At 37.6% G+C, this 144179-nt stretch overlaps 1 protein-coding gene and 2 pseudogenes across 2 annotated transcripts; 2 read left to right on the top strand and 1 right to left on the bottom strand.

Annotated features, from left to right (window-relative positions):
• Positions 1 to 1645: 1645 nt before the first annotated feature.
• On the top strand, positions 1646 to 1764 carry LOC118601988 (annotated as a pseudogene).
• Positions 1765 to 39757: 37993 nt separating this feature from the next.
• On the top strand, positions 39758 to 117789 carry RYK (receptor like tyrosine kinase). Of its 2 annotated transcripts, none has more exons than XM_016140216.2 (15): positions 39758 to 40204; positions 62408 to 62529; positions 73003 to 73102; positions 74790 to 74924; positions 76711 to 76764; positions 79153 to 79297; positions 84203 to 84303; positions 87122 to 87247; positions 88511 to 88597; positions 92484 to 92553; positions 97552 to 97684; positions 98880 to 98989; positions 99142 to 99301; positions 115436 to 115572; positions 116499 to 117789. In XM_016140216.2, exons 1-15 carry the CDS (start codon positions 39976 to 39978, stop codon positions 116608 to 116610), a joined length of 1821 nt encoding a protein of 606 aa, XP_015995702.2. In that variant the 5' UTR covers positions 39758 to 39975; the 3' UTR covers positions 116611 to 117789. The 2 variants fall into 2 exon arrangements, with proteins under 2 accessions (XP_015995702.2, XP_036074686.1); XM_036218793.1 differs by having other exon boundaries at positions 39792 to 40204; positions 87113 to 87247.
• A 24670-nt stretch (positions 117790 to 142459) lies between these two features.
• On the bottom strand, positions 142460 to 142634 carry LOC118602294 (annotated as a pseudogene).
• Between the last annotated feature and the right edge of the window lie 1545 nt (positions 142635 to 144179).

Genomic DNA, 144179 nt, shown 5'->3' on the forward strand with positions numbered 1-144179 from the left:
ACCACTGCCCCTGAAAGGAAGAACATAGGGAATTGAGGCTGAAAGGGAGGCCCTACATTGCGCAGGATGGGAAAATGTGCAGTAAACAAGAGGGGACTCTTTGGAATCCATGAAAAAGAGCACAGGAGAGGGGCCACACAACAGCAGGCCACCGTCTCCTCCTCCTCCTGTTACAGGATCGAACACTCAGCAAGCAGACCAAAAACAGCATCTGAATAAAATCCCAAAGGGTCATAGTTCCAATGTCTGGCAGTTGAGCAGTGTCAGGTATAGTCTTCACGAAACCCAATGCTTAGGCATTTGGCCCACAGAGAACTCAGAAACGTCAGGACAGGAGTGCTGAACTGTTGGCAGTGGCACACACCAGTGATCTCCAAACTCTTTTGATCTGCACCTCAACCTCCGACCGTGTTTTTGCTTGCACCACTGATATACTATACAGTTGTACTCCTTTCACTAGCTACTACTGATATCAAGGCACAGCTGTTTTTGACATTATAGTAAGACTCATCATAAATGATAATAGATATCATTTCAGATAGTATTGACAGGTTTGAGGTTGAAAGACTGATGTCTTGTCAGATCTGTTTAGTTCGTCATTGTTTTTATGTCATAATGCAACTAAGAGCTCCTATAAAGAGTGGAAGTGACAGCTAAGTCATTTATCTATCTCTGGTTCACTTATGCAGGCACTGTTAGTGTTACCTTCAAACTTTGATTTCTTTGCAGGAACCCTTAAAAACTACTTGTTCATGCTGTGAGGATTACTTTAGATGAATTATGTAATATACTCTATAAGTTCCATCCCACTGGAACACTTAAACCGTGCTAGGTTCTGTCATAGCACCCCCAAACTCGTCTCAGAAGATCACACATGCTTGGCTGACACAGGGCTATTTGACATACTACCCAATGAGAGAGCAGGCACTAATCTGAATACCAATATGAGTGAAGTTACATTCTTATTTTTAGATTAAAAACATAAATTCATCAATTAAAGTTTGAGTATTTTCTTCCAGTACCTCCAACAGATAACCTTGCATACTCCAATTTGGAGACTGCTGACTTTACTGGATCCTCCATCCCCAGGGGCCTACGGCTTTGAAAGCCAGCCTTTCTCTCTCAGGAAAGGGACCCAGCAGTTAGGCCCCTGAAAACCGTGCAGGCAGGCCCCTACAACTGAAAGAAATTCTGACAGAGCAGAAAAATCACATGTTCCAGATGTGATTTCTACTTTGGTATCAGCAATTGCTAAGCTCCCCATACCCCCTTTTGTCAGGTTGGGGGATAGGCAGACTGAAGACTGTGCTGAGGGCCATGGTAAGTTTGGCCAGACCCCATAGAGTTTGGGGGACTCCCTTGAAGTCCTTATGGAACTATGTTCTTGAGGTTTGTGGGGGACAATGGCCAGGTTCCTGGCCCTAGCATGGGGAAACAGCGGCCCCTGGTGGCTTGGACATACCATGCCTCAGAACCTTGGCATCCCTCCTGCTTTAGTATTTGCCAAACCCCCAGTTCCATGTTCAGGTATTGAGACGTGCTTATTTATATAAACATGAGTAGGAAAGACTTAGGTTTCTATCTGAGTGTATCTGTGTGATCCCAGGCAAATTAGCTTCTCTGAGTCTTAGTGTGATAGGCAAATGTCTGTGGCCATGCTACCCTGAACACACCCGATCCTGTCTGATCTCAGAAGCTAAGCAGAGTCAGGCCTGGTTAGCACTTGGATGGGAGAACACCTAGGCAGACCAGGTGCTGTAGGTGTAAACAAATAAATAAGTAAATAAATAGAATGTGATCAGCAGATCTACTGCTTAGTGTTGCTGTTAGCAGTACATGAGATGGCAAATGAAAAGCAATAAACAGTGCCTGGCACGTGGGAAGGACTTGTGCTATGATGGTGGTTATGTTGATTGATGTTGATGCCTCTAGACATCTAAAGGCACCCGAAGAGTATCTCTAGGCCCAGCCCTGGAAGGAGAGTGGGAGATTCTGAACAGGAATTCTTGGGTTTTTGTGCTAACAGACATGGGTGAGCAGTGAAAGTGTTCTGGACAGGTGGGCTAAGTGTGAGCCTGTGTGTATGTAAGCATGTGTGTATGCGTGCACAGAAGCATAGTCACAATAGAAAGACAGAGAGCTCTGAGAGATGTTCAGTGCACATCCCAGAGGGGAACTATGGTGACAAAGTGGAAGCCAGTATCACTTATTCATCTAATAACACTGCAAAACTAAACTCTGAGAGAGGATAAGAGTTTATTAATTCATGCAAAAATTCCTTATTGATGGCATACTAAGTGCTGGGTAGGGTTAACAAAATTGAACAAATGCCCATCACAAGATACTTTCAAATAGAGACCAGTGCTAAAAAGCAGAGCTGGTTCTGACCTAGTCGTGAGGATGGTAGGGGGTATATCTAGACTGGTGATCTAGGGACTAATAATTGTGTTCCCTGCAGTCATCGGGAGAGGACAATAGGAAGTGCACAAAGCCAGGCCCAGACAGAGAAAGGACTCCTCTGCTCAGGGGGCCTTCCAGAGTTGTCGCCCAGCTCTTGGGAATGTGCTAGGGTCTGCACAGTCCAGACTAAGCCAGAAAAAAAGTGTGAGGTGCACTCTCTCGATCACTCTTGCTTCATCACTGAGACTCCACCCAACTAAAATTTGGTTTTGTGAAAACTAATGCCTTCTGAGTGTTCCCCAGATTTCTCCTCACCATCTGCAGAAAGGGATGCAGGCCTTGCCTAGGATTGATGATGGAAAAGAAGGGAGGAGCTGATACACAGGATCTGCCAGCCCCTGGTAAAGTCCTTATGGGACTCTCACTTCTTCCACAACCCAGAATTTACACATTTGCCCAGATGAATTGAAAGATGAAAATGCATGGACTTTTTGTTGCTCTGCTCCCCATCCTACCCTGAAGTTACAAACCTCTGAGTTATGAACATCCATCCCAACAGCCTTGAAAGGTACACTGAGCTCACGGTACTTATTAGATATATTACTTCTTAAACGCCTACTATGTGCTGGGGAGAGTTAACATAATTAGGGGTAGGGAAGGATGGGTACTGAGGTCAGGAAAGGGCCTCTGCTCAGGTTGAAGCTTCTCATGGCTTTGATTCTCTCCCACCCATCTCACCTTGCCAGCTAGAGGCCCTGAGGGCCTGCCTTTGGCCCACCCTGCCTTCACGAACTATAAACCATTATATATTCCTTCTGCCCTCAGACAGCCATTCCAGATACATGTAACACCATTGGTGCTTCAATGTTTCTACTCTTTTGCCAGCTTGAAAAATAATACTGCTATAGTATTAGGACTCTTCTGCAAAGGTCCAATATAGCTGTTCAGCTTAGGAGTGGACCGGAGTAGAAATAAAAGGCTGGAAACTGCCTACCATTGAAAATATTGTTTCAATAGAGACATTCTGAGGTCAGACAACAGACTCCTAAAGCTCCTAAAGTTCCCAGATTGCTATGGATCTGTTCTCCCTTTTCCAGGCCCCCAGTCTTTTCCTGTCCCTAGTCTTTCCATGATACCCCGATCCTATCTTTCCTGGCTCTGTCCTCAAACCTCAAGGAGAGAAAAAAAGGAAAGAGTCAATTCATGAAAAAGGGCTCATCCAAATTCAAGTTTTTTACAATTATTTTTGGAAGCTTTAGAAGGCTCTAGTTAAAGGTACCTATAAATCTAAGGGGAAAAAAATTAATTAACTGAGGGGAAAAAAGGAAACAAACATAATGAACTTTTTGACTGAGCCATGAACTACGCTCACATATGTATCCCCAAAAACGTAACTAATAATTTAACAAAAATTTGAGACATAACTATGGCAGCAGGATGGAGAGAAGGGCAATGGGAATAGGGAGGTAGTATAAGTGCTAAATCTTCACCTTCTGTAATAGGAGATTAAAGATAAGGTCTAGAGTTGGGACATACAGAAGTACATACCGGAATAAAAAAAAACTAAAAAGTTTAAGAAAAGCTATGAGAGTAAGAAATTTCAGGACAGGGCTATCTATAAACCATATAAGTCATACATTATTTAAAAAATATCACGTACTACTTTGGTTTTTTGCAAATAATAATCTAAAAATATTTTAAAAGCAAGCAAAATGTCAGAGATAATGTTGAAAAACATTTTTTTTTTAAGGCAGAGTGAAAAGATCAACAGATGGAAGATATGAGATAAAAATAAAATGACATAAAGATAAATCTAGGTGTCTATATGCAAGAGAAAAGGCAGAGAAGATAGACAGGAAGAGACAATTGAGGAAGTAACCAAAGGACATTTTCCTAAGGCAAAGAAAGTTTTCGTTAAGATCAAGAACATAAATGGGAAGTCAGAAAAAAGACATTTAGATGGGAGATAAACATAGGAAACTATATTAACCATACATTAAGCTACAGAAATGCACATGAAAATGCCAAGGTTTTCACCTATCCAGATTGGCAATGGCTTAGAAAGCTGATGATACCTAGTATTAATAAGTAAGTGGAGAATGAGACACTGATAATCTGTTATTGAGAATGCAATGGTGCAACCTTTCTGCAGGGAAAATTGCCAAGAAATGATCAAAATTCAAAAAGTCTTTACTCATTATTCCAGCAATGTCACTACTAGAAATTTATCCCTTGCATATACTCATTAAAGTATGTCAAGATATCTATAATCAGTCAAAGGCATTTACTTCAGTATTGTTTATGTGGAAATATAAAACTTGAAATTATCTAAGTGCATCAGCAGGGTACTGGTTAGATCCGTGATGGTACAACCATGGAGTGGAATGAGGGAAAGCTCTGTTAAGTGTGTGTGATGCATACTTTTTAAAAGTGAATACTATATGCCAGTATAGACATTTTTTCCTGGATGAATGGATACCCAAGGAACCAATGAAGATGAGGAGAGAACTGCAAAACTGAGACGAGTTGTACCTTTCATTTTTACACTGTACAGAACTTTTTCACTCTTTGCATAATATTATATTATGTCACGTTTTAAAAATGTTGACGAGTTTTCTAGTTGGTGATAATATTGCCATCTTTGTTTTCCTCATAATACATTTAGGTATTAAACCAAATAAATGTTTTGTTTTGGTTTTGTGTTATTTTAAGGGACCCACTGAGGGTCACTAAGGATAAGTAAAGAAATATCACACTTAAATGAACTTGAGTAAAATTTCAGAAGTTAAAGCACAAAGAGAAAAATCATATAAGCTTCCAGAAAGATAAAACAGGCTACATGTGAAGAAATGAGATTCAGCCTGACAACAGATTTTGCATCAGATTTTGAAGGAAAATTAATTTGAATCTGAAACTATAGCCGGCCAAATTACTACCCAAAGTGAAGACGAAATAAAGATATTTTCTGAAATCCAAGGAGTCAGAAAATTTATCATTCAAGCACTACATATGGTGAAATTACTCAAGAAGATGTCCCACTAAAACAAAGTAGTTAAAAAAAAAGTGAAATTTTTTTTAATGGAAGCTGAGTGTAAGAAGAAATATAAACAAAGAAAAAAAAAATCAACTGATGCCTGGAACATGTCTTTTGACCTACAGATATTTAGTAAGTAATCTAAGGTTATTTTCTTCTTAGGAGCTTGATCATACTACTTGATTCTACAGCAAATAATATTTACACAATTATAACATCATAATTATATATTGCAATAATGTTATTTGTATGGTGTTTACTATATTAGACTCAATCTGTAGACAAAACATGCAACAAACCAAACAGAACAGAACGTAAATATTATGAACCTAGACAAAGTAAAGGGAAAAATAATGCTGAAAGCCAGGGGCCTAAATTCTTTAAATTCCTTTAGCTGCAGTTAGTATATCAAAAGCCAGTCCTGGTTAATTAGAGTGTAGGGTTTTATTAAATGCAAAACTGGGGCAAGAGCCCGGGCCAGATGTAAGGAAGTGGCTCCAGTGAAATTTTGGAGCTGTCTCTGCTTCTCACAGCTGACTGTCTTCATCTTTTCCCGGCTCTCATTGGCATTAAATTGTTAGTTTGAAATTAGCCACAGTGGGAATATTTACACCACCGAAAAGGACAAACATTAGATATGAGGACTTTTTCTCCTCCCAGAGAGCCTGTTGTCAAATATTTACCGCCATATCTTTGGGAAAGTCTGATCCTTCTGGCTCAAAGGATAGTAAAAGGGAAAAGAAGGTGATGAAATTACAGGTTTCCGGGGTCAAATCCGGGGATTAGATAGATTGTGGCGGAACCAGAGGCATCCTTAGAGAGTGGAACCGTCTAAGACAGGAATTAGCAAACTTTTCCTTAAGGGCCAAATAGTAACTATCTCAACACTATTTAACTCTGCTGTTACAGCTCAAAAGCAGCCACAGACAATACCTAATAAATAGGCAGTGCCTGTTTTCCAATAAAACATTTATTTACAAGACAGATGGCCAGTCCATGGACCATATAGTTTGCTAATTCCTCGTCTAAAACAAACACCACAGGAGGGCCCTTCACATATGACACAGAAAAGGCTTAACATCCACAGTTGAATTTAGCTGGATAGTTGGATATTTAAGCCAGATGTCTCATCTCTGTCTCTCCGATGGCCTCCAAGTGGCCGGCAGGGATCCAGAAGTTCCTGTGTCACAGGTGAAGGGATATAATAAAGGTGCAATATCGGATAGGATTAGGTTTGACTTTTTAGTAGCTTGAAAACACACATTTTAATCATGGCTTAGAACACACACACAGATTTATTCTTTTCACGTAAAAGCCTAAAGTCTGGCTCTCCAAGGCCGGGAAAGTGTGAGAGACCCAAGAGTGTCAGATCTTTCCTCTCTGCCTTTCCCACATGTGATCCTCATCGACATAGTCCAAAGTGGCTGCTGACGCTGTGCCATTATACCCACCACATCCAGAAGGCGGAAAGAGGAAAGCAGGGGTGAGCAGCCCTTCCCACCCTCAGCCTCGTGGACATTCGACCTGTGCGGTTGCACAGAGCCCCGCTCTAAGAAGGGCCCACACTTAGTTTAATGGTGGACTGTCACTGCCTTGAAATTCTTAATAATGTTATCTTTAAATTTGTATTTTGTAAATGAAGTCTGATGGGACAATAGAACATGTACACACAACATAGGTAAAAATATCTGCTATGCAGCTTCCATAACATGCTTACCTTGTATTTGGATCCACACTCAGAAAGAAGGGCCTCCATGCAAGCAAGAACTTCATGCTCTATTATTCCTGTTTTGAATTATTTTTCATTAATTTTGTCTTTGAATCTGTGTGTGTTATTAGTGAAGTCCAGCAGGACAACGTAGCATGTGCAACCTGCCTGTCTTCTGTTCCTGGCCACGCCAGTCGTATATGCATATAGTGTCTGCTATGTGGCAGGAGCATAGAATTTTAATGGACCCACAATGTGTGGGATTTTTGCAAGACTCAAAGTGAGTTCCAGATAAACGTGTTTCTACTGTTGGGCAGGAATAAAATACAAATGTATGCACGATATGCAAAATATAAACTTTGTAATTTTTGTAATTCTGAATATGAGTTAAATGCTCTTATTTTTTTAAAACTGGCATTGAACAATATAAAGACAAATAGTAAAATTCATAGTAATAATATAAAGTTTTCATTTTTCTGTACTTAAAACTATATTCGCAGGCAAACAAAAACCACTATGACAAATCAAGAAAGAGATCACAGAAGATAGGAAAATCTTTAATATTTTAGTGCCTGTAGTAGTACCTTTTTCTTGCTTTTTGAACAAGGGGGCCTTTGCACTGAGTCCTGTAAATTATGTAGCTGGCCCTGGGAGCACGTTACCCCAGAATGACGTATGGGACCAGTCAGGAGCTGATGCTACTCTCCACAGCAGAGGTCCAGAGGACCTGGACGCACTGAGCTCCCTGCCTCAACTTCGGTAGATACAGTGAGGGTCCTCATTTACCCATATACCCAGATGGCATCTTGAGAAGAGGAAGAGAAAGGGATAGAGCTCAAAAAGACTGAGTTTTCCAAGTGTGAGAAACCAGCCACACGAGGGAGTTCAAGTATACTGAATACTCAGACTGAAAGGAGACTGTTCAATGTGAAGAGACCAATCTATTGTTAAAAGGCAAGCCCAGGCTTCCCCACTGCACAATAGAGTGGGACTGCCGAAGAAGATCCTAAGCTTTACAGATTTGGATGTGATGCATCCATTTGCAAGCCTGCTACCCTGGATCCAAGGCAGTTTCTGTCTGAAATACTTTTCTTTCTGCTTCCTCTTCCCTCACTCCATCCCTTAATCCTGTAACCCTTGGACTCTTGACTAACTTCTCACCTTTCCACACTCAGCTCAGCTATCCCTTCTACCTGGAGGTCCTTCCCTGACACCTCATTTTCACTCTCCCCTCCTCTGGGCACTCAACGTGCTCTGCACGCACTTAGTTCCAGAACAGCAGTCTGAGTGACGGCAGCCATGGCACTTGCATTGGTGCACAGGCCAAGAGTGGAGGCCTTCCTGAAGCTCCTTTGCCCTCTTCGAGCCTGTTTCTCCATATGGAAAATGGGGGTGACAATAGCAGACCCAATGACCTCATTGGATTTTTTTTTTAATTTAGTTTTTGAATGAGTGCTATGTACACCTGGTCACTCTCCCTCCCTCTTCTCTCCTTTAGGATCCCAGCTATGTTCTCCAAAGACAATTCCTGTCACCAGTTTCTTTAGCTTCCTTCCATGCGTTTTAGAGTGAATATGTTGCACATATTAACCTATGCCACATTCTAGGGGAAAATGCACAACCTAAATCTAATTATGAGGATGTATCAGACAAATTCAAAATGAGGAATTTTTTTTTTTTTAATGTTGGTTACAAAACATCAATATCACGAAACACAAACATAGGCTGTGGACATGTTCCAGAAGTTAGGAGAATGGTAGATTAGATAAAAGTATTATATCTGTGTTAAATTTACAAAAATTGATAAATGTATTATGGTTACACATATATAAGAACCCTTTTTTAAGAAAATACACACTAACATATCTAGGGGTAAAGGGTCATGATGTATACAAGTTACTCTCATATGGCTCAGAAAAAAAAATGTGTGTTTGTTTGTACATGGGAGGGGAAGGGTGGGCACAAATGATAAAGCAAATGTGGAAAAATGTTGGCAATAGGTGAATCTGGGTAAAGTGTTGATGAATATTCATGTACTAGTTTTGTTTTTGCAATTTATGCCTAAGTCTGAGATTATTTCCCCTAAAAAGTTGACGTTCGTATTTGCAGGTTCCATATCTGCAAATTTGTCTACTGCTAAAGTTGATTTGTAACCCCAGATCAATACCTGAGGCACCTTCACACTCATCCACAGACTTGGGCAGAGCAGTGAAAGATTCAAGTCACCCAACATGCATGTTCCCAGCTGAAGTCAAATGCGGTGACCCTCTGCCTTCTCAGTTGAGCTCCCATACTGTAAATAAGTGTCCTGTTTGCAGTCTAGTTACTGCCACGTTTTTCACATTTTTGTGCTTTTTGTTAATGATTTCGTTGTTTAAAATGACCTCCAATTACAGTGCTGAGGTGCTATCTAGTGTTCCTAAAAACATTAGAAAACTGTGATGTGTCTTATAGAGAAAATACATGTGCTAGGTGAGCTATGAATTGTGTTACTGAATGGACGATATATGTCAAATAATAGATCTTTAAATCAAAACACATATAAAATAAAGTTGTATATGTATTGAACTGGCTGATGAAAATATTGTGACCAGAAGCTCACAGAAACCTAACCCTGTATTTCCCCTGGGAACAGTAGTTCAGTATCTGTGAATTCAGTGTTTGTGGCAACTGTTTAGAACACAACTACTATGAATAAGAAGAATCAGCTGTTCATATACACATATTTTCTGTACAAAGGGCAATATACAATACACATTGTTCTATACTTTATATATTTTTTCACAACAGTTTTAGAGAGTTTACATTAATTCTTTGGAACAGATGCCTACTATTCTCCACATGCATGCATCCTAATGGGTCTAATCCTCTAGTGACAGATATTTGGGTTTTATCTTTTCAAAACAAAAATCTGGCCATGTCGCAGTCCTGCTTAAAGTACTTCCGTGGCATCTTCTGGCTTTTGGGATAAAAGAGTAAACATGTCCTTAAACATGACCTGCCATAGACGCTCACACAACATCCTCGCCTCCACGTGTGTCTCCTCCAGTCTTCTTTCGGGCCTCGCCATTAGCTACACTTCCTCCCACCACAGAGCATCAGCACAAGCTTTCCTCATGGGACATCTCCATCCCTCACCCGTGACCCTGTTAACTATTCTTTTCCTTCAAACATCAACTTCACAGTTCAGTCTTTATTCACCAATGTAACCTTGGGCTTAGCAAAGAAATTGGCATATAGAAGATGCTGAATATACTTTTGTTGAACAATTGAGAAATGAGGCAGGAGGCAGGCAGGGAACGGAGCCAGCTGGAAAGATTATGTTTATGTGGGTCTCTTTCGACCAAATACTTGGTCTTAAATTTGTTAGTGGAATAAAAACTGTACAGCTGCCTTATCGTCTCCTCTCAGTCTCTCAGTTCATTAGCACTGAAGTGATTTCTGCTGAACTAGGCAAGTGATGATGATGGGAAATCAGTAATTCTTGCAAAGTGACCCTGAGGAGGCTGCCATACCTTTCTGTGCCGGTTCCTCATTCCTGGAAAGGGTGACAATGTCTGGATCTGGCTTGTTGTGAGTGACACACCTGGGACTGAGCACACTTAGCGAAGTGTTTTCCCACGTCTCCGGGGCTGATCACCATGTCCCTGACTGGGCGCAGAGCTCTTTTGGAGCTGTCACCTGATCTTTGGCTCCTTTCTATCTTTGAGCAACTAATTCTATTCTCATGGATTCTCTAAAACTATATAAAACTTGTGGTAAAAACCACATCCTTCCAATATGCCAAAAGGCCCCCGCCCACATCCTCCCACTGACTGCTGCCCTTCTTCCTCTGTTTCCAGTTACAAAATGAATCAAAGTAGTTCACATAAAATGAGAGAGAGAACGAGAGAGAGAGAGAGAGAGAGAGAGAGAGAGAGAGAGAGAGAGAGAGAGAGAGAGAGCGCCTTATATACCCAGAATCCAACCAACTGCTTCTCGCCACCTACCATCCACCTCTCTGGTCTAGACCACTCTCATCCGTCACCTGGTTTATTGCAACACCCCTTGCTGACCTTCCTGCTTTCACATCAACATCCTAAATCTTTCTCTGTGTATAGGGTTGCCAGATAAAATACAGAATACTTAGTTAAATTTGTATTTCTGATAAAGAACAAATAATGTTTTAGTATAAATATGCCACAAATACTATATGGGATATATTTCTACTAAAACTATCCATTTATACAAAATGCAATTTTAACTGAACATTATATTTTATTTACTAAATCTGGCAGCCCTATCCATGTAGCAAACAGGCATTCTTTTAAAATATAACTTATCTTATAATATCCCTCTGCTCAAAATCCACCATTAGCCCTCCATCTCTGAGCACAGTTCTTACCATGACCTGCCTTTCTCAGTACCTCTGGGACTGCATCCCTCACTACTCTGCTCTCCTTCAGCCACACAATCCTGGCTTATTGACTTCCCTGTTATTCCTCGCACCTCCCCCAGAGAGCTGCATTGTTAGCTCTGTTACCTTCTTCATGTTTTTTCTCAGACAATATCACTTCTTAGTGAGCCCTCTCTGACCACCCTTAAAAACTGGAGCCACCCACCCCTATCACCTCTCTCTGCTTTTTCTCCATCACATGTATCATCTTCTAACATACCACATTACACATATATACTGGTTGACTCTCTATCTCCCCACTAAAATGTATGGTCCACGAGCTTAGATAGTGTGTTTTGTTCAAGCTGAATATCAACACCAGAACTCTGCTTGGCACATAGTAGACACTCAATAAATACTTGTTGAACCGATGATGAAACCCAAGGGCAAGAGGTACAGCCAGAAAAGTCCAGAAACAACAAGCTTTTGTTTTGTTTCTCTTTCTCTATAGTGTTGTTTCTCTTTCTCTATAGTGTTTCTCTTTCTCTATAGTGTTGCTCTCTATAGTTTTGTTTCTCTTTCTCTATAGTGTTTTGTTTCTCTTTCTCTATAGTGTTACTCACTCATCTTGCTCAAGGCTCCCTTTGACCACCTTACCATGTCTCACCAGGACTTTTCAGGGAAGACATCAAAAGACTGGGATAATCTGACTGCCTCAGTTCTCTCTCTCTCTCTCTCTCCTTCTCTCATTGTATGTGAGATATGATGCCTGACATACATCTGGGATACAGTGGAACATGAGACAGACTCAGTTCCTGCTCTCACATACTCCATTCATGCTATTATCCTCTGCCCATCCACCTCTGCTGCCAGGAACCTTGCAAAACATTGCTGAGAACTCTGCACCTAGACAGTCTGCTGGTTTATGGCAGAGTGAAGAAGGGAGGAGAATGTTCCTCTCCTTGCTCTGCATGGCACTCAACCGTTAGGCCCTGAAGCTACACTACTTGGATGTGGAGTCTCACACAGACCTTTGTTAATTCTGTTCCTTCCACTTCTCTCATAAAGCATCAAAAGCAGTAACACAGTCAGGCCTAGGGTGGTGGAGATTCAAACCCTCTTATCCCCCATGGTCCTCATTTTTATCCTCCCTAGAGAAAAGTTCTTCATTCTTCAACCAAAATTCCAAAGCTGCCATGTACATTAACTGAGTCAAACACACACTTGTGGGAAGAAGTGTGTCCCCAGTGCCACTATCCAGGAGCATTGTAGGACCAGGCCATGCAGAACCCCTTGAGATGACTGTAATACTCACTGCACATTACAAAAAAGAGTTTCTTTCTCCTTTTAGATTATTTCCTTAGGAGAAATTCCTGAATGCGGGGTAACTGAGTCAAAGTATCAAGATATTTTTTTTATGGTTCTTAAGTCAAGTTGACAAATAGTGTTCCAAAATGTGCATGAAGGATAAGCACTGTCTACGATAATATCAGTTTCTTGCACTGTCACCAGGATTAGGAATTATTGTTTCAAATTCTGTCACTGTGATGGACAAAAATCATAATTTTCCTTGTTTTATTTTGTATTTCTGTGATTACCACAGGCTTTAATCTTTTGCCACATATGTTTATAGCAATGTTTTCATTTGCATGATTTGTCAGCACAGCTGTTGGGTCATTTATTTATTGAAGCCTTAATTTCTTAAACCAATTTTTATAAATTCTTTATATGACAAAGATATTAGTTATGATCATAGTTATGACATCTTAGAGCTTCCACCCTTCTGCCCTCATTCTGGTCTCTTTGACTTCTTATTTTGGTTATTTTATTTTCATTATTTTTGCAGAAGTTTTGCATCAGTTTTGCACTGTGTGTGCAGAAGTTTTTATTTTTATTTGTTAAAATTCATCAGTCTTTTCTCTGTGGCTTCTATTTTCTTCTTTTTGCTGTCTTTTTTGTTTTCATTTCAATGCTTATAAATATATTTCCTGTCCATAAATTTGATCAATACTTGATTCTTTTTTCTCCTAATTTGTCTTCTATGATTTTGTTTTTTGATATTTAAATCTTCAATCCAAACGAAACTTACTTTAGAGCTGTGTCATTTCTTTTTCCAACAAGGAGGAAATGTAAGGCTTTCTACAATTTGTAAACCAAGCGAACAAACAAACAAACATACAAACTAACAAATAAACAAACAAATAAATGTGAAGTTTGACCAAAAGTATCTTAGAGCATGTGAGATCCTGGAATGGGACTGAGAACAGAAATTTCCTTTGGCAAACCTCCTCGTCCTGCCATTTCTTTGTGTTTCTCATGAATGAACAGTGTTGGGAATGGTCCATCTGGTCAACCCCTTTTCATTGCCTATCCTTCAGAGGAACAGAATGAACTCCAATTAGCAAAAGCCTTCTTTCTCTTTGACTGTAACAAATATAGGATTGAGGGTTGGTGGAGAAGATGGAGGGTTAAGGTAGATGCTCTTGTTTCGGGATTCACAAGGCTTTCTTGCCTTAAGTTATCTATAACAGTTAATGATTTGGGGTTTGTTTCACAGATTAATATTGTGATTTGCATCATCAGGTACATTCAGGTCTCTACACTGAGAAGGCCGTGTAGCTGCAGTCCCCAGCAAAATCTTTTCAAGAGGAGACAGGGTGGGATATGAGCCCAGTGGTTACAGGGAGTTCATTACAAAGAACAAAAGTTAACTTTGATTTTTTGTTTGTTTGTTTTAATTGAAGGTATAGAATTTCTTACTGCTAATAAAATAAAGAATCCTAATACATCTTTCTAGTCACCAATAGAAATTTTACTATATAAGTAGTTATGAGATGTAAGGGTAAATAAAATCCAGAGTATCTAAGGGAACTTTCTTTCTTTTTACTTCAATTTTCCTAGCTGAAAAATAGGATCAGTTTGGAAGCCTACCCTTTCTACATATCAAAAATAAATGGAAAAGATTACTTCATGTAAAATCCTGAAGTTATGTATGTTCACTTGAATACTTAACTTTCATAAATTAATTAAACCTCAGAACATATTTTCCACATAACTCTTCCTTTTAAAATGTTATTGCTAAAATTTCCAAAATGCCCATCAATAAGGGACGGGGTACATCCACACAAAGGAATATTATGCATGTGTAAAAAGTAATCAGAAATGTCAATATATTCCACTATGAAGCAATTTCTGGGATATATATTTAACTGGGGGGGTAGTGTAAAACAGTGTACTACCTTTACTTTAGGAAAGAGGCATGCAAAATATGGCATGGGTACATATAAATATTTGATTATATGACATTTTTAAAAAGAAAAAAAATGGAAGAACAAACTAAAAACTATAGGGAACCAGGGCTCTTTGATGAAATGGCTAGGGAAGGAAACAGACAAGAGGAACCTGAAATATCTTATGGTACCAGAAAACAAGGAAACTATTAGAGACTACTGGGTTTCTGCAAAAAGGACATAAAAGCCAACAGGAAGGATTTCCCATTAACCAAAACCAGACAGTTTGGATATCAAAAATAAACAACAAAAAATAAAAACAGTAAACATCTGGGGGAAATAATGACATATGTATGTACTTGATTGAAACATAATAAATATATTAAATCATCAGTTCATAATGACATTTAAAATAATTCATTGGTTAGATAAGTGGATCCTTGGGAAGCAACTCATTATTTTGAAAAGTAGTAAAGAAAAGGAAAAAATTCATTTTACCGCTTTTATTCAAACTGTACTTCAGCGTAACTGAAATACAGGATAACTAGAATTCAGGGTAGTTAATGACAGAGAGCTTTCCATTATAGATTTCCAGATAATGCAAAAACATGTGGTTGTCAGCCTCCAAGATGGCCCCCAATGATCCTGCCTCTGGGTGTTCACAGTCTGTGTAGTCCCCTCTCACATTGTACCAGTGTTGGTATGCCCGACCAATTGCACATAGCAGAAACCTTGGCTTGCATTTTGTTCTCTCGATCTTTTTCCTTCTCTCTCGCTCTCTCTCTCTCTCTCCCCCTCTCTCTCATTCTCCCATCACATTACTCACTTTGGCACAGACACTACATTATGAGACATTCAAATAGCCTATGAAGAAGCTCACCAGATGAGGAACTGAGTTATCTAGTCAAGAGCCAGTAGAAACGGAGGCCTGCCAACAAACAACCATGTGAGGAGCTTGCAGGCAGATATTCCAGCCCCTAAATGACTGCAGTCTCAGTCAGCAGGCCGATAGCAATGTCATGAGAGAGACTGAACCAGAACCCCAGAGAAGCCACTCTTAGATTCCTAACCCACAGAAGCTATGAAATAATAAATGTTTGTTGTTTTAAGCTACTAATGTTGGGGAGTAATTTCTTATGCAGTAATAGATAACTAATACAAAGAATGATAGTTATAATATCATAGATTTACACTAACTAATGACACAATGGAGATGAGCAATGATCGTCAATGACTGCTAAAACCATAGGTGCAAGGCTAACAGAGAACTTTATAATAGATAGATCTGCATGCTAACAATATCTGAACTTAATAATCACATTTTTAAAAACTTCTTTATTCTTATTAACTTTTTTCTTTAATAAAATTTATTGTGAACAATTTCCAATATATAAAAAGTATAGAGAATAGACTGAACTTATATACCTATACTCAGCATTAACAATCATCAGCTTGTGGCCAATCCTATTTCATCCGTTACTACATTCGACTCTCATCACTCCATCAACATACTGGGTACTTTGAAGTAAATCCCAGACATCATATCATTTCACTCATTGATCAATTTTTACATCACAAAAAGAGAGACAAATGGACATCATATGTGATGTGATTAGAAGTCCCCAACACTATCTATGAAGTATTATTGCTAATATATATATATATATATATATACATACACACACATGTATATGTGTATATATTTAATCAAATTCCAACTACGAGTTTCCAGGAAATACAGAGAGTATGTAGGAAACTCTACATATAAGTGACTTGATTTGCTCAAAAAACAAATGACCTGGAAGAGTGAAAAAGTGAATTGAGATATATCAACCCCAGCAATGAGTGAACTATAGTAGTAATTCCTCTCCAGAGAAACAGAATCAACACGATACATTTAAGAGAAGGTTTTTTACAGGCACAGGCTCACACTGTTAAGGAGACTGAGAAGTCTCATGATCTGTGTCTTCAAGGTAGAGACCCAGAAAGCAATTCAGTTCGAGTCCTAAGCCCTGAGAATTTTGGCAACCTGTGGTGTAAATCCTGGTCTGAGTCTGAAATCCTTAAAGTTAGAGTCAACAATGTTTTGAGAGCTGGGAAGATAAAGGTCTCAATACAAATCAAGAGAGAAAATTTGCCCTATATCCATCTTTTTGTTCTATTCAGGCCTTCAGTAGATTGGATGGTGCCTACCCTGAATGGCGAGGGTGATCTTTTTCACTCAGTCTCCTGAGTCAAATGTTAATCTTTTCCTAAGACACTTTTCACAGATGCACCAGAAATAATGTAGCCATCAGTGAATCAGGAGGAAAACAAGTAACATGTTTCCTGAAGAAACACTTTTTGCAGGGTAGGGGCTGTTACTCAGTCTACTGTAGGATTCAAAGGCTAATGTAGCTTGTGGGGAATGATCCCCTCTTCCTGTAGCCAAAGACTCTACTAGAGAGACACCATGCCAAACCCTAAGCTCCATTCAAATGGGTGGTGAAAGGGCTAAAGAAAGCCTTTCTCCAAGTTTAGCATTATATAATCCTTTCCCAGCTTTAGCTTTGCTCCATTGTTTAACTTAATTCCCACATTAGGTGGGCAAGGATGGGTAGTAAGTGATTTTCAGAAGAAACACAGATGAACAGATAAGTTTAAATTCAAAGACATTTGTTCTCCATGGCTGTTTCCATCCTGTTCTGGTGAATGTCTTGGCATTTGAATGTCTCTCCAGGTAAATGCCAGAATAACACTGAATCCTCCTCATTGACTCAGAGGAAAGGAAGCACCACCTCCCTCAGCTTCTGATTCATAGATGAGGAAATGCAGGTGGTCATTTGGGAGTGATTTGGGAGTGACCCTCACTCCAAATCCCATGCTTACATAATATGGTGAGATAGTCTCCAAAGATGGCTGTTATTAATTCCTTATCTCTCTGAATGCACTTGCTGCTCCTCACATCATGATACGGAGTCTAATTCCCCTACCTGGACTGGTCTTAATGACTTGCTTGACCAATTGAATATGATAGAAGTGATATTCTAGAAGTTTTGAGACAAGTCACAAAGCTTTTACATAGTCCTCTTGGGCATTCATCCTTGGAATCCAGGTATAATTTTGCAAGAAGCTCAAGTGACATGGAGAGGCCAAATGTAGGCTTTCCGGTTAATAGGACTTTCTGAGCTCTCAGATGACAGCAGCATCAATGGAAGCCACATGGGTGAGCCCAGTCAAGCTTTCAGCTGACTCCAGACTCAGTTATTAGCTGACTGCAACAGCACGTGAGGCCATGAGAGAATAACGTCCACCTGAGTCAGGCCAACCCCCAGAACTTTGAGCAATACAAATAAATCGTAATTTTAATCCACTAAGTTTTGAGGTAGGTTTGTTACAAACTAACTATCTATCTATCTATCTATCTATCTATCTATCTATCTATCTATCTATCTATATCTAAATGGCATACCTACACTTTTAGGAAACCCAGAACAAGTCTAGACAGTGTGCCAGTTGCTGGGAAGGCTACTGAAAAGTGCAAGATATTGGTAGAGAAGATACTAAATGTGTGATCAATAAATAGTAAAGAGTAAGTGCCCCAGGATTTTGGAGGAAGGAGATATCACTTCTGGAGAGCTAGTCAAGGAGAGATTCCCTGGAGAAAGTGAAATTTAATCTGAGTGTTGAAGGCTAGGTAGGCTTTAATAGGTGGAACATAGGGATGAGAGAGGGAATATACCTAAAAGAAGTCATTGTTTAACTTAATTCCCACATTAGGGAATATACCTAAAGAATGATGGGTAGATGAGAACTATGACTAGAGTTTGTTGAAAACACTCATCTTTCAAGATTGCCACTGTCCACTCCCTTCTTCTATTTTCCTACTTTCTGACCCACCTAAACAGATTTTTCCACTTTTGTCTTAGCACCAGGAATACTTTGGCCACTCCTTAAAAAAAAAAAAAAAAAAAAAAAAGGAGTAACGGTCAGCTAACAACTGGGGCTGGAATCAACTGAAGGCTTGGCTGAGATAAAGGTAAATGTCTAGAACAAAAAATTCCCAAAATACGGTGGCTTAAATTATGTAGATGTTTATTTTCTTCTCCCATATAATGGTTATGAGATGAGTCCTGCCCCTCATGGTCATTCAAGGACCCAAGTCCTTCTAAGTCATCATTCTGCTATCCTCTTGGGCAATATCATTAACTACATTATAGAAACTTGGTCACCACCAGATCCAGGTTCTAGACAATCTGGAATACGAAAGAGAGGCAGAGGAGGCAGGCCTAACGTCTCAGAACTGGAGGTGACACACATTTATCAAGAACTTGGTCACATGGTCTCACGTAGGCCCAAGGGAAGTGAGGAAATACAGTCCAGCCGGGCAGCGTGGACAACATAGGGGCCACATACTAAACCTGATAAGCTCAGGAGAGGCCTGCATGGCCGGCCTTACAAACTCGGAGACTGAAAGTAACCACGCAGGATGGTGTGAACACACAAATTCCTAACCAAAAGCGGGTCATGACAGATAGTCACATCCTAGGCCTGTAGCTTCCGTGACAAAGGTCGATCTTTACCTTAGGTGAGCCTGTCCATTGTCTTTTTGCATCTAAGAGAACATACCTTTGAAATGTCAGAGTGATCTTCTTTCCCAGACCCCTCATGGTACGACCACTGGCACCAGAGCACCAGGCCACAGAACCCCTCATTGTTATTTTGCTGCCCTCGTACCATCTCTATGTGCTGTAAACGTTCATTATTAACTATCCTGTTCCCACCAGTGTAAAAGAAGTATGTGTCTCTCTATTTTGCTTTTTTTATTCAATCCCAGAGATTTCCCTTTTACTTTCTCCCACTCCCTTAATCTACCACCAATGGACTTCATGTAACCCTCCGCACATCTCCTTTCATTCTAATGTATGAAATAAGCTGCAAAACTGCCATTCTCCAGAGCATTTTCTCAATCCATTGAGATATTGCTTCTCAGCAATTTTCGGTTTGGCTTGAATGAACTAAAAATTCTCTATAGCAGCGGTCCCCAACCTTTTTGGCGCCAGGGACTGGTGCTCCTATGAGAGTCTAATGTCCGATGATCTGAAGTGGACCTGAGGCAGTGATGCTAGTGCTGGGGAGTGTCTGCAAATACAGATGAAGCTTCACTCACTTTCCCACCACTCACCTCCTGCTGTGCGGCCTGGTTCCTAACAAGTCACGGACCAGTACCAGTCCACTCTACAGGTTTGGACGTTTCTTACGTCGATATTTACTTGGCATAGTCAGCAGGATTCCAAAGATACCCACTCAGGACCACTCTGAGGACCTAGACGCAGTGCCAGATTCCAGCAAGGGCCTGCCATGTCCCACCATCTCCCCACTGCATTGGGTGAACTTGGATGTTTTCTTGGAATTCTGGACCTACCTGTTTTAAGTGGAAGGCCCTGACTTTGAGCTGTTCTTAAATAAATAAATAAATAAATAAATAAATAAATAAATAAATCCATAACTGGGACTAAAGGATAAGGATTGAGATAACCCAGGCTAAGGATAATGGTTGAGATAACCCAGGGACAGGAAGAAAAATATGGGTGTCTGGTTATTAATTTTGGCTTTTTAATTGGAATTGCTTACTGAGAGTTTGAACAAAACCCTTTGCAAGGTAAATGAGAGTCTGATCTCTTTCGGCTCAGGAAATAAGGGGCATTTACTCCCTCCAGCTCAAATTCTGGGTATTCTTAGGTGACTAAGAACCTATGTGGAGGTATCTGAAGGTACCCCTCAAGACAAGCAGGGCTTCATAGAGAATTCCAACACAGTTGTAATTAAATGATCGACTTTTCCATGGACACACACATAAAGTCTGGTTACCTAGTGCTTCGAAACCTCATGGTTGTATTAGTCAACCAGGGAAGGAAACCAAGACACATAACAAGGTCGGAGCGACGTGAAGGTGACAACCCCTTAGAGTTCAACCCACAAGCAGCACACTTGAACCCACCACACTACATCTCTAGAAATTTGTCCAGATATCAAAAGAAAACTAAAATTAACATGAGAAATTGTGCCTCCGAGGCTGACAAGCCCCCAGTCCCCAGCTCCCATTAATATTTCTGCAGATGTACAATTCATTGAGAGGCTTTACTTGCAAGTACTTACAGAAATGAAAAGGTTTAATTAGAAGTGATATCAATTTAAGATCGCTAAAATTAAGCTCTTTTGACACCTAAATTAATTTTTTTGCAAGCGCATCAGGGGGAAAAAAAAAGCTAGCTCTAAAATTAAACCAAATGAATGGGAGGCTTACTTCAATTGGCAACTTGAAGCTTCTGAAATGGAGCACAGAGAGACTTTGTTCTCTCCAGAAAGTTAACAAGAAAATTTTTAGAGACTGTCTCTGAACTAAAGAAGGCTTCCGAAGCTGCTCAATGTCAACACTCCACTTTTCCCTCTTCTCTAACTGCCCCAATGTACCCTTCGCTTCTTTGTCTAGACTTATTCTCCTTTTCTCTTCCTTCTTCTTGCTCTTCTACACCTCCTCCACCACAGCTCCCTATAGGCCTAGGGGAGACTCAGAATAGAAAACCAGAAATTCTGGCAGATCCCTTTAGAGAAAAGCCAGTCTCCAGACCAGGAGAACCAGCCGTAATTTCCTCTCCTTGTACTCGGACGGAATTAAGCAATCTTACTAAAGATTTCCCCAGCTCTCTCCAGGGTCTTGATGAGTTCGCAAAGGAATTTGATTTAATTGTTGGAACTTATGATCCTGGCTATTCTAACCTATTCCAATTAATATACCTACTGATTTCTGAGAGCATGGCAACAGAATGGCTACATAAGGCTTGCTGAAAAACTCTTGTAGAGGATTTAAAAAAAAAAAAAACAGAATGAGAGAGACAGACCAGGAAAAATGCAGAGAATTAGCCCACTGGCTTTACCAAGCCATACCTGAGGTTTTTCCCTGGAAAATGAACTGGGCCCAAATCCAGGAAAGTAAAAGAAAACCTGATGAACAAGTACTTGATTTCTTTGAACATTTCAAAAAAACTTTCAAACAATATTCAAGTCTGTCTCCAGACAGCTTTAAGGATCATCAAAATGATCCCTTACGAAATTCTATATTTTTGGAAAGGCTAGATAAAGAGCTTTTAACTCTGATTAGACAACATAAATTGAACTGGCCAATCACTTGTACTGATGAACTGGCAATTCTGGCTGATTGACAATCTAAAACTATTCAAAAGTGAGAAAAAGATAAAGCTGCCAAAATTATGAACTCACAGGTCCAGCAATTAAGCAATCAGGCCAAACTTCTCTAGATGTCTTTTAGACGAGGGAATAGAGGATGAGTCTGCTTTTATTGTTAAAAGGCAGGTCACCTTAAGAAGGAGTGTAGAAAACTTAAATTTAGAAAAAGAAAAGAAACAGTAACAAGCCTAGGGCTGCTCCGAGGACTATGAGAGGGTATTTCTCCTTCTTCTTACTAGTATTTCAGGAGAAATTGTAATTACCGTAAAAGGGGAAACTACTGCTTGTAGATCCTGGAGATACTTTACCTGTTCTTCACCCCGCCCAATTCAGTTGCCCTCTCCCTTGGACTAAGCTTCTATATAGATGGTAGGGATATTTAATTAATCAGTCTCTGTTTTTAAATCAGAACCTATTCCCTTCCAGCTAGGGAATGTTATGAGGCAACATATATTTTTACTCGTCAAATCTGCCCCAATTTACCTGATAGGGAGAGACTTTTTTGAAACCGTTGCCGGCCACATATCCTTTTCCCAGAAGTGTAAAATGTATTTAAAACTAAATGAATCAGATACAGAACCAACTGGGAAAATAATGATTTTAAAGGAATTTCCACAAGAAGAAATTAATCTTGAGACTGAAAGTTTGTTGTAGGACATTCCAATGCACTTTTGGGTCCTTTTCCAGTACAAATATTGGCAAGATTAAGTCAGCACGCCTATTAAAATAACTATTGATAATACTTTGCCTCTAATATTCCCCAATTTCCTTTCAGATCTGATGAACTAGCTGAAATTAAGTGCATTATACAAGACAACTTTAAAAGAGGGCTTATAATTTCATATATGAGCCCCTATAATTCTCTTATCCTTCCAGTAAAGAAACCCAATGGGAAGGGATGGAGATTTACACAGCATCTCATAGCTATAAATAAAATAGTTATTCCCAGACATCCTGTGGTTCCAAAGCCACATGCCCTATTATCAGCTATTCCTGTTGCTTGCCAATATTTTTCAGTGGTAGATTTATGTAATGCCTTTTTGAGAATTCTTAGAGGAAAAATAGACAGGAAATGTCCCTTTGCTTTCACCTGAGAAGATCGCTAGTTTATTTGGAGAGTAATGCCTTAAGGATTATGTGGAGAGTCCCACTTATTTCTTGCGGATACTGAAGGCTGATTTAAACAATGTCGAATTTCTCAGAAATTCTACTCTAATCCAATATGTGGATGATTTACTTTAATGCTCTAGGACATATTAGACTCCCAAGAGGACACAATTTACCTATTACAACAGCTAGCCATGAAGGGACAGAGGGTCTCAAAGGACTAGCTTAAATCTGTTTCCCCAAGTAAAATACCTTGGCCATCTAATATCTAAAGATGGGCTATTCATTAATCCAGAAAAACTTAGAGAAATCTTATCCTTTTCTCTTCCAAAACAAACAAAAAAACAGCTTAGAGGGTTCCTGAGTCTGACTGGATACTGTCATATTGGGTTCCAAAATTTTCCATTAATAGTCCAGCCTCTATATGTCTTATTACAATTAGATGGACCTGATCCAATTCAATAGAACTCCAAAGGGAAACAAGCTAAAGAAGCTCTAGAGGAATAATTATCTAAAGTTTCTATTCTGGTACACCTCAATTACAAACTTTTTTTTATTCCTTTTTGTACATAAAGATAAAGGAAATGCTTTAGGAGTTTTAACTCAAAAACACAAAGATCATCATAGACCTATAGGATAGGTCATCAAGTAGACTCAGTAGCTGAAGGGCTCCATCCTTGCATGATAGCCATCTCTACTCTACAGCCATACTATGCAAACAAACAGAAGAAATAGTTATGGGCTCTCCTTTATTTATGTTCTTCATTCTGCTGGATCTTCACTGAACTGTCATCACACTCAACACTTCTCTGTTAGTTGATTGGCTTCCTCTGAAGTACTCTTCCTTTCTGCATCTAATATTACTTTAACTCAATGTAATAGTCTTAACCCAGCAACTTTGCTGCCTTCTTTGAAGGATGAAGACATCCATGACTGTGTTTTGTTTACTGACCACCTCCTTGTTCCTGGGAATGCTTTACAGGAAACATCTATGGATAATGTTGACTTAATTTGGTTTACAGATGGATCTTATCTGAAAGACAAACAGGTACATTAGCAAGTTGGACATGCAATAACTTTCATGGTGGACATAATTGAAAGTTCTTTTTTACCTGAATGAAATAAGATCTGCCAACAAGCTAAATTAATAGCTGTGATTCAAGTTTACCAATCAGCCAAAGTTCAAATAGCCAATACTTATAGTAATCGTTGCTATATCTTTGGTGTAGCTCACGAACTCAGAATGTTGTGGAAGAAGTGAGGCTTCTTAACTTCCTTGGGGAATCCCGTAAAAATGGAAAACAGGTTGCAGAATTATTAGGTGTCATACAGCAACTAAAACAATTGGCAACTATCAAAATCCTATGACATTCTAAAGCTGCCACCATGGAAGCAAAAGAAAATAATTTAGCTGATGCTGCAGCTACACAAACAGCAGTAATCAGCCAAATTATCCAGACTGTTATTAGAATGTTCTTTGCTCCCTAGTAAATCAATAAAAGACTCTCTTTTTCAGTTCCAATGGACAGCTACAGAAGAAGAAAAGAGAATATAGCAACGAAAAGGGGGAACATGTGACCCAGACAAATAGATAAAGTTTGGACTCAATCAGAAACCAATCTTACTTATAGGGGCTCAATTACCTATACTTCAACATATACATGAGCTAACACATTAGGGTCCTGAAAAGGTAATTTCAGGAGTAAACAATATTACTGGAAACTTTCTCCTACTGTAGCTCATAGAGTATAGAGCAGATGTTCTATCCGTCCAAACATAACTCTGGAAAATCGTTCCAAGGGTCCCAAGGACTTTTCTCACTTCCTTTGGGGCTATTTGAGGTATGGTAATTGAATTTTATCCAAATGTCACCATCTCAAGAATTCAAATATGTGTTATTTATGATTTGTGTGTTTTCTCACTGGGTTGAGGCATTCCCTTGCAGGAGAGCAACTGCCTTAACAGTGGGTAAATTATTATTGGGGAAAAAATTTTCTGATTGGGAAATTCCTTCTGAATTACATGACCAAGGGTCTCATATTACTGGGCAAATAATAAAATATATTTATAATATTTGGCGTATTCTACAGCATTTTCATTGTGCTTATCACTCCAGTCTTCTGGATTGGTGGAGTGTACAAATGGTACAATTAACACTCAACTAGGGAAATTTTCAGAAGCTTTTAATCTCCACTGGCCAAAAGCTCTCTATATAGTGCACCTCAACCTGAGATCTATTCCTTTTGGTAAACATAACCTTTCTCCTCATTAGATAGTTACTGGTCACCCTATGCATCTGGATGAAAGGGACATATGAACCAATCTTACTAGAGGCATTATTCCCAAAGACTTACTAACTAGCTTAAAGAAATTAATAAGTTAACAACTGATTCAATTTATAGTGTGCTCTCAGGAGACACACTAAGACCATGACTTCCAACCAGGAGATTTCATCCATTGGAAAAGACAACAATTAAAGACTCTCTCTATGTTCATTGGAAGAAACCTTATCTGGTGCCTAACTGTGAATGGACATCTGACCCTGTCTCAAACACTTACTTTTGCCTACAGGGGACATCAAAGATGCCTCAAGGATGAGAAGCCACTGATGTCAGAGGTAAACAGCTATACCAAGATACCAAGAAGGCTTGTTTACCTACAAATGATGTTGAACTTAAAAACCATTTGTTTTATTGTCTTTACCTGTCTGCTAATAATATTAGTTATAATAATAGTTATATTTGGTCTTTGGTCTTTTCTCAAACCTTGTTCTTATATAGTACAACTCTTAATGATTACTGGAAGTGTGTATAAGATAACTTTTGTATTATCCATAATACTTGTTATATCATTTCTCTTCTAAAATTTTGAAGGAATGTTATTGCAGAAAGAAGAAAAGGGATGCGTGCATTTTCGAGAGAAGTTGAAAGAAAGTAGTTAGTCCTAATAAATTGGTTATTTCTGAATGAGTAAAAAGAAATAAATTTAAAAAGACAAGGACAGTTATTGTAGAATGTTTGTGGAAAAGAAATCATAAGAAAGAAATTTTATGTATAAAATAACACTAGAACCCAATTATGGGAATGTGCTTACCCTGTAATCCAACCAGGTTTACCATGTTAATTCAAATGGAAGCTTAAGTGGCTATAAAAAAAATGGCTGGCCCACTATTACGGCTGCTGAAGCACAGGAAATTTACTTATGAAACTCTTACTGTCTTCTTGGCCTCTGGAGATTTTTAAATGATATTTATAATTTACATGACTGTGTTCTTACAGCCTTGGCCTGATTAAACCTTAAAATTACAGTTTCCAGTTGAACAACTAACAAGAATCAGATTAATAATGGAAAAGACTTGAGTGCTTCCAAAAGGAAGCAGATAGGCCATATTAAGATAATGATGATAATGATAATGATAATAATACTAAAACTAATACTACTACTAATAATAATACCATTAAATAGGGACCCATCTCATGATCAGACTGTGAAAACTGAAGAGGTATATGATTGTGCCCTACAACTATAAGTAAATGTTATGCTAGATGCAAAATACAGAAAAGTGAGACAGACAGAAAAATTTGGATCGTGATACCTTGCAGGTTAGAAATGATACAGTGTTTTATTTTTATTTTTCTTTAATAAAGTCCCATAAGACCTGATTGCCTCCCACTTACCTGTCTTTCCCTTTTGAAAACAATTGGGCCTAGACTTCCATCCAAGGTTTCTGTCTTGCCCCATCCCCAATGGTCAATAAGACAAACATCAACACTAAGACTCCCTAGGAATGAGCCTTCCTAACCCTGGGGGACCACATTATCCAACAAAGAGGCTGGCCATCAGTGCCTCCGTCAGACTAATTTATCACCAAAAGGGGTAATAGTGGACAAAAAATAGGCCACATATTAAACTGAGATAAGGGCTGCATGATGGGCCTTACAAACTCAGAGACTGAAAGTGATCACACAGGATGGTGTGAACATACAAATTCCTAACCAAAAGCGAGTCATGACAGGTACCTAGGCTTGTAGCTTCCTTGACAAAGGTCGATCTTTACCTTAGGTGAGCCTGTTGTCTTTTTGCATCTAAGAGAACATACCTTTGAAATGTCAGAGTGATCTTCTTTCCCAGACCCTTAATGGCACAGCCACTGGCACTAGTGCACCAGGCCACAGAACCCCTCATTGTGATTTTGCTGCCCTCGTACCATCTCTACGTGCTGTTCATTATTAACTATCCCGTTCCCACCAGTGTAAAAGAATTGTGTGCCTCTCCATTTTACTTTTTATCCAATGCCAGAAATTCCCCCTTTTTGCTTTCTCCAAACCCCTTAATGTACCACCAATGGATTTCATGTGACCCCCACACACGTCTCCTCTTTTTATTCTAATGTATAAAATAAGCTGCAAAACTGCCATTCTCCAGAGCATTTTCTCAATCCATTGAGATTTTGCTTCCTGGAAATTTCCATCAGTTTGGCTCAAATAAACTCATAAAAATTCTCTATAGGTTTGAATGTTTCTTACATCAACAGCAGCCATATAGAACAGCAATTCTTTTACTAAAGAAGAGGGGCATTGGGGGTGGGCAGTGGTAATCTGTGCCGCAAGTGCTTTTCTTCTTCTGAGTCTGGAACCACATTTTCTTCATCTCTGGCCTCAATACTGAGTCTGCTTCCTGACACAGAATAGTGTTCAATCCATGCTTGTGAATGGATACAGCTATTGTAGTGGCCTAGGCTGGATGTGATAGAGGTGTAAGCCAGTGTGGGGACCTGAGAAAGGACAGATGTGGAAGAATTTAATAGGGAAATACATGAGCCTGATGAATCTTGCCAGAACAGAGAGCTTTTAATGTTACAATCTTTTGTGATCTAAGATGACAGCTCTTTGGCACAAGTTTAAAGAACTTGGACTGAATACCTCACTTAACAGAAATTTATTGAACGCATTCCAAAGTTAAGAAATTCCTCAACTGTTTCAAAATCACTTTAAGAAAAAGCATGCCTCGAGCTGGAAGACTTTCAGGGTTCTTGTTCAATACTTGCCTCTGCTACTGTTTACAGGTTAGAGCACCTAACTGCACATCTGGGTTTTCACCTGGTGGCCATTCCACACCTTCGACCACACCTTCCTGCTCCAACAACACCTTTCTGGAGTTCTAACAGACACTCCTCCACCACACCTCCACCTCCACTCCCATAAAGTGAATGTGTGAGCTCATTCACTGATGTCCAGATACTATCTACTTTCTAGAAAACCAGGCTCTGTAGCTAAGCACAGTTTGGATATGTCATTCTTCAATACCAGCACAGGTTAGGGAATCAGTACAGACTGAGTCAAAATTCTAGCTTTGCCATTTGCTGTCTATTTTGGTCAAGTTACTTTACCTGTCTAAATTCCAGCTCTTTCACTTATAAAGTAGGGATTTGGGTGGGGATCCATCACTGGGTATATGAGGTTCTGGGCGAAAAGTACTTGGCCCTTAGTAGGCATCCAATAACAGTAGCTCTTAAACTATTATGACAACTAGGTTTTCAGGACTCTGGCTTCTCAAGTCAAAGAATATTAATAAGTACAACAGGAGTAATAGTTATGGGCATTCACAAAACTCAAGTGTGTAATTTGTAATCTTAGTAATTTCATGAACTGGTCTTATTTCAGACCCTGTGGTTCTGCTCTGTCCTGGCCTCTGGAGGACAATCTGATCCTGATGCATGCCATCCTACTCCATGACTCTTTGGCCATCTTTGAGGTGACTACCAAATTGGAGATCAAAGTTCCATTTCCACTTCCTCAGCACTCACCTCTGGTCAAGCATGAGAACTATGCTCATCATTATGGTTACTGTGTAGAGGAGAAGTAGGTCCCTCTTTGGTCTCCTATGCTTCTGGGACCCGTGCTGTTAACAGCTATGAATGTACTATGGTCTGTGGTGCTCTCTCAGAGATGACAGTCTGGTATTTCTGATAAGTGGCACATTCTGTTCCATCCCAAGGAGTGCAGTCTCATCTTTCTTTCACTTCTAAGGAATAGGGCTTTCCCTCCCTTACCTCCCAGGGCATGCCAACCTTACTTCCCAAACAGGAGGACTTTCCACTCACTCGTAGCCAACCTATGGCTCCCTATGAGCTCATAGAAACCCTCCAAATCACACTCGAGCCTGAGAAAACCTGGGGTTCACTCACGTCTAAATGTACCATGCCACCTCTTACTCCCCTTTATCAAAAGGTACAAGACCCATCTGAACAACTGCAGCTGAGAAACTGAGTCTATAAATCTCTTTTCTCTTAGGTCTGCTAACCCTCCCAGAGACATGCTTCCTTTTCCCTTCCTTTTCTTCCCACATCAAAACTACTGTTGAAGGGGAGGTGTGATCTACCACTTATCACTCTGATTCTTCTATACTTCTGTCTCCTGTTTCCCTCTTATCCCAACACAAAGCTCTTTTTATGTAGGTGGACGGGACACACACACACACACACAGTGGAAACCAGTTTTCCAAGTTTGCGCATACTTTCCAAACTGTTTTGTCTCCCATCCACCAGAGAACAGAACTTCTTTGAAAGGATAAGCTAACAAGTCTGCCATCCTTGTTGTTCGCAGGCCTTTTGTGGTGGTTGAAAGGAGTCAGCATGCTATTTGAGTTCTCGGCTATTAGATTGCTTGTGAACTGATACTTCATGTTTAATCATGTCTCATGAGGTACACAGGTTTTTCCTAAGTTAATATAGTTGAAAGAGGTTTACCAGGCTGCTCAATTTATGCAGTGGGCAGAACCCCCTTCATCCTATATCCCATTCCAATCTTTTAATTTTTATCAAAGTTATAGATACATATAGTTTTAAAGTCAAATAATTCTCTAAAACATTAGATAAATGACAACCTTCTGTCCCCTCTCCTGTCCTCCATTCCCAGTTTCACATTAGCTGATTCTTTTGATATTTTCCTCTATATTGCTAACAAATGGGATTATATTGCCACTTCTTATTTTTTTAGGCATTATATACTGACTTCCAAGTATGAGAGATGGAGATTTAGCTCTTTCTAAAGACTCCCATATAAAGTGACTTCCCCTCTGTCCACCAATATTTAGGACTTACATTGTTTTGACAAAAAAAAAATATATATATATATATATATATATATATATATATATTAGTCACAGGTGAGCCTTCTTGTATACTTCAATTGCCTTTTCTTTCTTGAATAAGTTTTTGTTTTCCTTGGATTTAATAATTATACCTTTCTCCCTTTGCTTAATTTTCTATATTAATCTCTAAATCATCGTTCTCTTCCTGGAGACCACTCTCGGATCCTTCTGTCTCACTGTCTGGACTTGAAAGGTCTTCTGACTCACTCTCTTGATCTGCAGCACAACTATCATCTCATATTTATTCTCTTATCTCTTCTCTCCTATTTTCTACCTCTATATTTTTGTTCTACTTTCTGGGATATTTCTTTAACTTTTTAATGTCAGCTTTTATATTGGCTTTAAAATTTTTATTGCCATAGTTTATTTTCTAAGAGCGGTTGTTTTTTGACCTTTTTTTTTAAAGCAAACTTTTCTCATTTCATGGACTGTATATTATCTCTAATTTCCCTAGGAATATTATTAATCATTATATTTTAAACATTTTCTTCTATTCTTGGCATCGTCTCTATTTATACAGATTTTTTTTTTCTGTTTATTTTGGTCTTTTGCCTTTCATCTTGAAGAATTACCTCAAATGTCTAGTGACCTTTGATATCTGTTGCCTTTTCTTTCATATTTAGGAATGAAGCTAAACATCTGATTGTTGACTGGCGACTTTTACCTAGAGTAATACAGGTGGAAGGAACACCAAATGTCAATATCTTTAGCTATTTCCTACTGGACTGATCAGATTCTCTGGAGGCAAATCTGCCTCCTATCTAGATGCTAAGTATAGAAAGAGGGCTGGAGGTGAGAGTGGTGGTGGTCTTCTCTATTTAGTGCATAGACTTTCACTTTATCCTCCTATTTTTAATATGGTGTCTCAGCTCTTACCAGTGGCTGATGTTCTCCTGTCCAAAGATCTCTGTTGTATCCTTGTCAGATTATAAACTTTTAGCTTTGTGCTTAGGTTGTGGAGAAGATCTAGGGGTCCATAGGCTTCTCAAAGAGACAATTAATTCTCCTAGTCTTAGCTCTTCCTGCGTTGCTCCTTTTAGTGGTACTTGGTGCCTCAATTTCTGGCTTAGGTTTTAGTTAAGTCAGTTGTTCATCTGCTTTCATCTTCCAAAATACAGTTACTATTGTCTCTACTCCTATTTCCCTTTGCCATTGGGTTTATGGTCTTAAAAAAAAAAATCCCTTTCCTGCCATTTTAGTAGAGTTTGGGGAGATCGCAGAGATAAAAGCTATGTTCTATTCTCTATCTACCAGCACCTGTTCCCAGATCAACCATCGCCTGGTTCCACTTCAATACCTCGGGTTTCATCCCTGGCCTCTGCCGCCTCCTCATAATCTTACTCAGTCTGTCATCGACCTTAATGATCTTACTCCATAAATATCCCTGATATTAGGTCCCACATTTCTATCTCCACTGTTCTGTCCTGCTCTCACTTAGTCTTTCAGGGAAGTCATGCTGCCTGGTTTGCTAGCCTCTGGTCTTACCATTTCACTTCTAGTTCATCCTCTAAATCTTCACCAACATAACCCATCTAACATGCTTATCTGACTGTCGTGTCCCTCCTAGGCATACTTCAGCAATGATTCTAATTGTGGCAGAGAGGGAGGAAAGCTAATATTTAAAATCGTGACAGGCTGCAGCTGCATCTTCCCCTCAGGCATGCATTACTCCCGAGCATAAGGCTCTTTGTTTGAACAAATACCTGGATGACTATGGAAGGTGAATAGTTGAGAATATTAAACAAAGAAATAGTTAAAACTCCTCTGCAGAGGACATAAACCAGAATTGGGGAGTTAAAAGGCATTTAGAAAGGAAAGAGAATCGAGGAAAGCCTTGGTGGAGAGATATCATTTCAGCATCTCAGTCAGTATGAGAGGAGTGGGCCGTGGCAGGACTGTCATGTAAAGATTAGAGGTGCCTAATATATCCTCTCAAGATCTGGATCATGCTGTGGTAGTCTAGAACCCCTCTAATTCTGCCCTCAACCCCGGTGCCCTTTACCCTATGCATCTTTAATAAAGTTTATTACATAAACACTGCCCGTTGTAATCCTGAAAATGGAGGAAAGAGATTGTGTTCTGCCTGGATCTGCTCAGAGAACTAAGAACAGAGGTGGAGGGTGCCCCTGGTGACACTAGGAATTCTAGGTAGGATGAAATTGGAGCCTGTAGAACCTAGAAACAAAAGGGCATTTTTTTGAGGGGGTTGGAGGTGGGGGTGAACCTAATTGGAAATGAAGGTGGGGTTTCAAATCGATTATATTTAAATTTCCAAGAGTGTTGCTATTTCTCCTCTGTGTGGTAGGATCACTAAGGCAATAATTTCACAGCTACATTTTCTATGGGCCAGACAATTGATTGGGTACTTTGCATACACAATCTCCTGTCCTCCTTTCTGAATACCAGTTGCAGAATTGGTGTTACTAAGTCCTTTTATATCTAAGGACCTACGACGGGTCTGGGGCCACAGAGGTGGAGGGGGTCAGAGAGCTGGGATCTGAAACCAGATCTGTCTCCCTGCTATTCAGTGCTCTCTCCTTACTCTTAGATAAACTCTCAGCTTCTCCATAGGCCCCAACTTTCTAATTGTAATCAGATTCAATCTCATCTGAATAAAAACATCAAGTTCCCACCTCACTTGCAAATGGAAGAGGCTGATTCAAGGAAACACAGTGACCCGCTCAAGGGGCCCAGGAGATGAGGACAGATTTCCTCTCATTCCAAGTCTAATGCTCCTCCCTTTGCACCAGTTTCTCCACCTTGATCTACAGAACTGGTGATGCTCATAAGTGTGCTACGAGAAAAGCATCCTGTGATTAAGTACGGAAATTAGTGAGTTAAGTAAGGGTTAACAGGACTTCTCACAATCTTCAATGTGTTAATGTGAGTAATCTGATTTTCCAAAACCAAGCATTTGTGTGCTATGTTTCTCAGACTTACTAGATAAACAGTTTTTGGTGGAACAACTCTTCACCTCTTACCAAGCTGGTGGATCATGGAAGAGAGTTTGGAAACTCTAGCTTCGCTTGCAGAATAGCTTTTACTTTGAGGAAATGCAAGCATTGCATTAAGCAGAGGTTTCATTTAATGAAAACTGACCCATAAGGAGGATATTTTCTATGAGAAGAATGAGGAATCACTTGAGTCCTGCAGGGTCTCATGTATTTCCTGATAGTATTGAGTGGAGACAGATGCTGAAGAGAAGGGACATTCTAAGTAAAGGGAGGAATTCCACAGGCTTTGAGAGAAAGGACAGAATCTAGCAGAAGGAAACTGAGCATAAAGAGGCCAGATCTAAAAGAATACGTACCTAATCGGTAAGGGCTACAGTATTTAAATTGCAATGGTGGCATCCACCTTTATTTTTTTGGTCAAATAAAACCTGGCTCTGAGATCTACTCATGATGGCTGGCAAGAAGTCTTGTACCAGTCATTTTCTACGATTCTTTCTCTTTCCCTTGGATCATATCAGGCTTACCTAGTCCAGAACAATGGAAAGAGATGAGTCTCTCGTCATTGTAGACCACCGGGGGTGGGGGGGTATTTATTCCTGCTGTGTAGATTTGGATTTGAGCTTGGACTAGCACTGTCATTCCAGGCAGGACTCTGAAATGGCCCTCTGAGGGCCTTTATCACAGACAGGGCTTGCTTATAGGAGCCCCTGTGGCAACCAGGGCTGCCACTCAGTGTCCACAGATACCCAACCTCCTCATGGAACCTAAAGCACTCCCCTTTCCCAGACTCTTCAAGGTTTTCTTGGCAGCTGGATACATCTCTCCTTCCCTGGAACCCCTAACCTAGCCCCCAGCCTCACTTCCTATTTATACAATTTGGATTCTTTTTAAAAAATATTTTTAATATTTCAATTATAGTTGGCATGCAATATTATATTAGTTTCAGATGTACAACATGGTGATTAGACATTTACATAATTTACAAAGCGATCCCTTGGCTTCTTTCACCAAGCTCCTGAGAGCACAGGTCTGGTAACTCTCTCCAGGGGTAAGGAGAGCCAGGCTGACCTTAAGCATTTAAGGGTACCATGAGCTAAAGATCCTCTTGAATAGGAAAAAAACAATGCATTTTCTTTCTTTGGCTGAGGAATTCATAGTAGGCACCCCAACGTCACCATTTAAAAAAAGCTATTTTTGAAGGATGCGTTGTGTTACAAATATACTGTTTATTTGTTGTGACTATATTTGTAGTAAAATAAATGAAAAAGTTAGAGACAGCTTCAGTAAAACAGTGAAGCCAGGGAAGGAAATTCAATCCAGTGAAATCCTAGTAACAGTGGAGCTTTCCCGAATGTGGGTCTGGGAAAACCGTGGAGTGATTATAACACAAGTGAAAATGACACCCTACAAATTCTTTGGTAGCATGGATGCCTGGAGTGCTGTGGCTGAGCACAGGAGTCAACATGTTGTGAATACATGTCGTTCAACATCAACAAGAATAAATAACAATAAATAGCCACATACAGTAAAAAGGAAAAGAATAGAAAGGCTGGCTGCACTAGTTAATTTTATGTGTTAACTTGTGCTCAGTTGTTTGGTCAAACACCGGTCTAGATACTGCTGTGAAGTGTTTTTAGATGTGATTAACATTTAAATCAGTAGACTGTGAGTAAAGCAGATTGCCTTCCATAATGTGGGTGGGACTCAATCTAATCAGTTGAAGACCTTGAGAGCAAAGACTGAGGTTCCCAGAAGAGGGAATTCAGTTTCCAGACAGCAGCATAAAAATTTTGCTTGAGTGAATTTCTGGCTTGCAGATTTTGGACTCAAGACTGCAACATCAACCCTTCCCTGAATTTCCAGCCTGCTGGCCTGCTGCACAAATTTCCGATTTGCCAGCCCCTACAATCACATAAGCCAATTCCTTAAAATCATTCTATCTCTATCTCTATCTCCTATTGGTTCTGGTTCTCTGGAGAACCTTGACCAATACAGTGATTACTAAGAGTAGAATATTCAATAAAAACAAAAAATAGTATTTGAGACAAATGGTTCCCCATATGGAAAAAATAAAATCATGTCATATGCCATATATATAAATACAAATTCCAATGGATTGAGGAGCTCATTTTATAAAGAAAAAAGTACAAAAGCATAAGAAAAATATTTAAAAACTATTAATTATGGAGTCCTTCTTAAGCAAGGTGCAAAGTCCAGAAGCCATAAAGAAAATGATTGGTAGATTTACTTAAAATAAAAATCCAAAGTTTAAATTGACTGAAGGACATCATAACCAAAGTTAAATGACAAGGGGTACAGTAAAAGAAATTATCTACGAATCTATAAGAAGACAAACAACCCACTAGAAAAACAAGCAAAAGGTGCACAGATACTTCACAAGGTAAATCAAATGGGCATCAAATATATATAAGATGCTCAACCTCACTACTAGTGAGGGAAATGCAGATTAAATGATGAGTTATTTTTCTTTCCCCAGACTGTCAAAAGCAAAAGGAAAAACACTAATTTACTGTATTATTTTGTCTCATTCATACTATCGGTGAAAGTGTATATTGTTAAAGACTTTAAGAGGGTAATTAAGCAACTTATCAACATGAAAAGGTAATTCCCTTTGACTCATCAATTCCACTTGAGAATCTATCTGTATAAAATACACATGTGCACAAAGAAGCATGTGCAAGGATATGTAGTCTATCGTCAGAACTGTAAAATCTATCGTGGTCCATCCCAACCAAAAGAACACCATGCCAAGCCTTTGTATGTCCTGTCATGCAAGCATCCTCAAGACCTTGACTTATTTTAATCAGTGAATAAAGCAAATCGTGGAGCCCATTTCCTTTTCTATGATTCCATTTCTGAAAAACGAAATAGAAGCACACATATATTTGCATGTCTAAATACATATATATGTAGGTAAATGTCTAGAGAGAGGGCTAAAGAACGTACACCAGATTGGAAGGGGCGGGAGAGAGAGAGGAAGGTTTGTGTCAAGAAAGACATTCATATTTCACTCTTTGCACTTCTGTGCCATTTGACTCCTTCACAACACAGTGGGTTAATATGCTCCTTGTGGAGGGATAACTTTTAAAAAGTAAACTGCCCTATAGTACACGGAACAGCGTCCCCAACTGCTCCTTGCAAAGGAAAGGGCTGTTTTTAGAACTTAAAGCCATAAGATCCATCCCCCAGCTGAGTGAGCATAGTCCAGGTTGGGGATTTGTTCCCAGGGCTCTCACAACTGGTGTCTATCCTTGTGGACATGAGGTGGGATTCTGAACTGGGCATCAGACTCCATGCATGGATCATCCCAGTCATTTCCATTATCCCTGGGGCCTCCCCCCACCCCGGTGTTTCCACCGCTCACCCTGCTGCACCTCAAGCCCAAGGCTAGCCTTTTTTAGGAGTAGCAAAACAAGTCCTGATGACAGTATTTTCCAGGCCTTCTGAAATTTGATTCCTAGAGGAGCAGAATAAGGTCAACCACAGTGACAAAACAAACCAACAGTGGGGACAATGCATGAATTTCGGTGATGATTGTGGCCTTCATTTCCTCTAGGGAAAGAAACCTCAGGGGGTTGAGGTCAGAACTTCCCAGCATTTTCACGCGGAGGCTTATTGGGAAATTTCAAAAGTTGCCACCCACACCTTGGTGAGGAAGGGAGAGCAGATGCCTCCTGGGACCCATGAGTGAGATGAACTACCCTACAGAGACAGGAGAAACCAGGAACTGATTCTTTCTCTGGAGAGATAAAGTGTTGGGAAGTTCACAATTTTTAATCTTATTTGGAAGTTAACATTTGAGTATAGATTTGCAGAGGTGAGAGATGAAGCCATGTGAATGTCAGAAGGAAGAGCATTCCATGTACAGGGAACAGCAGTACATAGTTCCTGATGTATTGTGTCCAGTGTGTTAGAGGTGCAGCAAGGAAGCCATTGTGGCTGGAGCTAGTTGAATAAGGGGAAAATAGAAGGAGATAAGATCAGAAGGGAAGAGAGGAAAGTGGAGAGTGAGCAATGACTTGATACACCTTGTAAGGACTTAGGCTTTTATTCTAGATGAGTTAGAGAGCCATTGGTAGTCTAAGTGCCGGGGAACAACATAATCTGGCTGATGGTTAACAGCATGGCTCTGGCTGCTGCATTGGAAGCAGACCAAAGGAATAAGGGGAAATCAGGGATGCTAGTGAGGTGACAACTGCAATAATTCAAAGGAGAGATAGTAGAGCTGAGATGTTCTTGACAAAGTAGCCAGCATCACCTGGAGGGCTTGTGATGCTCTTTGGGGGACAGGGACTCCTTAGAACAAATAATGAAATGTGCATACCACTTCTCTGTGTATTGCTGTAACGAAGTTGCTACTTCTCTTAGTATAGGGTGCAGCCTAGGAATTTGTATTTCTACAAGGTCTCAGGTGAGAATCCTGATATTCTGGGAACCATGCTTTGAAAACCACTAACATTTTCTTTATAGCACTGATGAAAATGTGCAATAAACATTTTTTTATAGTGTATCCTCAAGAAAGCACCTTCTCATCCCTGTGTTCCATTACCACACATGATATCTGGCGTGAATGAATTCATCTCAGCTCTGGGCCAGGCTTGGTGCTATAATAAATGAAGTTCTTGAGGATTCTGGGCTTGAAAGGTTAGGAGATTATGATCATTTCCAGGAAGTGGTCATAAGAGGGAAGGGATTAATCGTAATAAAGATAACAATAGGTATGACACCCACCCAGTCTAGAGGCAGCCTAGGAGTTTTACTCACATCTTCTCCTATTAAATCCTGTAAAAGCCCTGTGAGTCTGGCATTATTATCTTAATTTTATGAATGAGAAAGCTGAGGCGTGGAGAGTTTAAGTAATTTTCTCAAGGTCACATCGTTGACAAGTACCAGAACCTCACCAGACCTGGCTGAAAGCTCTTCTCTGTTTACATCACAGATTCTTAAGAAGAGATTGCCTTGAAGACAAGAGCTTCCTTACTTGGGGACTGTGAGCCATTGTCAAAAATGCTGGGAATATGCCATCTTTAAAAAAATGCCTCCTGGCTGAATTGGGAGCCCTGTTCACACTGCACATTCCCAGCCCCAAGCCCTTGTCAGAGCCCTAGTCCTAAAAGAAATGGCTGGCGCAGCAGAAGTATTTTTGCTGACCTTTGTGGTTTTGGCCAGTGTCTACTGGAGCACTTTTCCTCAGCCCTCACACTTCGCTCAGCGTCCTCCTGTAGGATGATGGGCACAGTATTCTTTGCTGAGAGGGTTGAAGCTTGATAAGTTGAGGCCACCTAATATCTAAATGGAACCCATTCCTCTCCAGAGGGAGGAAAAATCAAGTTCCAGGACTTCGGCCTCATCAACCTCTCTCTTCCCCCAGCCTCCTCACGGGATAAAAATAGCTGCCTCCTAGGGCCTCACTGCTAGGAGCAACTGCTATTTAAGCTGCTTGGCCTGGGAACAGCTGCTCCTCCAGGAGAGGGTGGGTGGGAGGCCTGGGGTCAAGGCAGCAGCCTGCCTATAGGCACAAGGTGACCCTGGTGAGCAGCGACCCTTGGAAGCCTGGCAGAGAGAGGAGAGAAGAGCAAATTTGACCATGATGGTGGTGGGTGGCTCACATAAACACAACAGGGGGCCCAGAGATCTGCCCACAGCTTTGCTGGGCTGCCTTTAAAAAAGAGGAGGTGTATACATGGCTCAAAAAAATTTTTTTTTCCAATTACAGTTGACATTCAATATTACATTAGTTTCAGATGTATAGCATTGTGGTTAGACATTTACATAACAAGAATACCCATGATTCTTAACCTCTTCGAGGGACAGGGATTCCCTAGAACAAATGATGAGCTGTATATACAGCTTCTGTGTGTGCTCAAGCATACTCACAGCACACACAGACACAAGCACGCACTCGAGAGACAGACACACTTTTGCACACAATGTGACATTCTGGAGGGGGCGCTGTCAACGCCTGACATAAACCACATGTTAACAATCCCAGATGCAGGTTGATAATAAGGACGCGGAACGACTACAAAATATAAAAATGTGTAGCATGTTAACAATAGGTTACTAAAGTTTGCTGAGTAATATCTTTTAGGAGAATAAATGTACAGAGTATATATGCACGAGAACAAATAGAAATGTTAATGTTGACTTCCGATGGTGGGATAAAAGGTGATTTTCTATTTTTCTGCATTTTCTAACTAAACAGAGAAGTAAGTTTCTCTTTCGCAACCAGAGCGATCGCATCCAGAGATTTCCGTGGATCTGGGGAGCCCACTTGGCTGTCGGAGCGCCCCGAGCCAGCCTGCCCACACTCTCCGCCGGGGTGGGGATGTTACAGACAACAGACAAGTAAATTGCAGGCTGGTGACAATGTGGGGCGGGGGCGGGCTCCTTTAGAGGATGACCAGAAGGCCCTTCGCTGGCGGCTGCACTCTAAAATCAGAGCGCTCCCAGCCCAGTTCTGGCCCACAAGAAGCCGGCGGCGCGTGCGTGCGTGCGCGCTCTCGGGGTGGCGGCGACGCGCGCGCGCGCGCCTCCGCGGCCAGCCCCCCGCAGCGGACGATGCTGCCCCGGAGGAGGCGGCGGCGGCGGCGGCGGCGGCGCGCTCCGGCGGTCTGAAGCGGCGGCCAGCTGCCACGGGCCGGCGGCGCAATGAGCTGGGTGGCCGCCCCCGGCTCGGGGCTGTGAGGAGCTCGGGGCCGGGGGTGGGCGGCAGCGGCGCGGCGGGCGGCCAACGCTCCTTCCTGGCGGCGGCGGCGGCGGTGGCCATGCGCGGGACGGCGCGGTCGGGGCCGCCGCGCCGGGGCCGCCTACCGGGGGCCCGCGGCCTGAGGGTCCCGCCGCCGCCGCTGCTGCTCCTGCTCGTGCTGCTGTCGCTGCTGACCGCGCCTGGCGCAGCCGCCGCTCCGGCCCCGCGGCCCCCAGCGCTGCTGCCTGCGGCCGCGGGGCCCAGCGTGAGCCTCTACCTGAGCGAGGACGAGGTGCGCCGCCTCATCGGTGAGTGGGGCCGCCTGCGCCGCGGCGGACAGGTCCGCCCGGGCCCTGGCTGCTTCCGGCCGCCGGCGGCCCAGTCCGGGCGCGGTGGACCCTGGGCTGTTCCCCTCCCAGGGCCCTGGCGCCCCCATCCCGTCCCAGTGCCCCAGGACTCCTGCGGGCCCCGGCCTTTGCCTGCCGTGCTGGCCGGGAGGTGTGGTCCCTGCCCAGCCCCCGCCCCGGATCAGCCTTCTGGCTTTCCCCCTGCGCCCTCGCTGCCCAGCCACGAAAAGACCCCGAGACCCCTCGGCCGCCTGGAAAGACCCGGGATCCACCCCATTCCATCCTCCATGTAGCTTCTTCAGTCTTTAACCTTATTTCCTACAGGCAAGCAACCTTACAGCTTTTCTTCCCTGCCGCAACAAGTTTCTTTGACCCCTCCTATGTGTGTGCCACTCTTGGGCCTTGGATTTTGGATACCTCGAAATCCACGTTTTATGTAGACTAAACCTGCAAACCCTTGATGGTGGTTTTGATGCCCCAATAGAGGACTCATTACTGAGGTCATACTTTCTGGTTATGTTTTTTCTTTTTCTTTTTTTTAAAGAGAGGTATATAAAGACATTACGTGTTCATGCAGTCTCCAAATCCTGCGACCGATAAGAATACTTTTAAATCATGAAAAATCTCCAGGTAGCAGACCTTCTAGCTTTTTCAGTACTTTTTTGGTTCTTGTCTGGGATGTGTTGGAGTTTGGACTGATCTTAAGTTTCTAGGTCACTCTCCTACTTTGAATACCTTGTAGGGAGAGGAGAACTTGGCTTTGGATCAGTTGATGGTTCCATTCTATTTAATTAGCTTTGTCATTTGGGGAGAATTCATTTGAAAACTAATGATGTTCTCTTGTTGGAAATGACCCCTTAGAGGTCTGATAGAAATGGATACAAAAAAGAAGTCTTAGGTAGTTGTAGATTTCTTTTGTGTATTAATATTCCTTTATTTTATCTCAGATTTGTGGTCTATCTGAGTGTTTGAGGGGGAAAAATTATTCTCTTAAGCATCCATTATGTCAATTTTATTATTTTAAGTTTTAAGATTTTTTGGAGATATGTTGAGGTGGACTCAGTGTTGAAATGGAATTGCTTTTAGCAAACTGTTTAGACACTATTACATATATGGATTTGTAGTCTTTAACCAAAGAATGCTATGTTTTTATAATGTCTTGCCATTCTTAACCCCCTTTTTAATCTAGCTGAATCAATTGAATTTAGTTTAGCTGAAGTAAAACTGCAAATTGGGTTAGTACTTGGAACATAAGACTAAGGTTATGAAAAATACTGAATGCTTAAAAATGGACTCACATCATATTTAAAATATTAATCTATTCATGGTTTTGTAAAGTTTTTTTTTTTATTGTTAAAAGATAATACATAATTTGTGACATTGTTTATTTTAACAAACCAGTCTGGGTGGAGGTAGGGGACAGGAGACAACCAGAGGCTGACATTGACTGAGTGCCTGCCCTATACCTGCTCCTACATGTTTTTACACATCTTTCTCTAATTTTCTTGTGACCCAGTGAGGTAGGTATCATTCTCATTTTAGAGATGAGGAAAGTAAGGCTTTAAATAACTTGCTCACATAATTTATAATTTTTTTTTTAATCGAACAATGTTTACATAGGCCGCGAAGTTTTATTGAATGAAATGAAGATATTATTTATACTATAGCAGTTTGATTTATGGCATGGTGGAAAAGTAATGATTGCTAATTAATACTTGAGATGATGTATTTGTTACCTGATTGGTGAGCATGCAGTTTATGTTCGGGAATGGGAGGTTGGGAGCACCAAGGGAGGATTGCCTCACCGATCAACCTTGTCCACCTCTGGGGCAAGAGGGACCTTCACCTATGTTTTCTCTAGTGCAAATAGAGTTGACTATTTACAATGGGTCTCTTGACTCTCCATCCTGCCAGATCCATGTCCTCTACTTCCATCTCATCCATCTCCTGAATACATTCTACGTTTAAAATATTCCTTGGTCACTTGTGGGTAGGGAAGAGCGTCTGGGTAGGGCTGAGGTGTATACCAGGCATCCTGAGTTCTCAGAATGCAGAATAGTTCCCCACAGAAACTCTTGAAATAATACTTTGTACCATATTTTTTTACCCTTATGGGTTAAATGCCTTCTGAAAACTGACTTGGGAAAACTAAGCATCAGTTTCATAATATTTCTAAGACAATGAGTTTGGAATTCCAAGTAAGAAACATATAAATGAAGTGGGTAGTGACAACTTTATAAATTGAACTAATGGCCCTTGATATAAGAAGAAGTTGTTTTAATCCAGTTAATACATGCACATAATTTATAAAAACAAAACAAAACAAAACAAATAGTGCTAAAAGGCTTAAAGTAAAAAACAGCAATTTTCTGCCTTTGGCCTTTTTTCCTCTGGTCCCTACTTTCCAGTGGAAGCTATTGTCTTAAACTAGTTTTTTACTTTAATATTTCTAAATCATGTAGAATAAGCATTTGACTTCCTAGTATCATAATTGAGTACTTGCCCCCTTATCTCCCTCAAACTCCCCAGTATGGTTACATAGCAATTTTCGGTAAAACCAGCAGTCAGTATTTACATTATTGTGTATATAATTGTCTTTTAAACTTTTTGATTAGTTTTTTTATGTATCTCTGGTACACTCCCTCATATATTCCAAGAAATGTGTTACATGCTTTTTGATATGTTTTTCCAGGTAATACATCAAATCATCTGTCATTTCCACTTAGTTTTCTCTTAGAGACTTGCACCTCCAAAGCCTTCCATCCTCGTATTCTAAACTGAACAGTAGAATTGTTTTTCCTGCGACTTCTGTTCCTTTTTCTCTCCTCTTAGAGCCTCAGTTTCTTGGATCTCCTGTCTTTCTTTTTCTTGGTTTGCTTTGTTTTGCTAAAGTGTATCCTCTTTAGAAGGGGTGCATAGGAGGTAAATTATTTGTGGCCTTTCATGTCTGAAGGTGTTTGTCATATCCTCATGCATTATAGATGATTTGGCTGAATACATTAGGTTGAAAATAACTTTTCTCCACAATTTTGAATTTTCACACTGTTTTCTGGCATTAAAGATTTCTGACAAAAATCCAAAGCTTTTTTGATTCTTTTTTTCTTTTCGACTGTCTTTTCTCAGGCATTCTGAAATTTTATAAGCTTTTATTTTAGTCCTTCCGTCTGTTCTCTGTCTTGTTTAAGTGGGCCTTTTCAATCTAGCGACTCCTATCCTTCAGTTTTTAAAACTGAAGTTTGTTACTTCTCTGATAATTTCCTACTCCTTTTTTTTTTTTTTTTTTTTTTTAATGTCTGTTGGTTTGGTTATTGAATCTCCTGGACTTGATCTTCAGATTTTCTTAACTTACATTGCCTCTTATTTATATCTTTGTATTTCGAGGTGGGAAGTGGGTGAGATTGTCTTAATTTTGTCTTTCAGGCTTTTATTTAAAAAATTATAATGATGATGTCTTTACATTTTAGAAGCTCTTTTTGTTCTCTGTGTCCATTTCATTTTTCAGTTTCTTTGTTATTCTTTATGGGTGTATTATTTTCCCTTATTTTCGTGGTATGTGTGTCGTTTTTAATTTTTTTCTAAATGTTTAATATGTTTTTAATATTCTGCTTTCTCCAGTGTGCCTGTTAATTTCAGGGTTCTTTTATGTTTGTTTATATCACAACTATCTGATGATCCTGACTGCCTGTAATTAAGAGCGACATGCTGAAAAGTAGATTAGGGGAGAGAGAACATACATGTGTATGCTGGTGGTCTAGTGACTACCCTTGGGGTGCAGGTGGACCTTTCATTGGTAGTCTACCCCACATATCAGCACTTTCCATCTTTTTTGAGACTAGTCAGTGTCTGCACAGAAAACGCTTCCAGTTTCCTGCCTCCGATGTGCTTGGTCATACACCGGCTACCTGGATTTGGGGGATTTGGTTGAAGGGGATGGAGGGTGCCACTGTTGAGGCTGTAGACTTTGAGTTCTCTCGTTTACAGTCCTCCTGCCTCTGTGGTTCAGTTTCTTCAGAAAAAAACTTTGGGTCTCTTATTGGACCTGGAGAATACCCCTTGTTGGATACCCCCTACAAAAGCTCCCCCTTTGTCGGGTCTGAGCGTCAGGCTGGCCTTGGGTGGCCCTTTTGGCTCCAGAGTTGAGCCCCTCAGAAGTCCTGACCACTTCTTCAACTGCTTCTTATCTTGCACAGTTTGTTGAAATGTATGATGTGTTGTTTTCATTCCCTTTCTGTTTGTCCTGTGGTTTAATGTCTTTGTGATTTTATTGCTATTATTTTAGAGGAGTTTTGGGAAGGAATGAAGATAAAGACTAGTGGTCATTCCACAATGTGTAAATGACTGTTAAGATTGAGTTTTGACTTGTGAAGAGCTGGTGTTGTATATCAGTATTTGATAATAACTATTAAGGAGATAGTAGTGGTGGTTGAAGTAGTACTTGACACTTTTTAGAATGCTGCTGACTTGCAGCAGTCTTTTGCCTGTGTGGGGCACAGAGGTGATCTCTGTGTTAGGTATGTGCTGTTATTTCCATTATATAGATGAGGAAACAGATTTGGAGGAGGTATGTAACAACCCAGTTCCTTGCTAGTGGGACATGTGGTCCTAATAGAAGTCCATCATACAGAGACTCCAAAAGCCTCAGTGGCATCCCTGTGTCCCCTGGCCCTGCTTCCTTGCTTTCATTTACTTTTCTTAACAAGTTGCATAATATGCATTTATTTCCTCATTTTACTGAAGAGGACTCTGATTTGGGGCCTTTCAGGTAGTGAGTAGAGCATCAGGTCTTGACTCAGGCCTGCTTGAGTCTGGAATCCATACTGCCTCTTAGTCAAGCTGTAATCAAGCAAAATAGTCAAGGAGTAGACTCTGCAAGCCTGCTGCCACACATGTGCTTGCTTGTGGTCTGGGTCATTACTTGCATCTTCCCATGTTCTCTATCTAATTGATAATTCTGATACTACTGAGTTCCCTAAGTCCAGGGCTTGTGAAAGTGGTATGTGGCTGGGACAGTGGTTTCGGATAAAATACTGGTGAGTGGGTGGAGGGGTATGGTATAAACTGGTCATGGCAGCAGTTGTGGTGTAGTGATAGGGAATCTGTAGAGGTCAGAGGGACTTCTGAAAATAGACTCTGCCTCCTACCAATTAGAAATTCACTTTGGATAACTTACTTCTCTCTTAAAAATAAATGCTCCCTGGAAGAGTTAAACATTGTTCACATCTTATTTAAAATCAGGTCAATAGTAGTTGAGATCATTGCTCCCCAAATCAGTCAAGTAAAAAGTAAAATTGAAATCCAGCCAAGTACCATATATTGTGGTCGAAAATGGAGATGCAAAATTATTAAATTTATTTTCTTGAGGAACTCAGTTTTGTAGGGAGGACTTGTATCTAAAACTTTGACACTGAGAAAAGAGTTATATTGCTGATACGTTTTTTTAAGAGTGATGACTTCTGACTACATAATTGGGGAGGGGAGAGAGGCTTAGAGTTTAGGAAAGGTCTTCCAGGAAAGGAGACATTTGAGCCATAACTTGAAGGATGAATTTGATAGGCAGAGAAGAGAAATAGTTCATGCCAGGCAGAGAAAATAGTGTGAACAAAGTTATAGTCCTACAGAAGCAGATGTGTGTGAACTCAAGTAGTAGGAAAAATCTAATGTGGCCAAGATGAGAAAAATTGGCAAAGCTGGAGAGTGGTAAAATATAAAATTGGAAGGTAGGTCGAGATTGGATTAGAAACTTGAATTTTATGGGTAATGAGTTGTTGAAGAATTTAGGACAGGTGACTGCACGGTAAGGACTGAGTTATAGAAAAGAGCTTTGGCTCCAGTGAAAAGAGTGGCTTGAAGACTGGAAAGCTGGATCTGGGAGATGGGATAGAGTCAGTCTTATGAAAAGAAGGATCAACTAAGGCAGTCGAAGGGGTGTAGGATGGGTTTATGAGGAATTTGCAGAGTTTGGAGACTTAGTGGAGACCTGAAAGTTAAAGAAAAGGGAGGAGTCACAGGAATCCAGGGCTTCAGATTTGGGCAGCTGAACCAAAGGACTCTTTCCTTTTGGGAAGTGGTTGAGGGAAGGAAAAATTAGATGAGCCATGTATTTCTCTCCCAGCATCTCTCTTTCCTCTTAAACCTCAGGCCAAGTGCTTGGTAGGGGAAGGCTGTGAGGGTATCCTTTCTGCTGATATGTCTGGCATAACTTGCCATTACCTAGATCCTGAGGAGGTGGGGTGCTGGTGAAGGTGGGTTTACACCCTGCAGCAGACTCTTAACCCTGGGCGTTTAGGTGGGATTGGTGGCATTGATGCAGCTTCAATTTGAATCCATATGTTCTTCATTGGGAAAGCAAGGCTGAGACATTGTGCAATTGTGGGTTTTGAGTTTTTTCCCCCTTCTTCATGCTACACGTGGGAGAACTTCATCCAATTATAGCTAAACCAGTCCCCTATGAGTCACATCCTGAGTTGACTAGTCAGTTCTGAAGGAACTGCCTAAAATACTGCTTGGATTTTAAGGGTCACTTTAGAAATAAATGAAAGCATATAGAAATATTTTTGAGCATCCTGAATTGAGAAGGTCCACGACGTTACTTTTGAGATTTTAATTCAGTTATGCCAGTACTATGAAAAACACTTGCTACTAAAACAGAACAAAATAAAATTTTGTGCATGAAACAGCCAGTAGCTACTCTGAAATTATATCACACTTAAAAGTATGCTTTTTTGTATTATCCTTGCTGATTTAAATCAAGTACTGTATTTGTAATCAAAATGTTATATTTCATTTATGTAGGACCTCTTAAAATGTGATGTGCCAAAACAAATGCATGTGTATTGCTGAGTTACATAATAAACACTTATTGAAGGATTCTTTTTACTATGCCTAGCAAGTGACAGTGCTGAGTGGTAGATTGTTTATGAAAAGTAATTTCGTAGGTCTCATTCTTGTTCATAAGATAAATATGTTATGTCTTGTTCATAAATAAATATGTTCTTATATAAATATGTGTTTTACTATACTTCTTGCTATGTGGCAAGTACTTCATATGTGTTCTCTTTTATTTTATCAACCATAGGAAGTAGGTGGCATTGACATTTTTTACAGATAAAGCTGAGGTTCTGGGAAATTACAGAATTTGCTGGAGGTCACAGAGATGTCTGGGGCTATGTGACTCCAAAGTGCGTGATTTCTCTACTTTGCTGTCTCTGAAGGTTAGCAGTTTACTTAGTTTTTATCTGACTAAAATCATCTGAGGGGCGTAAAAAAAATAGATTCCTATACCTACCCTGAGCAATTTGTTTAGGAGATCTGAGATGGGCCCCAGCTAATGAACCTTTTGAATACCATGTTTCCTTGATTCTAAGTAAGGTGTGTAGCTTTTCAACATTTGAACATCTCTGAAATTAGAACCATTTTACAATCAATGGAGAGTCATCAGATAACTGACAGCTTGTTTTTCTTAGTGCTCCTAGGGGTAATTTTCCACCATTCCTTTTTTTCCCCCCTGGTATCTGTCACAACTTTCTTTCCAGGTTGTAAAATTCACTGGTGGTATTTATTATTTGCTTGTGGTAATGGCTGTGTAGTAATGTCTTTGCCGGGAATCCAAATGGTTATAGTGAGATATTACCAGTAGGTTCAAGAATAATAGCAGTTCAGTTTTCAGCTAGGAAGTTGCTGGCGGGAGAAATGTCAGTGGTTCTTAGCCTTTTTTTGTGAAAGCCTTAGGACCTTTTGCTAGACAAGGCATGGATACCCACACATAGTAAGTTTTGTATACTGTGCTAGGGATTCTTAGACTTTAGGGGCTTTGCAGGGGACCCCTGATAAAAGTTTTGGATGCATCTGAGTTCCACAAAAGCTGATTCTGGGAAGGGGCATCTATTACATTCTGTATTTTATCTTGGGATTCCCTGACCTCCTACAGAATTTTTAAAAATTTGTTTACATTAAGGTTTACTCTGTTACATGGTTTCCAACAAATGCATAGTGGCATGTATCCATCAGAGTATTCTTCAGAAGTTTTGCTGCCCTAAAAAATCCCTTGTGAAGGTGGCATTTTTATTTATAAATACCATATTTTGAAGTAAACCCAGACATAAAATTTTATAAAACTTTTTAGCATGTATCTCTAAAAGATAAGGACTCTTTAAAAATTTATAATAACCATTATCCCATCTAAGAAATTAACAGTAATTAGTAAATATCAAATATCTCGGCTGTTCAAATTTTCCTGATTTACACATGAATCTTTATACAGAGATTCTTCCCTGTCACCAATTTTCTCTCTTATCCCTGCCTCCCACAATACCATATGTTTAGTTCCTCTGGTGCCAGGCTTTCTCACCTTAAGATCTGCATTATATGATTGCTGTGCCTCATATGCTTTCCCCAGATCTTTACATGAGTGGAACCTTCTAGATCTCAACTTAAAATGCCACTTCCTGAGAAAGCCTAACCTTTCTAGGTTTGACCCCTCACTGCTACTTTTTCTCCCTGTTTTATTTTAAGCACCTATACTTTTGTTATTTCTATTTCCCCCTTTAGGAAAGCTTCTCTTTAAGTAGAGAGAGACCTTCTTTTATTTTTCCACTTTATTTCCAGCACCTAAAATAGTACCTGGCATGTACTAGATGTTCAATACAAATTCAGTGAATGAATAAATAAATGAATCACTTTTATTTTGTATTCACTGTCTTTTATTTTACTGGAGTCATCATTCTCTTCATCATTTCCCATTGTCTGCTAGGTTGTTATCCAAAAGCGGAATCAGACTGAACTTACACTTATAAATGAAATTTTAAAAAAGTTATTAATATTTTATTTTCTTTGAAGTTGCCTCATTTTCCTAAGTCTCTGTCCCTTGAACTCCCCTTTTTGAGTAAGGTACCCCCACCCCCCATCTTGGCTTCCATAGCTCTATACCCTGTATAGACAAATCTATATCACTGTATCTACTACATTCTGTTTTTTCCTTGCTGCATTAAGGCCACCTCATGGCTTGGCAGTCTCTTAGCAGTCTGTTAGAAGACTCCTGGTTCACCCTACAGTCAGAGAATGTGAAATATTCGAGAGATTCTGGCAAAAGCCTTTTCCAGTAATTAAAGCTGAGAAATAGAATTTTAACCGTTTCATCTGAAATGCCTAATCTGCTGTTAATTCTGTCCAGTATATTTTTTCATCTCATACATTTCATAAATTTGATTTGGGTCTTTTTATGTCTTCCACATCTCTACTTTTGATCATGTGGAGTACAGTTATATATAATAGTTTTTTCAAGTTGTTTCAGTGTCCTCATTTGCTAATTCTAACATCTGTACCAGTTCTGGGTTGGTTTCAATCTATGTATATATATCCATCCGTCCGTCTGTCTGTCCGTCCGTGTGTCTATCCTGCATGTCAGTTAGTTTTTGCCTCGATGGCAGGCACCATGAATTTTCCCTGCTGAGTGCTAGATATTTTTGTATCCCTATAAATATTCTTGGCTTTTGTTCTGGGATTCAGTTAAGTTACTTGGAAACAGTTTGATCCTTTCAGTTCTTGTTTTTAAGACTTGTTAGATAGGACAGGAGCAGTGCTCAGTGTAGAGCTAATTATTCCACACTACTGAGTCAAGACCATTCTGTGTACTTTCTCCAGTGACCTGTGAATCATGAGGTTTTCCAGTCTGGCTCGTGGGAATAGGCGATATTCCAGATCCTATGTAGGTGCTAGACACTTTTTATCCTTTCTCTGTCCTTGGTCTGATCAGTATTCAGTTGAAGACTGGAGGGTAACCCTTTGCAGGTTTTAGAAGTTCTTTCTGTGAAGGTTTCTCGTCTCTGGTTCTTTGTTTTGTATACTTGAGCCCTCTTTGTTTTTCTGAACTCTCATATATTATGTCTTATTTTTGGTTATTTCAGATGAGATAGTTAATGTGATCCTGTTATTCTATCTTGTCTAAAAGCAGAAATGGCCAATGATTATCATTTTGATTGTTTGCATCTTTTCTAAAGTTATGTAACTCCTTAAATTATTTGTTAAAGGAGAGAATTTAGTTCAATTTAAAGAAAAAAAGGTGTAAGATTTGTATACATGTGCGTGCATATGTACACAAATGTGGATATATAGTAGATAACATGGTGTGGGCCAATTTTGCATTTGTAATCTGCATACTGAGTTTTAATTCTATTTTCTCCTTATGCTATATGTGGATAGGCAAGTAATTAATGTTTCTGAGTTTTGGTTTCCTCATGTATGAGGTAAGATGCTTTTCAACCAACAACAGGATGTCTGTTAGTTAACAGCAGTTGCTGTAATATATGTGAAAATGCTACCTAATCCCCAAAGCAGTCTATTTTAGTTATTGGTAGGATATTTGTGTATTTATATGAAAACCATAATCATAGAATGTTAGAGAGGTTAAATATCACATGGTTGACTGATTGCCTTCAATAACATTTATCACTCACCAAACAACTATTTATTGAGTGTGTACTGGACCATAGTTTGGTGAATAAAACAGATAAAGATTCCTACCTTCATGGAACTAACTTCTAGCAGAGTGCTGTTTGACTTGCTTGAGAAAAGAATTTAAGTAGCTTTGGAACTGGACTCCAGTTTAGCCCTTTGCAGTGCTTCTTGTTGCTGGAAGGGAGAAGTGATATTTGTGAATTTTCCATTGTGCTTTGAGTCCCTGGACATAACAGTCAACTCTTAGTTACTAATGGCCTGCACTGCCGACTGAGATAGCATGCTCCTACTAGGAGTTAGCTATGAAAGAAATTGAATGGTGATTATGTTAAACTATGAGTAAATTATTCCATCTCTGTTTATAGGGCCTTACTTGCAATGCTCATGAGCTAGACAGTTGACAAATTAGTTCGCAAAGTATCTTTTTACCAGATTCAGGAACATTCTGACACTATAGCAGGACATGCTTCATATTTTATGTTACCGCGTTGGAGATTATGGGTTGTGTTTTTGATCCTTGTTATCCTTGGAAAAGATTTGGGAATCACCTTTAACATCTCTGCAGTTGTGATATAAATCACATCTTTGGGGAAATTCTTTTATGGATTTGTTTTAGATGACAGTTAGAGTATTTGGATGTGAAATCTTGCTCCCTAATCCCTCTTTATAATTTCTTATTCATCTGCATAGTATTTTTAGATGGGAAAGTAACATGTGAGTCATCCATTTGAAATCAAAAGTGACCATATTCTCCTTTTGATTTTGCCCAACTTCTCCCAAAGGTGATATCACAAGTACTAGAGAGGCAAATCTGAGCACGCCATCTGTGGGGATAGCTTTGGGCTTCTATTCCAGGGATCACGGATTACAGGTAAAGTTACGATCTGAAATATAATATCTGGAGGATAGTGGTGGGGAAATGTTTGTTAGGTGGGCCTTTGCACTCTGTAGCTTGGTTTGTTAAAGCAGTGGCAACAAATAGCCACTCCTGTGGATTGTTTTTAAGTGAGCTATTGATTTTAACTACATATTGTGTTTTTTCCCTGTGGTAAAGTGAGGAAAGGCGCTCAGTGACTGCAGGTGCCCAACTCTTCCTTGGGAGGATCATGAGATTCCCTTCCTTGAAGGTGACTCTGTAGGCACCTTACGGGGACTAAAAGGGTGGGCCTACTTGTCTTTCCTAGGAGAAGGCCAGTCTTAGGTAGGAGATGTTGAGGCATCCTGGAGGAAGAGGGTGGAGTGTGGGATCATATTTACATTGTCTTCTATTGTCGATAATGCATATCTTTTTTCTCTTAAAAACTCATTTTAATTTTTTTTATATTCTCTGTGTGTATGTACATTATACACCTCAGCCCAGCTCTATCAAGACACTTCATGTTGCATGAGAAAAATAGGAGGAAAATGCTGAAAAGACAGGATTACTTGAAAAATTTTATTTAATCTACAAGATTATTGTTTAAACGGCTATGGTGATTGAAGATTTATAGGCTTTTTCTTTTTAATTATGAAGAAATGCCCCTTTCCCATAGTCTAATATTTGTAAATTCTCTGTCTTATGATGAAGTTAATTTCCAGCTGATTTTCTAGGTATAATTTGACTATAGATAGATTTATTAGATTTTGCTGAACAAATTGTTATTTTATGATATCTACTTCAGCTTGTTAGTTTCCATAAACTAGGAAAATTTGAAATAAGAGCTCTGTATTTTCTTTTAGTGTTAAATAAAATATAGAGTATTTAATGGTTTTATACAGAGTAAGTGATTTTGGCTTTTTTTCTCTGGCTCATATACCACACTGGCCTCAGAACCCAAAAGATTTTCTTGACTAAATACATTTTTTACTTAAGCTTGACTAGTATTTGGAAACTGTGGATGACAGTCATAGAATAATAGAGTTTTGGCTGACATTTGGAAACCATGGGTGATATCATAGAATAATAGAACTTTGTGGTGGAGGAGACATTAACATCATCTGGTTTACCTCCCTTGTTTTATAGTTGAGAAAATTGATGCCTGGAGAAGATGGTTAAGTCATTTATTGCCAAAGGTCACACCCATCTACTTATTAGCAAAAACTACACTTTAATTCTCTTTCCATGGCATCACTTATTTTCTTGCCTTAACTAATTTCTGTCGTTTTTTCTTTAAAATATCATTTCATCTAGTTCATCAAAATCCATCTTTGATGTAGTTGATTTTTACCAACAGCCAGCCATTCATTCATCTAACATTTGAATAGCTACCAATACGAAGACCCTAGCTCTGCTTGTGAGCTGTACAAGGTAGAGGGGAAGATAGATTTGTGAACAGTTCCCTGCAATGTATTTTGTCAAGTGCTGTAAAGGTTGCTGTTTTTATAAAGGGAGATCTTTGCTCATTGACACTAATCAACCATTGTTGTAGCTTTGGGAAACCAGTACTTCTAAATCGTTTGGAAAAAAATTTGAACTATTGAATTATTTGAACTTGAGCTAGACAGGCCAAGTCATGTAGAACACAGGCCTGAATTAAGTTTGAACTTAAGCTTGTCTGTCTACGGTAAAAAGATTTTTTTCTTAATGAGTGTTTAGCGTTTTGCTGGAAAACTTTGGTTTTTCAGCTTGGATTTTGGGTTAAAATGATGAACAAAAAATCATGAACAAATGTCATATTTTCTAATAGAGCAACATTCCTACTTTGCTGGAATTGGCAGTGAGAAACCTAAGTCCGGTAATGGTAATCGAACAACTGAAGTGTTTTTCATGCTAGGTTAGAAGATAAAAGTTCTGTGCATTCTAATGATAAAATGCTACCTCTTGTTCATGGTTGTGCACTCTTGTTTCTGTCTGTCATCCAGCAGAGCCCCTTTTCACCCTCCACCCACTGTACATTACCTGCTCTGGTAGAATTTTGACCTGCTCTATTTCCAACCTGGGCTGGTTCACCCCTCCTTAGGTAACCTGGTGGTCCCCTGCTCCGGGAGGTCATCATATTGGTGCCGATCTTAGTGCGGACACCCAATGGGCATAGTACACTACAGCCCAGAACTCCTGGGCTCAGGTGATTCTCCTGCCTCAGCCTCCCGAATAGCTAGCTGGGACTACAGGTGCACATCACTGCTCCCAGCATCTGGTAGAATTTTCATAGGGTTTGCACGGATAGATCCCTTTGGGTAGTATATATTCTGTTAGGTAGCACCTTAACAATAGTTAAATCTTCCAATCCATGAAGATGGGATGTTTTTCCATTTATTTAGGTCTTCTTTCCCATGCTTATTCTCATTCAGATAGTAAACATGGTAGTCTAAGAATTTCTTCTCATTTCAGTCTTATCGTCAATGTTGACTGTAGACATTCTTTCCAAGCTTTGATCTTCTCTTTTCAGTTCATAGTGCTTTGCCAAATTTTACTTTTCAGTATATCTGGGTATTTTAAGGGAAAGTTAGAAGAAGGTGTTTTAGTCATTATTTTATCATTATTAGTATTAATCTTGACATAGCAAAGATATTACCTTTACCAATGTGACTTTTTATTCAGTTTTGTTGTTTAGGGGCTTTCTCTCTAGCTCTTACTAGCCTTTATGGATTATTTAGGCAGTAATTGGATTTTTGCTTAGTGAATTGCTGCAGCTATATGTGTATTTCTTTAAACATGTTTTTGAAAACTAATTTCAGTTTAATTTAGCTTTCTAGAAAATTTAAGAGAAGAATAAAGTAAAAGCATGCAGTAAAAATAACTCGTAATCCACCATTCATAATCAGCTACTGTTAATATTTTTTGGTATTTCTTTTCCTTTTTTGAGAATTGGAGCACACACATCATGTATATACATATACTTTTAACTTTAACGCTGGACGTTTATTATTACTTATTATATACAAGAACTATTTTAGGTGCCAGGCATTATTAAAAATTTGCTGTTTATAGTGTGTATCTTGTCTGTTTTTGCTTAGTGTTACAGTCTAAGCAAAGCCCAGTTCATTAAAATTTATCTGTAATATTCCTGTTTATGGCTTCATAGTCTTTTTCGGTGTTTTTTGGTCATTAAAACCTGTCTTCGAAGGAAAAGCTCAATATTTCATATAGATGACCAGGGAGAGATTTAATTGAAGGGGTGTAATAACTTGGAGTACCACCTTTTCTTCCCCAAAGAAAAAGTGTTGAAAACTATTGTTATTTGTTATGGATGCATTATAGTTTATTAATCACCGTTCTGTTATTGGTCATTTATATTATTTCTTTTCTTCAACTTGAAATATTATTTTGATTAATGTGTTTTTACATAAAAATTTGTATCTGTATTTGGTTTCCTTAGGAAGGATTTTTAGAAGTGGAATTTACTGAGTCAAAGAGTATAAATATTTATAAAACTTTGATATACACAAATTGCTTGCCAGCCATACCCTGCCTAACATTCAGTATTATATTTAATATATGTGTGTCTGTTGCAACATCAAATACATTCCTAAAAAAAAAAAAAGTCAAGTTTGCCTATTCACTAAAAATAACAGGCCTTATGGGAAAAATAAGGTTAAGGGCAAACCCTTAAGACCTCTGCAGTTTTCAAACCAAGTACTAGCAAAAGCATAATTGATACCTTATGACATAACTTGGACAGCCCAGTCAAACCACTTAGAATGGCTGGGGCTGCCTCAGAGGAGAGTTAAAGATATTAAAACATAATAGGATGGAAATGGCTGGTTTGCATGGTCTTGAGATAGTGCAGATGAAAGTAGCTTTCTAAGCCAGTGGGACTGCCATAGAAGGTGGCACAGGAGGAAGTACAGATTGCTGTGATCCAGGAACTGTGCAGAGGCTTGGCAGTGCTCCTCTGAGGAGTGAGCCTGGGGTTCAAGTGCTCATTTTTAGTTTTCTTAAAATAGGGCTGAGAGGGTTCCTGCCTGGCAGTAGCTGAGCTAAGCAAGGGTCTTTTCCTTTCCCACTGCAAATTATGCTTTTTCAGTTCCCCTTGCCTGGGAATATTCAAATATGAACTGACACAATTTCTATGTTATACTGGCATCGTTATTTTATTTACCAGCCACTTATAAGCCAATTAGTGTTAAAGGAATTTGTCTTATGGCAGAATAGATTGTATTTGCTCATTTGTTAGATAAAACTTTGAATCTCAATCTGATGGTTTCTTTGAGAACATTTAAACTTTCCAACTAGGAATTAACTACCTTAGTTAATAAATGTCCATTTCAAAACACATGTTTTCAAAACCTGTAGTCAGAAAACAGCAGCTCTAATGATTGTATTACAATTTCACTACCTCAATTTATAGTAGTTAATTTCAAATTTTCAATTTTTTGTTGTCCACTAAGGTGTCTACAGTTATGGGTCACAGGGTTCCAAACTGTCAGCAGCTTATGAATATTGATTTATTTGTTGAGGATGGGAGTTACGGTTTTGTAGTGATTCTCATTTGTGGGAATGGCTTCATCCAGGTTTATGTAGCATTCTGTTACAGCACCAGAGAAGACAGGGAGTAGGAGAGTCAAGTCAAAGAGAACAAGAGAACAGCTGTTGAAACAATAAAGGGAAGGAGCTGAAGAGCTACCAGCTGTTGAGATATTACAGTTCAAGCTTTTGGAGGTAGAACAATTTATATATTACTACTGACCATGGAAATGGATTGCTTTATTAAAGATGCAGGTTGTTGAAGTTGAAGAATAAAAGGAACATGAATGGCAGGTTGAGAGTGGGTTGGTCTCAAGGACATTGAGAGTCTTACATACTAAGTCATAGGAGAAGAATGTATAGGAATTTTATAAACTGGTCCAGAATCCCCAGTGAATGAGGTAGCTAAGATACTGGAGAAGAGAGAGGGTGGCATAGTTTGATGGCATTTGCCCAAATGGAAACAGGACTTTTGATAAAGTTACTCAAGTAATCATCTGAAGCGGTCAGTAGGGATCCAGGGCAGTGTCCACTGATGGTGAGAGAATGGGTCCTCTGAGCTTTACAGGACCAGCTGTACTTCAAGGATATGAGTTGGTAGAAGTCACAGTGACATTAGGGGATTATAGTATAGAAAAGGGTCATTGAAGAGAAGAGGTCATGGATGGATGACCAGGTAATAAGCATGACAGCAAAAACTGAAGTCCAAATAGGTTTTAGAAGCTTGAGAAAGTTAGAGACACCAGTCTTTGCCCAGCCTTTAATTAGAATGTTGTGAAGTTGCTCATGTGTGTTCCCAGCGAGTGTTTTCTAGTTAGGAACCGTGGTTTCTATCTAGAGTTCATGGAAAGACCTTGAGTAATTCAGAGAGAACAAGATGTCCCCATGATGCTGGAAAGGGAATTGGCTGTATCCCTCAGTCTCATGAGAGGTAAGAATTCAGAGAATTTCAAGCAGAACTTAAACCAAAAATTATCAAATGAGTACGTGTGTATCTTGAGGATGTGCTTGCCTTTTTGTTCTTTCTTTTCTGCTTATAGCTCTTTTTCATCTAGCTTTAAGGGAATCAAATTTACAGAACCCCTAGATGTTCTTGATACTTTGAATTGTGTCTGAAAATCTTAAATATTTACATATTATCGTTATTATTGCCAGTAATAACATTATAACTGTTATTTATTAGGACCTGAATTCTGTATCTCCTTGTGAAAGACGTTTGAAGTTTAAATTAGGAAGTCGTTGCTCACTTAAGATGATTTTTTTCCAAAACTTTGTTAGTGCTAGTAACATTCTATGGTATACAAGCTTTTTAAGATTAGAAAAAACTGTTGTTGACTTCCTCTCCCTGTCTTAAAAATTTTAGGTAAACTTTACATATAATGAATAGGTGGTTGAGTTTTGGAAAGTGCATACACTACCTCACTTAGAAATATAACATTTCTATCACCTCAGGAAGTTCCCTGGTGCCCCTTTGTAATTGATTCACCAGTCTCTTTCCCACCTCTCTTCCCAGGCAACCACACTGATCTGATTTCTATCAGCATAAATTAATTTTGCCTGTTCTAGAACTTTATATAAATAGAATTATATAGTATATACTCTTTGGTGTATAGCTTCTTTTACTCATACAGATGAATCTTTAAGATTCATCCCTTTTGTTACAAAGTCTCAACAGTTTCATTGCTAAATAGTATTCCATTGTATAAATATACCACAATTAGTTATCCATTCTTTGTTGATGGGCATTTGTATTATTGCCAGTTTGGCTATTTTGAATGAAAGTGCTGTCAACATTCATGAACAAGTTTTTATTTCTTTTGGATAATGACCTAGGAGTGGAATTATTGAGTCATAGAGTAGTTGTGAGTTTAACTTTATAAAAACTGCCAGTTTTCCAAAGTAGTTGAATATTTTTTATACTCCTAGCCATGTATGAGAATTGTAATTGTTCCACATCCTTGCCAGCATTTAGGCGTTCTTGTGGGTGGAAATAGTATCTTGTTGTGGTTTTAATTAATATTTCTCTGATGACTAATGATGTTTGGTACCTTTTCATTTATTTATTGTTCATTTATGTATCTTTTACAAAATGTATGTTTACATCTTTTGCCCATTTTATTTAATTGAGTTGTCTTTAATTTGGGGTTTGTAGATCTTTATATATTCTAGAAACAAGTCCTTTTTGTTTTTAGATGTGTTGCGAATATGTTCTTTCAGTTTGTGACATGAATTTCATTTTTTTAACAACGTATTTTGAGAGATTTTTAATTTTGATGACAACCACTTTATCAGTTTTTTTCTCTTTTGGTTCATGTTTTGTGTGACCAATCCAAGAAATCTTTGCTTATTCTAGGTTGTAAAGGTATTCACTTACATTTTCTTCTAGAAGCTTTATAGTTTTAGCTTTTACATAAAGGTCTATATTCAATCTTAAATCAGTTTTTGTGCGATATGTAAGATAGGGATCAAAATCCTCCCCGTCCCCCCATGACTTTATCTAGTTGTTTTAGCATCACTTTATTAGCACTGCCTTGGTGCCTTTGTTGAAATTTCATTGGCCCTATATTTGAGGGTTTATTTTTGGATTCTGTTTATTGATTTGTCTAATCTTACACCAATACCACACTGTCTTGAGGACTATAGCTCTTCATTATATTGTGAAATCAGGTGATGAGTCTTCCAACATTGTTTTTGTTTTACTTTTTCAAGATTGTTTTTATTTAAATTTCATTTGATAATTAACTTGTTTTTTCAGAAAATCTGTTGGGATTTTGATTAGGATTACTTTAACTCCATAGATCAATTTGAGAGACCTGACATCTTAATTTTGAGGCTTATCTAAGAGAATGGAATGTCTTCACTTGCTTAGGTCATCTCTAATTTTCCTTAGCCACGTTTTGTAGTTTTCAGTGTAGAGGACTTACATATTTTTAGTTAGATTTATTTCTAGGTACTGGTGTTTAAATGTTAACGGCATTGATTTTTAAATTTTATTTTCCAATTGTTGCTAATATATAGAAATACAAATTTTTTTTTGTGTGTTAATATTGGCCTTGTATTCTGAAACTTGCTAATAAGTTCAGGAGTTGATTTTAGTAGTATTTTAGTAGATTCCATTGTGTTTTCTACACACAAAATCCTATCATCTTCAAAAGTAAGTTTTAGTTCATCCTTTACAACCTTTATTCTTTTTGTCCTGTCTTAATACATTGGCTAGGATCTCCAATACAAGGTTGAATAGAAGAAATGGAAATGGACATGCATGCCTTGTTTCTGATCTTAGAAATAAGAATTAATAATTCATCATCGAGTGTGAAACATTATCTATATATAGGGTTTTAGTAGATACTGTTTATCAGACTAAGAAAGTTTATGTCTTTTCCTAGTTTGCTAACAGTTTTTACCATTTATAGGCTGTGAATTTTACCAAATGCTTTTTCTTCATCTTTTGAGATGATCTGGATTTTTTGTTTTATTCTGTTAATGTGGTGAATAAATTGATTTTTAAAGGTTAACCTTTCATAAATATTTGATCATGATGTTTTATCTTTTTTATATATTGCTGTATTCGGTTCGCTAATGTTCTATGGAGAATGTTTATATCTGTGTTCACAAGGGATGTCAGTCTATATTTTTCTTAAAATGTTTTCATCAGGTTTTAATATTAGCATGATGCTGGCCTCAAAGTGAATTAGAAAGCATTTTCTTCAACTGTTTTCTGAAAGAGTTTATGCAAGATTGGTTATTTTATCTTTCTTAAATGTTTGATAGAATTCATCCAGACCTGGAGCTTTGGGGGAAGGTTTCTAATTATTTGGATTTTTAATTTTTGTCAGTTTTGGTAAATTGTGTTTTTCAAGGATTTTTGTATTTTATCTAAGTTATTGAGTTTATTGTCATAAAGTTCATAATATTTTTAAAAAATCTTTTTAACATCTGTAGGATTTGTGGTGATGTTCCCTCATTATTCCTAATATTGGTAATTTGTGTTTTCTCTTTTTTTCTTAATCAGTCTTGCAAAGGATTTAACTATTTTATTAATCTTTTCAAGTAATAGTCTTTTGGTGTAATCCTTATCTTTAGTTCATTTTTTGTTATGGTATTTAATCAGAAAAGGTAACCTGTGTTCTTTCTAGGTACAAAACAATTCATTGTTTTTAATGTGTGTGGTCTACTTCATGATTAACACCTCTGCCTTGTTTCATGTCCCACATTACATTGTTCAAATCATATGTTCACACTAAATTTTTATCTGTTTTTGATCTTTTGTATTCTTAGAGAGTGTTCGTTTCCAACTATGATTGTGGATTTGTCTGTTTCTTCTTGATTTCGTGATCTGTTTTTGTTTTCTTTATCTGAACCTCTTTTATTAGTTTGCACCACTATATCTTATGTTTGTTATTAATAAGAACTTTTTATTAATTTGATATTAGTTAATGGATTTTTTAATATAAAACCTTTTTACCTTGAGTTCTGGCTTGTCTCGTGTTAATACTGCATCATCTACTTTTTTGTTTTTCTTCTGTTTTTTGTTTTTTGTTTTTTAACCTGGTATATATTTTAAAATTTTGTTCTAGGTGTATTTTTTTGTAAACAGCATCAATTTAGATTGGAGTAAGACTCAGACTTTTTTTTAAACAAGCAAATTTATGCTTTGTACTCAACTTTCTTTTGCTTTTCCCTTCTTTCTCCAGCACTACCCTCCCTCCCCAGATACTTGCTAGCACTTCCTGTCCTGCCAGCAGAGAGAGCCATTTGCAGAAGACTTCTTTTCTTTCGCCCATTGCATTCCATACCTTCTGTAGGATAAATACAGCAGTGCTACCCAGCCAACGCAGCAACTTTCCCGTGTGTAATCCTCAAATCTCATTTCTGAGTTGATGATTGTATTAGATTTAATTCAGAAATGAAAGGACTAATTTTATAGAAGCGCTTGTAACAGTCGTTTTTACATCTGTATTCTTAGGAGGTGTGAGATCTACATCTTGACTGTGCATACCATGAGGTGTCAAAACCCTGGTATAAGATGAGTAAATATGAAATTTACATCTCAGTTGGTCTCTCTGTACCATTTTCCCTCCTCCGTGTGGAATATGTATGTCTTGTGTTACTAGAGGGGCACCTGAACACAAATCTAATTAACAGTAATAAGTTAGAGAAAGTAACTTCCTGCTTTTAATTCTTTCAATTATTTTCGATTATCATGGAGAAAAAGCCTCTTTTTGATTCTTTACCTCGCTCAAACACTTGCTAATACCTCCCTCCTCCCTTTTTGTAAATGACGAGCCTCAAGCTCTCTTTCTTGGTGGGTACCAGTATTTAAAATTTAGTAATATTGTTTTGTTTTCCTTTTTATTGATTTTTCTGGTTACCTTGTATTTTTTCACAATAATTACTGATTTTTCCACTTAAGATAGTGATTAAATTTTGCCTTGAATACTTTTATTCTAAAAAATTGAATCAATTTTAAAGAAAAACATTAAGTATAGGTAGAATGATGGGGTATGATAAAGTTGGAGAATGTGGTATGTGCTGGCAATTGGACGTGGCCCTCGTCCTCAAGAAGGTGATATGGGACTGAGTGCAATTTGGGAGTTACTTCCCTAGCATTTCTCAGGCATCTCGATTACTTCTGCTTTCTCTGCAGCACTGACTTGTTTAACAAGTACTTACTAATGGTTTTCTTTGTGCAGAGAACTGTCTGAGAATGCGAAGAGAAATGTGCTGTTCTTCACTTTGTAGTATATGTAGGGAAGAGGACCTGGGTTCGTGCGACAAGTGGTGTGTGTGCCATGGTAAATGCTATCAAAGTGGCCAGGACATCATGCTGATGGAGCAAGAGGAAGTCATCTCTGTTTGGGGGCTTTAGGCCTTGGCTAACACTATTTTTTTTACCCAGGCGCCTTTCTTACACTTGAACCTCTCTTCGTAAATCCACATCAATTTTGGGGGGAAAAAGGCCTTATATTTGTAAGTGTTATTTTGAGAAGCACTGTGTCCAAAAGGAAAAGTGTCATATTGGCCCCCAGAAAACAGGGTGCGTACCGCAGCTGTGGTTCCAGCACACCTGTGTGTAGTCGGATAACTACTTTATTGTTTTGAGCCCCAGTTTGTTTGTTTGTTTGTTTTTATCTTTGTTGCTGTTGGTGAAACCTACTATTCTTCCTGCTTCATAAGGAAGCACATGTAGGAGACATTCGTGATGAACGTTTGCACATCAGTGTTATTTTCACTCTATTGTTAGTATTTGAAATGCTGATGGTTAATGATTTTGAGAGTATTTTAGGTATTTAATTCTTTTTTCTTTCTTTTTTTTTTTCCCCTAGGTCTTGATGCAGAACTTTATTATGTGAGAAATGACCTTATTAGTCACTACGCTCTATCATTTAACCTGTTAGTACCCAGTGAGACAAATTTTCTACACTTCACTTGGCATGCAAAGTCCAAGGTAAGAGTGAGGTCAACCAAAGATGTCAAGACAAGACCATCCAGGCCCAGAGGCTGTGGCAAGGGCTGTATCTGAGGGGTGGGCTGCCATCTGCACAAAGGAGTCAGTGGGCTGGCAGTACTGGGTCTCTTCTGATTTATATTTTAAATCTTTAACCTATTCCTCTAGACTTTCCCAAATCTATTAAAGTGATGGTAGTCATCATTATTTGCCTAGCTCATGAAAGAACACTTATATCCTTTCAGGCTTTTCAAACAGGGATGGTCTAGTTTGAAGAGGGAAATTTGGATGTGCTAATGATTGTGCTGTTATGGTGAAGGGATATAAGTGGAGGGTCGGGAAAGTGGTGGGCTAGGTATTTTAGACATGTTTGTAGTAATGGATATAGTTCTTCCATTTATGGAGAAACTGAAAGTAAGGCGCAGCTGATTCAGGCACCCATGTGTGCTGTGGCTAAGCTTCTTTGACTGTAAGGAACCTCTTGCCTGGTTTACTTGTTGCTGAATTCCTCACACTTTCTCTCACTGTCTGGAGTCCTTGAACATGATAAGTTTGCTTGTAGGTCAAAGAACAGGAGGCTGAATATAGAGCCCACCTCCCCCAATCAACTTCAGTTTCTTTTATTAGCTTTGTGTATCGGCTTCTGAGCAGATTTTACTTTGGTAATAAAAATAGGTTTGCTACTAAGAACAAGTAAGAATACCTATTATAGAGGGTTTTTTAAAAGTATTACAAAGTGGTATCTGTCCTGTATTGTTGCAAGTTGTTTAAATTTGACTGATAAGGTTTTTATTTCCGTTTATACAGCAGTAATGGTTATTAGGAAAATTCAAATATTATAGAATTGTTTTAAGAACTATTAAGACTTTGTAGGTATATACCCAGAAGTAATTATTGTTTGTGGTTTGGTATATTTCAAGGCTCATTTTTTTTTCCCTTTTTAAACAGAAAGGAGATTTTATGACACACGTGGTATACAATATTTTTACCCCTATCTAATTCAATACCTTGGCATCTTTCCATTTCTTCTCTGCTTACAGATTTAACTGATTTTCTTTAATGGCTGTATAATACAACATTGTATGGATGTATGATATATGGTTATTTATTAAGTGCCTCATTGACACATGGATTTTTAATGGCATTTTACTACTTCAAACAATACTTCCTTTCAGTGCTACAAATTGTCTACTTCATTTGGCAGGCAAAATCCATGGTAAGGGGATGATGAAAACAAGTGGTAGTTCATTCTTTGTGCTGTTTCAATTTTCGTTACTGAATATAGAGTCAAAAATGTGTGTGTGAATGTGTACATGTGTGTGTATGTATGTATGTGTATATATATAGGAGTTTATATGTATGTATGTCTATACATACATTAAGGGCATCTTTGTTCAGAAATTTTTGTGCACTTGCGACATTATTTATGAATAGTAAATTCTCACTAAGAAGTGAAATAATTGGTCAAAAAATGTGCATGTTTGAAATTTTGATTGATGTGGCCAAATTGTTTTTCCCTTCCTTTACCCAAGATGGTACCAGTAAACCGACATTCCTTACAAAGTAAGAGTACTTATTTCTGTTATTCACTCCTTAACACTAAAAATTTTAAGTATATTTGTTTGACAATCAGATAAGTAAAAATGATTATATAAATATGCACACATTCATATTATATATACTTATGCATAACGTTATAGAAACATTATACACACTTACGAACACATGCATCAAAACATAGTTGCACAGCTGTTGTGATTAAAGTTGAGTTAGCTTGGATCCTGAGCAAAACATTAGTACCTTGCCATCTGGAGCACCCCTGCTGTCCAACATTGTCGCTTTGGAGTATTCTGATACAGGGCAAGGGATTCTTTTAGAGGCAGATCAATTTCTTTTAGAGTGAAACTGTAAAAAACAGAGGTCAAGAGAAAAAAATTCATATGAAACAATTAAGAACATTTGGTACTTGGATATTTAAGTTCCAAAATTAGTAGTATAGAGCATTCAGAAAAGTTTCACCAGAGGCATTTTAATCTGAGCTGTGTCAGTTTCAGTGAGTAGGCACCTGAATTCCAAAGAAACTAGACTAATACATTTTTAAGTATTCTTATATAACATTGTGTGACTGTGTTATTATTTGGAGGAGAAGTGGTAGACTTAATTTTGACATAATTTCAAACATAAAGAAAAATTATAAGAATGGTATAAAGAATTATCATGTATCCTTTACCCACATTCATCAGTTGTTACTGGTTCGCTCTATTTGCCTATTTTATCATTCATTCTCTTTCTTTCTCCCCACTGTCATGTTGCACACACTTTCTCTCCTTGAACTGTGTGCAAGTGAATTGCAAACACTGTGCCCTTTACCTTTAAATCCGTCAGTGTTTGTTTTCTAAGAACAAGGGCATTCTTTACATAACCAAAGTATTATGATCAAAGTCAGGAAACTAAACATTGATATAATAGTATTATCTAATCTATAGTACTCACATTTGTCCGTTATCCCAGTGGTGTTCTTTATAGCTCTATTTTCACCCGATTTAGGAGCATACATGCAGTTGGTTGATGTCCCTTAGTCCCTTCTTCATCTGGAACATATTTGTGGCCTTTCTTTGTGTTTCTTGACCTTGACATTTTTGAAACATAAAGGCCAGTTATTTTATAGTATGTTGCTCAATTTGAGTTGTCTGAGGTTTCCTCATGGTTAGATTTCATGAATGTTTCTTTGGCTGTAACGCCACAGAAGTGCTGTTCTTCACAGCGCACATGATGTCTGCTTGTCCCATTACTGGTGGTGTTAACTCTGATCACTCAGCTCACCTCATTTCTCCACTGGGAAGTTTTCTTATTTATGATGGATAAGTAATTGTGGAGAAGTCATTCAAGATTATATGTAAAAATCCCATTCTCTTCATCACCTATACAACCACTAATTTTGATATCTGCGCTTAGAAATGGATTTCACTTTTCCACCAGTGCTGTCATGGAAAGTAGTGTGTTCCCTCTTGCTGCAAGAAGTCAGATCTGCACTGAGTAGTTATTTGGTGGGAGTATTGTAGAAGGAATTCAAACATTTGTGGAGTGGCTGTTCTTGAATTTTAAGTTTCCTTGCAACTTTGAGATCTAGTGTTTCTGTGAATGTCTTTCAGGCAGAGAAGCTTCTTATGTTCTCCAAAAAAAAAAAAAAAAAAAATACTAATTTTCGTTACTCTTTACACCTTTAATGTTGACGAATATAAAAACAAATACTAGATATATTTTAAAATAGAGAAAAATCTAAAGAAATAGTAGAGAGTCTATTCTAGGTACTCTGCTGACCTTGAATAAGGTGTGATTATTTCTGGGCCCACTTAGGAAAAAAGAAGCTGATGTAGTCTGAGAATGTTTCAGCAAGTGTATGGGTATTGTCTTGTGAATAAAAAGACAATGTAGGATGTGGCAGGTAGAATTGAACTGAATTAAACCTTCTCTTTTTTCCTTTCAAAAATATGTATGTACTGATGGTTTTATCTGGAACAAGTTTCAGGGATCCAACATAGTTAATAGTGGGTGCCTGAGGAATTTTCGGAGCCTGTCACAAGAAGGAATTGGAGTGGAGGAGAGTAGAAAGAAGAAGGGGCTCAAATGAATATATATGTTTGAATAGGGAGCAATGTTGGCCTGGATACACGTTCTTCACATTATCTTGTAGAGCATAATTTCTGAACTACTTCTGTAGCAGATATTAAATACCATCAATAGTGCACATTTGGGCTGCTATTGCTGGTGTGAATTCCTGGGAAGGCAGAATTTCCCTGATGTGTTGGAGGGTGTCACCATCTATATATAAATCTAAGCCAAAAGCTTAGAGGGTGTCCTCAGCTCCTTGTCATACACCTTCCATGTCCAGTTGATTCTTATTCATAATTATACCTTAAATTCATCTCCTACCTCTCTCAGAACCTAATGCCTCATGCTTAGTTTGGGCCTCCATTGTTTCTTACCTAGATATGGAAATGGTCTTCTCACTGGTCTCCTTGCCTCTAGAATGGCTTCTCATTACACCTGGCACAAAGTGCTCTAGGGCAGGGGTCTTCAACCCCTGGGCCATGGACCGGTACTATCTGTGGCCTGTTGGGAACTGAGTTGAATAGCAGGAGGTGAGCAGCGGGTGTGTGAGCAAAAAAAGCTTCATCTGTATTTGCAGCCACTCCCAAGCACTAGCACCACCGCCTCAGCTCCACCTCAGGTCATCAGGCATTAGTTTCTCATAGGAGTACCAGTCTCTGGTTCCAGAAAGGTTGAGGACCGCTGCTGTAGGGTTCTCAGTTGCCACCATAATAAAGTTCTGATTTCTTAGGAAGCCTTCAGGATCTCACTCCTTCCTTTCTTTTCTGCGTCCTTTCCAGCTAATTGTTTAGTGCCTTTTCTTGAATGCCCTGTGCTCTGTTACATTGCTGCCATGTGCTCTGCTAGAAATGTGCTTTCCCCATGCTTTATCTTATTAACTTCTGTCTATCTCTTAAAATCAGACCTGGTGTCACCTCTGCTTTGGCTGTGTCATTTGTCCTTTTCTATACCACAGTGTCCTTTTTCCTCCTTCGTAGCACTTGTCATACTGTAAGAATATTGTAGTAGTGATTGTCTTTTCTGTCTCATAGATGCCATACTGTAAGAATATTGTAGTAGAGATTGTCTTTTCTGTCTCATAGATGCTGAGCACCTCAAGGGTAGGAATCCCTTGAATCCCTTTTCATCTTTCTGTGTCCCCTGTATGTGGTATAGCGCCTGGTCTTTAGTTAGAGACGCTCCTTAACTGACTATGGAAGAGATGTGGGTGGAAGCCACCAGGTACACAGCTCATCAAACGAGACTAGTAGAGCTTTTCAGAGTTGGAATGTGCTGCTGTAGCACTGGTGAATTTCTCTTTTCTAGAAGCTTGAAAACATAGGCTGGGTTCCTTTGGCAATAGTTGCATACGTGGGCTTTTTTCAGGTATTTTACTCTGAATAAAGTTGTAAATTTTGAAAAACTAATGGCATTCATAGATTGAATATATAGCTAAACTAATGTCATCTGTAACAGGTATAAGAATTCAGAGGAACATAATCATCTTGTATTTTAAAATATAGTAAAAAATTAAGGAATATGTGTGTGATAATCTAGTTTCAGGCTTTGGCCACCATTATAACTCCTAATTTGTTTTAGGTCATAATCTGTGGTGAGTTTAGCAGTTGATTAATTGAAATTTATTTTAAAAATTAATCTTTTGAGTATTCAAGATATGCATATGGTATAAATTCAAAAGGCAGAAAGGGTATACAATGAAAAGTAAGTCTCTTACACCTTCCTAGTTCTCCCCCAAGCAATCCAGCACCCTAATTCCCTCTCACTGAGGCAACCACTGTTACCTGATTCTTGTCTTCCCCTCTTGAGTTAGTCCTAGCATACATAAGCATCTGTGTGTGTACATGCACACATGTGTGTATTGACAAGTAATAATAGTACCATATACTTTTATACATTTTGCAAAGCAGTGAACAGTGTATCCTGGTAAAGGTTCTCTGTCTGTCATTTTATGTAGAGGTGAACTTTTTTTCTCTTCAAATGACTGCAGCATATACTATTATATAGTTGTGGTTTGGTTTCTTGATCAGTTACTGTGAGAGGAAACTAAAACCCAGATTTGGGAAGGGATTTGCTTCAGTTGGTAGTAGGGGCAGAGGAAGCAGGAAATAGAGATGACTTGAAGTGGGGTAGTCACACAAGGGAGCAGGAGAGACATGGAGAAGGATTCTTCACCTGATCATTTGGCTGTGGGATATAATTGTGAACTTTCACTAGGAGGGCCATGGCTCCCAAACTCTAACTACTTTATCAGAAACTCTCAGTTCTTACTTTTTAAGATTTTGCCAGAAGGTGAAATATTTGCTTCCAAAGAACTCTAGGCTCCTTGATATGTCAATTCACACTGTAGATATTTTAACATTAATTTTCATACATCAAAGCTGTGCTAATAGTGTTGTTCTCCAGTGTTTACACAATTCTGTTTTGTCTTGCCAAACAGATTGTGGTCTCCTAAGAGGCTTGAGCTATGTCTTATTCTTGATATGTATGTCACATTGCTTTAGTGAGTAGTCAGTAAATACCATTGGTTAATTGCATTTCCAGATGGGATGAGAACCCTGATACTGCTTCTCTTTCACAGAGCCGCACATTCCAAAAAAGCAAAGACTACTGGGTGGTTTTAACTAAAAGAAACTAAAATAATAGTTTCTTCTGTATTCTAGAAAATTCCCCAATATCCAGAAAAAAATTAACATGCAACTGCATCTCTTCTGTCAATATATATCTTAGATGGCTGAAAGGCAAAAACATACCAAAATGTAGCAGAATACTCCTTCTCCAACCCCTACCCCATAGATGTTCTCTGGTTTGAGACATTCTTTATCATTAGGAGGGTCTGTAGGGAACTTGTCCAGAGTTCCTACAGCAGCCCCTGGGGCAGCCTGCTATATCCCCTACAGAGTGGAGTTTCTATGTATAAGGCAGCACTTCTGATAATTTCACAGAAATTAGAAGGCTGTTTGGCTGTGGGCAAGTGTATTCACTTTAAATCTGTATACTACATTCCAGAAGGAAATAGCTTTACTCATCAATTGCCTACTTGCAATTGTCATTTGTTTCCAGGTAAGGGAAGATTACCAAAAATGTTTATTTTTTAACTTATTCAAATATTTATATTTTCTCTACTTTCTTTTCTAAAGTATTTGGCGCATTCTTTCTTTCTGACAAACAACTGCTGTTCAGATTTCCTTTGTTCCACTAGATTATAAATGTTAGCTGTAGAACAGATCTATTTCTTCAAAGGATTATTGGCAAGTGAGATTCCACATAGATTGATACATACCAAAGTAGAGAAAATGGGACTTTAATAATGGGCAATTTCTTCTCGAATCCCAGAAACAGCAGTTTTAACATTTGTATCTTAAAGATTCTATAGCGAGAAGACAACTTGCGAATGCCTCATATGTTTCAACAGTCCCTCAAAAAGGGAGCCAGCAAAGGGCAGGCTTCTACGCTTTTGTATTCTGGCCAGAGAGTTGGCTTTCTCAGACCTCTTACTGAGCCCCTTTGCTACCTCTCCTTGTGCCCCTCACTCTACTCAGTTCCATTCACAAGCTCACATCCCTCCCTCTTGCCCTTCTCTCCCCTTGTCACACTGAGATACTCTAGTACTAGTCTTGTTCCCTACCCTGAGCACTGCAGTTAGGGCTCTTGACCCATGAGCCGCTCTCTATCTGCTTTCCTAGAGGTTCTGGTTCCTGATTAGCTATGTCCCTGCTTATAATAACTGAGATATAAAGTAAACGAGACAGTAAGTGTGGGGATCCATAATAAGTTTGGCTTTGAATCTGTTAAATTTGAGGACTGTAAGATTGTTAGATAGATACTTCTAGTAGGTTCTTGAGCATATCGGAGAAATTGAAGATACAGGAGAGTGAGAGAGACTAGTTGATAATACAAGATCCCATCAGGGGTGAAAGGAGCTAGAGCATGGTATACTAGGAGAGGAGGGCTTATCATTTGGAGAAGGAAACAGACCTTTCCTTGGGGTTGGAGTGCAAAGGATGGGTGTTTTAACAGATCCGCCTAGTGCTACAATACAAGGAAAGGCAGAAAGGGGCTTTGTGTGTGCTAGCCAAAGGGGATAAGAACGTTGTCTGAGAGTGAGGAAGCAGGCATGGCAGAAGGTGGTGAAATGGTGAGTTCCTGTGAGTTTTGGAGTGATAACAGTAAGGAGAGAGGGTGTCAGTGAGGAAAGGATAGCTGCGCAGGGTTAAAGACCTATCCTGAGCCTGGGGGTCAACATTGTATAAGACCACCCTTCTCTCCTGGGATGTGATTTCCTCCAGAGGTGCTTGGCAGCAGGTGTAGAGTGAGGTGGGAGTCAGGATGCTGGCGCTGCCTTCTAAGGTTGTGGAGGGCATGAACTAATTGAGAGTGCTGATGTGACTGTCAATAATGTCTTTTTTGGGGTACAGTATGTGGGAAAATGAAAGCAGGTCCCTGACTAGACTGGAGGGGAGGGAAATAGCTTATGTAGCCATTATATCTCAGCTATGAACACAGCATTTGGCTTATAAATATGCCTCATAAATGTTGGCTGAATTAGAGTGGTGGAGACAAAGCACTGGTTTTGTAGGAATCAGTAGTGATGGGATCTCTGATAGAATGGAATTTTTGCATTGGTTTTGGTTATGAAGCTGTAGGAATACGAATACTGAATATGGAAGCCACCAGGAAGATGGCAGAAGACAAAGTGAGTCAAGGGGCAAGGCCTCTTCAAAATTCTGTGTCTGTTGTTATGTCAGTGGCCTGAAAGATAGCCATTATGAGTAGACTTCGAGCTTCAGAGTATAGGTGATTTTGCATGAGGAAGAGATGTCCAAAAGGACCAACTGATGCTTAAAAAAACTGACTCCACTGCCTAGTCCCTGAGGGTTGATTGGGTATTGTAGGAACTGAGTGATAGGCAGGAAAAAGACGATTTCTGAAGAAAGCCTTCTTGGGAGATAAGGTGGGGAGGACATTTGTTAAGAGGCTAAGAGCGTGGGAGACTATTTAGAATAATGGAGTTCCCAAGAAGGTGGACAAAGCAGAAGTGCTGTAGCAGTGTTCTTGGAGGAGCACAGAATCTCTGCGGTCAGGAGTAGGCTTATGTGTTGCATTAATTATCCCATTTGATCCTCATAGCGTGTTGTATTATCATCATGTTACAAAACCTGAAAGTCGGAAAAGTTAATATTATTTACCTAAGGGTCACACAGCCTCAGGTTCCACGTCCAGTTCTTACTGTGCTAATTTCTTTTTTGCGCTTTCCCTCCATATGTCGTCCTATTCAGAGGTAGCATGGATGTAGGGATACAGTCAATGCATATTCTTAATGTTGGTCAATGACTGTTGCTGGAATCCTGCTCATTCTTGGCCCAGACTTGCTGGGCTGTAGCTCTCTAGCATCCCCTGGTGGCAGTGATGTTATTGTGGCGTGATAAGGTGAGAGTGAACACTGCTTAGCCAAGGTCCCAACCACTAAGATATGCAGCCGCAAGAACATTTCCTTTGCTGTGAACATGGCACTTACCAAATATAGCATTTAACCAATTGTTTGTACATCTGTAGTAACTTGAAGACAGTAGTTTAACATTTGCATACCCCTATAGCATTCATGGACCTTCAGGTAAAATGTGAAAAGGGAAAGAAACCCAGAGAGGGGGTTAAATTCATGGGCAAACACTCCCTGCTCCAGCCGTGCCCTATTCCATTTCTTCTCTTATAGTCTGGGATGAGAGTTTTTCCTATTTCATGTCTGTTATGTCCATTTCATTGACTTTTTTGTTGTTGTTAGCATATAAACACATTTGAATATCTTCCATTGAAAAAAGCAGAAAGAAAAGCTTTGGAATCACCCCATCCCCCGCCAGCTACTTCCTGATTCCATTCTTCCTAGTTAAGTTTTTTAAAGAATGGTGTCTTGGACCTCTTTCCTACTACTCTTTTTCCATCCCACTGCCCCTTGGCTTCTGCCAATCCTAGCCCTCTACCAAAGCTTCCATTGTGACCACTGAATGGGAGAAGGGTACTCGTCTTCTCAAGACTGCATGGGCAGCACAAAGAGTAATGTGAAAGTTAAGTCCTCATTGAAGATCTCGAAGGTGACAGCCATTCAGAATTTTAGCTGTTGATTTGCAGTTTGAATTGTTTCTTCCATTAACATCTCTGTAGCAACAGGGTTATATTTATTGATGCTTTGGTTCTCTGAAGCCACACTTTGTACCTAGGTATAGATAGATAATATTGGTGTTCCAGGGATGTTTTCTTAGTCACTTCTCTTCCCTTCTGGATTCTGAATCACTTGAGAAATAGATCCAGAGGTTAGATGGGCATCCAACCATTAACTTTCTTAATGGTGAAAGTTGGACTGGAGAATGTAGCTTAGATATTTTATGAGAAATTTATGCCTTGGAATCTTATTGTGGAGCAAGTGAGTCTGTAGAGTAGACCATCTACCAGCCATATGGAACCCCTCAGAGCTTGAATTTTATCAACCAGAGAAGACATAGGTGACTAGTCGGTCTATAAATTATACATCCCAACTCAGAGGTTCTTCATAGCTGCCTGTCCAGGGCTTCTTTGTCAATGGCTGTGTAGTCCTCATCAGGATTTCTGAATTCTAGATGACAGATTTTGCAGAAGAGTGGTAGTACTGTTCTGGACATGAAGTAGAGGATGGCTTACTGGATTGAATTTTTATCCCATTGAAAATGCCTAGGACTGTTTCTGACAATTGAGAATTTTTTTTAATGGCTAGATTATTTGTATATATGAAAGGCTCATGTATTCATTAGTTGGCGAGCCAGTCAGTAGGATCAGCTGTTAGCATCCTTTCTGTTATCACAGATCCAATATGTTTATTTCTTCATTTTACAGGTTGAGTATAAGCTTGGATTCCAAGTAGACAATTTTGTGGCTATGGATATGCCCCAGGTCAACATTTCTGCTCAGGGGGAAGTTCCACGCACTTTATCAGGTGAGTCTCAAAGACAGAGTTAACATAACTATTTTCAACTATGTTGCCCATGTCTCAAAAAGAACAGTTTATATACTACACTGATGTATAGTATATCATACTTGATAGACATAAGATGTATAAGTACATTGAAGAGTAATTTTTGTAAATATTGATTATTTGTACTGTGTTTTAAATCATTCCCTCTTTTCCATCCCTTCTAGAACTGTCTGTGCTCAGCTCTTCCTTACCTCCTTTTCTGCATTGCTGGCACTGGCCTGCATATGCGTCCCTGTGTCTGGTCTTGTTCCTCTTGGAGTCATCCCCACATTGTGGCCTGGATGATCATTGAACACGCACATCTGACCATGTGACATGAAGCCCATCAGTGCCCCCTACCTCCATCAACTGAATACAATCCAGACTCTCCAGCCCGTATGCTGTATGTTTAACATCTGCCTCTGCTTGCCTTTCTGGCCTTATTGCTGCACTTGCCTCAGCTTTCCAGCAGTTGCACACTACATGCAGTTTTGATTTCCATGCCTTTGCATGTGCTGCTCTCTGTATTTGGAACTATCTTTTCCTCTTTTCTGCTTGCAAACTCCTATTCATACTAAACATTCTGTAAGACTCAAAATCTACACTGTCCTTTTCCTGTCCTACTTGACCTCTAGTTGTTAACTCCTCTGTTCTTCCTGCCCTGTAGAATGTGTATTTAACTGTTTTTGAACTGATCATAGTATCTTGTAATTCTTTGTCTCTCCCTGCTAGCCTGTGGCCACCCTGAGGGCAAGAGCTGTCTTTTTCATCTCTACCTTTGGTGTCTAGCAGAGCATCTGGCTCAGATAGGCACTCAGAGCATGTCTGAGTAAATGACTTAAGTGTCACATTTATAGCAATTTAACTACTTTTGAGGCAGCCTTTTGAGAAAGGCTCCTAAAGACATGAGATATTAAGAAAATGAAAAATTTTTAAACTTGAAAATGTAAGCCACAGCAGTTTCGTGGAACTTTTTCTGAAAGTTTTAAGCTTTAAGAAAGCATAGGAAGACTGAATGCCCATATCTCTCATGTGTTCATACAAGTATATTCTAAATTTGTAGAAAAAGCATCTTAAACTGAAAGATTGAAAAAAAAAAAAAAAAGTGCACCAAAGTCTGTTATCCATTGCCACAATGATTGATTAAAGCCAATTTCTGTTTAAAAGGTTTTTTTTTTTTCAATTAATAGTTGAATTTATCAGCTTTGTTTACAGTTTTTTATTTTTTTTAATCTTTATTAAGAGCAATACATATTACAATTCAGCGGTGAGTTGTCTTTCCTTTTTATCAGGTAATTTTTGTTACTGTTGATGTGACTAGTAAGGCAGCAAGGTTCGCCTTATGATTCTATAGCTTTACTATATTATAATAAGAGGACTTATGAGACAAAGTGATATATTAAAAATCATGAACAAAAGTTGCCAGTAATCTTTTCATTTATGTCTTGGTTTGTTCTTTATTATTGACTTTTATAATGAATGAAGTATTTACTATCTAAAGCTGTGTAGTCTGAAGATAAATTCTTTGAAAGTTTTTGCTTAGTATTTTATGTAACTGTATTATTTTTAGCTTCATTGAAACAAAAATCAGATACTTCTAAAATATTTAATGGGCATTAATGTTGATTTTTTAAAAATTAAGATATATTTTCTTATTTTTTTTAAACAGTGTTTCGGGTCGAGCTTTCCTGTACTGGCAAAGTAGATTCTGAGGTTATGATACTAATGCAGCTCAACTTGACAGTAAATTCTTCAAAAAACTTTACAGTCTTAAATTTTAAACGAAGGAAAATGTGCTACAAAAGTAAGAAATTTATTTACCAAAGTGTGTGTTTTATGCAGATGTGAGAATGTCAAAAAATAGATTTTGTCGTCTGTTTTACAGATTTTTGTAACCAAATTTTGATTATGGTCGCGAATGAGAAAAGAAAGAGTAGTAACAGATGAAATTCCAAGATTATTGCCAGACAGCTTGTAGCCAGGAATCTTATTCAAGCTCCACTCAGTCTCCATCTCATTATCTCACTATCTTTTATCAGAATTACTGGGTATTTTATATTAGAAATGTGAAATAGCACTAAAGTAGCTGAATGCTTAAAAAGAAATCAGGTAGTTCTGATAGAGACCCCTGAGGAATGTAGTGTTAATTGCGTTTCCCTTATAAAGTTTTATGTTATGCATTATGGCTCTGCTCTTGGCAGGAGATTGGGACAAATGACTTAAGTCTCAGTTTTTTTTAAAATCTGTAAAGTGGGCATAATAACCTAAGAGGTTTTTGTTTTGTTTTGTTTTTTGTTTTTTAAGATTAATTGAATCTAGCCTAAAGCTTGGAATACCATATGTGGGTACTTAATGAATGTTAGTAGTTTTTGATGTTGAATAATCTGTTACTCAAAAAATTACAGTGGATACAAAAAAGAAAAAATAGCGAATCTAAAAAACCCCCTCTAAAGTTACGAAGTGCTTACTCTGTTCCTAGTGCTTTACGTGCAATAAACCCATTTAACCCTTACAATAACCTTAGACAGTAGGTTCTCTCAGTATCTCCTTTTTCTGAAGAGGAAGCTGTAGCTCAGAATCTGACCAGCTTGCCAAGGTCACACAGCTAAGTGGTGCAACAAACCCTTAGCCTCATTGTTAAATTGTCTCTTTAACACATTTCCTAATTGAAGTTAGTGGTGAATGTTGTACAAACACCTCAGGCCAGCAAGTGAATTATAATGACTAATGTCTGGATACATGTCAGTAAAAAAACAATTGCATTAGAATGGATATTTTTAAAATAAAGAGTTAGCTTTGGTGTTTTGAAAAATGTTTCAATTCTAGTGTATTCACTATGAACTTCATGTAATTTTAAAGCCAGAGTGGACTTTAGAGGCTCTCTATTTCAACTAGTTATTATATTATTAATTTGAGGAGACTGGGCCCTAAGAGGCCACCTAAGCTTGTACACCAGTCAGTGAAGAGTGTAGAGTGCCTTGTTCCTAATCCCTTTTTATTTGCTGGTTATACTAATGACAACACCATCATCCCGTTCATATTGATGACTCTTATTTAATATGTGATCCTAATTTATTTATCTGGTTTTTCATCCTATAGCACTTTAAAAACTGTCTACAACAGAAAACATATCTGTACTGTATCAAATATTAATGGGTGTTACTGTCAAGAAAAACTTCCTTTATCATATGAGGATAGGAATTACTGGATCAGACCAGTCATAACTCTAGAACTCCTCAGAGCCTTTACACTCTGCTAATGGACATTGTGAACCTTCACAGAGGTCATAATATGTGGCTGTTCTCAAACTTCTTGACCACAGAAACCCTTTATCATTGATCATCCATCTATAAGGGACACCCTTTGGTTAATGCTGGCATAGACTATTGATTGATGATTATAATGATGATTATCAGAATAGTAGTCTATCATTTATTATTTTGCAACAAATATCTCGTTACTTAGTTTAGGCAGTGTTCTGATAGAATATAAAACTATCTTAGAGAAATTCAGAAAATGTGCTTTATAATATTTAAGGATTTTCATGGAAAAGAATTTCTAAAGCATCTTTTATCTCCTTTTTAATTCAGAACTTGAAGAAGTAAAAACTTCAGCCTTGGACAAAAACACTAGCAGAACTATTTGTAAGTGTTACTATATTATCCTTCTCCATCATTAGGGTTGAAAATTGTTTCCAGTTTTGTCAAAAGATAAATGATGTCATGCTGTTTAATTCACTAATATTTGATAGCTTGATATATAATTAGATGAAACCATTAGAATATTAAACATTTTGTGAAGTAATATTCAGACATATTTCATAACAACTGACCTAAAAAACTTTTATAAGCAAAAAGTCATATTTCAAATGATCATAAAGTATGAGCACAAAATATACATAAGGTCTTCATCTATTTAGCAGAAGTTTAGAAAATCTAATTTATTATCTGGTCCTAATCTTCAACCAATTTTATCCAGGTGAAAATATAAGCTTAAAAAGATACCATGTTATTTGAACCTACAGAGCAGAAACTCAAAGTAGATTTTTTATTTTTATGGTAATGGCTGTGTTTAGATGGTAACTTAGACTTCTTTTGTCTTTTTCTGACATGGGCACATCATTGAGTCTCACTTTTCCTGCACGTTTTAATAACAGTATCTTAAAATGCTGCTAGATTTTCTCTGTGGAAGTAAAGTTTAAAATTTTGTGGAGGGGATTTCAAGTATGCAAAAGTTGAGAGAATGCTCTGATGAACCCCCATGTGACCATCACCCTGCTTAAATAACAATCAGCATTTTGCCAGTGCTATTCTATTGATTTTAAAGTATATGCCAGGCATCCTATAATTTCACCCATAAATATTTCAATGTGGATCTCTTTTAAAAAACACCATTTGAAAAATAACTACAATCACTCAACACCTATTCACTTGTATTTGATTTATCACATGCATTCTTGAGGAAAGTAATGCCTTCGTTCAAGTTGCAGTCAGTGCCCTAGAAGCCATTTGGTCTCTTTGCATTATCTGTTCTGATTTGCCATTTGTTGATTAAAAATTTAAGTTTTAGAAAGCAATCTTATTTCCAAGTTTTTGAAAGCTATAATTTTCATCTTTTGTCCTAACTTATTCACAGAACTCCAAACTTGTATTTCTGTCAGCTTGACATCGCCATGTAGTTATGTAGTGGGTACTCTTAGACAAAACAAAACTCTTGATTCTCTTCTCCCAGCCTGTTTCTTTTTTATCTTTGTAAAGGTACCATTCTTCACCTAATTCTTTAAGCCAAAGCTTTGATTCCTCTTTATCTTTGTACCTCAGTATACTCCACTATCAAGTTTTGTTGACTCTGCTTCCCAACCCATTAACTTCTCATCTTCACTATAACACTTTTGCTCATGCCACTGCTGTCTCTTTCTTGGACTACTCTAGTAACTTTCTCACTTGTTCCCTACTCCTGCCCTCATTCCTTTCCACAGCATTCTTTACATGGCATGTAGTCATTTTTTCCCCAAGTATGAGAGTGTGTGTCATTCCTTTACTTGAAACCTTGCAATGATTTCCCTTCTCATTGAGGATAAAATCCAAATTCCTTAGATTTAATTCATTTGGATTATAATGTGAGTACTCCTTATTGAACTACTTGAATTCTCCAGTTTTGCTTTTATTTCTCTGTTTTCCACTCTGCTCAGTCATTTTCTGTACCTTTGTGTGTCTCTTTCTCAATTTGCCTCTGTATTGTGATTACCTCTTTGAGTTATTCTCCTATTGCTAAAGCTTGGTTTTTGTCTCTCTTTTTTTGAATAATATAAGGGTGAATATTATTTTATTTCATGAATAAATATCTTGTTTTTCTGCATTAGAAACAGATAAGAAAAATGTTTTTACCCTCAAAAGAGAAAAAGATTTTACATTTGTTGTCTTTTTTTAATCCTGCGAGTTGCTGTGTTGTATAATTTGTTCTTCTGTGAGTCAGTGGTGGTTGGCAGCACAGGAGTCTGATCTCTCTGCTCCAGGCATCACTGATGAGGAAGTGTGAAAGATTTACAGGTCTGTGCTGTCAGTATGGTAACTACTGGCCACATGTGGTCATTTACCTTTAAATTATTTAAAATGAAATAACATTAAAACTTTAGTTCCTCAGTTGTACTAGCTACATTTTAAGTGCTTAAAAGCCACAGGTGGCCAGTGGCTGTTACTCTATTAGCACATTATACAACATTTTTATCACTGCGGAAAGTTACGTTGGACAGCGCTGCTATAGGCGGTTTATTATATATATACCACTTGTGACTTTTATACTTGTTAACCAAAAGCCAAAAGTTCTGTTTAAAACCCTTTTTAAAAACTACAACAAAACATTAAAAAAATTGTGTGAACTTAACATCAGCACACTATTAGTAACTGATCTTATCAAGGAATGGACACATAAAATCTTTTTTATAAAGAACAGGTTATTCATTGTGTATACTGGGTCACAAAGCAATTGATATTTTTTTTAAAAAGCTTAATTGCTTTTCATTTTTATTTCAGATGATCCTGTACATGCAGCTCCAACCACTTCTACACGTGTGTTCTATATCAGCGTAGGGGTTTGCTGTGCAGTAATATTTCTTGTAGCAATAATATTAGCTGTTTTGCACCTTCATAGTATGAAAAGGATTGAACTGGATGACAGGTATTGTACATATATTGGAAAAGGGAAAAAAATTAAAGCGGTTAATATACTTCCGTGGGAGCCCGCGGACACCCACGCACACGGTGCACAGGGGAAGGAGGGAGGATGAGTAAGCTCTACTCACATGGGAAGTTACTGTCATTGTGGTTCTGTTATTGTGTTTCTTTCATTTTTTTTTTAAATTTTATTTTATTTTTTAAAATTTGTGAAGTCAGAAATTATGCTTCATTAGTTAGTGGGGAAGAAGTGGAAATCAGACCTTTTTTTCCATCCCCTTTGACATGACTCTATTCCAGACTTCTAGTACCTTTTAAAAATAGCCCTGTTTCTTCCTCCTCCTTCATCCCTTCATTATTATCCATTTGTCTGTCCATCCATCCAATAAGCATTTATTGAGAACCTGCTTAGATTTAATCCATTGGTTCTCCTGGTTGTACATTAACACCATTGGTAAGCTTTTAAAACATGTTAGAACTTGGGTCCAACTTACCAGAGATTCTGATAATTGGTCTGGAGTGATGTTTTGGCATCATTTTTTTTTCTTGAAGCTTCTTGAATGATTCTAATGTGTAGTCTTTGAGGTACACTGGGTTAGATATTATGCTAAGTGCTGGGAATAAACAAATTAATGATATACCACGTGGCTTCAAATATTTAATCTTTAACATTAACCCATAATTATAAAAGTTTGTAAAGTTGATGATCGTGATATATGTACTGTAGTGTGGAAATAGAAAAGGTGCTTGTCCCAGCCTGGGTGAGAGTCAGTGTTAACAAGGGAGACATTACAGCAAGGATAGGCGAGAGGTAACGATGGAATGATAGGTTTATTTTCCCAAATACCCAATTCTCGTTCCCCTCCTCAGTGATTCCCAGTTGCTGACTGAACATAGTCCCAGCTTTGTGACTTGACTTTCAAAGCCCTCCTTTATGTGATGACGTTTCACCCATATTTTTTGGACCTTTCTCTCTTTCTTACCATACCCCTACTTAATGCTCCAGTCAGATGATTACTTGTTCCTCACTTTTGCTCCACACTTTCCCCTTCAGGACTTTTGTTCATGCTTTCCTTCTACCCACAGGGCTCCCTGCATTTTTCATCAGTCTAAATCCTGTTCTTCCTTCAGATTTCAACTTCATTATCATCTGTTTCATTAAGTCTTTCCTAAACCTCCCAATTATTCATGTCTCTTTTCTCTCTTTGTTTCTCCCTCCCTCTCTGTCTCTGTTTTGGTAGCAATAATTATACCTTTACCTTCTAAAATTATTTTTTTTGTGTATTTATCTCTCCTACTAGAATGTAAGCTTTTTCCTATTTGGGAGCAGTGTGTCTTACTCATTGTCGAATCCCCGGTCCTAACACAGTGTCATAGGTACAGTGGGCAAACATATTTTTAGCATAAAAACCCAAGGGGACAGGGAACCTGGTGGGATTCAGTACCCGTCCCTAAGTACTTGCTGTTTCCACTGTTTTACTTCTTTACCTGAGTGGAGAAAAAAGAGAAAGATAAGAATGAAAAGAGAAATACATGGTGATGTTTTCAAAATATGTTTTGTGTCGAAGTTAGATTTAGATTTTGTAGAAGAAGTGGTATTTAGAAACACTGAGGGAGAAATGAGGTAACAGGAATGTTTTGATAGGACTCAGAGAGGATAAGAGTTGTTGAAGACTGACATTTAGAAGTCAGTCGTGACACCCACATTTCCCTTGGATGCTTGCATGTGTCCTGGGGCTGTGAACCCACATAGGCCAAAGTCGTGCAAGAACTTTTTGATTCTATGGGGTATACACCTCTCTCTGCTGAAAACCCATGAATTGGTTCTAGTTCTCTCTAGTTTTCAGGTGAGGGTTTCCAAACATTGCCTGAAAAAAGCAGCTTACATTATCACTTATTTTCAGAGCATAGCTTAGTGATTAAGAGCTTGGCTCTGGAGCCAGAGTGTCTCTGGATTCTGGCTGCGCCACTTACTAGCTTTATGGCCTAAGGTAAGTTGTGCAGCCTCTTTTTGTCTTAGTTTTTCTCATCTATGAAGCAGAGATAATAATGACACATACTTATTAGGGATGTTGTGAAGTTTTAGTGAAATATACCTTAAGCTCTTAGAACACAGTCCTGCATATATTAAGTGCCATTATTATGATTTTTGTTTTCAGAGAGGTACAGTGTGCTAATAGTGATGGACTAATTTCTTCTTTAGCTCTTTCCTTTTCTATTAGCCATTATTTATTATATGTCAGGCAAGCTGACAGTGGTGACTAGAAAATTCCCATCCAGTAATTTAATACCATCTAAGAGACATTTGCTGTTTCTCTCTGCATGGAGACCACTGAGATAACTATGGCTACCATTTCGTTGACTGTTTATTGTTTACTGGTACTATACTAAGCCCTTTACCTGTATTATTTTATTTGATACTCACAGCTACTTATGGGTATGATATTGTACTTGTTTTAAAGATGAAGAACAGGCTTAAAGAGAATAACTTTACTAGGATTGCCCTACTGGGAACAGGGTAGAGCAGCAGGAGAGACTCATTATTGTAATAGCTGTATTTTAATGACTCAGTATTGTAATTATGTAAGGTACTCGCTGTATGCCAGGCACTATTCCATATGTTTTACATCCATTAAGTCCCTTAATTCTCATAACATCCCTGTGAGGTTTAATGGAATCTGTAGCTCCATGGAATTCCTCGGACAGGGATGGGAGAGAGTTCTTCCATTCCAAGTATTCAGGAGCTAGAGTCCTGTTATACACAGAACTTTTTAAGAGGCAGAGGATAAAACTGCCTGAGATGTGCTCCTGCCAGGAGCAGTCGGATGCCATGTATGTGGCTGTCCATCTCCTGATACCATAAGGTTATGTTTTCAAACTCTCTTTTATGCCAGGTGAGTCTGTCCTGGAGAGGCAGAGCTTCTTTCCCTATTCTCTCTACAGTCCTTCCACAGAGGGATTGATCTGCACCCTCTCCCCACTGTAGTCTTTCCCTATTAGTTCATAACTGTAGAATAGTTCATTCCTCATTTATGGCATGCTTGAACTTGTTATTTGGCAATATCTTCATTTTACTTTATTTCCATTACCCCACAACCCTCACCCTTACTGGTGACAAGGTCCCCTTTATTTCCTTTTAATTGTTTTTATATCCAGTGCCTAACAGGTATCATCAGTTAAATGAATGTTGAATGAAGAATTTGTTGGGTGAAGAATGACTAGAGAGAAGCAAAAAACCATTTTGTTATACCAATGATTCTTTGTCTCTTTCATTACATATCACCAGATCATGTCAGAAGCAACCATTGTCTGGTTTTTGTCCTCCCCACCCCCCTAGGAAGTATAGTTTCCTGTTTGTTGATTGATTCAATAATTATTCATTGAGCTTTCACTGAGGCTCAGTTTGGCCCACTGGTGTCCACTGTCCCAGTCACTGGCTGAGGAAGAAGGACTGCCTTCACCATCCCTGCCGGAATGTAGGTTTCATGAGAGTAGGGGTGCTTTGTCTGTTACGTTCACTACTGTATCCCCAGCACCCAACACAGTATCTGGCATGTAGTATACACTTAATAAATATTTGTTGAATGAATGAATGAATGAGTTACACAGAAAAACAAAGAAATACAAATTGTAATAAATTCTCTGAAGGAAAATGGTCATCTTTGCCCTAACTTCTAACTTCAACTCTAAAACAGAGTTAATATCTCCATAACTATTCTTAATTACTTATTAAAATCAAATAAGATAATTTATTTAGACTGGTTTTAAACTGTTAAGTGCTAGCAAATGTGCATTTTCATTTTCTACCTCATGTAACGTAGCTGTGTAGATAGTGGTTTTAATAGTTGTCAGTGTAGATCCCTGACTGCTCCCTTCTCAGCAGTATGTCTGGGGTTTAAAAGGTTTGTCCTTACCACTTAACAGTGCTTTGCTTATTGTAGGAACCCACTAAATATCTGTTGAACAAGTGAAAAATTGACTCAGACATACTCATAACATCTTTTTGTATGTCCACAGTCTTTTCAAGAATTTTGAGGTGGTACAAGAGTGCCACCTACTGTTCAAGTATTGGAGAGAAACACAATAGTAAATAATTTGGGGTCTATGTATTCTACCATCAATGTTTATCGATTGCAGGGTATTTAAGTAGTACTTTCACGTATGTTATTATACAACTTGAGCCTCACAAAAATCCTGTGAGGTAGGTTTTTTTAAATCCTATGTTATGGGTAAGTAAATTAAAGTTTTCTGTTTTACCCCTGTAGGAAGGGTAATGTTTCATTTCCCTCCCCATTTTTGAATTCTGGACTTTTAAGAACTCTGATTTCCAGTGCAATCTTTGAATAGTACTCAGAACTCCAGAAACAGGATCCCTGTTGTTCCTTGTCATTCTAAGGATTGAGGATGCATAATATTAGTAATAATAAAAATAATTAGTAATAATCATTTGTAAATGCTTAGTTATTCCCTCATCTGTGTGCCATTTGATTTTGGACCATCATTAAAAGAGACTTGTCTTTCTGTTCTTTTTCTTAAAAGCAATCCAATTGAATGGTATGGGCCCTTTTCCTAAGAGAGACTTGATAGTTCTTTAATGTATAGTTGTGTGAAGTTCAGAACTTTACTACCTATGGTATCTGAGAACTAGTACCTACATTCCTGAATGACTTTGATAAAATGAACCTACTTGATGATTATTGAGATAGAAAGGGGAAAAAATAGCTTTACATTATGAGATAGATTAAAAATTTCCATATGGAACATTTGTGATGGCGATCCATGTATTGTGATCTCCATTGGGACTTTAAGCTGGTTGTAGTGTCTGCATGTATTTTTGTATGTATGGAAGGAGCAAATTTCTCTTTGAAGCTAACTTGCCAAATATTTCTCTTTTAATAATTGTTTGCAGCATCAGTGCCAGCAGTAGTTCCCAAGGGCTATCTCAGCCATCTACCCAGACGACTCAGTATCTGCGAGCTGATACACCCAACAATGCAACTCCTATTACCAGTAAGAGTTAATTTAATTCTAAAGGTGGTTTACTGAAGTGGTCTATGTGTATCATACTATGTACATAATATTTATCGAGTGCAGAATTAGGCTTGATATTCAACTTTTGCTTTCTAGAGCACTGAATGAAACATTCTAAAATTAGGGTATTAAAAATCAATTTTAAGTTTAATTACTAGATTCAATTTTGTGGAGATTTCCATAGACTAATTATATAAAAAGGGCTATGGAATCCCTTCTGTATAAATTCAGAAGGAAAGTTTTCAGATAGTTAGAATAAGCCATTGAACTGCATGTTGACAGACTTGGATTTTAAGGAATTGTTCGATGGTCTTATGGGCTAGGGTAAGAACTTTACAGTGTTTTCTAATCATAATAGGATACTAGCTGCCATCAGAATTGAGAGCATGGGATGAACTTATTCCCTTTTTTTTGAACAGGGTTTTGATGAAAGTTTTTATACTTTAACATGTAGATGTTTAGGAGAAAATAATCATTCTTAGAGTACAATTTATACGTAATGAGGAATCATTCACCTTACAAATAAGAAACAACATAATTAGCAGGATAGACAGTGGGTCACCCTGAGTAATGCCATTGATTAATTAGGTTCTTTTAGGCAGTTAACCATTACCATCCTTGGGCTCTTTAGTAAACTAATATCAAGAATATCCATTCTTTACCCAATGCTGTGTTACGGTCTTTCAATACTGTTTTCCATGACAAAGAACCAGGATTCTTTGGAGAAATGGATAATTCTAGGACTGGGTCGGGAAAGTACAGATAAACCTGGGACATGTGGCTGAGCCGGAAACCAGGGAACCTATTAAAGACTTGGAGAGCTCCCAATGTGGGACCATTAGAGCATCTAAGAAAATAATGACTTCAATGGATTGTAACATAAAATGTATAAAAGTCCGTGAGTTTGTAACGATACTTTTAAAAAATTTGATTATTACGAGAAGTGACTGAGGCACCAGGAATACCTTACTCTGACAACTGGCTACATGAACTACATTTCAGAGTAACCAGATAGTGTTGGTTGATGAGGCAAAATGTTTCTTTGCAGAAGAACCCCAACTAATAAATAAAGAAGGAAAGGTAGAATTAGAAAATCTGTTTGCAACCCCTAATGAAATACTTGGTTCAGGAAAAGATTATCATTATTTAAAACCCTGCAAATAAAGAGAAATGGGAACTATACCGCCTGGATCCACTAATGAAACTTAGCATCTCAAGAATTAGGACGGCTAATTATTTCGTATTCCTAGATGTGATGTACTCATGGAGTGTTGTTTCACCATCCTCCTCTAAGAGTTAACCTGGATCGAATGAAGGCTATAGAACTGATTTACAGTTTATAGGTAATGTAGGGATAGAAGGAGAAATTAAATGATACTCGAAGAAGCAGATGCCAAATATTCTCCAGGATGATTGACCTGGTTTCTTTAATAAGACAGTGGCAAGGAAAAGGAAAGGGGAAGAAGGAGCGCTCTAGGTTAAAAGAAATAAAAAGAAATTCTAACAGTAGTTACCATCACCACCAACAAAAGAAAAATATATACTCTTCAGAAAATATGATATGTAAGTAGTCCAGAGACTATTCATCGTAATCACATCATTGCTTTTAATCTTTAGATGTTAAGTTTTGCTCATTAGAGTCAATTTGTAATCCTGACTATACCTTTAAAGAGGTAGATAATTCAGTTATTATATATGCTAAAAGCAAAATACTTTTTTTAAAAAAGTGGAAACACATTTATTTATGAAAACACTTTTTTAGTTACCATCATAAGAAATTTTCTTGTTTTTGTGGACATTACCTTAAGTGGGTAATTATTTATATATTATGTATAATAAAAACACTTTTTAAAAACTCAATTGAAATACATTTGTTTATAAATAAAAAAGAAATGAGCAGAAAAATATTGAAGACATAATGACTAAGAATTTTTCAAAATAACAAAACATACCAGACTACAGAGCCAAGAAACTCACAGGACTCCAGGAGGGAATAAACATACACAAATACATATACTCATACCGCTAGACATATCATGGCCAAGCTGCTGATCAGTGGAATAAGGTATTGTCAGCCAAACCCATGTGTTGTAAAGGTCCCCAAACCCTTTCATGTAGTTCTTCTAGCAGGCATTTGATGATTATTGTCTAGGTCTACTAATTCTACAGGGATTTTTCTTTCCAATATCTACCAAAGCAACTAAATCATTAGAGATGCCATTCCAATTTCCATTTGCTAAACAGGATTTTCTATTTATTCTTTTTTCCTTGGAATGAAAATTTTAGTTCGTAGCTAGAAATTTTGTTTGTGCTGTCATTGTGTTAAAAATGAATGGAAGTTAAGGAAACTGAAAAACAAATATGAATTTCACAATGTAATGACTAGGCTATATGAATGTCAGAATGATTAAATTGATTATATATCTTGTTACATATTTTTACAAATCTCTCTTCATTTTGAGAGAAAAACAGTCCAGAAGAGGGATTAAATGAATTCTATGAATCAAAGCTTGTTTCATTTCTTTCAGTTGAAGTGGTGGTAATGTGATATTATTTTAGTGTTTCTTATTTTAATTCTGCATTTTAAGATTTTGGGGTAGGAAAAGTCTTTCTTTAAAATTTAGTGTGGCCTTCATAAGAAATTTCTCCCTGTTCATGTGTGTGCTTTTTTTCCTCTTATGATTTTGACAGTCATTCATTCCTATGACTTGACTCCTGATGTTGTAACTGAACTAGTTGACCCCATGCCATAATAAGGGTATTTATATTTCTTGGTTTGGCTTTGTTGGCTCCTCAGGTTATCCTACCTTGCGGATAGAGAAGAACGACTTAAGAAGTGTAACTCTTTTGGAGGCCAAAGCCAAGGTGAAGGATATAGCAATATCCAGGGAGAGGATAACCCTAAAAGATGTACTCCAAGAAGGTATTTGTTATCTCAGAATCAAGTCTCCAAGGAAGATGTAATGTTAGCACTGTAAAAATTTTTTGTTTCAAATTTTGAGAATTTTATCTCATTTTGTGCCTCACGATAGAAAGCAATGCACAGTTTATTTCCTTTATAAAACTGATATTCATTTTCCCTGTCTTGATATCTTTAATTTGTCTTAATACAGCTTTGGTGCAATTCTTGATTTTTGAGTATATTAAAGCATATGTGTTGGTATTTGTTACCTTTAAAGTGTATTTTCTATTTAGTTCTTCTTTAAAGATGATCACTACCTAGCAGGCCTCTTCAAAAAATTCTTAAGTAATTTTCTCTGTGACACATAGCGTAGGGGTTCTAGCAGAAGGAGTGTGTATGGGCTTTGGAGTTAAATCAGAGTTCCAATCTCAGTCCCATGGTTTACTACCTGTATGACTTCGGAGAAATCACTTAATGTCTTTATGTCCCGTTTCCTCTTCTGTAAATTTGGACTACATTGTTTACTCTTACACTATAATGAAGTTAGGTGAAATGATACACATTAAATGAACTAGCACATGGTAGGTGTTTGATACGTATTAGTGCCTTTTCTCTCCCCACTTGCTGGTCCTTGTTTTCTTTTTTGAGTTTTAGGGTATTGACTGGGGAGATGCTGGAAGATGAAGGCAGAAATTAATAATAAAATATTTCATTGAGCTCTTCAAGTTGTTAAATAGAGATGTACTTTTTCTGCCTTCCATAATTCAGTGGGGAAAGTTTTGGATGCATGTGTATCATCTGAATTTATCTGTTGGTTTTGCTTGTAGCTCAGTCACAGCTAAGTGAGGGGCTTGAACAGTCCCCAGTAGCCAATTTTAATGAACAGAAACAGATCTCTTATGTCTGTTTTTGAATGAATGAGGATAGTTCATTTCTCTTCTTTTTCGTTGCTCTAAGGTTAAGCCTAGAAATTCATAAATACCTCTGTGGATGGCCTGTTACTGAGCTCCAGTGCTCTTGGATATATCCCATAGTTTATTTGGGATAATTCAGAAAGAATTCTCATATACTTATGAGAAATTTCTAAAAGCAAGATATTTTCATATTTACCAAGAACCTCTAATATTGAAAAACAAAGATTTGGGTCTTTTTACTCTAGAGCTAGAGTAATGTTAATTATATATATTCTTGTTATGTTTGTTTAAAGGTTTATTATGCTAGAAAGTTTTGTATTTATAATTTTATGAAGGTTATTTATGATCTCATTAATTTTTTTTCTCATAGGTACTTTTGGGCGTATTTTCCATGGGATTTTAGTAGATGAAAAAGATCCAAATAAAGAAAAACAAGTATTTGTAAAAACAGTTAAAGGTAAGATTTTTTTCTCCCATACTATATTCATAATGCTTTCCTGCTTAAGTAGCTCATGCCAGCAAAATCTGCCTCAAATTCTGAGTGTGTGCCAGACCTTTAAATAAGTTCATGTTAATTTAGCTCATATGGAGACTTTTAAGGATATTTGATTCTTCTTGTTAAGGTATAGAAAATAGAAGTCTAAGAAATTAAGACATTAAACATTGATTAAGTATTATTCAGGCTTCAGGTTAAATTTTATCCACTTGACTTCATTGTTGCTCTATCTAATATTGTGTTTTTCATACATTAAAATTCTTTTTTTCCTCCCCAAAATACGTGTTATTTTCTCTCTCTGCAACCTCCTCCAATACTGAGGACTGTTAAGGAAAAAAAAATGACCCCCAGGCCCACTGCACCTTATGTGAATAGCCATTGTTTATATTCTTCCTACTCCTGCTTCTTTTTTTTGCTATTACTCATAGTGCTGCTGAAAATATCTGTGTGTGTGTATTTCTTGGTATAACTTTGGAGGTATAGCCGTAGATGGAATTGCTGCCCTCAAGTAGTGTTTACATTTAAAATTTTGATAGATGTTGCCAGATTGTTTCCTGAAAGGTAGCACTAGTTTACATTTTTATGAAGAGGGCACCTATTTTCATTTACATACCTTTTGGAGAAATGTGATACCTAATTTTTTGCTTATTGATTTATATAAATTTTCAAGCTAGAGATTCCTTATCAAAATATACTAGGGTATTATTTATATGTGGCTTATTTCCTAAAAGAGGTAATTTACAGGGTGCTTAATATCCGAGATAGGTTAGGATGACAAGATGTAAATTTTGGAAAAACATTTAGTATTTTGAATACAGAAATTGAAGACAAAATTAAATTCAGTTTTATGAGTAGGAGGTGAAAATTTTATGACGTTTACAAAGTTAATTTATAAGAACTTCTAAATTTACTTAGAAATTCATAGAAAGTGTGAAGGATTTATGTTTATTTTTTCTAAAAAGTTGGTTTGTACTAATGTAACAAATTTTTTAGAATTTGATTTCTTTTAATTTAGGAAAAGTTGTTTAAGGGTGCTACAGACAGACACACATACACACCTTTTTTCCTAAAGTGTTTTGAGTTACTATACCATTTAGTATTTATTTTATTCACCTACCTCTCCTAGCCCCAAAACAGTTTCAAAAGTTAATATTTAAGTTAGGTCTCACTGTATTTTCTGACTGGTTTTGAAGGTTATTCTAAATATTACTCTTTATAAATGTAAATTTAAACCTTAGTTTGATAATCGTTACCTTTTGTTGCACTTTCTTTTTTTTCTTTTTAAAGAAAACATTTCCCCTTCTAATATTTCTTCTGGGGTTTGTAAATATTCTATGGACAATTTAGAACTGGGCTATTATTAATTTGTTCTGTATGAATCTTGAATTAACAAAAGAGATTTCTGTACAGAATTGCTTTGATTTCGGGGTGGAAGGGGGGAAAGAAGGAAATAATAGTGATAAGAAAACACAATGTGGATACCAGGACTGTTTTACAAGATAAGATTCCTCTTTCCGTATACACTTGAATTTGGAGTCACTTGCTTGTTTCTACGCATTACCACTATAAGCCAGACGGAAACAAGAGAAAGCACAGTGAGTCCTCAGCCAAGATGTGGTCATGGTTTGCTTGGGAAACAGAGAGGAACTGCATTGACCATAGTCCTTGCCTCTGAGTTATTAGATTACTCCGCATAATTATCTCTGAGATTTATTCTTTTGGAATGTTATTTTTATTCTTTTAATTGAAGTTATGTAGAGGTAACAACTTTCTTTTCACAAACCTGTATGCTTTTTAAATGCTACACAATTAGAAGTGCCACTTAAAATGCAAAAAAATACTTTTTTAATGCTTGAAAACATTTTTATATTTGTCCTTTTGTTATAAAACGGTAACAAGTAGCATATATTGAGGGCGCTCAAAATACACAACTGATTTGTGCAGAATTTGTTGTCTTTACTGATCCTTATCTAGTTCTCTAAGGTACACGTTTTTCAGGACCCTCTTAGTTTTAAATGGTAATTGAGACAGGACAGGAGACTTGTGCGTGGTTACACAGACAAAAATAATGGGCAGAGGTACAAATCCCAGATTGCACATCCCCAAAACTCAAGCCCTTTCCACTATACATTGTGGCTCAAAAATTATGTTTTTAAAAGGTCATTGACCTTTATTTTTAGGCATAAGCAGAAAATTGGAGTTTAGCTTCTTTAAAAAATTCATAATTTTGCACACTTAATAGATATTTCAATATAAATTTCCAGAGATTGATTTTAGGAATTTAAATTTTGCACAATGACTATTGTGACATTGAATTTCATAAAATTAATTTAAGATTATTGGTATTAAGTTCTTATTTTCTTTAATAGCTAATTTTTATAACTTGAGAATGTGTTTTTTTATTTTTATTATTTTTTGTAACTATTAAAATGCAAATTATTTTAAAGAATTCTTTTCAAATATATAGTTTCAAGATAGACCTTTCAGTATTTAAAATTAAAAGACTAGGACTAGATTGGGAAAGGAATCCAGAAAATGATTTTTTTTCTTACTAAATAGATAAAATTATTTTTTTCTCTATTTCAAAGTTTTCTTAGATCATCATCCAGTGCAAATATAATAGAACATGCTTATCTAAGTTAAGAACTTGAAAAATATTATGCATGAAACAACACATTCTGAAATTACCTGTTTTACTTGGATCTTTATACCAGTTGCTGGGAAAGTGAACTCTTACCAATTGGGTGTGAACTTCAGTTGGTAAGGTTCATTACCTTACTAGTTTTCAATTCTAAAATGATCCTACCAGCCCCTAAATAGGCTTGGCTATAATTTTATTAAAAGTTATTTAGATTACAGAAAGAGCGATAAAGGCACATTCCCCATTTACTAAATGATTCCAAATGTCAATCAGTTTTTAGACAACTAGAGTATATTCCACTGAACATTGGTGTGAAGTACCTTTTCCAAAGAAGTACCAGGTGTTGTAAGTCTTTTGCTTTTTGTCCATTTGATATTCCTCCAGAAGTCTTGACTAAGCTGTCCGGAAAGAGGGTGCTAATAGCAAGTAATGAGAGAGGGAGCGATTCCATCCTTTAGAGTTGGAAGTAAATGAAATTTGTGACTTCTCAGCTTTGACAGCTCCACTTCTAAGGAATGAATGTGACCTGTAATCATACTGCCTGAGTTCAGTGGTCTGGATTTCACTGTTGGTTCAACATTTTACTAGTTAGAGCTAGGATGTGGATGTTGGCTATCTTTATATATTTTTTCTCCCTCTTATTGCATTGGTCGAAAGCATTATAAATTATCATTACTGTTTTTACTATTGGCAAACAAATTAGTGATTTTTAAAATGTTTTTAAGGATATACTATACTCAATTTTGTTTTCGATATCTTAAAACAATTTTTTAAAAAGTAACACTCATTTTTAATTTTATAATGAAAATATACTATTTATGTAATGAAAATGGAGAAGTGCCTCTTCAATATTTTTCTTGGTGATTTGTGTGAGCTCTTAAAAGAAGTGGGAGAGGAAGGAAAATAGCTTTTATATGCCTTATGTGTTGCAGATATTTTTCCAGTCTGTTATTAACTTTCTATACTTTGTTTATGGAACCTTAATTTTTAATTTTTATGTAATCAAATTATCCTAATAGCTTCTGTTAATATTGACCTATTCAATTAGATAGTACCTACTATAAGGTAAGGCTAGATCTGTTTAGAATTATCTGTGACTTGTAGTGAAAATTTACCTTATATTCTGAGATAATTGTTTACTAATAGCAGAAAATATGATTGTCATATTTATAGTATTATCATTCAAGACAATGTCTCTTTATATAGATCAAGCTTCTGAAATTCAGGTGACAATGATGCTCACTGAAAGTTGTAAGCTACGAGGTCTTCATCACAGGTGAGAGGAAAAACCCAGCATTTAAGTGTTAACATGGTAACAACGTATGTTTACATTTTTATTTTAAGAACATTCTGATGTGTTCTGAATTGAAAGCTTTTGGGAATGGCTCAATTTTTTTCCCCAAATATAAAAGTGAAATGCATGTTCATTGCACAACATTTAAAAACACAGTAAAGTATAAAGAAGAATATGTATGCCCACATCTGGGTAATCATGGCTAAGTGAGAAAAAATTTATACATATTTATGTGAATATTTCTCTTTAAAAAATAGGATACTGACATACATATACTAAAAAATATTTGTAGTGAAAGTTTTAAACATAGAGAATATTTTAGATGGGAATAATAAACATGAATAAGTCCACCTCCTAAATTGAACATTAGTTAACATTTTGCCATTCATAAGTGTACCTATATGTTTATCTATATCTACCTGAGTGTAGAAATATTTTAAAATTAATTGGACATTTCATCACTTTCAATACATTTTCAGCATGCATTTTTTTAAAAAGATATTTTTTCTATATAATCACAGTACTAGTATGATCTTTAACAGAGTAAACATGCCTCGATATAACAAAACAACATCTAACTTTTCATGTCAGTTACTATAAATTCATGTCCACATTTCAAAAGGCTACATAGTAATTTATTGAATGGATGTACCACATTTATTTAACCAATCTCTTACCATTAGGTCATAGTATGATTTTTTAAAAAATATTTATAGTTCTATATTAAGAGCATTTTCAAAAGCTTGATATTAGCCCACTTCCCAGAGTTATAACATAATCTTCTACCTTCTGAGCCAAAAGGGATTTAAATATAGTATCACAGTGTGTAGCAGTATCAATATTGGGGCAACATTTTTGTTTCTTTTTGGATTTTAAAGCACCATATATAGTTAGCTTAATTTGTAGCCTACTGAAAATTTGGTCACACATGTTTAAGAAATGGAACAGTGACTATCCCTATTGGAAGATATTTATGGATTCATTAACAAAAAAAGATGGAAAGTGATACATTCAGAAGGCATTCCTGCTTTTTAATTTCTCTGTACCTTGAGCAGTTACTTGAGTTCTATTCAAAAATAGGATAACTATGCACAGAGTTTTATTTTTGAATTTTGTTTACCCTTTGGTTCATATTCTGAAAAATTTTAGCACTTAAAAAGAAGGCAGCTATAGTAAGATAAATAAAATGGCAATGAAAATGAAACTCAGGTTTTTGGCATTGTGATGGTAGAAAAGAAAACAGTAAGGAGACAAATATTTTTGCTGTGATTGAACTTAAAACCGCTCTTAGCTTCTGGGTAAACAAGGCTGAAGGAAACATTAAAATTTGATAATTCTCAGTGTTAGAAGGGAAAGAAACATAGATGTTCTTTGGAGGAGAAAAACTTTTACAAATTCTGAAGCAATTGTTTCATTAGTTTTCTCATACATTTGGAACATTGACTATGTAATGATAAGATATACTTTTTAGTTTCATTGAAAATCAAAAAGCCAGGGACCTTTGAACAACTTGAGCACACAGTATTGAGAGGCTGAAGATGTCCCTTAGAAAGGTTAAAGTCATGTGGTTTAAGAATGTTACTTTCCATTGGCCTCATTCCGTCCAAGAACAGAATTCATTTGCAGAGGAATGGATGGATGGCTGGATGGATAATTTCTCCTTTAGATTCTATTTTTGAGAAAACATATTTTGTTTCCTCAAGGTAACCAGACAAGAACTGAGTAATGATCAGTTCACTTGGAAATGTCATTTTTAACACTGTTGGAAGTGCTTGATGTTCTATTATTCTGATTCTAGGAGGAAGAGCCGCAAGTGTTTAATACTAGTATTAATGTTAACCTAGTACTTTGGTACTTAGCTAGTATTCTTATCCTGATAGAAGGTCTGCACCTCTTCAACACAGAAATAGGGAACGGGGATTAATGTAGACAAAGCCATAATTTCCTCAAGAACCAGTTTTATATCCACTGTAGCCCAAAAGATGCTTTGGCTGAAAAATGTTTAGAGCAAGCATTTGCAGCATTTTCTCATGTGGTTTTAAGCTCTAGGGTTTTCCAATATCCTACCAGGATGATTTAGCAGCCCCAGGATACCCTTAGATGATAGAATGGGATGACATACTGAATTGGGGTTATTTTGATACTGGATATTCAGTGATTTGGAAAAGTCTTCTAAAGGCAGATTATAAATTGATCATGGTTAACTGTTCTTCCTGGCTACAAAAAGATACCAGGACTCCTAGTTTCTAATGAGCAAAACACATTGTCAATATATAGAAAGTATATGATTCTTCTCACTCACTGTAGCAGTTCATTTCATCTTTAAGGGGGCTAAGGCTTACCACACATTTCTTTTTTGGCCCCCGATGACTAGACTACTCAGAGCTGTGTGTATGAATTTTTTCATTCTTTCATTCAAATTAAGTGCCCATTTTATACTTGGAACTCTGCTAGGCATGAGGGATAAAAATGAAATACTGATCTTCAATGATCATATTATAGAATTTATCAGGAAAACAAAATATATTTAGCAAGAAATGACTTGGTTTTAGATTTTATCTTTTTTAAAACTAATTATATGATGTAATTCCACATGTAAAAACATATTTACTTCATGTTTTAGCATTCTATGATTAAGAGTTGTAAAGTGTTGAAATATTTTTAAATATTTTTAAATTCTTTTTACTCTTTTTTCTACTGTAATTTGTGAGAATATTTTTTTATTACAAGTTAAAATAGCTGTATATAAGATGGCTATCAGGCTTTTTTAATTACAGAAATACTTCATAATATAATATTCTTTAGCTATTTCGACTTGTAGTTTGTCGTCATCGCCTCAAGGGTGCCTGATGGCAGGCACTTCTTATGCCCTATAGCTCTGACTCTGCAAGCACACTCAGCAAGACTGAGAGCTGGATGCAGTTCTTGTCTCAAGTTCCCACAGAATCTACCCTTCCTCTGTCTTGTTCTTTTCTACAGCATCTGCTTCTGCTCTCATCCACTCTTATAGACCCTAAACCTTCCACCTTTCCTTTATAAAATGTGCAGAATGAAGAGTAGTCATTTGTTACCTCTCCCAGAGAGATTTGAATCCTTCGTTAAGAGAATAAACAGATCTCATTTAGCAAACTTACTGTGCCTTAAATTTTACTCAGTGAATTGCAGTCATAAGGAAAAGAGCAGAGAAATAATTGGATGGCGGGGGGGGGGGGAGGAGGGGGGCAGTTAAAGAGCTTGAGTAACTCTTCACATTACTCCTGAAACCATGGTGTGCTCATTTAATCCTGAGTGCAAACTTGGTATTGCCGTTTTAGTGTGAAAAGAAACTCTGTCATCATTTCTGTACTCCCTCTTGCTCCCCTGGAAGGAAATGTCCAGTTTTCCTGGGGAAAGCATAAGCGTTTTAGAATCAGATAAAGATTTGAACTCTTTTCTTTATGTACCTGCTATTCATCTTTGACATATTACCTAACCTCTCTTTCTGCATAGGTTTCCTCCTTGCGAAATGAGACTAATCGTTGCTACTCTCAGGCTCTCTGAGTCCTCATTTTCTCCTCAGGGTCAGTGCCTTCCTTGTTAGTAACTTCCACACAGCACCAGGGGAGACCACAGCCTTTTCTTCTGCGCTATTAGGCCAGAATTGTGTGACTTGTGTGACGGTGGTTTCATAACAGTAACAGATACACGCACAACTGAAACAGTTCAGGAAATACAGAAGGTAGACATGATCCAAAGTCCCACAACTCAAAGACAACAGATCTTAAACTCTTGACATATTTCTGTGCAGAATTTTTTCCCTTTCCATAATTATAATCATCCTGCAAACATGTGAATTTTGTATCTTGTATTCCTATAAGATCAGCTTTTACTCAAATTCTCTTAACATCTATTTGTTACCATTTAATTGATACATACTTGCTTATTTTTTAGGTGTCCTCTTTACTTCCTTTTGGACTTTTAAGTTGTTTGCAGCTTTTTGCTATTTATTGCATTAACTGTCCTTGTTCATGTCGTGCTTCTTTTTCCTTATTAAATATTCTTAGAAGCAGAATATACTGTTAAGGAATACAAATGTTTTTAAAGCTTTGTTATTTGTGTGTTTATCAAATATTTATTAAATGCTTGTTTTCTGTGGTACAGAATACAAGGCATTGGGTTTAAAAATATGAGTCCATGTTTTTGCCTTCTAGGAATTTTCAGCTTAGTGAAGAAGAGATAATTATGTAAAAAGTTGTATAACCTTGGGAAATATTCAGAGTTATTTCAAAATACCAATAGAAGGGGTGTCATTAAGCAGTAGGATGAAATGTACGTATGTGTGCCATAGAAATTTTAAAAGGAACAGAGTTGTTTACCACATGCTTAGCTTTATTTGCACATCATGGCAACACTTTATGGTTGGTAGGATTTCCATGTTAGAGGTATGGAAACTAAGGCCAAGAGAGATGATCACACAGACAATAAATGATAATTTTAAGATTTGGAAATTGTATTCCAAATCCCATTTGACCATATCAGGACTTATTGGCTTTTTTGGCAAATTCATTCTCTTAGAGGCCTTCTTGATTATCATATTCTTGTCCATAATCTGCATTTTTTTTTTTTTAAGTATAGTGATGGACAACGTGGGATATTATTATAACATGCTTATGGTCAAGTCATTGTTTAGATGTCTCTGATTATCCTTTAGAGTATAGATTTATTGTGATTAGAGTATGCCTTTAGAGAATCCAGTCCATAGGATATAACTGAGTTTATAATTTTCCCCAATCAAGAAAGTACATATATAGGAAACATTAAAGTTTAGTCTAAACGAGCATTTTTAATTCTACATTTTTAGTGATAGTCACGTTTTTAAGTATGTTTGAGATTTTCTTGTTTTATTTTAGATTATCTTTATCTTACTGCTTTTTATTAAAAATAAGCCCCTGAGGTTTTAGATTTCACTTGTCTTTCTCCTGATTTCCTATTATTTTATAGAAATCTTCTTCCTATTACTCATGTGTGTATAGAAGAAGGAGAAAAGCCCATGGTGATATTGCCTTACATGAATTGGGGGAATCTTAAATTGTTTTTACGGCAGTGCAAATTAGTGGAGGCCAATAATCCTCAGGTGAGAAAAATTTGCCCAAATACCAGTTGTTAGTTACCAGTAGATTCTGATATTATCTTTGAAAGCAGATGTTAACATTCTTAAATATAAACTGTTCAAAGGCCTACAAAAAGAAACTCAAAGTGAACCAGAGGATATTTATAAACTGTTGGTTTAGAGGAAGATGGTGTATGATTCCTGTCTGAAGCGTTACTCTTTGCTGATGCTGAAAGATTTTCCTTGTATAGCCATTGTGTATTTTATTCATTATCACCTCAAACACTCTGTAACACCATCTCAGTTTTTCTGAGAATTCTATGAAGGCATTTATACTAGATTTCCCCCCTAGAAGTGGAAATAGACCTATTTAGTCCACATTCAGAGCCATTTGGTCCATATTATACTAAAAGCTGCTGATGACTATAAGCTTGGCTGTAAGATGTCAGTTATCTAAGAGATCCTTTCTTTTCATTGCTTGTGCAGATCACTGTGAAGCATTTGGTCACATTCCAAACACATTTTGTTGGCAGTAGTGGTAAAGCCTAGTGGGTGTTTTGTTGCTGCTGTATCTTGTAGCCCCATTAGTTGGTTTTAGGATTTATAATAATGTACTTAACTACAGTTGCTAGGAGAAAATGTATTCAAAGGCCACATTGAATATTTGGCTTTATAAGTATGAAATGCATAAATTGATAGGATTAAAGCCAGGATTCCTAAGAAGTGGTTTGAGGCTGCAACCCACCAGCATCACCTGGGGAAGAATTTAATTTCTTGGTCCACAATACTGGCTCCAGAGGAACATATCAGTAGAGAGAACTATAAACTTGTATTATTTTGAAAATGGTCCCCAGGGGATAATCTAATAAAAACTATTTTAAAAGAAAAGAACCTAGTTATTGAATAATAAACATTTGAAATACTACTTTGTGAATTCCGCATCGAACAAATATGTATGAGCAGCTATTATATATGCTGGGTGTTGGGGAGATATACTTAACATGAGAGAATTAAATGGTAAATTATAGAATGGTAAGGACTGTAGAATATAGTAAGTACAGGGAGCTATGGGAACATATTGTTTAAAAGTAGTTTCTTAACACTCAGTGTGTAGGTATAAAGGAATATTTTGGGATGGAGTAGGATTGTGAAAGAAAATAAGAGGCTGCCATCATAATTTTTATGCTAACTACAAACATTCATTTTTCTGTTACCACAGGCAATTTCTCAACAAGACTTGGTACACATGGCTATTCAGATTGCCTGTGGAATGAGCTATCTGGCCAGAAGGGAAGTCATTCACAAAGACCTGGCTGCTAGGAACTGTGTGTAGGTACCATGGGCTCATCATTATCATTAGGGCTTCCTGGATTTGTTTTTTTTCCAGGAGTTACAGTGGGAATTGTGTTGTATTTAAGAGTAACCACGATCCATATTTTTAAATACTCTGATTGCATTTGATGTTTATGTTTACTTTTCAGCATTGATGATACACTTCAAGTTAAGATCACAGACAATGCCCTCTCCAGGGACTTGTTTCCCATGGACTATCACTGTCTGGGGGACAATGAAAACAGGCCAGTTCGATGGATGGCTCTGGAAAGTCTGGTTAATAATGAGTTCTCCAGTGCTAGTGATGTGGTAAGTGCTGGTACCCCTGGATTTCGAAAAATAGAAATGAGATTTTCTGTTTTAAGATGTTTTTCTATTTTGGTTAAAATCTAGTAACTAGTCCCTACATTTTTTCACTGAGAAAGCAAGTGTAGTTAGCTCCCAGTCAGCCAGTTTAGAGTGAAGCTGTGATCTGAACTGGCCCATTACTGTGTGTAATCTCATTTCATTATTAATGTAACCCTGTGAAACAGGACACTATTAATACTATGACGTGGCTAGACACTATCCCACTTTTAAAGGTGGCAGTGTTTAGGCTTCAAGGGAGTAGAGTATTTTATTATTTTTCTTTTCTTATTTAAGTCTCAGAATGACCAGGTAGTTGCCAGATCATAAAAATTGTTTTCTTTTTTTAAAATGACCTCTTCTAAGTATTAGGGCCTGTGAAATTTATAACTCCCAGATGTCATGCTTCCTTCTTGTCAGTTTCTGGGTGGTTCCACCCTCTTGAGCTTATCACATAATGAAATAGTTTCAGAAGTCACATATCCTCGTGGGTATTTTGCAGGTATTTTTAATTGTTTTTAATTTCTTTTGTCTTTTAGTCTGATCTTGCATGCTGCACTTTATTATTTTTGTAGCTGAATATTTAGAGATTAGGTAAAACATCTGCTGATGAGGCCCCCCCTGTATAATCACTCAATGATATCTATTAGTGTTATATGTGAAATCTTAATAATTTGCTTCAGAGTTACAACTGTAAAAATTGGGGTTACTGTGTCATTGTATCTTGTGTCTTTATAATAGAGTTCTTTTTTTTCTAAGTTTGTATGCTTTCAGAATTACTCATTAATATACTCTTTCCCTCAGTGTATTAGTGTCCTGTGACAAATTACAACAAACTTGGTGGTTTAAAACAACAGAGATTGATTTTCTCACATTTGAATTCTAGAAGCCAAATGTTTGAAATCCAAGATGTAGGCAGAGTTGTGCTTCCTCTAGAGGCTCTAAAAGGAAAATGTTCCTTGCCTCTTCCAGCTTCTGGTGACTGTTGGCATTTTTTGGCTTGTGGCTGCATCTCTCCCTGCTCTATATTCATGTTACCTTCTTGAAACTGCATGTGTTTGCCTCTCAGATCTCCCTCTCTTTTATGATACACATGATTGCATTTAGGACCCACTTCCATAATCCAGGATAAGTGTCTGTTTTCGAGATCCTTAACTTAATCACACCTTTTGTCAAATAAAATAATATTTGCAAGTTTCTGGGATTCTGATATGAGCATATCTTTAGGGCCTGCATTCAACTTACTACACTCAATAATCGAAATTAGTTAAGATTTTCTTGTTGAAAAACTGATTTTTTAAATATGCAGTCCTTGAAATAAGATTGGTAATTTTGATAAGGGGAGAAATTCTCTCATTAATTAAAATCTAATTACATTTATTTTTCTTTTTCATAAGCTAGGTTAGCTATTTGATATTTTGTGTCATTTTTACATACCAAGTGTTCACTTGATATAGATGAACAATTTACTTACATTATTTTTTGACTTTTTCTATTAAAGTCTTTTATCGTGCATATCTTCAAAGTACTTTAAGTTAATTTAAAATCAACTATCTGAAAAAAGGAACTTATTTGACACTTGTAGATGGGCAGAGTAAATATGAGTGATGATGAGAAGGGATGCTTTGCTTCACGAACAACTGCAGAGGTGAACAGTGGATGGAAACTTGCTTTATGTTGCCATAACCTTTCCCAGCCAGAGATATGGGGTATGTTAGAGGATGGGTGGAGAGTGGGGGAAATACATCCAGACTCTTAGATACTGAGCCTATATAGAAGTGGGGAACTAGGCCTTGTCCGTTTTTTCAGAGCTTTGATAATAAAATAAAAATTCTCTAACATTAATGTCAGGAAGTTAAAATTTCATGTAAAACAGTACAAATAAGCAAAGCAACTTACACAGTTTTAATGGTTATCTTAAAAAAACTGGGATTAGGTGGGGAGGGGTTTCTTTTTGTCTTTGATTTTTCTCAAATAGTATGAAAAAGGAAAGTAGAGTTTGATTTTAGGCCAACACAGACAGACACTGTTGAATGACAGTAAAGACCAATCGTACTGTTTGATAAGGTGCTTGTTTTAGGATTGCTAAATCTTTATTCAGAAGTTCTGGATTGTAGCTGGAATTCCTTACCAGTTTCTATATTAAGCAGAGCTGTTTTCATGGGGGAAAAATGGGTTTAACTTTGATTTTAGAACATATTTTTGAAACACAGTTTCAGGTGAATTAGAGGTGTGTATGGTTTTCAGATCTATGCCTTTAGTAGAACATTTTTGAATGTAGAAAAGAGAAACTTTCCTTACTGTTTTCTTTGAAAATCTCATTTTAGAGTTAATTTAAAAGGTTAATTCTCTCATCTGTTTGGGATGTTAACATTTTTTCTAATGATTGATTTAAAATATTCATGATTTTATTATTCAATGAAATGAATAGCATAGTTGCCTTTAGCAGAAATTAGGTGGCAATTGTGGTGAACCCAAAACTAGTCAAATGGGCAGAAAATAGAAGGTATTTCTTAAATGACAGTCTACAAGTATGCCATGTAACTTCAAGAGATTGGAGATTGTTTGATTATTGTCTTACAGAAAGGAGTATTGCCAGCTGATATTTCAGAGAGGTATGCAGGATGGCCAGTAGTGCTGTTTGCTCGCACAATAGGAGCCCCCCAAATATGCATGCTTCATTTAATGTTTTTGTTCATTTTTATACAGTCATTCCACTGTATACTTAAGCAATAATCTAATATGAACTATTTTTATAACATTTATGATCTAATATATCACAGGAACTCCAGAGTAAAAATTAAATTCAATAATACACTTTCATCCAATGAGACTGTAGTTAATAAAACATCTTTATGCATTGTTATTTACATTTCTTCAGCTGGGTATACTGCTCTGTATTAGCTGGTAAAGGCTATGTTGAGGATACATGTTTCAGTTAAGCAAATATTTCAAAATCACACTTAAAATTAGTTATTTTTATGGTTATGGTGTTCTATAAATTTTGCAAGGGTTCCCATATTTTATATCAAAATGCAGCCATGCCAAATATTTTATTACTGCTTAATAATTTGACAGCTTTATTTAAAAGAAAATCACCGTGAACTTAATGATGAGCAACTTAACAGGAAAATTACTTTAAAATCATAATTACTTTTTGTATGTTTTGGCACACTTACTTGAATGTCTGTGTGACCCAAATTCTTCTGAGCTGTACTTAGGAAATGATGGTCAGAATACTCATCGAATACTCATTTATCATGGTTAACTTCTAAATTGTTCAGATTTTTCTTCTTTAGGTTCTTATAAATTCATTTATGTAAACATTCTATCCATCCATTCATCCATCTATCAATCATCATCTCCCCCTCTAAATATCTTTGCCTTGGATAATTGAGATTGAAAGTCTGTTTCCTATGACTATGATGTGGCTATTAGTGTAAAAATCCTGCCTTTCAGTTTTGTGGGATTGAATATTTTTTGAATTCTAATGTTAAAGCACAAACGCTAGAGATTGCTTTTTAACATTTGAATTGAAAATGTGAAACAGATGAACAAACAAAATAGAAACAAACTCAGATATAGAGAGCAAACTGGTGTTTGCCAGAGGGGAGAGGTGATGGGAGGATGGGTGGAAAAGGGGTAGGGGATTAAAAAGTACAAACTTCTAGTTATCAAGTACGTCACAGGGACATAAAGTACAGCATAGAATAGAGTCAGTAATGTAATAACTATGTGCAGTGACAGATGGTTACTAGACTTATTGTGGTGATCACTTTGTAAAGTATATAAATGTTGAATCACTGTGTCGTACACCTGAAATTAACATAATATTGTATGTCAACTACAGTTAAAAATAAATTTTAAAAATTATAATTCAAAAGGAAAAATGTGTATGGATAATCATTTTTCTCTGTTCTCACTTTTTCTTAATGAATGGAGTTGAGAGTTTAAAAGCTGTACTAATATTCTACTTTTGGGCTGGAAAACTTCACGCAGAGTCATATGCAAAACAAGTAATATAACCTGACTCCCACCAGAGTCTCTACACATGTAAAATATGTTTTTTAGATATAAATGTAACTTACACCTAACAAATTTATTACTGCCATGGGTGCATTGGTGGTGACATTTTCTTTATCCTTTAAAAGACCTTTAACATTTTTGCAATTTTTTATAGTTAAAAACTCTGCATGATTTGTTTGGAAATACATTAGTATTTTCCATCTTATAAATAATACACTGTATCTCTGGGTTGTGTTTTCCACAATTTTTAATGGAAAGAGTCAGTATTTCAGTATGTCAAGATTCTTATAATGTTAATATCAGCTTTTAACTGTTGAACTTAGGAAATACGCACAACTAGATTTGACTAGTTATAAATCTCTAATATTATTTTAAGAAGTGACGTCATCATGGGCATTCTTAAGAATTTCTGGATATTGTTTTTACTCTGTTTTCATCGAATGTGAATACCAGCATAGGTTTTTTGGGTGACTTTTCCTTTATTTGAAAATAATTTTTCGATTTATATCTCGTTTGAATTATATAGCTAATTATAGTAGCTAACATAATTCTGCTGTTAAGAGACTACCTTGTATTGAGACTAAATGCAATTAAGAATTTCTTGGTGGTTTTCTCGTCTTTATGGTATTACATTGTTTTTTAAAAAGCATTTTCTTGAGAAAAACAAGTCAAGGAAATGATTTTCATACTAATCTTATCATTGTGCTTTGTGGCCATGAGGAGATCCTTTAAGGTATTTGAACAGTTTTTAGGGTGAAGGACAAATTAAAATGTGTTCCTTGTGCCTTTACATTACTTATTTTGTGCATATTAAACATCACATAGAAGGAGGGAAATCTGTAAAGTTATCCAGATAATTAGATCTATAGCAGAATGCTGCTTATTACTCCTGTTTGCCCAGTGTCATGGAAAGTTATTGCCACATGCTGAGCAAACTTGAGCAGGAGAATCTCAGATTTATAACATATCCATAAAGAATGATCTTCTGAACTACTGTAGTATCAAAGAGAAAGCTGTAATTTTTAGAAAATGCTTATTATTTTTAAAATTATAGAAAACTTTATATTCTCTTCATTATTAATTTTAGAATAATACTTAGATTCCCAATATTTTTTCTCATTATAGTTGCAGATTTTACATATCAGCAATCTTAGACTTATTATTTAAATGTTTAATTTGCATTAAGAGGAGTTAACATGAAGACATTGAGAAAAAAAGCTGGAGAGGTGACTGTCATTCAGATATTAGGAAATAAAAATGTAAAGTTTAATAAGATGTTTAGTTTTATTTAATAGTATTTTAAAAATAGTCTTAATATTTCCTGGGAATGAGGAATAAATGGATTTACTTTAGGAGCAATTAACATATTTTCAGAAGTGACCATTTGGCTGTCATTATCTACTCAAGAGTAGTTACTTTTGATGTGTTTTCTGTATTTGGCTCTCCCTAAGAATAAATATTTTTCTTAAGTGATTTGATAAACTGCCCTGCCCTCTCTTTCTATTTAACATTCCCTTCAAATAGACCCAGTGTTCTGGTGGAACACTGTCTTAGCATCTGGTACAGTGGAGGAAAGTGCCATAACTAGCATATGTGTGACGGCCTGGTAGACACTCAGTATTGGCTCTTCTGTCTTATACTCACAGATTCTAGGATAGAGTCATAGCAGAAGTGGTCTCTTTTCAGTCATGTATGCTATTCAGTGCCTAAATTAGATGATTTTTTGAAATTGAGTTACTTTTTAAATTGAAATTTGATACCTGATATAATCAGCACATTTTATATACAGTCATCTGGATATATTTGGTTGGAATAAGAATATTTGTCACAGTAATAAATCTAGAGGAATATTAAGATCTTTAGATAACAGTTAACATTGAAGAATTGTTAAAAGGACCCCTTTAATAATAAATTTATTAATTGGATCTTAAAATTTAAATAGTAAAACTTTTAAAATTCTTATCATTATGAATAATTATATAGATGTATATTTCAGTTATGGTTATTGAAAAGGCCTCAAAAATATGTATCTGAAAAATTAAAGTGTATAGAATAATAAAATCTTTTAAATTGGATATTTAGGAAGGAATTTATACTAACAGAGTATATACCTTGTGCATAGTGGAATGTCAGTTTTGAAAACTTGTGAAAATTGATTAGTTAGTAAGTTCAGTGAACTTAAGCTTCCACTGCTAAGACTACCTCTGCATGATAGTTTAATCTTCAAAATGAAGTCTTAACTAAAGGGAGTTGGTAAAGAAAGATCCTGGTTTCAGAACTTGTTGTTCCTTGCTTTATCCTTCCTTTTTAGCTTCATATCTTCCACTGTATATTTCTTTGTATTCTGCATTTCAGTCAATCTGTAATCCTGCTGGGTCCAAACTCACCAGGTACTTTTATGACTTTTGGTTTATGTCGTCTTTGGCTCCCCAGAGAATTTCGTACCTACCTAATAGCACCTATCACACATTGCCTTATGTATTTAGTGACAAGTCTTTCTTCCCAGAATGGGCAATGGGAAGTCTACCTTATTTGTTTTTCTTTAGCAGATGTTCCATAGTAACAAAATAGAAGTCGATGTACATATCTCTGCCTTTTTGGTCATTTATTTTTAGGAACATTTGCAGCCAGTAGTGCCAGTCTTATCCTTGGAGAGCTATGTTCTTGCCTATGTAAAAGAATGTTGAATGGCCTCATACTGTCCTCTTCTCCTGTTTCCATGCTGAATCCTCACATTTCTCCTTGTCTCACTCCCACAGACTTCACATCAGAGAACCGTGTTCTCTTGACCACGGTTGTTATTTGAGTAAATGATTTATTAATTCACCTTTGTGACCTGAGGACCCCCTGCACCCTTAACTATTACACATATTGCATAGATATCTTTCTCTACCTTTTTACCTAGGGCCCATATTTGAAAACTTCAGTGCAGTCTTTGATTTGTACTTTTATTTCAACTTTTGCAATAAACCCTAAGTCACTGTGAAGATGCAGCACGATTGAGGATAGTAGGTAGACTATCTGGTTTGGGGAAAACATGATTAATTTGATGTGGGGCATGTTTAGGATACTGCTGGGTAAAAATGTGGGTCTGGAATTCTGAGAAAGCATAAAAACAGAATATTAGAAATTAGAAATCAACTTTCTAAAAGTGGTGATTGAATGAGCACGAGAGCATTTGATCTCAGAGGTAGTGAATATAGAGAGTAGGGAGTCGGGAATGTTTATTTTCAGTGAGAAAAGAAAGAAAGAAAACAGAAAGATAGGAGGAGAAGCCAGAGAATGCTGTGTCATAGAGGCAAAGGAAGGACATCATTTCAAAGATATTCTAGTCTGTGAATGTATCTTCAGTGGTCAGAAAGAATGAGGAAATCTTTGGGCTTTTGAACAAGCAGGTTTTGTAAATCATTAAAGATAGATAGTGTCAAGTGCTATGTGGGAGGTGGTGGCAATAAGTAGATTATACTTTGAAGTTCGGCTATGAAGAGTAGTGAAAGGATCATATAGCTTGATGAGATGGCGGGATCAAGGGAGGCTCTCTATTTTTCATTTTTGTGTATTATTTTATTATATTGGATTGTTTGGTTAGTTTTTAGGCCAGGGAAACAATGGAGAGAAAGAGATTGGGTGTGTGGTAATTGGAGAGGCGGTCCAAGAGATGATGGGTGAATAGGCTCAGGCAAAAGTATAATTTTGGCGCAAAGGAAGTATACCTCTTTCCTGAGATAGGAGTAAAGCAAGAGATAGAGATGGTACAGAAAATGCTTGAAGAAGGATCTCTCATTGCTCTGTTGGACAGCTTCAATTTGCTGAGTATATGTGTAATTTGGGTCCCCAAAGGCATAAGTAGGGATGGGGTTGACAGAAAGAATGATGAAGAAATAATGACTGAAATGTTTTCAAATTTGGTGAAAACTAAAAATCCACAGATTTAAGAACTCAACAAAGCCCAGACACAGGAAGCCTGAAGAAACTAAACCACAGCACATTATAATAAAATTGGTCAAAACTAGAGTGAAGAGACAATCTTAAAAGCAGACAGAAAAAAAAAAAAGAAAAAAGAAGCAAGGGAGAAGACAGTGAAGCAACATCTTTAAAGTACTGTAAGAAAAAATCTGTGAACATAGAATTCTATATCCAGCAAAAATATCTTTTCAGAATGAAGGAGAAATAAACTTTTTCAGAAATATGAAAGCTGAAAGAATTCATAACCAGCAGATCCACATGACAAGAAATGTTAAAAGGAAATCGTTTTGATACCAGATGGAAATATGGATCTATACCAAGAGACAAAGAGCACTAGAAATTATAACTACATGAGTAAAATATATAAGCTTGTTTTTCTTATTATTTAAATCTCTTTAAAAAATAATTGAACACATTTCAGTGCCCTTCTTTCCATAATTGATCAAATAGATAGAAAATCAGTAAGTTGAATGACAGTATCAGAAACAACTTGATATAATTAATAGTTACAGAACACTCCATCCAACAACAGTAGAATGCATATTTTTTTAAGTCCACATGGAATATGCACTAAGAAGGGTTTCGTGAACACAATGTAATTAATTTGGAAATCATAAATAGGAATCTATAAAATCCTCAAACATTTAGAAACTAAATAATACACTTCCAGATAACCCACGTGTTAGTATTTAGATTTGAATGAAAATAAAAAAAACACTTCAAAAGTTTTGGGATGCAGCACAAGGGGGGCATATATACTATTAAACATCAATATTAGAAAATAAAATTCTTAAATTAGTGACCTTAATTTTCATCTTAAGAAACTAGAAAAGGAACAAATTAAACCCCAAGAAAGTAGATGAAAGGAAATAAAGATTAGACAGAAATCAGTGAAACATGAAAGAGAAAAATGAGAGAAAATCAGTAAAAACCAATGCTTAATTCTTCAAAAATATCATTTATGATAAATATCTCGCTAGACTAATCAGAAAAAAAGAAAAGTTATAAATATTATAATTAATGAGAGGTGATATTACAGATTCTCGTGGATATTAAGTAATATTCCTAATAAATTCAGACACTTAGGTGAAATGGACAAATTCTTTGGAAGATAAGACCTTTCAAAGCTCACTCAAGGATAATCAGAATAGCCTTATATCTTTCAAAGAAATTGAATTTTTAGTTAACAACCTGCCCCAAAAGAAAACTCTAGGTACACAGTGAATTCAAGGGCAACTGATGAATACCTCCAAACATTTCAGGAAGAAATAATACAAACTCTATACAATCTCTATTAGAAAATTGAGGAAAGAATACTTTCTGATTCATTCTATTAAGGTCAGCATTACCTGAAACAATATCAAAGATCAACTCATTTTCCCTCATGATCATAGATGCAAAAATTTTAACCAAAACTTTAGCAAAAGAATCCAAAAATGTATTTTAAAAATAATACGACCACATAGGCTTTATTCCTAGAATGCAAGTTTTACCACTTGAAAATCTAACAGAGCAATGTACTGTATTAACATACTGAACAAGAAAAGCCATATGATCATCTTAATAGGTGCAGAAAAAATATTAGAAGAAAATTCAAAATTCATTCATAATAAACATTTGCAGCAGTCTAGAAGAGAACTTCATCATACAAAGGGAAGCTACAAAAAAACAAAACTTAAAGCTGAAATCATACTTAATGCTGAAAGACTGAATTCTTTTTACTTAACAAGAGAAACAAAGGGTGTCCACTTTTACCACTTCTCATCAGTATTGTACTCAAGGTTCCAGCTAGTGCCCTAAGGCAAGAAAAGGAGATAAATAGAAAGATTGGATAGAAAAAAGTAACTTCATAGATGGCATACTCATTTATGAAGAAAAGCCAATGTGATGTACAAAATAGCTACTGGAACTAACACATGAATTTAGAAAGATTACAGATTACAAGATCAATGTACAACAATCAGTTGTATTTCTATACACTAATAATGAAAAATCAGAAATCAACGTTTTGTAAAAACAAAAGCATCAAAAAAATGAAATTCTTAGAAATATATCTGACAAAAAAGGTGAAGACCTAAACAGTGAAAGCTATAAAACACCGTTGAGAGAAATTCAAGACCTATATAAATGGAGAGTGTACTTTGTTCACTGGTCAGAAAACTCAACATTAAGATTGTCTCTTCAAGTTGATCTGTAGATTCAACACAGTCCCAAAGAAAATCTTTGCAGGCTTTTAAATTTTTTGGTAGAAATTTACAGATTGATTGTAAAATTAATATGAAAATGCTGAGGACCTGGAATAGCCAAAACAGCTTTGAAAAAAGAACAAAGTTGGAGGTCTGATTTCAAATGATAGTAATCAAGACTGTGATGTTAGCATTAAGATAGATGAGTGGAACAGAATAACAATATCTAAAAATTGACCCACATATGTATGAATAACTAACTTGCAACAAAATGCAAAGGACTATCTTTTAAATACCCAGTCCTAGAGCAATTGAATTTCCAGCTACAGAAAATGAACTTAGATCATCCTTTGCTCCATATACAAAAGTTAACTCAAATAGACCTAAATGTAAAATCTAAAACTATAAAACTTCTGTAAGAGAACATGGAAGAAAATCTTAGGACTTTGGATTAAACAAAGATGTCTTAGATAAGACACCAAATCAAGATCTGTTTGAAATACAGTTTTAAGAGAATGAAAAGACAAGTCACAGTTGGAGATAAAATTTGCAAATCATATATCTGATAAAGGACATATATGCAGAATCTATAAAGAACTCTCAAAACAGTGAAAAAAGCAACTCAGTATAAAAATGGGTAAAATATTTGAACAGACACTTCACCAGTGTCTGTTGAATGGCAAATAAGCACATGAAAATATGATAAATATTAATCATTAGGAAAATGCAAACCAAAACCATAATAAAATACCATTACATACCCATTAATATGACTAAATGGAAAAGATTGCAAGGATATGGAGGAGCCATAACTCTGTTACACTGCTAGTGGAAGTCTAACATGGTATATTCACTTTGGCAAACAACTTGGCAGTACTTAAAAAGTTAAATATATGTGTGATAGCCAGTCGTTTTGCTCCTAAATGTGCTCTTACCAGTATGTGTACACAAATGTTCACAGCAGCTTTATTTTTAGTAGCTGAACCTGGAAATGTCCATCAACAGGTAAATGGATAAACAAATGACTATATTCATGCAATAGACTACTATTCAGCAGTGAAAAGAGGTGAACAGCCCATACATGCTGCGTCATGGATGAATCTCAGAATAATTATTCTGAATCAAAGAAGCTAGGTTAAAAAAAATGTACAATTTGATTTCATTTATAAAATTATAGAAAATGAAACTTTATGGTGATATAAAGATTAATGGATACTTGGAGATGGTAGGAGTAGAAAGAAAGGATTAGAATAGGGAGAATCTTTCAGAAATGATGAATATTTTTATTTGATAGTGGCAGTGGTTTCAGATGTGTATACACATGTCAGAACTTATAAAATTGAACATTTTATGTGCTGTTTATTGTACATTAGCCATACTACAATAAAAATAAAAACTGCCCTTGCTATCTTACCACCACTGCTAATATATCTAAGACTAGTTCCTAAATTTGCTGGATTTTAAGATCTAGGACTCTTGTTAAAAATATTATGTTCCAGGCTTCAGATCTTTCAGGATAGGACTGGGAAATGTGTGCTTTAACAAACACTGTAGGTGATTGTTCTCATTAGTTAAGCTTGAAAGCACTTGCCCAGGTTAAATTAATTGCACTTTGTTCATCTCAACCAATTTCCATGTGAGAAAAGGCTGTTAGGTTTCTAGTATTATCATTAAAGACTAATGCTAATACTGACACTTGATTATGCTTTTACTGTGTTCAGATGAGATCATTTAGAATTGGACAGAAATTTTTTTCTCAGCATTTGTAGTCTACTGAGGTCAGCCTTGCTTTCTGATTTCCTGAAGTAACAGAATGGAAATATTTTAAAAGACCCAACATTAGTTAACATCGCATAAAAGATTTTAAAAGAATTTAATTTATATAGTTTTTGGCAAGTCACATCAGTATTTGTTGTTAGTGAAAAAAATGTTTATATCCTATATTTCAAGAAGGTGGGGAAAAAAGAAGATAAATAGAAGAACATTGTTATTCTCTAAATATTCTTTAAATGGACATAGCAGCAGCGTTTTATAAAACTCTGGAAAAAACAGCTTGACCTTCTTATTGCCCCCTTTCCAACAATGTCAAACAAAAGGAAATTATAAAATAAGTCTGTCTAAATTTTAAATGGTTCAGTTATCAGAAGACTAATTTAGAGAGCAAGTTTTCCACAAATCATCTGTGTGCTATTGGTCTTGATTTTTTTTTAAAGAGTTCGTGAGCCAACATGTAATTAATCACTTTTGTTGGCTTATTTAAGGAAATGAAACTGCAGTGTACCCTTTGGTTTTATTGTTCTATTTTGGCGTTTTATTAGCATTTGCAATTTGTAATATGAGAACCTTAGGCGAATGTTCAGTGATGATAATGTGGACGAAACAATGTGAAGTAATTTTTAGTTAGCTTATACTTGTACTGTTATAGTACCTGTGTCCATGCCAGAGCTCAGATACCACCAGCATTACTGTGAAAGTCCCTATCAGTCCGAAGATGTTAGAATGTCCCTTCTTTGTCATTGGATGGAGTTACCCTGTGTACAAAGTGGTAGTGTCAACTCGTTCCCAGTTCCTGTTGTTTCTTCCTCCAGAGTCTTGTTTGGGTTGATAATCCCTTCTCCACCGCTGCTGCCACAGTCAGTGAATAAGAACAGACACATCTCATCTCATGAAGAAGAGGTGGGAACACCTTTCTAGCCAGTTTGACTTCTTTGGGCTCTGTTCTGTGTAGTGAACTTCCTTCCCTATGGAAATTTAAAAAATTAAGCATTATGTTTATTTTACTAATCACTGTCAGTATTAAAAGTTCATAGTAAGGTTTTATGATAGACAAATACCTGTATGTAAGCAGGCAGCTTCCTTTAACTCATTAATTTGACATCATTTTTCTATTTTTAAGTGGAATAGGATATGCCCCTTAAACCAAGAGGTTTGAGGGAAATTCCAGTAGGCTCTGTCTCTATGGAGATTTAAAAACTATACATCCATCTCCATCTGTTCCCTGTCCCCCTTCCCTCCACTCCAAAAAAAAAGAAAAAAAGCACAGGCCTCCACCCTGATGGTCACTGTTAATGAAAAGGATAGTAAGTTCCCAAAGGCTGAACTCTGGTTTTCATATTTAAGAGAATGCCTCAAAATAAATTAGGAAGTGTTCCCTCCTCCCCTGCTTTCTGGAAGAGTGTATGTAGGATTGTGTTGTGGACCGAATTGTTGTCTCTCCCCTACTCCAAATAGGTTGAAATCCTAACCCCCAGCACCTCAGAATGTGACCTTATTTGGAAATAGGGTCATTGCAGATGTAATGTTAAGATGAGGTCACACTCATTTAGGGCAGACTTTAATTCAATATGACTAGTATCCCTGTAAGAAGAGACACAGATATTCAAAGGGAGAACGTCATGTGAAAACAGGCAGAGATTGAAATGTAGCTGCAAAAAAAAAGGAGCACCAGAGATCACCAGCAAACCACCAGAACCTGGGAGTACGCAAAGAAGGATGCTCCCTCACAGGCTTCAGAGGGCCCATAGCCATGCTGACACCTTGATTTTGGGCTTCTAATTTGCAGAACTATGAAAAAGTAAATTCTGTTGTTTAAGTCACTCAGTTTGTGGTACTTTGTTATGGCAGTCCTAGAAAACTAGTACAGATTTGCATTATTTTTTTCAAATTTGATAGAATACATCCAGTGAAACTGTTTGGATGTAGAGTTCTTTTTGTGGAAAGATTTTTAATTTTGAACATTTCTTTAATAGATATAGGACTATAAAGAGTTTCTGTTTGTTCTTATGTCTGCTTTGGTAATTTGTGTATTTCAGGGAATTTGTTCATTTCATCTAAGTTATTAAATTTATGGGCATAAAGTTGTTTGTAACATGTTTTGATGTCTATAGGATCTGTAGTGATGTTCCCTCTTTCATTCCTAATATTGGTATTTTGCATCTTTCTATTTTCTTTGATCCTTCTAGCTTACTGGTTCTCAACTAGGAACAATTTTGCTGCCCCCTGTCCCCCTCCCCTCCATCTTCCAGGGGACATTCAGCAATATCTGGAGTCCTTTCCACTTATCACAACTTGGGGCATCTAGTGGATGGAGTCTGGGGATGATGCTGAACATCCTACAATGCGCCAGACAACTTCTTACAAAAAAGAACATCCATCCCACAAGTATCAGTAGGGCTGAGGTTGAGAAACCAGTTCTGAGGTTTACAGTGTACATCTTATATTTTCAAATTATATTATACCACTTCATCTTTAATGTAAGCAACTTACAATATAATATTTGCACTCATCCCATTTCCCCCCTTAGTGCTATAGTTTACTCCTCTATATATTATAAACCCTACAATATATTGTTGCTGTTTTTGCTTTAAATAATCTATTAAGGAAATTTTAAAATGGAGAAAAAGTACCTACTTGTTACTCATGTTTTCAACACTCTTTATTCTTTGCGTAGGTCTAAATTTCCATTTGATATTTTTTCTGCCCATGCGAAGAACTGCCCTCATGTGTCTTGCAGTGTAGATCTGCTTGTGTAGCTTTGGTTTTTCTAAAAAACTATTTTCCTTCATTTTTGAAGTATATTTTTGTTTGGTATAGTGTTCTTCATTGACAGTTTTTAAAATATCTTAAAAGATATCATTCCATTGTTTTCTTGTTTGCATAGATTATGATTGAAAAGGAAGCTATTCATTAATATGACTTAAAAAATCTTTTAGATAGTATTCCTGGATTTTATTATTAAAAAATAGTAACTGGACTTTGGGTGGTAAACACACAATAGAATATACAGATGTAAATGATAATGTACACCTGAAAATTATATGATTGTATTAACTAATGTTATCCCGATAAACTTAATTAAAAAAAAGAAAAAGGAAAAAGAGTTAACTTAAAATTTAATGCATTATGCTTAGGTTTTGTAAACGTGTTTTTGGCTCGTGTTTTTTTTCTTTTTCTTTTTTTCTATTTTTTCCTTCTTTACTCCAAAAATGTTTTTTGGAGGCAAGTTACTTCTCTGAGCCTCAGTTTCCTCACCTGTAAAACCATGCTGCCAATGATCCTCACAGATTTGTTGTGAAAGTAAAATGAGATAAAGGATGCAAAATGTCTAGAACTTGAAAGGACTCATAAACACAATGGCATGATACTCATGTATCCTCCTGTGATCCTCGTTTCTGACCTCAAGATTTACAGGTGGCAGCAGATCACTTGGATTCACAACTCTGAGTCCTTCCTGACCACATGGCAGCATCTCTGCAGACACATCACGTGCCCTCCACACACTCCCCAGGATCCCCGGTGTAGCATGGTTGAGCAATGAGCACTGTTGCTACTGCTTGTGATTTCTACTCCTACCAGTAGTTCACATATTCATTTTGAATAAATCTGATGTTTTATTACTCAAGCAAGGTTGAAAGATTTTTTTTTTCAGACTTTCACTTAATTTAAATTATTTGAATACCGTAAAAATCTATGTTGTCTTATATTTTACATAATTTGCATATTTTACTTGTTTAGGTTGCTCTTCCCCCCAATTAAGCGAAAGTTATATTCATTTCTACTTCTCAATTCATATGAGCTATAGCATTTAAAATAACAAACTATATTTATATTAGGAAAATCTATAATTGACAGTTTGGGGTGGCGGGGCTTGTAATCAACAGTAAAAACAATTCAATGGATCTGATTACCTTAGAATATACAGTAATGATATTCACATTAAAAGATACATTCATTAGAATGTTTTTTTTTTTCTGTTCTAGCAAGATAAACTGGATATGATTGACTTCTTTTTGTAGGTAATATTTTGCCTTACTTAAGAGTTGATCGATCTTCTATTTTTGGTCCATACCTAGCCACAGGCATCAGCACTCTGGCAACTGTTTTAAATATCTCCTCTTTGTGTTACTGCTTATCTCCTCAGTGGGCCTTCGGAGTGACACTGTGGGAGCTCATGACTCTGGGCCAAACGCCCTATGTGGACATTGACCCCTTTGAGATGGCTGCGTACCTGAAAGATGGTTACCGAATAGCCCAGCCAATCAACTGTCCTGATGAACTGTAAGTTTTTCTGAGCTTAAAGACATGAGTTTCATTTCTTTCACAATGTTGGGATAACAGAAAAAGAGGAGGCATCCATATTCATCCAGAGACTTCCATTTTGAGAATAATAACTCTTTGGACTTAAATTAGACTCATGTAGAGAACCGCAAAGTCAGCCAGACTCATTCACTCTTTAATGCATTTGACATTAGGACTTTTGTAGTGTTTAATCCAAGAGACTAATGCACTTAGTGAGAAAACACTGAATATTATGTGGGTTATTCTGTATAGAATGAGGACCTGATTTTTTACTTAAAGAACCTTAAGGACATACTTAGTTATAAAAAGCCTTTTTTATTGTCACTTGCCTTGCCAGTTGGTGTCAGTTGATACATGAGGAAGATGTTCTAGGCTAGCAAGTGAGATAGTCCTGTTTTCTGGTTTCATCACATAGCTGATCTTCCCATATAATAGAGTTGCAGTGGGCAGGAGGCTAGTTAGGGGTGATGGACTACACAGGTAAGTATAGTTTCAGTTCCAGAATCCCTTGAAGGTTTCTACATTGTGGCAAGGTGGCCGCTTTCACATTGATTTTACAGTGCATCCAGTGTTCTTAGAGCTGAGATAAAGCTTCCTTTTCCTCTAAGTTTTTTCTGTCAGAATTTAAACAGGAAAACACAGGTATTTACATGAAATCTCTGTATTTGCTCATATATTTTCATATGCTCTCGCAAAGAATTGAAATCCATATGTAAAATCCAGGTAACTTACTTTAGCTTCTTTTCATTTTAGAACTGCCAACAGATAGTAATATTGATTGATTTTTAATATGTCATCCTCTCCATGCCCACATTTAGACAGAAAAAATAACTGGAATCGAATTAACAAAAAGGTTAGGCGCACTATATCGTCACTAGCCAAATTTTCCATTTTTGTCACTGCAGATTTGCTGTGATGGCTTGTTGCTGGGCCTTAGATCCGGAGGAGAGGCCCAAGTTCCAGCAGCTGGTACAGTGTCTCACAGAGTTTCATGCAGCCCTGGGGGCCTATGTTTGACTCTCCTCTCACAGTCCCACAGCATCCAGGGAAGGTGCCTGTCAGGGCTCGCTTGGAGCCCGTCACGGACACTTCATTCTTCATGCAACACCAGCAGAAGCACATTTGTCTTCCAGAACACCGTGCCTTAGAAATGCTTTAGAATCTGAACTTTTTAAGACAGACTTAATAATGTGGAATATTTTTTAGATATCAGTTTTATTAGGATGAACTGAAAAGGTTTTTTGTAAATTTTTTGGCCAAAAATTTTTAAAAACATAATTACTTTGGACTTGGGATACATTCTTACAAAATAAATAAACAGTTTTTAAAATTGTTTAAACACAGATGTTTGGAATAGCTATCTGCTTTTTATTTTTTGACTTTATCAAGGTAATGTAGGTGATTCACCTTTAAAGCTTCAAAAATATCACTAGTCTTGGGAATGGTTTATCTTCAAGATGCGTTACTTTTTCTTAGGAAAAGAAAAAAAAAACAGCATAAAAAGACATCTGGTTTGCCTGAGAGAAAAGGCAATATTGGAGGAAGAAAAGCTAGAGTAAAAAAAGAAATTAAAAAAATACTTATTAGAAATAGAAACTGCCCTTTTGTGGAAAATTGTTTCTTTCTTATTTTTATTTTTTAATGAAAAGGAGTTCTGCTTTTTTATTTTGGGGAAGTAGGAGCTGAGTTTATTGAAACATCTTAAATTTGGCAAAAATTAACTTTTCTATGAACTAGAAGTGGGTTTGGAGCAGGTGAATAGTAAACTGATGATTTTATTTATTTTTACTCTCTGGAAAAGATGATAATACAATTTCAAAAAGTAAAATTATATTTCTAAGGTTAAGAATCCCTTTTGTTGCACCTAGAATAGTGCTACGCACAGAGTGGGTGCCTGAGTTATTGTGGGTTAAAAATGTAAAGTGGTAAATTTTGTGCTTATCTTCAAGGCTGGCTTAAGTATAAAATTGTTTTTTTAAAACACTTGGAAAATTAAAGGATTTGTTTTATATTATAACTATTGAAAATATTGTTCGTAATGAATGATTGGGTTGTGTCTGATAAGTCTTTGAATATGCAACAGCTACATACTATGTTTTATTTCAAGAGTGTTTTGCTCAGGCGTCTAGCCCCTAACACAATTACAGCTAACTCTACTCAATCTCAAGGTTCTAATAAAAAGTTGGTTTATTATTACAAGGAAGTATTACACCCCTGAAACTTTTCTCCAAAGCTATTAAATTAGGGAATGTATGTATTTATGCTTGGTTATAGTTGGTCTAAGGCATAGTTGAATGGGCCTCCTAAATAGCTAGGTCTGAAGGTGCTGGCCTCCACTCCTGTCCTCACAGGTGTACAAAGGAGGATGTGTAGCAGTTGGAGACTTTTTGTTGTTATTAAAGAAGCTTTATAAATCCTGGGAAAATAGCTCACACAGTACATGTTCTGCCACAAGCAGACCAAGAGCATGATGTTTCTATGTACCATTATTAACACTGATTCTTTGGTTTTATGAAGTACTCAGCCCCCTGAATGGCTGGATTTTTAAAAGCTCTTTGAACTGTGAGTTAATAGATGTTTTTGTTCACAACCTGCAATCTTAGAAGACATTCAGTCACTAATATTATTTAGCACTAACCGAGGTATTATTCACATAGAGTGGTTCAACTCTTGCATCCCATCCAACATTCAGTGCATTTTGTGTGTGCAAGTTAGTGCATTGTTTAGAAATCACAGTTCTATATATAAGATCAGTTGAAAAGAAAAAGTACTGATGTCTGACTTCTACCCCAAATTAGCAAGTAGTAAGAGGGGACTCTCAGCTGGGATGTGTGGTGGCTTTAACCTTACCTTTTTGTGTTTGTAAGCTGTTTTATTTATGTATATTTGTTTTAATAGCTGGCTTAAGAATTCAAGTAAGAGTTTTCTTGCCGAACTACTTAGAGTTGTCGACATGGGAAGCAAAGAGCAGTTATAAGAATTTCATGGCTGATATTCTTACAGTTGTTTTGTTGTAGATTGTGAACATTTTTGAGAAGATTTTGCAGAAATATTATTTTTATAGGACGGAAGCCAATTAACAAAGCACTGATGTGATATTATATACCGAAATATAATACAGCGACTGAAAGCTGTATTATATTGTCCTTTCTTATAACATGCCTACTATAAGAATATTTATAGAAGCAAGGAATATTGGGCTACTCATTCAGTTTATATTTATTGAGTGCCTACCATATGTATATTTGGCTCTTAATATATGCAGGGAATAAGGAAGATAGGGTTCCTGCTTTTTAAGGTCTTATATTCTGGTTAGGAGAAGCAAATAATGAGCATAAGATTTTAGTAAGACCTATGAAAAAAATACAAAGTGGTATCATAGAGAATAACTTTAGATGCTCAGGCTTCTCTGAGCAGGTGGCATTTCAGCTGAGATCTGAATGACAATAAGCCAGCTATGAGAAGCTAAAGGGCAGAAGGGACATAACTGCAGAGATTTTAAAGCAGGAAGAAACTGGCCTCCAGGCTCAGCCCTTGTTGTTTATCCTCCAGCTGCTGCTGCTGGAAGAAAACAGAGGCCGTGTGGCTAGAACGTAGTTGGGGAAGAGAGGGTTCCACATGAGATTTGGGAGACACAGGAACAGATAAGTCATGGGACACATATTTTATTCTAAATACAATAGAATTTTACTCAATGACAGAGTGACGATCTGATTTGTCATTTAGAAAAGGTTATGCCAGCTCTTTTGTGAAGATTGGATGGTAGGGAGGCATTGAATAGAAGTAATGGGACATTAGAAAACTGTTGCATAGTTTGGGAAAGAAAAGATAGTGGTTTGAGACCAATTTGGGTAGTGTAAGAGATTGGAAGGGGCAGATGGGAGATATGTTTTAAAGGTAACAGAACCTGGATCCATGGGATGTTAAAGAGTGGAGTAGAGAAGGAATGAGAATGATCAGGAATTAGTAGTTTGTTTGGGGCTTGAGTATAGTTGTATGGCCAAACTATGGATTGAGATGGAAAAACCTCTAGTAGGAACAGGATTCGCTTTGGCAGGAGGAATCAGTAATTTGTTTAGGCTTATATTTGAATTGCCAGTTGGTAATCCAAGTAGAGATTTTGAGTAGGTAGGTAAGAGTCTGCAGCTCAGGGAAGAGGTCTCATTGAACATCTAAATATAGGAGTGTAACATACAGACTATATTTAAAGCCATGGTACTGGATGAACTTGCTTTGGTATATGGTATAGATGGAGAGGAGGACCTAGAATTAAATCCTAAGTGTGCCAACATTTAATGGTCTGGTGAAGAAAGAAGAGAATTTAAAAGACTGCAAAAAAGTCACTGCAGTTGGACAAAGCAACAATAAAAAAATGGAAAATGAGGTGTCATGGAAATCCACGGAAGAAAGTGTTTCAAAATGGACAAAGAAGCTTCTTTGGGATTTAACCTTATGGAAGTTAGTGACAAAAGTCATTGGTACTGGAGAAAGTTGAAGTATGAATATAACACAGGGAAGTTGAAATCCTCCTGCGGTCAGCACTGTTGAAGTTCCACTGTAAAGGGAAATGGAGCAGTAACTGAAGGTGATCAAAGAAGGTTTCGGGTTTGGGTGGGGAATAGGGGTAGGGAGGGGAGCACGTTTGTTTTCCAGGTGGAGATGCAGGTGCCAGAACACGTTTCCCAGGTTGGTTGCTGGGGATGATCTAGCAGGGAAAGAAAAATCCCTTCCGGGTATGGGACACTCCTTTCTTGCTGCTTGGTCCACAGGCATGAAAACCTATCTACTCTTCCCCTCCCCTTCAGTCCCTTTGGTGGGGGTAAAGGTTATGTTTTTATTGGGGAAAAACATGTGAGGGTGAGGGTAGGTGGTACACAGAACTTTAAATGTTCCCATTGTATGAAAACCTGCCTCTGTTGTCTTGATCTACATAGGACTTCAGAGCCAACATGGTGGTCTTGCTTGCTGCCATTTTTTGTCTCATTGCCTCCGTAACTGCTTAACTGGCCTTGTTCCTTAACCCATCCATTAAGCCTCTGCCAGAGTAATGCTTTCTAAAGCACAGCTGCTGCCCCGGCTTAAAGCCCTTCAGCAGTTCCTCAAAGCCTTAGGGTAGAGTTCAGAACTCCTGGTTGCACAGTTCCACTTGTCTCTGCAGTTTCCCCAGCTCACTGCTTCTGCCCGAGTGCATCATGCTGTTTCACATGTCCTTTCCTTTGCATGAGCAGCACCTCTTTAGAATGCCACACCTCACTTTAGATTGCCCCAGCGACCGGGAGACCCCTCAGGCGCCTTACCCTGTTTCCGTAGGAGTTTTTCAGCTTGTTCCCTGGGTTTGTACTCTGACAAAGGTAAGATTTTTTTTTAACCACTTGTCTGTGCATTTTTTGAGGATAAGAACGTGTGTTTCACTCAAGTCTGAATCTCCATTGCTTAATTAGCACTTGGCATATGGTAGGTTTGAATATTTAATGAATTGATGAATAAAAAATCTAAATTTACATAAGGGAGCAGTTAGGCTTGAAAGAAAAAAGTCTAATTCCTTTAAAGCATTATCTCATATTTAAAATACTATTTTATCAGCAATGTGATATATTAAAATTTGAAGAGTTTAAGTTTTATGCAATATAAACCAATAAGGTATGAAATATAAAGAGACAGATTGGTAGAGAAGACTGTATCCCACCCCAGTGCTGGCTTAAGGGCCCTCCATCTCCATCCCCCAACACACTTTTCACTTTATTTTCCCTGCTTTTTCTTCTATCACAGGAATAATTAGCCTAATTGCACATTTTGCTTCATACTTCTACAAGGTCAACTTTATTTGGAGTTATACATGAAAATAGTTATCCCAAATGAAATAATTCATCAACTTGAATGGAAGATTGTTTTCCAGTTTATTCTTCTCTGCCCCTCACTCACCCCATCTTCATTCAATAAAAAGGTCATATAGTTTATGGAGCTAAAAAAGAAAAACATAAACTGTTGATTGTTAATAATTATTGTTTCTACATTAATTTTTGCCTTTAATATTCCAGGAAAACATTGAACTTAATTTTCTGGGACACATGAACATTCTGCATAAGTGTATTGAGTACAGTCATGTGCCACTTAACCAATGGGGATACATTCTGAGAAAGGTGTCATTAGGTAATTTCATCACTGTGTGAACGTCGTAGAGTGCACTTACACAGACCAAGGTAGTAAAGCTTACTACTATAATTGTGCATACTATACTTTGGTATGACTAGCAGTGCAATAGGTTTGTTTATACTATCATAACCACAAATGTGAGTACTGCATTGTGCAACAATGTTAAGACAGCTACTGTATCACTAGGTGGTCCCATTATAATCTTACGGGACTGCTGTCATATATGTAGTCCATCGTCGATGGAAATGTCATTATGCCACACATTTTAAATTTAAACCAAATTTGTGGACCTGTTTCCTTTCTGAGAATGTTCTTTAAGTAATTAAGGCTAACCAGGCCTAGACAGCTTAATGGGAGATTTCTCCTAACCCTTCAAAAAACATAGTAAACACTTATTTAATCCTTTTCCTATTTAGAAAAAGAAAATGCAGCTCGCTGCCAGCATTAATTTAACATCAGGCATAGGAATGCTACAGCATTTTAAGTAAGAATTACTATATTTTATAAATGGAAATCCTACTACTAAACAGAATGTCATAAATAGAATGTTTTCATTTGTTTCGATGTACTAGAGCGATGTGAAAATAATAAAAGTGAGATGTTTCATGACAAACTTTGGGAATAAGATTAGGACTGTAACTGCAAGTTATCTCAGGGTGAACACTGAAACCGCAGGTGCTGCTGGTGAGTATTCACGGGGCAAAAGGGAAATGGGTTAATAAAAAGAAATGGGAACTAATGATACTTGAAATTATTCCTCTTTGGGCAAATAATAATATGCCATTTGCTCATACTTGGTTTATCAATGTTTTAAAACTAAAGCATTTTTTAGTGATTTGTTATTGGGGGGGGGTAGTAGCACTTCCTAATGACATATCAAAATTGGGGTAAACATGTACAGTTTGAAAATAAAATGACTATTTGCCCTTAAAAAAAAAAAAAAGAAATTAAAGCTGACTCCATGGTGCCTGAATGTTATATTTGTAATTGACTTTTTTTTCATCTCTCTGAGTTTTCGCCTTTTGCTTCTTGCCTCCAAGAATAAGCACAGGCTGATATTAGATAGCCATGCATCATTAGAGATAGCATTTGACTGCTTGTGATAGAAATCCAACTCTAATCACTTAGCCAAATACAGGCTTATTTCTCTCCTATGACAAATCCAAAGAGGGATAAACCAGGGCTGGTGCAGTGATTTCTGGATATTATCCATTATCCCATCTCCTCAATTTTTGCTGCTCTGCCATCTTTAACAAGTTCTTGTTCTTAGATACCATCAAGGCCAAGACCTTTACTAAGTAAGAAGATGGGACAAGACTGAAAGGCAAAAGGCATGAATTAGTGCATTCCTTTTTATGAAGAGGCTATTAACTTTCCCATAATATACTTCCAAACTAACATCTTATTGCCCGGAACTATAGCACAGGGGCACCCATAGCTGTTTGGCATCTTGGAACACTAAGTTTTGTTGGTATTTTTCTAACAGTTTTATTGAGATAATAATTTACATATCACCCATTTAATGTGTACAATTCAGTGATTTTCAGTATATTCACAGAGCTATGCAACTGTTACCACAATCAAATTAATTTTTATCATCTCAGAAAGAAACCCCATACCCATAGCAGTCACTCCTAATTCCATTCTAGCCCTAGTTAGCTACTAATCGACTTTTTGTCTTTCTAGGTTTACCTATTCTGGACATGTCATATAAATGGAATCATACAAAATGTAGTCTTTTCTGTCTGACTTCTTTAACTTAGCATAATCTTTTAGGGTTCATTCTTGTACCGCATATTAATATTTTATTTCTATTGCCAAAGAATATTCCATTGTATGGATGGATATATACTATTCATTCGTCAGTTTATGCACATTTAAGGAAATCGAGTTTTTACTTGAGCACATTCTTACCATTAACAAAATTGGGCTTTTTAAGGAAGTAGAGATGACTGTTGGTGGGCAATTAAGTGGTGCTTCTGTGCAGAAATAGGGTAATGGATTGGAATCTGGCCTCTTTTAATGTTTAATGCTTCAAAAGTTCTCTCAGAAACAAGAGGAAGTGCAGTGACTGTAGACACTTACTGAATCTAGGGAGTATCCAGTTTGTTTCTAGGTTGGCAAGTACTGCCTTTATTTGAGAATAAAAGAGAAAGCCTTTTAGCCTCTAAGTCTATGTTCAGAAAACCTACTATTCCAGTATGGTTGCTGTTACTTTGGCCTCAGACCCTACTGTTTTCCATCACTCCATTATTCTGCTACCACTTTATAGATTTGGGATTGCAAGGATATTTATGTTCTCAGTATTTGGCCTGAAATATTTCTCCTCGAGTGCCTTTTTTCTAGCTTCATGGTCTATCTACATATGACCTTTGGAAGTAAACCAGAAATTGGCTCTATGTCTTCATAAAAATTCTTATTAAAAGAATTTACAGAAACATTTATTTAATCATTTACTGCTAGATTGCATGAATTTATTGGACTGCCTTTATATTACCATTATTTAGACAATATTTGCATTCATGTAAAGTTTATTAATTTTTGTATTGAAACTATCCACATCAGTACATAATATACACCAAAGAACATTTTAGAATTTGTCTACATAACTCAGAGAACAGAATAATCTGGAGACTGGTGGACTTGAGGAGGAATTGGTTATGGGTCCTGGCTCCAGAAAAGCACCAAGTTATATAATATTCTGAATAAAGTTTCTCTAACTCTGACTTTGCTCAGGCCATGTAGGTTTGACTTGACCTTAGTCTTTTCATCAGGAAGTGCAGTGTTCTGATAATTCTGTATTTTAAGTTTGTATTGGAATCTCTAGGCAGTGTCCTTCTGGCCTTTTGGGGTTTTTTTTCTTCCTGAGAAAGACTCACAGACAACTTAGCAGAAAGAAGGGCAGTTTTATTTGACTTGATAGACATTCTCGGTCAGCTAAGCAGACTCTTGTATTGTGGTAAGTGCTCCCTAGGGTTTTTTCTTACCCCTAGGAGGCGGGAAAAGGAAGACAGGCTGCAGCCTGGAGCTGCTGGGCTTCGTGGAAACCTGGGGCAGGCTTAACCTTGAGGGCCTTCCACTGTCTCCACCTTCCTCTGGCCACTTGGAACTTCTTCCTGGTTTTTTGTTTTTTGGGTTTTGTTGTTGTTGTTGTTGTTGTTGCATCCTTTTGTTGCTAGCCTCCCAGTCTGGCTAGCAACAGGTATCATATGTCTCCCTTAAAGGAACCTCATTCCCTTTCCACAGGATGTAACATTTCAAGTGCATTTAAACAATATAATATTTAAAAGTAGCTATAAAGATTTTTTCCCCAGTGATCTTAGCATAGTATCATATTTTAGAACTAAAAGGAGGGTAGCCTAACTCTTTTATTTTACAAATAAGGAAACTAACTTCAGTATTACTTCCTAGACACAAGATGAAAAGTAGACTTACTCTTCTTATGTTGGTGACTTTTAGGGAGGTGGATGTTCTTTCTCAGGAAGGGGAATTAATATATTGGAGTAGTCACTAATGCTCCAAAAGTGGATATTTTAATACATACCTGTCAAATTTGTGAATGTTGATTTTATTTTTTTACATCTTTGTGCAGTTTGGTATTATTGGAGCATAGTGTTCAAGGCAGAGAGTGGCAAGAGAGAAGATTCAAGGGTAAATGGCAGATGTGTCATAAAAGGCCTAACATATTGAAAGATTTAGACTTCGTTCTGTAGGTAATGGAGATTCAGTGGAAGGCTTCCATGTGGTAGTGGTATGGTCACATTTGTTTTAGCAATGTTACTGATAGGTGGCGACTGCTTATTATATACCAGACATTGTGCTAGTAACTGTACATGCATTATCTCATTTAATCCTCACATACCTGTTAGGTAGTATTGTTCATATTTTCATTTTAAAGTTGTGGAAAGGGAGGCTGAGATAGGTTGCACAAGTAGCACACAGTGGATCTGTTATTTTAATCCAGGGAGTCTGAATAGAGCACAGAGAAGACACTTATACTGTTGAGATATGAGGAGAGGATTGCAAGAGAGGGTGAGATGTGGGAGACCCTACTTGGTAGTCTCAGCATTTGTACTGTGTAAGAGACCGTATAGACCTCTTAAAAATCATGAGAGTTTGGAGCCTTGGGGGGGGGGGGGGTTGCGGAATTTGCAAGGGGGCTGAACAAGATCAAATGGAAATGGAACTGCTGAGGTTGGTTATGGCATTTTTCTCCATGAATTTGACTATAGGAGAATCTGCTGTAACAAGGAATGGATTTAATAAGGTAAATGGTTATTTCTCACATTGCAATCCAAAGGGAGGAGGCCCAGGCTAGTGGAATGGCTCAGTTTCTAGAACCACTCAAGGTCTTGTTCTGCCATTCCATAGGCTTTGCTAAGAGGGCTGCATGGCCAAAGCTGGGTGGGGTTCTACCACATCAGTGTTCCAGCTCCTGACGGGGTGAGAGAAATGGAAAGCAAATAATTTCCTTTTAGGTAAGAGAGAGAGGTTGTACACATCACTTCTGCTCATATTCCATCGATGAGAACTTAAGCACCTAGCTGCAAGGAAGTTGTGATTGAGTTTAGCTGGGCAGCCATGTTTCCAACTAAAACCATTACTGTGGAAGAAGAGAATAGATTTGGGGGACCAGCTAGCAGTATGTCAAGATAAGAGTGACTATGGGGTGATGGAGAATTGGACTTTTTCTGGACAAGTGTGAGGATAGCTGTGCAAGCAGTTGAGGGAGTTGATCAGGTATAGTTGAGGTGATCGGCTGTGAGCTCCAGCTGGGCAAAGTGGTTAGGCCAGGATATCAAGGTCCTGGAAGCCTTGAGCCTAGGAGGTTGCAGAGTAGATGTGAGACTGAAGGAGCAAGCGGTTGGACCAGGAGTCAGTGGTTTGTGAGTAGAGTAGGATCTGGAGTTGAGTCTAGAGTGGCTTAGTTCTGGGAGGTGACAAGACCTGTGGTGACGCCGTGGGTTTAGGAGGTTGACATGGTGAGACGGGTTTCCAGAGTTGAGGCTGTCACAGAGCATGTTTTGTGTACCCTGTGCAGTGGTCGCACTTCCCATCTTAGCACACAGTACCCTGCACCATCTCTCCCCTGGCTCTCTCACCTTCTCCCTTCTTTTCTACCCGCCATACTATTGGTTGTTCATACTCCACTTCCTGTATATCTAGGTAACTCTCCCTCACCTGTAAAAACCACTTCACGTGTCATCTCACCCAAGAAGCTGTCCTTGATCCATAGCCTCTTTGTTTCTGTCTGGTTACCAGCTGTCCTCTTCCTCTGCTTATTTTATAGTTTATAACTTAACCTTACCTATGGCCAGTTTGGCCTAACCCTCCTTGTATACACTACATGTCTGCGACTAACTGGCAACCTTTGCTTATTTTCATATCAGATTTTCAAGTTAGACAATATAATTGGCCCAGCTCATCTCATCTTTTCATAGCTAACCTGTAAGCTACCATCAGCCGATCAGTCGTGCAGAGACACAGAATGGGCAGATCAGGACACTAACCTAGCTGTTTTCCATGCTGGGTTCAGTGCCAAGGCTGTGACCTTGGGTGCAAAGGTGTGGGAAGTAATACAACCCTATCATTGCTTTATCTTCCTGCCAGGCCTTAAGTATGGAAGGGGTTTTTAGGGAGATACAAGTTGGCCGTTAATCTTCACCACTCAGGGACAATAAGTTTATACTGTACTGGAAAGATTTGATCAGCTGGTTTGGTCATTGGTCTGTTCATTCAACTAGAACAACTGAAAAACTCTGCCAGGCCCTGGGAATGGAGAAGGCAGGGAACCATCCTGTTTTCACAGTCTGGTGCTAGGTGAAGGGTAAGTAGGGGAGGGGTTAGGGCACATAACCAGATAGTTACGGTGTAATGTGTGTGAGAGGAAAGGCTGAAGATATGGACACCCCCAGGTCGCAGCCCTAGAGAGCCTCCCTCAAGGGCCTTAGTGAAACCTAAAAGCCTGAACACTTGGGGAAAGACATCTGGAGACACGGGGTGATCCCTGAAGGGACAGTGCCCCTCCTTTAAAGAAAATGGCTTAAGCCACTGCTTGGAGTGGCTGTTACTTCTGTCCTTGAGTTTGGTTTTCTAATTGGCCCCCATGATGTGAGAGACTGCACCTGTGAGCCTCAAGGACCTCCAGTTGTCACCCCTCTAAACCCAGTGGCTCAGACCACCTGGTCCCAGGGTATGATTGCAGCTTTGCACCCTCCTGGAGTTGGACCTCATAATGACAGTAAGGAAACCACTTAACGGCATCAGCTGGAATCGGTCAGGCTGTCTTCCTTTGTTTCTCCCCTCCCTATTTTTATTAAAACTTTTATTTGCAAATTCAGTCCTTTCTATTCAAGAATCTGCTTCTTTGAAAACAAATACTCCATTTCCCAGAGGTAAAAGCCAAAAATGCCTGTATTTTGGAAAGCTGCATCGCATTAGGTCAAGGGGGATTTCTTTTCTCAAGATGGTGAGAGATGTGTAGCCAGGCCTCCAGTCCCTGCTTGCTGTGGTTACACCAGGGCAGGAGCTGGAAGAAGTTGAGGGGGCTGGCACTGAAGTGGTCCCACAGGGCTCGACCTCCCACAGCCTCTACAGACCTGGCTCAGCGAGTTTGGCCCTGATTCTTTCAGGGAAGCCCCTGCAGAGGCTGGACATGAGAAGTGGCTTCTCCGTACTCTCATCCAGATGCCCTGCCCACCCTCTTCACCCTCAAAGAAAAAAGACATTTGCTCTCTTCTCTTTCCCAGGCATGGAAAAAACACTGAGCTGTCACACACTCACCTACTTACACTTCTTAATGGAAGTCTGCTGTTCAGATGACTGCATTCAGTGCCTCTCAGTATGAGAGACCAGCCTTGGTTCCTCTCTCTCATCCTCATGCACGATCCACTACTAAACTGTGTCGCTGCATCCCTCACTTCTCTTCACTACATCATCACCCCTCTGGTCCAAGCCTCCATCACTCCTTGCTGGACAACTACAACCTCTTCCTAATAGGGCTGTGCTCCAGCCTCTCCCATTCCAGTCCATTCTCCTCACAGCTGCCTGAGCCATCCTGTGGACAAGTATGGCTGATTCCTCGGAACAGCTGGAGACTCTAAGCCTGGGCAGGAATTCCAGCTGTGGGTGAGGGAAGGAAGCTTCAGGAAACAAACCAAAGCCAGGGTGGTTATACCAGGCAGAAAAGACTTCCTGGGCTTTCAGAAAAGCTTTCTCATCTCTCCGTCTTGCCAACACTACTGTCATCTCCTCCCCTGGATCTCTTGAGCCGCCTTCAATTTATGGTCTTCATTCCCTAAGATTTTTTCCATTTTCGGTGGCTTCCTCTGTCAATGCAAACCGGGCCGTGACTTCCCTCCACTCTCCATTTGGTGTCTCCCCTGCCTGATGACATCTCACAGCCTGGAAAAGTTGATGGCTCAGCACTCCTGGTCCATAGTGACCGGGGGCCACTATTCTTACTTTTGGAGGTTGTTCCCTCTGCGGGTCCGTTTACTCCCAGGGCTGCCAAATTCAGTGGCCTTTTCTCAGTCCTCATCCTCTAGATCCTAATAACCATATCACAGTCCTTGAAACCCTCTCTTCCCTCAGTACTTCTTTCCTGGGTCTTCCTCTTACCTCTACACAGGCTTCCATCTCTTTCCTATTCCCCCCAAAGTAGGGGGTTCCTAAGGTTCCTGTCCTAGTCTCTCTCCATCTTGTCCCTCAGTTGTCCCATCTGTGTGCTTAGGTAACTGCTCTGTGGCTAGCACCCCCACACCTAGGTCTCTGGTCCAGGAGTTTTTTAATATCTCTTCCTGGACATCCCCACCTGGATGTCACACAGCTACCTCAACTCCAGTATAGACAACACACAACTCATCCTCTCTCTTCTCAGTGCTCCACCAGGGCCTCCCCAGCGAACCACCTTCTCTTGTTCTTACTGAGTCATCTGACGCAGAATTATGGGTCGCTGACAAGCCCTCTCCAGACCCTTGTCATCCTGAGAGTGTCTTCAGGGTCAGTGGGGCCAGCCCCTTCTACCCCTTCTGCTCCCTTTCTAATTAATCTTTGACGATAACATTCTTTGGGCTTCCTGCCCCCATTTTCTTCCTAGTGCTTCCCTGGCTGCCAGAGTTATTTTCTTTTTCCTTTTTTTTTTTTTTTAATCAAGCATTTACTTTAAACATTCAGAAAAATTGTTACGAGAAATGTTTTTCGCTAAACTAGTATGGATGCATGAATCATGTGAATATCAAAGACATTTTTTTTTTTGATGGTAAGTTGTAAACTCCCCAGGCAAAGAAGGACCACTTCACCCCCTCCTCTGCAACTTCCTCTAGTACTTAGGGTTTATTAAACATATGATTTCTTGGAGCAAAGGGTAATTTTACTGATCAAATATAATTTTCCCACTGAGAAATATACACACATGGAATTAATTATTCCAAGAGTTTCTACTGGCAGAAAAAAAAATCTAAATGTATTCAAAAGGCATAGGGAAAGAAATGAAGCAGGAGAGAGGAGAGAGGAAGAGAGGGGAGGAAGGGAAGGGTGGATGGACACAGATGGATTTAATCCTTAATGTTGCCGTAAGGGTGAGACAGATGGCTGTGTGTGGGAGTTTTACATGAACTCCACTGATGAGTGCCTTCCTTACAGCTGTGTCTTTGACATTGAATATCTGGCTCATCCATTCATGTATTCACTCAGCTTACATTTATGCATGTGCACAATCCAGCTACTTTCTGGAGTTGCTTTTCTGGTAATGGTAACAACTTCAGCTCAATGGCCCTGACCTCTGGAACCAGAGCTGAGACCACAAGGCGCCTACTGGGGTTGGGCTGCCGCCTATGGCGTATGGCCATGAGCCACTAAGGAAATGACCCATGACCTAGACATCACCAACTCCTTGCTCTAATTCACCAGCACAAACACTACCTAGAATGTCATTTAGAAGAGTTGACACTGTTGGCTGACCTACCATGAAAAGGAGGCACTGACAACTGCCATGGTGACTTCACGATTAATAGCCTTCTCTCCTTCCTGCCCCAGGAACTAGGTTCCTTGATTTATTTATTAAAAAATTTATGCAGTGAAATTAGAAAATGCACAATACCTTTGTTTCAAATATACTTTCTCTTCTAGAGACAGGATACCAGGAAGTGGCTTTGAAATTGTTTTCAAAGATCTAAGGAAAATGTTTTTTATAACGCATGTACTTGTTACAGTAAGCATTTGATTAACTTCCTGTTTGAGAGAAAATGCCATGCTGTGGGTATAGGACTAGAGTTTATTGTCAGGTTAATTAAACTCTAACAATAAGAGAGAGAAAAAAATATTTTTGAAGGATAATGTTGACTTCCTGTTCTATCTTCCATGTCTCTTAACCTCTCTTTAATATTTTTCCTCATTTTAACTTTCTGTACTACATTCTGGATAACCTACCTTCTGATTCACCAATTTTTTTTTTCAATTGTAGCTCTTCCACTTTTTAATTAATTTGAGTTTTAAAGTTTAATGGCCATGTTTTTCATTTCTAAAAGCTTTCTTTTTTCTTGTAAAAATATATCTTTTTTTATGTAAGTGGTTGCAGTGTTTTTTATTGCATTTTTGTTTCTTTAACCATTATACACATACCTTTTTAATAATCTAGATCTGTTCATTCCATTTCTTGAAGTTTTGGGAAGTCTAAAGCTTAGGCCTTTGCTGACTCTCATTCTTGGTGGCTTCTTTTCTCATGTGGTCCATAAATTTGGATTGTGACCTCATGTTCTCCTGGCTTTATTTGTCAAAATCTAGTGGGACAGTAAGATACAAACAAGAACTGATTGGGCGAGAGGGGTAAAATTGTAATTTTTATGAATGATTTCCTAATGTACCTAGAAAATGCAAGGGATTTAAACTATTAGAACTGATTTTTTTTAAAAGAAGCAAAAACAAGCAAAAAATAAAAAATAAAAACGGAAAAAGGCCAAGTAAAGAAAAACTTACCAGCATCACTAGCCTTCCAATAAGCTGGCAATAACCAGTCAAGGTATATGTTTGGTTCTTTCCCCCCTCAAGAGTTCTATTAAAATAGCTTTAGAAGCAACTATATAATATCGTTAAGCATAAACAACTAGATAATATCCTTAAGAAGAAGGTCAACAGATGTGCAAAACTTAGTTCTTCCCAAATTAACTAATACATCCAATGAGGTTATAAATGCGAGCTTTTAAAATTAATTTGATGTGGGTACTTCCAGTTTCCAGTTCCACATGTAAGGAACTTGGAAGTTGCCACTCTGTCCCAACAATCAGTAAACAGACTGAAAAATCAACTTGTTTCTGTAAGAGAGGTAAGCGCACAGGGCAAACCGTTGACCCCAAGATTGTAGAGACAGACAGGCAAGTGCAGGGAGTCAGGGCTTACCAGAGCAGAGACTGCTGAGCAGGAACTGCTGTGGGAACCAGTACCGTGGTAAGGAAATGTGAGCTGTAATTGACGAATTTCTGGAGGCTCTGTGTGGACAAATATGAGAGCTTAAAACTCCAGGTTACAGTCATAGGAAGGCCCCCATACTTTTGTGAGTTTTACCTCCAGGAGCTTGGCCAGGTTCTCCCAATAAATATCAAAGAAAAATCCTTTCATGCCTCTATCAGGGAGAAGGAGGAAAGGAAGCATTTTGAAACTTACCAGAGTACTTTGTTCTTCTTTAGGCCTGCCCTTTGGGGAAACTAGTTGGCCAGAGCCTAATTGACCTGGGGAAAGAAAAATACCCAACTCCAGCCTTCCACATGAGAGAAGGGAAATTCCCAGCTCTACCCACTCTAGCCATCCTATCTCACATAAGAGGGAAGAAAAAAACTCAAACACTTGCGAAGTTCACAGTCCAGAGGCATGGGCTCAATAAAACACTGAGACCTAATTATAGGACTATAGAACGCTTCCCTTTTCCCCACAAATTAGCATCACATTACTAAATGCCTGTTTAGAGCAGTTCTTTTTACCCAATACGTCACATCTAGCTCTGGAGAAAAAAATCACAAGGCATACTAAAAGGCAAAAAACAATTTGAAGAGACAGCAAACATCAGAACTAGACATGGGAGGGATAATGGAATTATCAGACCAGGAATTTAAAATGATTATGATAACATGCTAAGGTCTCTAGTGGTTAAAGTAGACAGCGTGCAAGATCAGATGGTGATGCTTTTGAGCAGAGGAAGAAATGCTCAAAACCACTAATGAATGAAGAATTCCTCTGATAGGCATATTAGATGGGCACAGCTGAGGAAAGAATCTCTGAACTTGAGGCTATCTCAATAGAAACCTCCAAAACAAAAGCAAAGAGAACAAAGACAAAAAAAAAAAAATACAAACAAGGACCGGTGGATAACTCTAAAAAAGTATACCATGTGAAATGAGAATACCAGAAAGAAAAGGAAGAAAGGAGCAGAAGAAATACTTGAAACAATGACTGAAAATTGTCCCCAGATTAATGTCAAACACCAAACTACAGATCTAAGAAGCTCAGAGAACATCAAGCAGGCTAGATGCCCCCCACCCCCAATAAAAAGCTAAACTTAGGAATATCAATTTCAAACTATAGCAAAAATAAATTCTGAAAGAAGCCAAAGTGAAAAAACAGCTACAGATGAACAAAGATAAGAATCTGACCTCTCAGAAAGTATGCAAGCAAGAAGAGAGTGAAATGAAATCCAAGTGCTGGGAGAAAAACCCCACCAGCCCAGAATTCTTTACACTGCAAAATTATCCTTCAAAGTTAAAAGAAATAAAAACTCTCAGACAACAAAAATTGAGACATTTGTCGTCAGTAGACCTGCCTTGCAAGAAATGTTCAAAGAAGTCCTTTAGAGAGGAGGAAAGCAATATAGGTTAGGGACTCAGATCTACATAAAGGAATAAGTGAATGTAAAATAAAAGGAACTTGGCAAGCTTATTCTGAAATTTATCTGGAAGAGAAAACAAGAATAACCAAGAACGTTTTGAGAAAAGATAGTCAATGGTAGTGATGATAATAGTAATGATGGTGGCGGGGGCTTACCAAGGAATTGAAAAATATATCACTGGAACAGAAGAGACCAGAAAAGGGCAGGCACATTTACATGTGAAAATGGGGAAATGATTTAAATGAGATTTTGTTAAGTTGGAGAAACACTAGTCTGATATTGGTGTTGAAAAATTATTTGGAGAAAACTAGAGTTAGGAAGATATAACTTTCGCAAAATTTAATATTAAACTATGCTATATATTTTTTTATTTACTAAGTAAAGAGATAGTTAACAGATGAGGAGATAAATATATGTTACACATATAATAGAAAAATTTTTTCAGACTATATGACACTACAGATCAGTAAGTAAAAAACAACCTGATAGGAAAGAAACTAAATGAAGGATTTGGACAGAAAATTTATGGAAGAGAACATATAAATGGTCAACGAACAGAAGAAAGGTCATCCGACCTGAAATCAGGGAAATGCCGTGAAATGTAGCAAAAAGGATCTTTTAGAAATAAACTGTTAGAATCGAGTGAAGTGTAAATATAATGTAGTAATTAAATCTGGAAGAACTGACTTGGGAGAACTTTCTGTTAGTTGCAAAACATTGTATAGTAAGATGAACTTTATGAAAAAACGGACTGCAGACAAGATTGTACACTGGTGTAGAGAAAGGTCTGGAGGGATACATGTCAAATATAAGCAGTGATGGGGATAGTAACAGTTACTGAGTGTTTACTTCCTCCTATGAAACTTTATAGGTTCCTTTACAGTACTAATCTCCCCAGCATTATGAGGGGATAAGACTCTGAAGTTCTCAAATCTAAAGATTTGTATCTTCAGTTCAAAGACATGTTCTGAAATACATATTTATCATCTCTGTCTTCCCTTTCTATAATTCTTCCTTGATTGATTCTTTAGGTCTTCACTTTTCTCTCATTTTTCACCTGTCTTTTTTGTCCTGTTTTAGGTCAGTGGTTCTCAAACCTGAGGTGTATCCCAATCTCCTGAAAGGCTTGTGAAACCACAAGTTATTGCTGGACCCCACTCCCAGGTTCTGATTTAGTAAGTTGGGCTGGAACCCAGAAATTTTCATGTTAAAAAGTTTTCCAGGTGATACTGATGCTGCTGGTCAGGATCACATTTTGAGAACTACTGTTCTTAGGTATTTCTTTCACTTGTTTGCATTTTTTTTTTCAGTTTGACAATTACATATATTAAGTCCCAAAACTTTTTATTGTTTTCTTATTTTTCCTTTTTCAATGACTTTTTTTTTCTTCATCTATGGAAGAAAAACCTAGAATTTCAATGAGGATACTAAGATATTTTTAGGAAGTTATTTTCTGTTTCCAAAACTATATTTCTACTAGGTTCATTGTTCTGTTTGTTTATCTTGGTTCTTTTTTGTGGACAGTTGGTTTTACTCAAAGACATGCGGGCCCTGGGCTATCCGTTGACATCAGTGAGTGAAGGATTTCTGGTTTAATGTCTGTGGCTAGTATTAGTCTTTTCTACCATCATGTAGATCTATTTCTTCAATAGCCCTCTCCAAGTAGGAGGTTTGGGCATGGCTGACTGGCAGTCCTCGACTGGCAGGATTCTATTTCGGAGCCATGGCCAGGACACACGCACCCCTCAATAAGATGTGGAAACCTTTTCTTGGAATGCCAACACAGGTGCCAGGAGCCCTATCCGTCCCCAGAGATCCTGTCCAGTTTCTTTTAGAGGGCACCTCAACCCAGGGTAGACACCATCTTGGCCTATTCTGCCTACTCAAGACAGAAGCAGGTGTAGGGTGGATGTGCTCTTGGACACAATTCTTTCCAGATAGACTTAGGGCTCACCCCGATTTCTCCTCCCCTCTGTGCCTATATCTTCAGACCACAAAGTCTTTCCAGAAACCCCGTGAGCAATGGCTTTTACCTTTTCTGTGACTGCTTCCTCTGCTCTGCTTTGCCCATCAGGATGGTTCTATCTAATTTTCTTCAGACTCCACTGGTGGTTCCCTCTCCCATGCTTAGTGCTATAATTTTTATTTCCTTTTGCCATTTTTTTTTTTTACTGGTGTAATCAATGTTAATACGGGATTCTTCCTGTCCTTCAATTTGACTGCATCACAGATGTGATAGACTGACTCCAAGCAAGTCTGAGGGGTCCAAGACTTTTTCACCACCGTCATTGTTCACTATTACTACCAGCACCACCCACCCTCCCTCGCTGCCTCCACACCTACAACATGCCCTCTGCTGCATTATCTTTGTTGTCATCAACATTCTCCACTATCAGAATTAACCAGTATCATTTCTACCTCCTCCCTACCCCCTGTCCTCTGGACTACTGGCACCATCGTAGCACTACCGACCACCTGCACCACCGTCAAGATTACCACCATCACCATCCATACCATCCTTACCAGTTACTGAGTGCTCATTATGTCCTATACTGTGGGAAGCTCTTTCCAGTGCCATGGCTGGCTTATCCCTGCCCTCTTCCAAATGCATGGCACTGCTTGTTTGATTGGATTAAAATGCAAGCAACTGGTTCGACTGGTTTCTTTACCAATTTCTTTACAAAAATTGTTGGCAGACCTGAAAAGCTCTTCTTATAATATTTCAATTAGCAACAGTCATTAACTTATCACGCATTTTGGGAATGAGTCTTATCTAGAGAATAAATTTGTTTTAACCAGTTAGTAAAAGGCTACCTTGTTGTACCTGTCTCCCCCTGTGCAAGGTCTATCTTATTGCTTGACACGAAGAAGAATGGAAACTTTCCTAGTTCTTATGTCAGAGGAACTTCCACTCTCTTCAGGGAAGCCCAATCAAGGGCCCTGGGGAGAACCAATAGGTTCTCCGCCTTAGCCTTCAGATGTTGTTGCCAGGAACTGGGCCAGTTCCTTGAAGCACTGTTTACATTTGAGTTTGCATTCACGTGGCTCCCTGCAGTTAGGCAGACTGGCTGTAGGCCAATGGCCTTGATATTTCTTTCCCATCATAGTCTGTCACTGTTATTTGTTTAGTATGTCTTCTGTTCTGCAATTTGATCTTTTCATATTCTGTGCATTGATGACCTTTCTATCTTACTGGTCTTGTGAAACTTACATTTTAACCAGTGTGGGGGTATAGTGGTATCTCGTTATGGTAATTACTAATAAGGTTGAACACCTTTTTATCTCTTTGTAGCTCATTTAGATATCCTCCTTTAAATACTCGTTCACCCCTTTTGCTCATTTTTCTATTTGTCTGCCTTTTACTTTATGAATCACAGGAGTTCTTTAGATGTAAAATGTATATATAGCCCTTTGTCAGTTATATATACTGCAAATATTTCTCCCACTCCGTGCTTGCCTTTTCACTGCTTTGATGGCATCGTTTGATGAACAAATTTTTTTCCTTGACATAGTCAAATTTATCAACCTTTGCCTTTGTGGTAGATGTTTTTGTGTCTTGTTTTAAAATAAAATCTTTATCCTGTAATTAGAAGATATTCTTCCATACCATCTGCTAAAACTTAATTGTTTTACATTTTACATTTAGGTCCATAGTCCACCTGGAATTGACTTTTGTGCACTGTTTGATATAGGAATTGTTTCATTTGTATTCCATATAGGTGTTTTTAAATTAAGACTTTATTCATTTTTATTGAATAAATTTGGCATGTAACATTGTATAAGTTTAAGATTTATAGCACATCATATGTGTACTTTATAGTTCTGAAATAATTTATCAAAAAGGCCATTCATTCTCCATTGTTCTGCAGTGCTACCATTGTCTTGAACCTAGTCTACTTTTATGTGTTTTGGGGCTCTGTATTCTCGCTGTCTGTACTGTTTTGCTCTGTAGTGGCTTCATCTGATAGGACAGGTGTTTTCATTTTGTCTTTAAGTGATCTTGGCTCTTGGGCCTTTGTATTTCTGTATATATTTTAGAATCAGTTTGGCAAGTTCTTTAAAAACCATTAAAATAAAATCTATTATGTGTTTTGATTGGGAATACATAAATCTGGAGATATGATTAGAGAGCATGGACATCTTCGAAATACTTTACGTATTTCTCCTCTCTCTTTCTCTCCCTGGTATTCCCATTACATATATGTTAATACCCTTTATGACTGTGCCACAGTTCTTGGATATTCTGTTTCTTTTTTCTCTTTGCTTTTCAGTTTAGGAAGTTTCTGTTAACATATTTTTAAGTTCACTGATTCTTTCCTTGGTCATGTCCAGTGTACTGATGAACCAATCGAAAGCATTCTTTGTTTCTGTTAGAGTGTTTTTGATTTCCAGCATTTCCTTTTGATTCTATCTTAGAGTTTTCACCTCTCTGCTTACATTACCCATCCGTTCTTATATGTTGTCCTCCCCACCCCCATTAGGGCCCTTAGCACATTAATCGTAGTTATTTTAAATTCTCGGTCTGATAATTCCACTCTGTAGACCTATGATTAGGCCTCAGTCTTTTAGTATGCCTGTGTCCCTGGGCTTCACAAGTGCTTCTTAGTTCCCACACCCTTTAACTGAGATAGGAAGCCTAGAGGGAACTGGAGTTAGGTATTTCTCTTTCCCCAGGTTGATTAGGCTTTGGTAAAACTCAAGTCAGTTAGGCTCTAATAAAACAGTTTGCCTTGAGGGCAGGCCTTGTTAAGAACAGAATGCTCTGGGCATATCCAAAATGGTTACTTTCTCACCCTCTGCTGCAAGCACAAGGAGACACTTCTCCAATTTTCACAGTGAAAACCTAGTGTGCTCCTGGAGGTAATATTTATAAAAGCGTGAGGGATCCCCAAGACCTCCTGCCTGCTCCAGAGTTTTTAACTCTTAAATTTGCCTACGCTGACCTTCCAGCAATTTGTCAGTTTTGTTGAAGTGTTCCTACCAGTGCTGGCTCCAGCTGTGGGCATCTGCTCCTGGGATTCTCCTGGTAAGCTGTGGTTCTCTGTATTCATCTATTTCTCCAGTTTTCAGGGCAGCCATTTGCCCTATGACTTCAATTCTCTGTGGAACTGAGAAGAGTTGTTGATTTTCAGTTTGTTCAGCTTTTTTCTTCTATGAGGATGGGGGTGATAACTTCTAATCTCTCTACAGGCCATATCAGTAACTGGAAGTCCATCCTTTTAATATGAGTTTTTGAGTCAGTGATCATATTTCTTTTTAGGTCTTCTAATTTTCTCTTAAAGTTTTATCATTTTCTTAGAGAAGTCTTGCAAATGTTCTCAGATTTATTCTTATATACTTGCAGTTTGTTCAATCTATTGTAAATCCATTTTCCTTTAGAATTTAATTTTCTAACTATTGCTGATATATTGAAAATAGTGATTTTTTAAATGGCTTTATTGAGATATTTACATAACAATGTTTATTTGTTTAAGTAATGAATGTAACAATTCAGTGATTTTGGTATAATTTCAGAGTTCTGCAACCATGATCATAATATAATTTTAGAACATTTTCATAGTCCTAGGAAGAGATTTTATACCTATTAGCAATCATCCCCCACAGGCAATCACTAATCTAGTTTTGTCTTTACAGATCTATATGTTCTGGTCATTTCATTTAAATGGGTTCATATCATGTGATTGGTTTCTTTCATTTAGCATATTGTAGCATTTATAAGTACTTCATTTTTATAGTGAATAATAATACTTCATTGCATGGATATACCATATTTGGTTTATTCAGTCATCATTTGATGGATATTTGGGTTATTTGCAATTTGGGGTATTATGAATAATGCTGCTATTAGCATTTGTGTACAAGTTTTTGTGTGGGCATTTTATTTATCTTGGGTAGATACCTAGAAGTGGAATTGCTCAGTCATGTGGTAATTCTTCATTTAGCATTTTGGAGAACTTCCAAACTGTTTTCCCAAGTGACTGCACCATTCCTACAACCAATGTATGAAGGTTGCAGTTTTTTTACATCTTCGTCAATGTTTGTTATTATCTTTTTGGTCATAGCCATGTTAATGAGTATGAAGTGGTATCTCCTTGTAGTTTTTATTTACATTTCCTAACTGGCTGATAATTTTGAGCATCTTTTTCATGCGCTTATTCATCATTTGCATTTTTTTCAAGAAATATCTCTTCACATTCTTTGCCCACTTTTAATTTTTGTTATATGTCGTTTTATTATTGAGTTTTAAGAGTTTTTTAATATATGTTCTGGTTACTAAACTCTTATTAGCTATATGATTTGCAGATATTTTCTCTAGTCTGTGGGTTTTCTTTTTCCTTTCTTGATAATATTCTTCGAGGAACAATAGTTTTTATTTTGATGAGGTCCAACTTACCAATCTTCTCTTTTATTGATTATGCTTTTGTGTTATATATAAGAAACCATTGCTTGTGCAATATGTGCTCTGCGATAGGAGTCCAAAATGATTATCTTGCATATAGATATTCAGTTGCTTCCAAATCATTTGTTGAAAAGAATATTCTTTCCTTCCCGTCCCTTCCTTCCCTCCCTGTCCCTTCCCTTCCCTTCCCTTCCCTTCCCTTCTTCCCTTCCCTTCCCTTCCCTTCCCTTCCCTTCCCTTCCCTTCCCTTCCCTTCCCTTCCCTTCCCTTCCCTTCCCTTCCCTTCCCTTCCCTTCGCTTCCTTCCCTTCCTTCCCTTCCCTTCGCTTCCCTTCCCTTCCCTTCCCTTCCCTTCCCTTCCCTTCCCTTCCCTTCCCTTCCCTTCTTCCCTTCCCTTCCCTTCCCTTCCCTTCCCTTCCCTTCCCTTCCCTTCCCTTCCTTTCCTTCCCTTCCCTTCCTTCCTTTCTATTTTGTGGAATATTGATTGCTATAAATCTTAGGGCTTATTTCTGGGCTCTCAATTCTGTTCTGTTGATCCACATGCCTATTCTTATGCTGGCACCACACTATCTTGACTATAGCTTTGTAGTAAGTTTTGAAATCAGAAAGTTTGAATCCTTCACCTTCAATCTTTTTCAAGATTGCTTTATATATTCTGAGTCCTTTGTATTTCCACATGAATGTCTAGTTATCTTTTGCTGTTATCAATTTCTAGTGGTCACAGAATATGATCTGTATGTTTTCAAATTCCTTTGAAATTTGTTCTATAGCTTCATGGTAAATCTTCATAAATGTTCCATTTGTACTTGAAAAGAATGTGTGTCTACAGTTGTTGGGTGCAACAAAATGTTCATTAAGTCAAGCTAATAGCATTCCTCAAATCTGCTCAAAAATATTGCTGATTTTAATGTACTTGTTCCATCAGTTATAGATATATGTTAAAATTAGCTAAGACAGCTTTCTTTTAGTTAATAGTTGCATAATATATTTTCCTCCTTTTAAATTTAGACCTCTCTACTTCTTTATAATACATAGCTTATAAATAAATAGTTGTACTTTGTTTTTATTTAAGAAGTCCAACAATTAATTGCTAATATATTTCAATTTAATTCACATCTGTGAGCTTATTGTTTGTCTTATGGGTCCCCTACTTCTTTCTCTTTTTTTACTAGGTATGTATTTTTAAAATGTTATTTCCCCTCAACTGGCTTCTAAGTATATACTCAATTTTTATTCTGTTAATAATTACCGATGAAATTATAATCTTTGATGTTACTGAAAATTAATGCTACTACCTTTACCCACTTCCTGGACCATATATTCCATTCTCATTGTTATCAAATATAGTCCATTCCACTACAATATGTTTCTTTAGTGAAGCTTAGTTCATACATGACGGATAAACAATGATGTCAGTATAACTCAGAAATTCTGCTAGTTTGTGTGGTTTTCTGTAGCATGTCAGTGTTTTGATGTCGTGAGAGGCAAGGGTCTTTATAATTAAAGACAAAGCCTAATGTTGTATGAAGACCTTGGAAGAGAAAGCTAAAAATTCTGTAGAAATGCCTAACTTTAGTGTACCAAGACACTGTTTTAGTGGCTTTAAGAACCTCTAACACACTTGGTAACTTCAAGCTGTAGCAGAAAATACAAGTTACAAGGACATTTCCTTCTGTGTTAAAATAATCTTTTCATTGATAAAGAAGTCTACTCTTAAATTATATATTTTTTAAAATAAGTTAACACCCAGAAAATGGACGTTTTTGGTAGATCTATGAATTTTGACTCGGATTTGTGTAACCACCACCATAATCAGGACAGAGAACAGTCCTTTTCTTCCCATACCTTCACAGTGTCGTTCCACTTCCTCCGGTCTCAGTGGTTTCTAACATGAAATCTATAGTCATTTGACTAATTGTTTCTCCATAAGAAATGGTACCTCATTGCATTTTTATTCTTCCTGCTTTCGAGGTTTTTTTTCCCTTTGTCTTTAGTTTTCAGCAGTTTGATGAGGAGGTGTCTGGCCGGGCACAGTGGCATGCATCCGGAGTCCCTGGAGTCCCTGGAGTCCCAGCCGCTGGGAGGCTAAGGCAGGAGAATCGCTTGAGCCCAGAAGTTCTGGGCTGCAGTGCGCTGTGCCGATTGGGCATCCCACTAAGTTCCGTACCAATATGGTGGCCTCCTGGAAGCAGGGAACCACCAGGTTGCCTAAGGATGGGTGAACCAGCCCAGGTCAGAAACAGAGCGGGTCAAAACTCCCATGCTGACCAGTAGTGGGATCATGCCTGCATGAGCTCTGCAGCTGCTCTCTTCATCTATGAGGTAGCTGTCTGAAAGCAGAGGACCCAGCAGAGGCCTGCAAAGGGGATAGAGGAGCCACAAGGTGGAAGGGGCTGCCCAACCCAAGAACATTTGCTTTATTTATATGTGTATAGGGGGAGCCTTTGTTGGTATTAAGCCACTGAGATTGAGGTTTGTTAAGTGTTAGTCCATCCTGGCTGATGCAGAAATTGGTAAAGGAAGTGGAGTCTTGCTGAAATACAGTTGTTTCAATTAGCAATAATCACGCCTCGGATAAACCTCATTGGCTATGATACTGCCACTGCACAAAGCTAAAATCCTACAATTGTGACACTGGCTTAGCAGTAGGTGGTAAGCAGTGAGGAAGCTATACTGGGAACTCAGAAAATAGAGATCCATATTCTTCAAAAACCATTTGTTAAAATAATCCCTTTTTGAAATGTGAGAAGACAATATACCTAATAAGTTCTTAGTACCAGGGAAAAGGGTGAGGAGTAGAGTCTCATTGTGTGGGGATATTTATTATTGGCCCTGATGATGAGGTATTGCAACAATGATGTACACTGAAGAAAGTCGTAACCAGTGTAAAAGTAGAATTAAAAGGAAATGGTGATATTCTTGAAATTTGGCACCTTGAAGGAAGGGAAAGGCTATTATTTTGAAGCCCCAAGTAGAAAGAGATAGGATTTTTAAAAAGCTTTGAGCAATGAAGACTCAGTAAAACTTAGTTGAATAAAGCAGTCAGGGCAAACATTTTAATTGTGGACTTTTTGTTCAACTGTACAGGCTCCAGGTAGCTAGCTGCCTTTACATTGAGAGAAAGGCAAGGGAAGGAATGAGAAAGCACTTTGAGATTTGTGTACAATGACCAGGAAAGGACCCTGGTTATGATTAATCCATGGAACTGAAAGCAAATAGATTAGCAGCCCCATAAGGATTTGGAGGAATTAAATTTGGTAAGCTACCACAAGCCTGAACAAAAACTGGCTTTGACTGTTCAAGACTTAAAACAATCATTAGCGTGGCAATGGTGGTGCAGTGAGAGGCGAGCCCGAACCCCACATTCCTCCATGCACTGAACATCCTGGGATGTGCTCTTATCTGTCAGCAGCCAAGGTGTTTTCAACAAGTTCCAAGAAAACCGGCACAATGGACTGAACATGTTGGCTTCCCATAAAGCCTTTGACTCATAAAATCATGGGATCTACATCTCTGCTTGGATCAGTAGTAAACACTTTAAACTTACAACGTCAAAAGGTGAACATTTGCAACTTCTGATTCTGACCAAGATGTTTTAACAGTCCAGATTTGCTTCCATGCCAAATAACAAAAAAAACTTTAAAAATACGTGAAACAGTATCATTAAAACATTGAATATCAGGCAGTGAAGAATAGTGATTCCTGAAAGATGAAAAGCTAATGAGATGACCCCTATGATGGCCCCAGCTTAATGCCTGGAGGGGAACCCAGGGAGAGCTTAGTAGTCTCTTCAAGTTGAGAAGAAGGGGGTGAGAGGCCAAAGTGGCTTGAGTTTGCAGGGCAGAGCATCAGAGAGGAGGAGTTGCACAGAGAGAACTCTAGAAATCTGCAGAAGTTCCCTGGAGTATTCAGCTAAGTACTGGCCATGCATGTGTATGAGGAAATTTCACGAGGCAGGGGAAAGTATCACCTAAAGGACTGGAGGAAGAATCCTTGTACTTCACACAGGGATAGACATAATGCCTGTTCTCACCATCCAGAGAAGAAAATTTCATAATTCATGGGGTGTCAGATAGAATACACAGAAGAGATTGCCTCAGTAGTGGGGGAAAATTAACCTTAGACTAAACAGTACTCTGGGCCTATCAAATGAAACTTA

This window comes from Rousettus aegyptiacus, unplaced genomic scaffold (genome assembly GCF_014176215.1).
Source record: "Rousettus aegyptiacus isolate mRouAeg1 unplaced genomic scaffold, mRouAeg1.p scaffold_m13_p_4, whole genome shotgun sequence".
Lineage (NCBI taxonomy): Eukaryota > Metazoa > Chordata > Mammalia > Chiroptera > Pteropodidae > Rousettus > Rousettus aegyptiacus.

Excerpts from the sequence above, each read along its gene's own strand:
- RYK (XM_036218793.1), top strand. The coding sequence starts at position 39,976 with ATGCGCGGGACGGCGCGGTCGGGGCCGCCGCGCCGGGGCCGCCTACCG. Across the intron at positions 40,205-62,407 it reads CGAGGTGCGCCGCCTCATCG|GTCTTGATGCAGAACTTTAT; the intron begins GTGAGTGGGGCC and ends TTTTTCCCCTAG. Across the intron at positions 87,248-88,510 it reads AAAAGATGTACTCCAAGAAG|GTACTTTTGGGCGTATTTTC; the intron begins GTATTTGTTATC and ends TTTTTCTCATAG.